This window comes from Varanus komodoensis, unplaced genomic scaffold, assembly GCF_004798865.1.
Source record: "Varanus komodoensis strain SLA01 unplaced genomic scaffold, ASM479886v1 scaffold18_3, whole genome shotgun sequence".
In the NCBI taxonomy this organism is placed as follows: domain Eukaryota; kingdom Metazoa; phylum Chordata; class Lepidosauria; order Squamata; family Varanidae; genus Varanus; species Varanus komodoensis.
Genome location: NW_025335549.1, coordinates 15,222,585 through 15,366,763, shown reverse-complemented (window position 1 = coordinate 15,366,763; position 144,179 = coordinate 15,222,585). Strand labels below are relative to the sequence as shown.

At 46.6% G+C, this 144,179-nt stretch overlaps 1 protein-coding gene across 1 annotated transcript; it reads left to right on the top strand.

The window, feature by feature from the left end:
- Positions 1 to 79,900: 79,900 nt before the first annotated feature.
- TRPC5 (transient receptor potential cation channel subfamily C member 5) lies at positions 79,901 to 140,999 on the top strand. Its single transcript, XM_044427410.1, has 10 exons — positions 79,901 to 80,278; positions 94,288 to 94,809; positions 113,009 to 113,345; positions 114,788 to 114,927; positions 124,666 to 124,988; positions 130,385 to 130,580; positions 136,636 to 136,839; positions 137,560 to 137,601; positions 139,204 to 139,293; positions 140,268 to 140,999. The coding sequence occupies exons 1-10, from the start codon at positions 79,901 to 79,903 to the stop codon at positions 140,997 to 140,999; spliced, it is 2,964 nt and encodes a 987-aa protein (XP_044283345.1).
- Positions 141,000 to 144,179: the final 3,180 nt, after the last annotated feature.

The window sequence follows — 144,179 nt, the reverse complement described above, 5'->3', positions numbered from 1 at the left end:
GACCACAATGCAGGTGTGAGTGGGAAAGTGTTGTGCCCAGCTCCAAGGAGAAGCTGGAGCTGTGCCGAGCCAAAACCTGTCCCTCAGTTGCCAGAAGGTTCGCTTCCCCCATGAAAGAGGCTTTCATTGATCCGGCCCACGTGCTGGATGCTCCGAATGTGTTTCTGAGCTGACCTAGCCACTGTGCCGCGGCCAAGGGTGTTGCACGCACGCATGTTTTCTTTCCCCTGTCTCTCCCTTGCGCTTTCTCCGCCCTGCCCCTGGCTCTCTGCTCATCCTGCGCTGATAAAGCCCCATGGGAGGAATTACCGCATAATGTCTTCCCCAGGCTTTCACTGAAGTGCGGAAGACTACAGGATGTGGGAGAGATCGTTCAGCCACCTTGCAGTTTGGCGAAGCAGGGGAACCCAACTCCAGCCCATGAGATGTGCTCCGATGCCTTCACCATTCAGTCCCCTTTCAAAGGCAATCTCTTTTCTTGAGAATGAAAAGAATGTGGGTGAAGATTTTCTCAACCGCCCTCCTTATGTTCTTACGGGGATAACCCTGTACCTTCCTGGGTTGGTTCCCATCAGCAAAATCTGACCTTGAAGAAGTGATCCAAATTCTAGCTTGCAGCTCATTCCAATCTGAGTCCATATTACTTTTTAAGTTTTGTTTTGCTTTACTTTTCACATGAAATTCTGGACGTATTTTCAAATGCATGATTTTCCAAATGCACATCTTGAAAAGAATGCATTCTTCTCCCATGATTAAAAATATTTATGTGCATTTCTAAAATCATGCATCTCTGCATACTCATTTTTCTAATGTGCACAATTCTGCATGCTGATTACACAAGTAATACATGTCCTGTGTATTCTCCACCCTGTCACACAACAAAAGACAGCACAAAATGATTGAGCATAGGATAGTAGTAAATATAGACAGTAAATATTTGCATCGCCAAAAAGAGGACCAAGAGAACACCAGCATGCAAATGCCAGTTTATATGTACAAACAAAGATTTAAGAATGATTGCTTGGTTTTAAAGTGAAACAGAGGCTGTCTCTCGCTGCAGTGGGGAAGGCTATGACCATGGAAGCTTCTGTGTTGGGCCAGGAACCTTCAAAGTCCTGCCTTCCTGGCTTCCTCTTTTTCTTGAAAGCCCTCAACTGGAGGACACCTTCAGAATCAAATAGGGAACTGCCTGCAATGTGAAAGAGACGCTGGGTTAGAGAAGCCCTAAGCTGAGACCTGGTGGGTCAGACTCATCCTGGAGCTCTGGGTGGGTTCCCTGAGGGACACTCCATCACTTGTCATGACTGACTAGAAGATTTTGCCATCTGAAGCAAAGAGAAAGATGCTACACCCTCTCTGCTCTGTGTGCGAACAGAATCGACTCTGATTCAACGCGGCTGCAGGACTCTGGTTGGCATCAAGTACAGCTTAAACAGTCCAAGGAAGGACCAGTGGCCTCCAAGGCCGAGCCTGGCCCCGCTCACTCACGGTTGTCCCAACTGCACCTGTTGGAATTCTGCTTGCAAAGATACTGCGGACGACTCAGAGGTAAAGTTGGGGGGAAATGGTGACGTGCAACAGGCAAATGGCTCATGTTTTGTGGCCTGTCGACCGTTACAAACATCGCTCTTTGTGTGGGGCAAAAAGTTCTTGCAGCCCAGCCTTACCGCTGCGTCCACCCATGGGAATCACTTTTGCTCCTTCTCTGTTTTGATGAACAGAGAGGGAGAGAAATCGATTTATCGTTGCTTCCTCAGGAATGCCCAGATTATATCGCAGGTATTGATTGCCATAAATAAACATGTAAAGCCAAGCAACAAATCACAGAGGCTTTCAGACAATATGGTGCAGTGTTCATGAGGGGACTTTTAATTTCATTTCGTGTATTGATTTGCCTAGACCTATCCAATTTCTTTCCATATTACCTTGTTCATATCCAAGACTTAGTGCTCAGCAGCATCAGGAGAGGTGGTAAATCACATATAGCTCAAGTCCCTTCCCGGTAGATAATAATGAAAATAAATCCTTGTGCACAGACAACCAGCATGGCAGGGGAAAGAAATGCAGCTGATTCCTCTCCTGTGTGAGAACTCAGACAAAACAATAGTTTCCTCTGTGACAAGCCTCTTGTTGGCAGCTGCTGGAGTAACAATGCCCCGTTAAGATACATGGCCAGTGTCTGCTCTGGGCCCTCCAGTACGTGGCTGGGAGTCACCCTGCTTCTGTCCCACAATGCCCTTAACATAGTTGTGCTCAGGTGCATTGTGGGAAAGCAAAATGGGTGCCTCCCACAGCGGATCTGGGATTCTCCATTTTAATTGTCTTGCAATGCCCTGACACAGGGTGGTTTAGCATTGTGGGAAATCAAACTGACTGCCCCGTGTGTGTGTGTGACTGAAGCTTTGAGAACTACCATTTAAATTTATCACAATGATCTGGAGTGAGACTCACTGGGAACATGCAAGGCATTTACATGGCAGCCCTCAGTGGGCACGGGCCGGACGGCTTCTTCTGCCAGAGCCTTGCCTTTCCTGTATCCATTTCAACAGCAAACTGCATTCCAGTTTGCAGTTAGGTTTAGAAACTGCGTGTTTGGGGAGTTTGCATTGAAATGTGGACTAAACATATTTGGGTCACCCATTTCTAAGCCTGAGCATTGAGAATTATGGCATTGTATCTCAGATTCTCTGCCTCCTCCTCCTGTTTATACCCCACCAGAACTTTTTTATTTGTGTGCAGTGCTGGACTCTGGGAGGGAAAGATGGGGTTGTGAGATGGCATCAAGCTTAAAATGGAAGCACTGGGTTATCCCCCAGTTCACACAAGCATCCTTCTCCCATCCTTATGCTAAATGCGTAGGAACACAGGACGTTGCCAGCTCGGTCTCCTGTCTTTTTCTTTAATGGGAGATACCAGGTGCTCCGGGTCGGTTCTTGTTCACGGGGGGGTGGGGGGGTGGGAACGACACCCTACCACAGTCAGAAAACTTCAGGAGCCATTTTATCATCAATTATGATCAAACACATTTCTGGCATTTAGTCTTGTCTCATGATTGATCAAAGTTTAGTATAATTTGTTCATTCTGGCTCAGTGACAACATTTGCATTTTCTTTCTCTTTCTGTGCTTCTCTCTCTCTTTCTTCTGCTGACAACTGGCTGGAAACAAAAGTGTGACTTGTCAGCCCTCATGCAGCAAGTTTGGAACTAGAGATCAAGGATCTTTAACAAAAAGATGAGATACATTTTTAGAAGGTGGATTTGCATCTCCTGCTAGATGTCTGGGTGGCGCAAGGATTCCCGTGGCAAGGACTTCTGATTCCTGATTATTTATCAAAGGCGTTCACAGTAGCACAAGCTTCCTGAGATAGACTGGTCAACAAATACAGGTTGATTTTTGTGAAGGTGGGCCAGGCTGTGAGGTGCATTCAGTTCCTCTGCTACAGAAAGCAAATTCCTGAATTTGAAGGGTATGTCTTTTGCCGCTGCCACCAGCAGCAAATAATAATAAAAATAACACCCCCAGTTACACAGTTTTGAAGCTCTAATCTTTGCGTAAAGCCAGGGAGGAGGTGGTCCTTCCAGAGTGCCATTCTGGCCATGGTGTAAGGGTACCCTCTGGTGTGCGGTTGTGCAAGGCAAGTGGCACGCGTCCTGACGGCTCTCCAGCGATCCTCAGCAACCCACAGTAAGAGGGCTCTGCCGGGTTCAGATGGCACAAGATGCCATCACAGCTTTCAACAACCCTAGCACAAGCCATGCATTCTCAGGGTGGCTTGTCTGTGAAACGTAGGCCTCTTGGCAGAAACTGGGCTGGTTCACAACCCTGCGTGGCTGATCACCCAAGGTTGTTGTGTCATGGTGACGTGAGTCACATGTTCTTATATGCACTTCTCTGCATCTTTGTTCTTCATCGGCCTTCTTCCCATAGAATGTTTGGATGCATTGTCCAAAAGTTGCTCAGGTGTTTTCCAGTGTTCACTCAGCATACACACTTTCGGTGGAAGAGACCAAAGCACTCTGATAAGTAAAACCTAAACACACACACCGTCACCAACGCAGGAGACTCCTCGACAAATGCATGGGATGCACATGCATTAATCTTTGTTTTAGGCAGCAGGGAGTCATTGATCAAGCCTATAATTAAGACAAGCCCAGTCTGTCCATCTCAGATTAACACAGGCAAAACTGAAATCTGTGTGATGAATATCCGCCATCAGCCAAGCAGACTCACTAAATTCCATAGTTCTTGGTTTTTGCTCCATTAAGCCCTAAATTATTACAGTGACAAAGGCACGGCTGGCTTTTCCCCTTGTAATTTTCTGGGCTGATTGTATGGATTGGACTTCTAAGTTCAAAAGAGATGTGAAAATAAATGAGGCCAACTCTAAGTTACTACACCAATATCTGATCATTTTCCATGTCCTCCTTCAATGAGGAGCTGAAATACAGATACGGATTCTGCCAGTCTGATGGATTAGCACCCATGCTGGGTGGTACCCTTTCAATTTTCACAACAGCCTTAATGTAGCTTTGCTCTGAGGCATTGCTGGAACTCCGAAAAGTGCTCCCAGATGTTTGCTGGGAGTGCCATTTCCACTTTAGATGTTTCTATCCTTGCCAATTGCCTCCGAGATATGAGGAAGCGGTGTGAAGGCCCTTTCCTTCAGAGCTGGAGTATCCTGATTGCGGCATCCAGAATTCTGAAAGCTGGATCAGAGCTGATGATCCTGAGAGCAGAAATTGCTTCCTTGCCAGGAGATTCATCTTCTCCCAGGAACACATACCTCCAAGTGAAGGGTCAGTCCAGAGCCAGGAAATTTGCATGCGGATGGGTGGGGTAGCATTTGCTCCTTGTGTCCGTTGGTATTCTGAAGCTAAGCCCTGGCGGGGCTGCCCCAAGACCCTTTCCTCCGTCTTGTTGCTCTCTCACTTTTCATGCACCAGAGCCGTGAATGGGGCTGTCGAATCTTCCTTCGATGTGACAGCATCTTCCGCCACATCTTCCTAGGGGAGGCTGCAGGACTCAGAGCCCTCTCCTCCGTCACGGTGCTGCCACCACCGGGCATGTGCTGCGTGAGGCAGCCATCTCACGCCACCTGATGACAGGGGCGGCCTCTTCCACATTGTTTGGCTCAGCCAGTGATGGCGGTGAGAAGAAAAAGCGGGAGATGCCCCTGCCTCTGTTAAGCCAGGGTGCGGTAGCCATGAGGAGGAGGAGGAGGAAGAGCAACGATGGCAATGGCTGTAAGAAGGTAGGGAGATCCCTGGAGACCTCAGGAGCCTGGAGCCAGCATGGACTGTGAGAAGCCAAGGAGCTCGGGGTCTTTGGTTAACTGTGATCAGCACACATGTCATGGCAGCTGAGTTCCTTTAAAATATTTGACAGTGTGTGCGTCCTTTCCTGATGAGCTCTTCTGCGTATTGTAAAGGAGAAGGATGAACCGAATGTTACACATGTCGCTTTCACAATGCTGGTGCACCCCTCTCTCTCTCTCTCTCTCTCTCTCTCTCTCTCTCTCTCTCTCTCTCTCATTTTATCCATTATCTGTCTCATGAACTGTCTTTACTCAAGCATAAATATAAAGTTCAAATGAGCCCTCAGATGGATTCTAGCCTGACATGTATATTATCCAGTCCCCTGGATTTTAATATCACTGCATCAGGTGACAACCGATGTAGCAGGGCTGCATAAAACTTCAGTCTTTTCGGTCTCCGGTGAATTTAGGCTGTCTTCATAGTGCTTTCATTCTGAAAATGTCACTAATTCAGAGAAAATACATTGCAGCAGATGTTTCTCGGTTGGATTCTCCACGTTTCACTGAAGCTTAGGGTGGGGCATGGGATTATGCAGGATTCCACCTATGAGAGGTTGGGGACTAAAGGCGGAGGCCTCTCTGGCATGGGAAAACCTATCCCAGCTGCCTCCCTGGAGCTTGCAAATGTACTTTGGAAGGGAGTGAAGCAGTTTAACAGGGAGCAGGGCAGGAGGTGGGGACTTGCGTCAATTCATATTGGCGTCCGAGTCTCCTTTGTATCCTGGTTGATTGACAATGTCCCTCTCGATAGAAACAAGGGTGCTTGGTGCGGACGTGAAAGGAATCGCCGCTTCCGTGCCTCGTTTGGAGCACAAATCTTGCGGTGACTTAGAGTGGAGGCGACGGGACTGTACCCTTGATCACTTTCTCTTGGCGCCCGGCTTTAGGGCCGCAAATCACTGGAGGCAGCAACACGCCACTGGTCACGAGCATTGGCACAGCTCCTATGCACAGCTTTCTCTACAGTTTCTGTTACTCATTCCAGCCAAGCCCTGAAGCTGCAATTCCTAACAGCTGAAAATTAATGTAAATGCCATTTGTATTTTGCTTACAAGACAAATTGTTTTTGAATAATTTAGATGGACTTTCTTTCCCGAAGCATACTCAAATAATCCTCTTTTTATTGTTCCATCGTATACCAGCAAGAGCGTCTAAATTACAAATATTGACGCTCTAATTTCTTTTAAAATAGCTGCCAGTAGGACCTGATGGATTGAATTGAACTCTTCAGAATTAAATATTCTTTTTCTTAACACAGATTTCCAGTGAGGGGAGCTCACACTGGCAAACTGAGAGGTATTTCTCAGAGCTGTTCTGACTCAAACGCTTCTTGAGGACTGTGGGAATGTTTTGCACCTTCAAAGAAAAGGACCAAAACGAAACATCACTGTCTGCAGAAGGTGTCTTGGTCTTTGATTGTAGTGACTTTCTGCTGCCTGATCCCGGAAGGCAGATATTACTGTTCCTTGTTGGCCTAACCCGTTTTCCTTGTGGAGGAAAATGGCAAAGTTTATGAAGACTCAGCATGAATCACTGCTCCCCTATGTCGTTGTTGCTATTCATACAATAATTGCATGCTCTCATTTGATAGGAACATAGGAAGCTGCTATATACCAAGTCCATGGTCCATCCAGCTCAGTATCGCCAACACTGGCTGGCAGCTGCTGTCCATTCTTCTGCAGCCCTCCTGGAGATGCTGAGAATGGCACCCGAGCCCTTCTGCATGCAAAGCAGGGGCCCTGCCCCTGAGCTAAGCCTCCCTTGGGAACTCCAGAAGCTGCCTTGTACTGCATCAGGCCCAGGATCCCTTTAGCTGGCACTGACTGGCAGCAGCTCCCCAGGAATCCAGGCAGGGTTCTTGCCCAGCCCTACTGGGGAGAGAACCGGAGAGCTTCTACATGCAAAATGGGGCCCTGCCACGGAGCTGCAGGCTTTCCCTGGGCCTAGGCGCTCCTTCTCAACCACATCCACAAAGTCCTCCTTCGCACTGCCCTTTTATCTTAGTAACTTCTTCAGGGACAGGGCAGAATGCAGGGAGTTCCTCTTTCCATCCCTCTTCCCTCAGGAGGAACACAGGAATGGGGGAAATGTTTGCATCCTTGCACAGCTGCCCACCCTGGGGCTATGAGAAGTCAGTGCTTCCTTCTCCCGGATTTTTGGGAGGGAGAACGTCCAACAGCCTTGCGGGAAATGTATCCAAGTTGCCATGGCCTTCATACTGGATAGCAGCTTGAAGACTTTGACGTACCTGAGGAGGGGCCAGCAGGGAAGTGAGAAGTTGTCCCTCCGTGGAGGTCTGCATGGGGATTCCCCAAAGGCCCCCAGGGTCCGAGATGGCTGGGATCCGTTCCTTGCCTCTACAAAGGGTCTGGCACTGCATACGGTGGGACTAAATGCAGGCTTGCAGAAGTGAAATCTAATTCACCGATAAATATAATATAAATTCTGTAAACAAAATTAGAAGCCTTTATGCACGACTTTATGCATAATTAGCTCTTAAAGTATTTTGAGAATCACTTTATTATGGCATTTAGAAAGCGCTAATTTTCATTTCCCTCTCCTTTTTCTTGTGAACCTGCTGGTTGCGAGCATCGCTTTCTCTCCTGCTGTTTCCGCAGTCTGCTGCTTGCCTTCTGCCCTTGCTCACCATGAAGGGAAGGTGAGCGTGGCGGATGATTCCGGATGCCATGTGGGACTCTCTCTCGTCCCACTTCCCCCAGAGGGAAACCAGTGGGATTCTAACAGCATGTTCCAGTGAAGGACGCGGTCCCCATGAAAGCAGGACCTTTCACCTGCTCTGGATATTGTTCTTACACACCACCCAGCCATCTCTGGCTCATGGCAGCCCTGCGCATGAGTGTCCCCACAATGTCCGGTCCTTCACAGCCCTGCTCAGCTCCTGGGGCAGTGGCTCCTTCATGGAACTGATCCATCGCATAGTCGGCTTCCTCCTCCTCTTCCGCTTTCGACTTTCCCTAGCACGAATGCATCCAGTGAGTCTGGATTTTACTCTAGAGCTATCCATGGCACTAAACCCAGTCCCCCAAAGTAGGTTCAACATCATGGACAGTTCCTTACAAGTTGAGAGTAAAATCCAGAGTGAATCAACAGCCCTGATCACGTGGGAGTCATCAGGTTCTGCTGGCCGTCTCCAGCCCAATCCGCGCATGTCCATTCCAAAGGTCTGTGGTGATACGACTTATACAATACACAATGTAATTGGACTCTTTCTATGCAATTTAGAATTCCCTGTTGCCAGTTGCTTCCTCAACATGTGCTCAATCACACGTACACATTTGCACCTGTCAAAGAAAGGGGGGTATATTATCGATAGTTGGGAGGTTGTTGCTTATGGATTACTATTACTGGATTATATCCATGATTATCTATAGCCTATAGAAAGAAGTGTCAAAGTCCCCTTTACATCTTTCCCTTGTTTTGACCTGGTGGTTTCATTTGTTTGGGATGTGAACAGCAGGGGTGACCCAGAAGCATTATGGGAGGTGAAGATGGCAAGAACTGTATATTATCACTTAGTTTGGACGTGGTCCCAGTGGCTGGTAAGAAAATGCATTCTTGTTGCTTTTTCTTGTTTAAAAAAATGGAAGTGGAAAGGCTGTGGCAAATGCCACGAAAGGTTTCTGGGGTGCATTGCTGCTTGTAGACACAATGCAGCTTATGCTGGGATTAATTTATACTGTAGTACCTTTTGGGTATCTTTTGTGTTGCTTGGTACATTGTAAGTTCATTCTCCCCCTGTGAAATATTGACTGACTGACCACAGGGTATGCGTTGATTAAATGTTTGCCAGGTATGAATTGAGTCTGATCATAAATTATGATCAGTTAATTATTGGGGAGAAAATGAGAATGCCTTTTGAAATGCCTTTTGGAAAATCATTACTCATGGCAATGATGCCAGAGTATCATTTAGCATTTGCAATCTGCTCATTTGTATTCATATGAGCAGCAGGGAGACAATCTTACTTGGGAATAATCCAGTTCTAAAGAAAACTTCTACATGTTATTGTATAATATTGAGCTCAAAGGCTGAACTGTCTGATTGGATTTCTTTTTTTAACCCTATGCAGCCTGCAAGTTCTCTTGGGAGGCAAAAGTTGCAACACCACATAAGTTTAGACAGAAAGTAAGTCTTCAGCTCCCAGCATGCCCTGGCCAGCCCTGGCTGGAGGGGTTCTAGACAACCAAAAAACACAGCTCACATTGGGAGCATCCATTTGCAACAAGGGGTCTGACTCTGTTGTGGTCTATATGGGTCTCTTGTTTTACCTGCAAGGTTCCTTGATCTGTAGTATCCTTTACCAGCTGAATGTTCATGCCTTAGAAGATCTCTGCCCAAATAACCGTGTTTTGGAACAGCAAGTCTACTGGAAAGACATCCTATTATAAGTCGCTGAACAAATGAAGGTTCTGTTTTGGATCTTGTCCTTGTTTTGACACCTCTTTTTTCCTAGGATACAACCTAGCTCTCACTTCTTCTGTTATGCTAATTTGATGAAGAAAAACACTCAGTTTTACAATACAGTAACAGATTTAAAATAGAAACGGAGGGAGATGTGTGCTTACACACAGATGTGTGTAAGCTTCCAGACTTGGAGGTGTTCATGTACCCTGTGTCACGGTGAGGTGCTGCAGTGAGCATTTCTTCTAGATCGCTGTTTCTCAGCTTTCTAGATTTAGTGCCAGGGAAGGGGAGGGAAGGAAGCAGCTTAACAGCACAGTCCTGGTCTCCCCCACTTGCTGCCAGCTTGCTCCCTTTTTCCTCTTCCAAGGGACAGTTGCTTCCCTGGGTGGTGGGGCAGCTAGTCTGGTTCATTCTTACAAGCTGTGAGGAGGCAGAGCAGGGACTCCAGAGAATCATCTGGCCTCGCAGACAATGCCCAGAGGCCGTAGGTGTTCCCCTGAGAGACCAAAATGCCTGGGGAGTTGAGAAGGTCTTCATCTGGTGCCAGAAAGAGTGCCGTGTAGTCATCAGGGAAGTCTCTCTGGGCAACTCATTCTGCAGTTGGGGTGCCGCAAGAGAGAAGAGATGCTTCTTGGTAACCACACACCTCATGTCCTTTGCCGGAGTTCCTGAGGAGAAAGACCGCTGAGGGCCATCTTGGGGTCTGGGCACACATATGTGGGAGGAGATGGTCCCTCTGCTCTCCTGGCCCTGAGCCGTTCAGACTTACACAAATTTGTCCGTTCATCTTATATGCCATTACAGCTAGAAATACGGAACCTATGCATGCCATGGCCTATTGACTTAATAGGAGTCGCTGTATTGAGCCATTCCAGGGAGGCATCCATAGCACAAAGATGATGGCTGCGTTGTAGCTTTCATCAGCAACTCTGCCCTAATGCATAAAACATCGTGCATTTTTGCTTTTCTGATTCAAATTCACAACCATTTCCAAGCATGTCATATACAAATGGGCAAGTCTCCGCGCTGCTGGTCCGTGGGAACTGAATTCGCTAGCAAATTTCATCCTGAAATGTGAAATCATTTTCTCATGTATGAGATACAGCATAGCCTACAGAAATGTGTAGATGGATCAATATTAGTTCTTTCTACTCCACAAAACATTCTTTTACATGTCATGTTTCTTAATGAGACTTAGATGTATATGTGTATAACATCCATGGTAATAAGCACTGATAAAATGTTTCGCATCTGGATCATAAGATGCACGCAGACTTGCAAAATCTCAAAGAAGGAAAAATAATGACGATATTGAGGAAAGTGTTCTGAAGCAGATCCTGAGCCCCAAATGATAGGTTTTCCTGGGGGAGAATAACATTCTATTTATTTCCATCCCACATTTTTTCCTTTCATACAGAACCCAAGATAGCTGCATAGCCCTTCTCCAGCAAAAACCCTGTGAAGTAGCTTGAGAGGAAGAAACTGGTCCAAAGTTACCAGTTAAGCTTCACAGCCAGATGCAGACTAAAACCCAGATCTGTTGGGTTCCCAGACCTCCGCCCTCACCACCACACCACACTGGCTCTTTTGGAAAAAGCAGACAAGTGGATCTGCGAACAAATCAAGCTGAAATTGGCCCTGCAAATAAAAATGATGAAACGGAGTGTCACATTTCAGGAACATCTTGAGAAGGCAGGGCTAACCGGAGAAGTCAGTCATGCCAGGGAAAGTCAAAGGCAGAAGAAGACAAGGAAGACCAACTGTGAGATGGATGGACTCCATCAAGGAAGCCGCTGCCTTGAGCTTTCAAGAGCTGAGATGGAGTACCAAGGGCAGGACATTTTTGGTTGCCATAAGCTGGAGATGATTGGGCATCTCATAAGAGCAACACCAAAATGGAGCTTTGGAAGCAGGAAGAGCACTGGAATGCAAAAACACTCAACTGTAGGCAAGTTAGGATAGACAAAATGGTCCTACATTCTCCAGTCAACCACATTGGCTCAGGAATACTGGGAGTCATAGGACAATTTCCTGCCTAAACGGCACTGTAAGATGTTCTCCAAGTAAATATTGCCCTGTGTTATTGTTCCCCTGCAAAATGGTCTCTTTAACCAAATATTGATAACGAACCCAACAGCTTTCTTCAGGTCACAAGCCATTTACATATAGCAAGAAAAACTGGCCAGTGTCTATATGCTTTTAAATTATCCCCATTTTCAAAATTGCTCCCCCTCTCTCTCGTTTTGGAGCAATATTGGGATTATTCCTTAACTGGTACATCATGAGTTGCTCTAGTTGGGTTTCTTTACAAGGATTATGCATAAATTCTCTTCCTATGATGGCAGGGGCTGGAAAACAACTCCTGGCAGTCGTATACCCTTGCACCATAAAAAATCTCCTACCGTTTCCTTTTATTGTTGCATTCTTGTGGAAGATAAAAGCCTGTTGTATGCTAATAGGGGCATCTATTATTGTGCCAATATACCAGCAATTTCTATGACTTGGGTCTAACTTGTTTGCATTTTTACTTTGATCTACAGCTTCCCTAAATTACATTTATAATTAACCTCTTTCATGTCTGCATATTTAAAGACTGTTCCATTCCTTACTAAATTCCCCTAATGAACTCCGAGTTTTCAAAGGCATTGGTCTTGCCATCAGGATCAAATGCAGCTCAGCACAGTTAGGCAAGCAGAGCCTAATGTGGCCGGAGTTGTCTAGGAAAGAGCTGGGCAGCTGCCCACCTTTCTTTAATATCTCTGTTTCTTTGCAGAGATGATCCCAAAAGTAATAAACTCCATCAATTGTATCCTGGGGTGGACTAGTCCAACATTTTACCCAGTGCATTTATCATGCTTCAATCAATCTGTTGCCAGTTACTAAAAGCCATGGAATCTGAATTCCAAGGAGATGTGAACTTTTACAAAGGATCCTGTATCTTAATCTGGGGTGCATTGGGTGGTTAAGAATAATTAAGTGTAGTTCAACAAAAGCACACCAAATTTCCATATTTCTAAAAATTATGCCTAAAGGTTACTCTTTCAAAAATGGAAGGTTCCGTTAATTGCCCTCTCTCTGGTGCTGAAGATTTAATTGTCAATCTGGTTGAAAAGGCATTTTAATGCAGAATGGAAAGGAGTCCCATTTTGTTATTTGCCTCAGAGAAGGGATGTGTGGATTTTTATTTTTTTAATCAGACTTTTTTTTTTTTAAACGGGAGAATTTAGTTTGACTTGTACTAATTCACAGTAGTGTAAATTTGCCCTCACCCAAATGAGCAGATGTGAATTAACTGGGGCTAATGCATATCTGCTAAGAGTTCACCCACATTGCTACTTGAAGCAGCAAAATGCTAGGCAGAATATAATACGCAAATCACTAGTTTAATCTCTATTACCCAAACCATCTCCTACTTTAAAAATAAAGTTGAAATAATTGTGTGTATGGCAGGAATGATTGGAGTTTGTTGCAAAGTCTTTCCAGAACTGAAAAGTTCTGGCAAAACATTGGAGTGCAATCTTCTAAATCATTGTTTTCATACAATCTTCCCAATTATAGACTCTGTTGAAGTTAGAGTTTTCAGAACACACAGTGTGCACAATATTGAATTTGGCAGGTTAATGCTTAGCACAGCAATATTTACCAGATCGCTTTCTTGACTGTCTGCGAGCTGCAAAAACTGAACCTTGCTGCCGTTGCCCTCTGGGAAATCAGACTGGCTGACACAAGTCTTCTCTACATGAGCCAGCACTGTGTTTTATTGTCATTACAAGAGCACTGATGAGCATCAAAATGAACCTTTACATTCTGTATTTTTCCAGCCAGCCATTCACTGCTATGACAAATTATAGCAATATCTGTATGCATGATCTAACTCTGGTTACTATCTGCAGAGAAGCATTCTGTAGCAGGTGGTATTTATGTTCCTTCTCTGGAGGTTAGCGTCAGAAGATATGATTGCTTCAAAATATATTGGCAAAATGATGATTCAGGGGATGTTAGAGCCAAAGACAGACATTTTCTATGAGACCTTGTACTCAAGGTGTTTCTTGTGCCTTGTGATTCCTTATTCATGGCCCTTTGCAGACATTGCAATCTCTCAGGGCTCTCCCATTCTTTCCGAGCCTTTCCGTGGCTTTATTTGGATCAATGCAAGTCTGGTAGCATCTGGACAGGGTGGGTTGAAATTCTTGTGTATGTGTGCAATTCTGCTATACCACAGCACCACCTAGTGGTTGTCATGGAACATACTGAACAGCAGAGAAAGGAGAACCCCAGGGTGGAGGAGGGGCATTAATGGTGATGTTAATCCTGCAAAGAATCCAAAAACAGCCTTGTTTGGCAGCTCGTCCCATTCAACTCACGCATTCTTGTGAGTAATCACATTCAGGATTGAGCTGAAGAAATACTCAGTCTTGGCTGATGGGGATGTGGACATCCAGCCCTGTATTCATCAGTGCTGATGGACAGCATCACTCCAGTTCCACAGAACAAAAGAAGGCCTTTCCCATTAGCTGTTTCTTGCATCTTTCCACTGGGATTTCTTGTATGGAAAGCAGATATTCTGCCACCAAGCTGTTCCTGTAGTCCCTGACATAATAAAGTCAAAACAGCTTGCGAGAGCAATGTTGGGTTCCCTGGAGAAGGGTGCCAGGGACCAGAGATGGGTCAGGAGGCACTTCTGAGCCCGGGGCAGTGTTCTGGGCTAGGAAGGGGAACAGAGGTCACAAGCAGTGTGCAGGGACTCACACTGGCTGTTTCCCCACAATCAGAAAATTGACTTTGGAGCAGGAGAAAGGGGGCACTACATCAGACAGAGACTGGAGAAGCTAGGATATGATCAGTCCTCTCCTCTTCCAAAGTGCAGCCGGGCTGTTTAGTGCAAATACAGGGAATGGAGGATGGGGAATTTTCCCTTACTGCTTCAGCTCTGTTGCTTCAGCCCAGGATGGCATAGGAATCTTGGAGGACCCCACATTTCTGGGTATCCAAGCAGTGGGGGCACCATTCATGAGGCTGCTCCCTTAGTGTACCACCGGCATCGTAACGACGGCATCTCAAAGAGCAGAAAAGCTTCTGCAGGCACCCTCATGTGCTGGTTGTCATCTAGAAGAGGATGCACCTTGTGAAAGTTACTCCTTTTCGCCATCTTGATGAACATCTCCCCGTCTGGATGACTGAAAATGTGATATGGGTCACCCGTCTTAGAATTCCAAGGTCAACGGAGCTTTTCAGGATCTTGCAGACCTTTGTTTTGAAAGTGACAAAACTTTGCACTCACACATCTGATATTGGCAATTGGATCATCGAAGCAAATGCATTATGGGAATGTGCCATTGTAATTCACAGTATTAAGTGGGGTGTATTGGCTGAGTGCAGTCTCTTCAGGCTGAAATTTCATAATTGGTTATGCAGAACAGCAGTTCTGTTCTGTTTCTTTAGGGAAAATCCTATGCAGGGCAGGAGGATGCTGGGAGCAGTAGACTTTTCCCCCTCTTCAAGCAGAATTGCCCCATTAATCATATGAGAAATGATGGATGCAGGGCAACGCAGTTCTTTGTTTCTGCTTTCTTAGTTGTGATGGGTTTTGTCTGTCACTGATGTAGCGTGGCAGCTGGAGTTATTGCTCCATCACAGAAAAAGATACAAGCACTACCTAGGAGTTCCCTGGTCAATACCGCAGGCTGAGACTGGTGATGAGCACACCCGAACTAGGTCCATGGATAGTTCCTATGCGGCTCAGGATAGAAGCTGCCATGGATAAGAAGCCCCACTGACCTAAGAAACATCAGCATCTCAAGATGATCGGGATGGAATCACCCACTGTATGGTTCACCCTTTTGCAGTTGGTCTGTAATATTCGCAACGGTGCTCATGGGAAGCTTGAGGAAGTGATGCACTCAGCGTTGCTCAGGCTTGTTGCATGCCATCAACGTGTCTTCGGTGCATGGTGGCTCTTTGAGGGAAAGCCCTCCAAAATGTCCTGTCCTGAACTGCCCTGCTCAGCCCTTGGAAACTAAAGGCTGTGGCTTCTTCAAGTCAAATCAGCTCATAGTTGGGCTGCTCCTCCTCCTCCTCTCCCTCCTCCTCCTCCTCCTCCTTCTCCCTCCTCCCCCTCCTCTCTTTCACTCCCCCTGTCTGAATTATTAAGAAAAATGATGATGGTAATAACAATACATGTTATATTCCTGTTGAACATTTTCGTCCCTGCCCTTCCTGTCAGCATCAGACTGTTATTCTCAAAACATATGTCTGCAAACCTCTGATAACCCAACATATCTTGTCTTAATGTTGTTAGGACTATTTCCAAGCAGCTCATTTGCCTTCAGCAACCTATAATGAGACCCTCAGATTACATCTCTAGGTTACTCAAGAGGAAAGATACTTACCGAGACAGCATAAAAGTGGCTATTTAACAAGCTAGCAGCCTCTCCTGGTTCCAAGAAACGTCTACCTAGTTTGGCTCCCCTGTCCTCTCATATGCTTTGCGATGTCAGTAAACAGCTCAATTATTGTTGTCCTTGTTACAGGGGTCTGAGTCAAGGGGAGGGCTATATAGTTTTCCACAACTGCACCTGGAAATAGAGCAGAGCCTTCTCAGAAATAAGCAGCAAGGTTCAGGCATGCCAAGAAGATATCGGGATCACGGAGGGCATAGACTTTCTTCAGCGCTAAGCTGGGGAAACCCATTTTTATAGGGAATAATTGGCACTTAATACCTTCAAACTGCTTTTCTGTCCATTCACTGATCAGAGGCAAGGATAGTTTTCCTGACTTAATGGGGAATAAGGCCTCCCTCGGCCAACTGTCTCGGGACCACTCTTCCTGGTGTTAATTCCGCTGGCCTTTTCCCCACCTGGGGGCTGCACGGCCCACAGCTTGCACACCCCTGTTGCAAAGACATGCCTAAATGGTTGCATGGGGCATGTTTCTGCAAAGATAAAAGAAACAGAGAAACAGAGCGAGTTGGAAGGGGTCTCTCGGGCCATCTAGTCTGACCCCCGGCTCCAGCCAGCTCCACTCACGACATGCCCACCATATGCACGTCCAGCCTATCCTGGAGCACCCTCCCCAATGGGGCCTCAACCACCTCCCGTGGAAGCCCATTCCACGCCCTCGGGGTCCTGACTGTCAGGAAGTGCTTCCTGGCATCCAAATGGAACCTGGGTTCCCTGAGCTTTGCTCCGTTGGAGCGCGTCCTGCCTTCCTCTGCAGGGGAGAACAGGTTCCTGCCCAAAGGAGGTGAAGAATGGAGGTGAGAGGATGGCTTAGGCGTTTTGCACCTTAAGTTGAGTGACTGCTCTTGTAGGTTTCACCGCGGCTTTTCTAGCATCCGTGGTGCTATTTAGGCTGGGACAAGCAAAAATACAATGACCTGTTGTTGGGTATTGTAAACTGGGCTATTCTGCCTTCCTTTCTACTTGGTCAAACTGTTTCTGTGTTCCGATAATCTTCCTGCACATTCGGCTAAAATTATGTTGATTGCATAGTGCACCAGAACACGCACAGTGCCAATCGTAGCTGCACTTAGTCACTTATTCACGAAGATTGCATCTCAGGAAACTCTTCGAGTGGGGAGAGAGGAAGAAAAGAAATGTCAATTGCCCTGAAAAAATACGAATTGTAAGCTGGAAATACACTGAGCAGAATAGATGACTAAGCCTCTCCTTTCTGGGCTCCTGAGAGGAAATTTAACCAGCAGAACCTTAAACAAATGAGATCTTAGGAAAGCCATGAAGCAGCATGGCTGCTGGGTATTGGATGTTTCCCCAGGAGCATGGACAGGTGTGATAAAGTAGAAAGTCATGGAAACACTGTACAGCACTGGCCGAGCGTGATGCACTGTAGCAGCTGCTGCCCAGGTTCAGCCTGGAGCCAAAGATCCATAAGTTGCTTGGGGACAAGGTTGCAATTTGGACTTACAGGATCAAAACCAAACCAAATCAAGTCCCTCCAAAAGCTGATTTCAAGTACCTTTGCGCGCGCGCTCTCTCTCAATCTCTCTCTCTCTCTCGGTATATGCCATGTAAAATCTTTTTTATTGACTTTTCAGTACCTGCCGTTGTTTTATACAGCCAGGCAGCTCTTTGGTGTTCATACACTTCATGGTGTGAGCCGCCCCGAGGCTTTGGCGAATGGGGCGGCATAGAAATGCTTTAATTAATTAATAAATAAATAAATAAATAAAATAGTTGGAAAAAAATGGCAGGATCCTGGATATCTGCCCAGAGGTCTGGACATAAGAACACCTTGGCTTGCGAACCTTTCCATTCCCCGTTTCAACAGGGCCAGCCCTTTGCATGCAGGCAAGTGGAACAGACACAGGAAAAAGAAGTAAAAATGTAGCTATGCCTTCAGATGGGAAGATGCAGGAAAAAATATGGACGCAAAAAGAAGAAGAAAAAAAGCACTCCAACAACTAGGGTAACCATGCCTGATTCTCGTCACGTGTGATGCTGCATGTGTAGGAATGAGACCTGAGACGCGGATGGTGGATGAAATGATTTCCTTGATGACTGTTGCCTTGAGTTTTGAAGGGCGCACTGCAGCTGTCAGTAAGAGCAGGATCTCTTGAAGGTGGCAAGAGGCAACTTGCTGATCCAGCTGATAAGCTTCACTTTTGCAGTGACTTTCGCGGGGGTCTAAATATGGCACTTCATCAAAGCTTGCAGTGCTGAAATTGCATCTGGAATCGTTGCTGAAGTGCTGAGAGCATCTCAGAAGAGTGGCAAAGCAGCCTTTTGCTTAGCAGAACTTTCCACTCTGTTCCTGCAGGCCAGGAACTGGAAACGACAGGTGCAGAAATGAAACGCGCTTTGCTCTAACGGTTCCCTTCTAAAGTCTCCTCTGCAAATTTTGATGCCACCTATTTTCTGACTGTTTAACTACTACTGGGATAATCTCTGAGCATTTGGCTTTTATGCTTTGCATCCCACCAAATTGGTTATCCATGTTCAGTAGCATTTAGGATTGGCGCAGAGGATCTCACAGCATGCAATAGCATTGAGGGCTGACATGCAATAGCATCTCCTGTCTGAGATCCTTTGATAGATTCCCTGTAGTGACATATGGTGTTTCTCACTAGTTAATGTCTGGCATGCAATAATTTCAGCATTTGACTGTGCTAGAAATTGTCACGCGGTGATACTTAACAAGAGCAGGCAGAATGCTTTGAATGGCCAGATCTGTGTAGGAATTGATAGAGAATCCATGAAGATGTTCATTTGTCCGTGTAATCCAGCATTTCAGGCTATGAGTCCTGCCGATGCAGTGAGTGATGAAAGGGTCACGCCCTTGCGAGTCACGCTATGTTAGTATAATTATTATTCTATTGTATTTCTATGCAGCCCAATAGCCAACACTCCCTGGGTAGTTTATGACCACTTCTCAAAAATATGAAAAAGAACAAGGTTGCAAGCTCCGGCTATTGGTGAAGTGGGGTGTCAGTCCTTCGTCGGGGATGGAGTAGACCAGGGCTCACAGGGGAGCCCGATGGAGGTAGCTCAGCGCCACGGAAAGCTCCAAGCAGCTCTTCGGCGCTGTCATGATGTGTGCACTGAGGCAACGGGCACATTTTCATTATGCCTCTTGCTGCCCTTCCTTCTGCTCTGCTCCAAAAAAAAATGTAATATGTGGGAAGAATCCATTTCCACTTCAACATTATGCCTGGCACATGCCCTTGACCGTCCTGCATGCAGCGAAGCGCAGTGTTTGCTTGAGCCTTTTCTTAGCGAGCAAAGCTTAAAGAGGAGTTAATTCCATGCTCTTATTTTAATAGACTCACATTTAAAACGGAGTTAATCCAGTCACCCTCCTTCCCAGAACAAAAGGAATCTGCGGGCTCAGTTTTCTGAATACCACTGACAGTTTAATCTCTTCTGGAGCAGTGAAACGGCAGGTCAATTGATGAAAAGACAGTGACCCAGAAGAATCACAGATTCCCAAGAAGTGAAAATGATATTCTGCAGCTGCTATAAAAATCAGATTAGATGGCGGGAGACTTCCCAAGGGAACGTGATCAAGGGAAAGAGCACCACAGACCTTAATATATCACAGTGTGGAATCCTGGTTTGCTATCAAGCCGAACTAGTGGAGACCACAAACGCAATTCCCCTGATCAGATGGCCGGAGTCCTGCTGCCTGTTCCCAGCAATTATGCCTGTAATTTTGCACAACATCTTGTGCCACGGCTGGATTTGCAGCCTGAGTGAGCCACGGAAGTGGTTCAATGAGATTCTTTTGTGCTGCATTGTCCTACCCACAGAGGCAGCCCCATACGAGTGCCCGCGTCCACCGATCCCTTGCACGCTTTGGCTTCCCTTCCCCTGCAAAGTAGTTCCACCAGCAGTGCTGGGTAGCTGAGTCTAGCCACCATTTAAATTTCCCACGATGCCCTGGAGTGATGCTCCACTGGGGGATGGCAGGACATGAAAATGTTTGCCTGACCTACCATGGGCGGCCTGGTCACCTTCTTTACGGAGGGCGGTCCTCTGTCTTGAAGTGCTGGCGAAGGATGCCTTTGGGCAGGATGTGCAGCAGTGACCCCACTCCAAGAGAAGAACCGAGGACCTGCACGCAGCAGTTTTTCAGCCAGCTGAGCAAACACGCCAGTCACTGCCTTCTCTGCTGTAATGAGATGCATTTCTGTTTAAATTGCAGCAATCCTTTTTCATATTTCATGCACATTCACCTGCAAATTATATATCAACTGCAACCTCTTTTGCTCCCCTTTTGGTGCTGCATTTTGGTGGTTTGTAAATGGCCAACCTACTGACTTCAACACTCAAAGACTGGATGAGGCTAGAGTTGGGCACAGGCAGAATGCAATAAATACATGCCAAAAGCAATAAGAATATTCCCAGAGTTTACCTGCGGAGCAACAGGCCTTTTTACCACCGCCACAAAATGTTTTGAATATGCTATCAGAGCATCTCCTGCATACACACAATTTCCTTCACAGTTTCCAAAGCAATCTGACTTCTGTCCAACAAGTAAGTATTTTTATAGGCAGCTTTGAAGAGAACCCTTAATGGAATGCAGCTTCCTATTGTGGCACATCATTTCCAGAATGATGGCTTTAGGACTGTATGAAATGATTAATTGCTGTTCCCCTGCAGACTGCATTAGTTTGCATCAAGGTTCCACGGACCCTCGTGGCATCATTTATTATGAAGAAGAAATGTAAATGAATCAGCAGGAACGGGATCCAGTTTTCAACTGGGGGGGGGGGCAGGAGGAAAAGCCCTGAAGCCTATTAGAAAAACAAATAAAGAGCTAAACCCCATTTTCTGACAGCTGAAGGGCACTGCTTTTCCATTCAATTACGTTCTGCAAAATGCCCCCACCCCCAACCCCGCATGCTTCTGCTTGTAGCCTTTTGAATCAAGTCCCTTTATCTGCAGCATCGTTAATGGCCAGCGCTCTGACATGAATGTGACATGTTCTCCATATTAAACATGCCAGCAGACCTGGCTGATAGGGACCGGCTTCCAGGAGGCTGGAGGCTAGCTGGGATGTGACACGGGCACAGAAAATCCAAGGCCTTGGTCTCACGCCTTCTGCCGACTTTCACAAATGCATATAAATAACTTCAATATAATTTTTACACAATAGTCCCGGATTTAAAGCAAGGCTGTTCAGTGCTGTATTCTTCAGTGCTGCTGTTAGGTAATTTTGGACCCAGAGGGTCTTGCTGGGGTGGAAGACCTGTGAATTCAGGAGGGCTGGATTTCTTCCAGCCTGGTGGTTGAATCCCTTTTCAGTAAAGCTCTTGGGGTAGGTGAGGTTTAAGGCTGTAGGGCAAAAAGCAAGAGGGGTGAGGACAAAACCGCCCTGAGGCTTATGCGAAGGGGGTGGCATATAAGTTGTTTAAATAAATAAACAAAACCTCAAAAGACACAACAGGGAATGTAAGAAATTGTGGGCACTGGCTTCAATTCCAGATGTGTCCTCACGTTCATCCTTCAAGATGCGGCGGAGTGAGCCTCTCCCTGAATCAACATGTCCCTCAGCTGAAGTCTGCCAGCGGGCACTTTGGCTGACACACCGCCTAGCAAAGAGTGGGCTTCCAGAACTCAGAGCAGGGCCTCAGAGGTCACACTGGCACCAACAGTGGCACAGTGGAACCAGAGGGGCCCCGGGATGCAGCGTTCCTATTTCTTTAGCTAGCGAGAATACAAGGATCCGCTCCCCCCTCCTGTCCCTTCAGAGCTCAGCTGCACTCCTCACAGTCTCGGGGGCGAAGGACTTTCCCCAGCAACAACTTATGGCTTCCAATTAAACAGCAAAGTATTTTGGGGTGGCCCGATCTGGCCTGGGCAAACTCGATCCGTCAGTGTTATGAAAGAACCGCTCCCGGTGGAGATGAAAACTGCCAAAACTGTTTTATTGATACGGCTTGCCTGACCTGTTAGCTTCTTCTTTTCGAGGCAGCTATGGAGACGGTCATATTGAGTGAGTGCCTGTCAGAATTTCCCACTGAACTGCTGGGTTCCAGCATCAGTCAGTTTTCAGCATCAGGTGAAAGTATTCTTTTCTGACAAGCCTTTTGATTAGGCAGTAGAGTCTAGGCAGCCAGCTGGCAGGTGGTGTACACAGGCTGTTATTGTGTTTTCTTCTTGTTGTTGGGCCCTTCTATAGGTTCTGGGCTGCCTTGCTGTGCCTTGCGACTCCCCACCCCCTTTGATTGTTTTCAGGATGAAAAGGAGGGGATAAATTGCATAAATAAATATGGCAAGCCAGTTTGCAGGGGCCAGTCTGGTATCACTCTCCCTTTTCCTGAAAAAAAGGTGATCCTCCATTAGTGACACTGAAGGAACCATAACAAATATTTTTGGAGCTGTAATTAAGCTGCTGTTACCCACCCTTCTTCTTTCTATAAAAGGCACAGAACCCCGGATATGCCACTGTTGAATAAAATTAAATCATAAAATGATTTCACCATTAATACACATCCGAAGTAAGGTATCTAAACTCAATGCAATTTAAATGTCTGGTCAAATGAGTTTGTTTTCATCGCACACCGAAAACATAGGCACACTGGCACCAGCTGAACTTCAATGGGATGGGCATTTCACAGCTTTGCAGGGTTACCCAAGCCAAAGGAGAACAAGGGAAAGAAATTCAAGGGATGCTAGTGTATCTCATGGTGTGTTCCCCAATTTTTGCTGGCAGGAAGATTCTGGGAGTCAGAGTCGTTCTCATCGGGAAGGCGAGACGAGGACATCTCCAGATCTGTGTATCTGGGAAGGGATGGGAAGGCCATGCCAAAAATCAATTCAGGGGGTTCCTAATATCATAGCAGGATTGAGGGACCAGGGTGGGTGGAAGAACAGCTCCTTCTTCCAGACTGAGGGAAATGTTGTTGCAAAAGACACTCACTAGCTGGGAGATGCAGTTGATGGCTCTTTGAAATGGCTCAGAGATTAGAAGCCCAAATGAATCCTGGCAGAGACAGATTAGAGAGCAGGCGCAGGGCAGGTGGTCAAGGGGGCGAATAAATGCAATTTACTATAACGTTGGGACTGCAATTTATCAGGTCAAGTTGTCATCAGCTTGGCTGATTCCACTGATATCAATGGAGTGTTGGCTGGCAGAGCTGGCAGGTTGTGCTACGGGATGATTATTACCTGGCCGTGACCTCTCCCTACCCCCAGCTTCAACTTCCCCTTGCCGCTGTTTCGTGTTATTAGTCTGGATCAGCTCACGCAGCCAGAACCGCAGATTCTTCTCTCACGAAAGCGACTGGCACTTCATAAATGCAGGTCGGCATGTCATTCATTTCAGGGGCTGCCAAATAAATTCTGAGAAGGGCTCCCAAGCTTTTAGTTGCACAACAGGGACATGTCCAACAGGCAAAGCTTGTCCCTTCCGTGCTGTGATTACCTTTCTCTTGCAAAATGCCTTTGGTGAGAAGCACCAAAAGAAGAAGAGAGAGCAGGCTGAAAAGTCAGGGGAGGGAGATGTTGGTCCAGTATTTAAATGGGGAGGGGTAAGTGGAAATCGAGTGGATTTGTAGTGGGACTCACCTCTCAGTATTAAAATCCCAGTTAAAATGCACAAGATCTCCTACAGAGCAATGCTTTAAAGGGGACCAGCGTTTGATAGCCTCCTGTCTCTGAAGCGGCAACTGAATTCCCCTTGAAATGGGAAGGGATGTGATGGCCATCCATCCGCGGTGCTGTTGCTGAATTCAGGGGCTTGGAATAACAGTGTGTTGAAACTTGCTTTGCAGGCTGCACTCCGGGGTTCTCTTGCTTATTACTGCAGTGTGGTGGTGCATCTTTCTTTCATGGAGCTGGGGGGGGCAGGCAGAATTCCCAATATTATGCCCCCACTTTGCTGCTTGGGCTTGCTTGGCCAGATTTCACTACAGACTTCCCAGATGAGGCCACAAGCTCCACCCCAGCCTTCTAAATCTCTTCGTTTTGCACCGACTCCATCATTTTCCACCCAGGAACCTGTGCCTGATTTCAAATTTAGGGTATGAGCAACTCCAAGCTTCTTATTCATGTCACTTTTGGCCCCTTTCCCAAGCATATGAGGAATCATATCTGGGAACTGGCTGTGTTTTGAGCAGTAATTAGCTTGGGGAGCCAAATTACTCAGTGCTGGATCTTAATAAGTGCAAATTAGTCCGGCTGCAGAGAGAGCTTCCTGCACTCTTGCTGCATTTCAGCTCTGAAGCAGCATCAAGATCTGCCCGGCTTCCTGTCGTCATTCCCTTTTTCTCACCACCCTCAAGAGGTACACAAACAAGATTGCCGGATCACCAGTGGCAACCAGAAATTCAGTTCTGGCAACCAGCAGGGAAAGCCTCAAGTCAAGCTTCTCCAGCAAAAGAACCAGCAATCACTAAAAGAGGAACAGAAACCAGCCTTCTCAAAATGGCACCAGGTTAGACTCGGAAGATAGCTGCAAGCAGGGGTACATGGATTGTATTAAATCCATCCTGTCTACGTTTCATGGGTCATCAGGCGCTTCCGCTACATCATCCACTCAATGGCAGAAACTGGTCTTCAGGGATATACAAGAACTGCTCCAGTGTGCCCAGATCTCACAAGGGAAACCTCGGAGTCAGCTTATGGACATAATCTTTAAAGCTATGAGCTAGATACACTGATTTATCGACCATTTAATTAAGCTGCTTAGCTATTCCTATTGGAATAGTTAGCGGCATACAAGCATAAAAATAAATAATTAAATAACTTTCTCTCCCGCCCCTTAACCAAACAACTTGGAACAAGGCTACGTGGAAGACCACCTTCTCCCTTATAAGCTGGCACTGTCCTTGATGCCTTCTGGAGAGGCCCTTCTTTTGGGGCTGCCACCATCAGAGGTGCAGTGGGTTTTCTAGTGAGATAGGGCCTTTTTGGTGACTGCTTCCAGGCTGAAGAACATCCTTCCAAGGGAAGGTAGGTTTTGCTCCCTCTCTGCAGTCCTTCCACTGGCAGGCAAAAACCGTTTTGTTCCTGACGTCCCTGGCTCTTAAGTGGGACTGTTGGTTGGGCATCATCTTTTTTCCCTGCGATAGGAAAAAAATGGCCTTAGCCACCCCAATGGTCTCCTTGTCTGGGAAAGAACCGGGCATCACATCTTCTTGAGATGACCCCAAAGGGCTGCTGGGCTTAACCCTCATGGACTGCTGGCTTGTTTCCTCGACCTGCTCCTGGTTTGTCCTTTGGCCATGATGGTAACCTTTCTGTCCTGCCTCCTGCCTTGCTCCCCAGTTCTATTGCCACGTTTTGTTCCATGTTTCTGGCTTTCTCTTCTCTCCTGATTCCTGTGACTCAACCCACTTCTGGCATCATCCTGGGACTCTCGTCTCACCGCTGACTGCTTCACATGACCCGGCCCTGACAGGACAAATATGAAGTCCCAGAAACAATATGCAATAATTCTGGGAAAGGCTCTCTGTGTGAGATAACATTAGTGGCCTAGAAATAGAATGTGGAAAAAATGAAATCCTAGCCATAAATGCAGAGTTGTGATCTGAGGGAACAGAGCAGGGATTTAATCAAGAAAATAGGCATTTAATTTCAACTGTCATTCATAAGAGTGCTGGGAAAGTGGAATAATTAAAAGCAAAAGGCCTGAATACAGAATGGATATTAGTGGTGAAAACTCTCACAAAGCACTGATTTTAATTGTATCTGCTGGCTGTTTTCTAATAAATCTTTGTTGCTTTAATGCCTTTAAGGGAAGAAAGGGAGCTGGTAGACAGATGCCTGAAGCTCTGCTGTATCACCTGTTGTTCTCATCCTTACGGAGTCTTTGCATTACAAAGGTGGCAGGTCCATTAAATGCTGCCTTGCAGGGAGGATGACTGGGAAGGAGGCATCTCCTTCACCATTCTGCCTTTGGAAATAGCACACAAGGAGGAATTGCCCTGGCAAACTGTTCCCAATAGGGGGGGGGGGGGGGCTGGTTGAAAATGAAGGAAGTTCATCTGCCCTTGCACAGAGTCCTGGGAAAGGGGGAAGCTCGACTTGCAAAGCCTAGTTAATCTCCCCACCATCACCTAGACTTGGGCAGGAGTTTGCTTTGCTGCATTTCCAAATGCAAGCCAAATTGGACCTTAAGTACGAATATGTTTGACTTTGGCGTGGGCAGGCTGAACACTTGAGCACTGCCAGAGAGACTTCAGTCTATTGTATGAGCTATAAAGTGCATCGTGGCTTCTGGGGGTGGTTCTGTATGTAGCAAGCTGAGATCAGTCACACGGATTTTCAGTGCACCAGACATCAAATGCTGACCTTTTTACTGCAATTTCATGCCGTTCTTCCTGAATAAGTCCCCCACCAGGCAGGTGCTGATCCTTGCCTGGATAGATCTAGAGAGTGCGGAATGGAGAAGATGTTTGAGAATATTAATTACTTGCCTAAGACTCTTCTACGCAAGGCTGTTAATCCGCTCCATCTACTTTCGAATTCTTAGCCGAATTGAGCAGGGAATGCTGCAGGAAAGGCAACCCCTTTCTTGCTTTTCTGCAACGTAACCTCTAGGTGGCACTGTGGCGTAGTGGAATGATGCAAATGCAGAAGTGGATTTTGCTTTCACAAACAATATTGCTTGGTCCTGCTCTGAACACACACACATACAGAGGGTAATACATCTTTAAAAGCAGAAGCAAAACCAGAGGGTCATGATTTTGTATAAAGGAACTTTAAACAACCATGAATAGGAAATAATGAGCACACAATAAATTCTTTATGTAGGGAAATGGCTAGATTACAGTCCACACCTATCTTTGGACAGGCAGCCAACTAGGTGGGGAATGCTTTCTGAAATGCAGATTACCAGGATAACGGAACCCCCTTGTGTCCTTAGTTCAGCAGTTCTGTCCTTGCTCGGCCTGCTAACTGAAATGTGATGGAGGCCTATTTGAAGCAAAACTGAATGGAACTGCTGGCTGTAGAGCAGGGGAGGGAGCCATACTCTCTCTGGGAGTTAGACCTCTTCCCAACCGTCCATTGGCTGTGGGGCTGCACCCCTGGATGTTGTGAGGTCCTTGGGCAAAACACTGGCTTTGATCTGAATAAGTGGGGATTGTCCACTCAGCAGGGTTCCTCCATTAAGTCATATACAGTAATAAAAGCAAGCACTATTATGCAGACTATTTTGTAAATAATGCCAAATGCTGATGTTTTACTTTTCTTTTTCATTCCTTTGTTTGCTCTTTTGCTACTGTGCAAACTCTGCTCTTTTTCACTCTCTGTTTTTAATTCTTGATTCTTTTAATGCTTTGGATGCTGGCTGCTTTGATTTCCTTTTGCCTTCTTCTGCATTGGAAGTGTTTTAAATTTCAGGCCTTTCATCCTGTTTATGAAGAAAGCTGCTGCACATTTTGGTAATGTCTTATTTAAACCGAAGGATGTGATATGAAATTCACACTCCTCTGCACCAGCCCAATCCAGGAGCAGTTATTCCTGGGAGGGTGAGAACTAGCGATGTGGAGGGATTTGTTTTGGGGGCCGAGAACTTGTTGCGTTTAGGCTTGGCTCCCCAGACCTCTGGAGTGCAAGTTCCTGGAGAGGACATCCAGCATTCATGGTGCATTCATCAGGACTTGAGCCCCCCAATGCACAAGCAATGCCCCATTCTATGCCATCAGCACGATTGCCCCAACACGGAATAAGGTGGCCGGTTGCACTACCTTCATTCCACAAGTGTACACAAACCTGTTCTCCACTCGGCTCACTTTCCAAGACCAGGACAAGCATGAGAGGAAGTCTGCAAATTCTAGAGGGACAGGTTCTGCTACAGAGTAGGGTTGGACCTGATGGCCTTCATGGCCCCGTACAACTCTACTATTCTATGATTCTGCAGGGTTTATCTGAACCCTAATCAGGAGTAGTGAGTGGTTGTTCCTGGCTGGTCTGTGGCCATTAAAGATGAAGATCTTGTCAGAAAGGAGTGGTGGCAACCCATATTCAGCACTCCAAATTTTGACTGATGGGGGTTCAGATATAAAGATTGGAAAAGGAATCGCTCACAATGTTCTGCCCAGAAGGACTGCCAGTTCTGCTTTTTCCTACATCCGGCATTGTCAATTCCCAAGTTCTTTCTAACCTATTTTTTATCAAAGGATCTATTTATTCTCAACAAACAAAACTCTTATCCATCCTTATGAAAACCAATCTGCACTGGCTATGGCACTATACCTGCAGTGCCTTCCAAGGCTAATTCAGTCCACTGCAGGTGAGGCCAGTCAGAGATGAGGTTCTGAGTATGATGAGGCCATTCTGTTATGTGTCTGATCTGATCTGGCCATGTTTTTAATCCTCAGTGATGTCAAAATTCAGGTTGGAGGAAAAACAGCAATGCAATTGAGCAGATGATGGCTTTCACAAGCTGTGCCAAAACCCTGAAAATAGCAAAGGGACTTTTTTGCCTCAACAGAAAATGTTTTCCTCAATGCACGAGTGGTCCCAACTCTCCTCTATGCAACCATGCGGACATTTAAGAATGAAAAGAAGGCACCCCAGTTCAGCACCCCAGTGTGACAGTCCTTCCAGCACCTCCACTCTCAGTGGCCAGAAAGCTGAACGTCTAGGGAAGATGTAGAAATATAGAAACAGAGCGAGGCAGAGGGGTCCTCCCAGGCCATCTGATCTGACCCCTGGCTCCAGCCGGCTCCGCTCATGACTTGCATTTCCCGAGCTGCTGGGAAAAATGTGGTCTGCACAGCCCTTCATGGCATGCAGAAGGAAAGGAGGCTCCACATTCAGGGAGGGGTCCTGCAATGTCCCAGGGGAGGCAGGCCATCCATTGGTGGTATGTGAAAGCTCCTGGGCATGGTGGCCTCTGGGACTCCTCCACTGATCCATTTTCTCCCCCTGCAGCTCACCACACACCCCATCACCCTCCCCTGGCTTGTGGCATCAGGATCATGTTGCCCCCTCTCTGCAGCAGTAGCTGGCAGCTCCGATGCCCCGGAGCACTCCAGGTTTCAGGTTGAACTTCAAAGGAGCTCTCATAGAATCATAGAATAGAAGAGCTGGAAGGGGCCTGGAAGGCCATCGAGTCCACCCCCCTGCTGTTGCAGGACGCCACATTACAGCATCCCACTCAGATGGCTGCCCAGTTTCTTTCTGAATGTCTCCAGTGTGGGAGATCCCACCACCTCTCCAGGCAGCTGGTTCCACTGTTGCTCTGACCACGAGGAAGCTTTTTCTGATGTCCAGCCTGAATCACAATCTCTCCATTGGGCAGAACCTATTTAGGAAACATGTTTCACCTGGTATCTCCTTCACACTTCAGACTAAAACCTGGAGTGGATACGCCACCCTGCTAACATTGTAACCACAAGTCTTCGATTCCTTTTGGAGATTTTTACTATCTAGAGAAGAGGTCAGAGATATGTGTCATGGCAAAGGCAGGAGCTCAATCCATGGTGGGCTTAAGCTCTCTTAGAAAAAGCCAAAACATTATGGAGGGAGTCATAACATGCCTTATGCCATCCCACTGCTATTCATCCTGAAGTGCCTGATCCTGCCCAATCTTGGAAGCAAAGCAGAGTTGGGCCTGGTTGGAATCTGGAGGGGCGACTTCAGTGTTGTGAACTGCCCAGAGAGCTTCAGAATCCTCTGGGCCATGTGGCCCTACACTTCTACAGCATAGCCCATGCCTGATGGCATTCCTGCGGATATATCCCCAGTGCTTTCTCTGCAGCAAAGCAATCCCCAACGACTCCGATGAACATCAATCAGGCTTCCAAGTGAAAACTGTGCCCTGCTAATCTATTAAGTCCATGAAGTTGTCCTTTCAGCTCTGTGATTTTCAGTCAAGGAACCATGTTGAGCAGAGATGATTGGCTGCCTGAAAGCACTTACGGTGAATTCCATTAGCCGAGCAGGAAACTGGGGTGAGTAAGCACCTGCAATTTTACCACCTGCCCAGCAGCAGCAAGGATGAAAGATGACTGAGGACTGCAGTAATTAACAGGCGCATCTGATGAAGGTTGTGTGTCTGCACTGGATGGGAGAGGGAATGAAAGGCAAGGTATAGGTGGGCATGTGGAGCAGAGTCGCTTGGTTCCCATTTAAATGTGAACTTCCCTGATTTCACAGAGTTCAGCCTGATACAAAGCAAAGTTCAGCTGTCCTTCAAAGCATGCACTTTTCCAAATTTCTCCATCAAGTTCTCCAATCTAAAGAGGCCTATGAAAAAGTGTGTGCTGTATTAGTGAAAACAGCACACAAATGCATTGTAAGAGGAATGGGGCTTGAAGAAAAGATGTTTCTGAGTTAAAACAGTGTACAAGAATGTTCAAATTTTCATGTAAACTTTTTTGAAAATACACTCTCATTGTTTGGGATGAGATGAATTTAAGATTGGAAGCGTAAGACAGAAACCAAACAAGTTGGTCTTAGATCAAGCCAGAGCTTTTCCTAGAGGCAAACGTGACAAACTGAGACCATTCCTACTTTGGACATATCATGAGAAAGCAAGACCTCCTGGAGAAGACAATGTTCGGGAAAGTTGAAGACAAAAGATGAAAGGGAAGACCAAGTGTGAGATGGCTGGACCCCATCCAGGCAGCCACAGCCTTGAACTTGACTGCACACAACACACAAACTGAAACTCATTTCATTTATTACATTTCTATATGATCAAATAGCTGAAGCTCTTTGAGTAGTTTACAAAAAATGGGGGGGGGAATCTAATTCAACATGGCATTGCTGGGGAAATGTATCCCCCTCAAAGCTACTCTAAGGATTGCAATTAAATGCAGAGGAAACCAGAAATCTGGGGTGGGGGGTGAGGGTGGGTATCCCTGAGAATCCTGCTTTCAGTAATGGCGTACCTGTGGGAGGGAGAACCTTCCCCTCCCTCCAAGGAAGGAAGGAAAAGCAAAATGCGGATGGTGGCGAAGGACCGATCTCCGCAGCTTTAACACACCAGCCTATTTCTTTGCCGTGTGTCGTATGTTTGCAGTGATCCCTGCAACTCCATTGTGCTAAAATATTTTCTGTTGATCGGAAAGCCCGTACTCAGGCAGCGTGTTGGAGCACTCTGGTGACAAAGCTCGGGGCATAGCATGCAATTTGTACAGAAACCAAATCTAATTAACAGCACTTTAAATTACCAGATGTCCCTTCGGGGAAGCACCAGGCTTCCAAGACTAGGGCTCGGAGCGGCGTTGCCAAGGCCGGCGCTAACGCTCGAGCACGCGGAGGGTAGCCGTGCAGGCTTGCCAAGGCTTTGCGTGGATTCTGAACAATTATTGCCACCCCCCGGCCATTGCCTGGACAACCCTGGAACTGAGCAGAGTGACTGTGAGAGGAGGAGCCGCTCAGAGAGGCAGCGTGCTTGCACACGCGTGTGCTCGAGCTTGGCACCACCTCGCCAGCTCTGCCGGGAGCAGCGTCAACGCGTCAAATCGGTTTGGGTTCTTGCTTCAGGATCTAATGAAGGCTCTTGCCTCTCCACTTCCATCTGCCCTGATGGCATTGCCTGCATCTGTGGTGCTGTGATCAGAAGGGGGTGAAAACAGAGGCTGGGCTGATCATCTGGCAAAAAGCTCTTCCATCTGTCCAGGGTCCTGGAGACAAACACCCCCCAGGTTAGCTTTCCCGTCATCGCCAGTCTTGCAGCAGTGAGATGTTGCTGGGGGCCTTGATTGCCCTAGCAGTAATCCATCCAGGAAAAATGCTGTGGAATGACGTGGCACCATTCCTAGAGGAATGGCAAGAAACCAGCTTGGTGGTTCCAGCAGGCAGCTGTTGCAAAGAAACATCTCCACTGTGGGTCTCCCATACTTTCCACCAGGCAAGGCCTTGTGCTCTCTGCTTGGTAGGAGGGAGGTGCAGGGGAAGTTGCCCGAAGCTGAGTCTTCCCAGTGGTCCATCCAGTCCAGTGGCGTCCACACGGACTGGCAGCAACGACTCTGGGTTCCAGGCAGGTTTTCTTTTCTAGCCTTACCTGGCGATTCCCAGGACTGAACTGGGACATTCTGTAGCCAAGACTGGCGCTCTGTCTACAGAGTCATGACCCTTCTTCAACTAAATCCATCCTGCAGTGCACCGGCACCACTCCAAACCAGAACCACGTGCTCTCGCAATGGAGTGAAGACGTGTGTCAGGCTCAGTTCCTTTTGTGCTCTTTGGCCCTTGTTGTGTCCACTTTGCGTGACGTGCCTGTTATCTTGGAAGCCCCTTGTGAAGGCTGTGTCCTAGATGGTGGCTTATCCACAATTTTAAGCCCAAGGAATAAATTAATATATACACCAGTCATTGCAGCTGCGTAATCAGATTACACTCCTCTTTTGATTTGATTGAAAATTAGTTGTGGGGGTGGGGTGTCAAATTGGTGAGCACGGGGGAGGGTAGCCATTGTGCCATTTGCAGCCTGGATTTCACCCCACAGTGCTACTTGTCTTGGTGGAGTTTGTTGTGGGAGAATGGATGTATTTGTAGGGTTTACCTAAGATAGCGAAAAGCCGCACACACTCTCTTTCTCTGCGATTTGGATTGCTTTTTCACAAGGCAGACACCAAGCACAATTGAGACAGGAGATCAGGGAAAACAGAGACTGGGGTCATTGGGGATTCTACTGCACCAGCTCGTAAAACTCATTTTATCCCTTGCTTTCTGTTTATTTACTAGAATCGTGATAGCAGCTTTCATAAAAAGGTAAATCACACTTATATTCTGCAGCCAAAAAAAATTGTCAGTGAAACATGAGTGGGAAGTGATAATTTTGTTTCAGTCTTTGTCACCAATTTTTGCTTTGCTTGCTCTATAAGAAGCAAAGCGCCATGTCTGAAAAGCCTCACTTCAGTGTTCCTCCCTCCTACAAGGATGGCCATTTCTGGCACTCTGGATGTTTTGACCTGCAACTTCCACCAGTCCTGAGCAGCAGAGACATTGGTGAAGGATGCTGAGAGTTGTAGAAATGGCCCACACATGTCCTACACGGCAGCTCTCCAGAATTGTGTGTCTTCCTAGAGTGTTGGACAGCCAAAGGCCATGTGGGCTGGAAATGAGGCAAGTCCAGATGTTCACATCATCTGGAGAGGCCTGTTCAACACGTTTGACATCTGGGTGTAACCACTTGCCTTCCTCAGTCAATAAACCTGACTTGGTTGTGAAGTTCTTTTGAACATCAAGAGGAAAAACCACAGCATACGTACAAATCTCATTCATGCATCAGCATCCATAACATGCCCATGAAAACAAGAGCAGGATGAATACTCAGATCCTTTGTCTAGCATGTTTCCCCAAGTCTGGCACATCTGGGACATGCTGGGAGTTGCAGGACTTTTTCCAGCCTAGGGATATTTTTGAGACCGTCCTTCTGTTCAGTGAGAGCCCAAGGAATGTCGAGATGACGGGTGCGCTGTCTTTGCCGACTGCTTTAAGGGCAATGAAGAGAACCTCTGGGGAGGAAGGTCTACATCCAGGCCAGGAGGCAAGGGAGGTGTGGTTTGGTACCCCAGCAGAGGCCCATGGACTAGAACCCCCTGCTCCTCCCCTTCCCCGTTGCCATTGGCTGCTGTTCTTGCCTCTTTCTCTGGCCCAGACAGCCTTGGTAGCTGGCTGGAGGACCAGTCGTTGCCCAGGCTTTCTGTCAAGCAAGCAAATGGGTGCCATGAGGGGAAGGAAGCTGAGGAGTGACAGCAGGGGATGATAGTGGGGGTCAGGAGTGGACTCACTGAAGGAGAAGGCCTCTTGAGAGCATCTTGCCAAGGAGCCCTTCAAAGCATGGAGCCAGCACGGTCCACCACAGGCCCACTGCTAGGCACCTCTCCAGGAGGAAACACCCATAACACAGCCTCTGATAATGAACGCCAACTGCAGGTAGGCCCATGAGGGAGGAATCGGCATGTCCCTCCAGGCAAGGAAACTTATGATGCACTCTGCCGTTTCTGGCTTTGGCTAAACTGCATGGTGGGACAACGCATGAAAATGGTTCTCGCCATTGCTCAGGTTGCCAGATTTTGCTGTGGCCACGGTGCATTGCTGGCCAGTCCCCTGGTAAGTCAGCGCATAGCTGTGTCCTCCACCAGGATAACTGCTATTTCGCATCACGGTTCCAAGCGACCTGAATGCGGGAACACATTAAGCTTCCAGCACAGCTCTGCGTTGCTTGTCGGATTGCCCCAGTGCAAGGAAGTGTCTTAGCACAGATGCACAGCTAGGCTTCTTTACAAGAAAGACACCGCCAAGCCAGAGAGTCATTAGTATTCTTGTTTGCCAAACAAGAAAAAAGTATGACTAACGCTGCACTTGATTATATAACTGGCATAAGTGTTTAGGGCTTGCTGCACGTCCCAAATGTTCAAAAACCATGTCAGATGTCAAAAATCTTAAGACTCGTTAAAAGCGGATGAATAACAAAAGGAAAACTGGTTCCCTGTTCTTTGAACCACTAGTATGCCCAGGATTCAAGGTTTTCTTCCTAGCAATGCCTAGCATCACAACATTCCCCTGTGAAGATGGAGGCTGTGAATGAAGTCTGTTAGCTCATGGTTTCGGAGAGGTAGGCAGCTGCTAGAGTAGGCCCTGGGGACTGTGATGGGGGTACTTTGGGGCTGCTGTCACAGTTTGTGATGCACTTTCAGGCAGGCGGCCACCAGAAAGCATGCATCACTTCTGAAGAGTCTGCATAAACTCCCAATAACCTGTAGCAGGAGCAGCATGGGGCTCTGCTTCAGCCTTTGAGCCAGGCTGCTGGAGTAAAGACCCAGAACCGTTAGAAACAACAGGAATGAGTTCGCACCAAGCATTTTGGCCACGCAAGTTTCAGTAGATTATGACCAAGCCAGAGGAAGGTTTCCCGGAGGGACAAAAAGCATGGCAACACCACAGGAGGTTTCAGGTGGTGCGAGGGCTGCCTGGAACCATGATGCTTGCTTGTGCATTGCTCCAACAAGCAGCAGAGTGTGACTGAGCTTAAGTATGAGTGTGGCTTCTTTTAGGCTGGTCGGCTCCACCTCCATTCCGACTGCAGCCGACTCCCTGAAAAGAGCCAGGCTTTTCCAGTAGCCTCAGAGCGGGCCCTTTTGCCTGCAGTGTGCTGGTACGAGGTATCTTCATGGCTAGAATCCCCTGAATCTCAGAATGGCAATATGACTTCCTTTGGACACTGGAGAGCTGGATCCTGGAAACTTTCATGACCAAGCACTCTCTCAGATCCATGAACTTGGCTCTGAGGATGAGAGGTTAGGGTCCTGCGCCATGACATGCAACAGTGAAGGAAGATCTGGAGCAAAGTGGAGGAACTCTGATGGAGGAGCTGGAGTCTTAGGAATGCAGAACCTTTGGTGGTGGAACAGACAGTCCTAGTTTCTGTGGGCCTGCAAAAAGCCAGATCAGCAGCGTTCTCTACCCCCAGAATAACTATCTGCTACACCAGCTCTGAAAATGACCTTCTGTCTTCAGAGACCAGCCAGTGTAGACAGCTGTGTGGGTGGAGGGAGGCCCTCCAAGGTCAGAGTCCCAGCTCCGATCTCAGAAGAAATGTTGGCTTGGGAATGTTGGGAGTCAAAAGGTGCAAAGGTTTATGACCCAGATCTCCCTCCTGACTACTGTCCGATTGCACTTTTGAGCAATTTATTGCTCTCCTGAGAAGCAGAGTCAGTTAAAAATTATAACATCAGTTTTACAAAGGAAATCAGTATTGGTTATTTATGGCATCACAGTAAATTCTGTAAGTGAAATTGTACCCTATATTTTATAGGATATCCTTTCATTTTTAAAATAATCCTCTCCACATACACACACCCTCTCTTGCCCAAGAATCAAGGCTTTTATTATGTGCTTTCTGCAGAATAAAAGCGTCAGGGATCAGCTGGCTATTGAAGGGTAAAGGGGAGAAATGAGATGTACAAATCTCTAGCTCCTCCATCTTAAGAAGCAGTGATTCCGAATCCCAGTGTTAATAAGAGAGTTTCAGCAATCGATATTTGGTGAAGGGGTTAAGGCACCTGGGACCCCACAGTGGTGCCATCCCTGCTTTTAGCCAGTTGATTCGGGCCTCCAGCAACCAAGGACCTGCCTACATTTGATTCAAAAAGGGGGGAAACAACAATTGTGAGCTATTGGAACTCTGATAGCACCAAGTTCTCATTCGGGCATAGCAAATCCAGCCGGATGGGAGCCCCAGTCTGGTGCTTTGGGGTTCCCTGCCCCTTTCACCTACCCACCAGCTATTTGGTGCTTTCCTGCTTTTGTACGTTTCTTTCCCAGTTTCAAAGGTTGCAATGCCTCTCCTAGTTATGGCCTTTGAGATGTTCAGGCTAGACACCCTGTTCTCCTGGGGTGGCTTTTAGCCCCTACCCGCCCCCCCCTTTGTTTTTGCCCATCTTCTGTCTTTGCCACTGGAATGCCAACCCTCAAGAGCTTCTCCAAAATTGAATTTGGCCCCTGGTCTGACAGATATTTGACAACCCTGCTCTAAGCCCTTGAATGAGCTCACCCAGTGGCACCCAGGAGGTATTTAAAGCACGACAGACAAAATGCTTCCCTGTTTACTTATAGTATAAACTTGAGCCTGCATGAGTATATTTTCGCTCTGCATTTGCTTTCCTTGGTGGGCTTTTTCGGTTTCAAAACAAAAATAGACGATAAATTTGAAAGCAACAAGACCGTCATCTTCTTCCTAAATACCCTGATGATCTCTAAATTAAGATCACTCTCTTGCATTTGCCCCCTAAGCATTCATTTTTAATTAAAAACCTGGCGTGGGTCATGATTTGAAGAGAGCTGTCTCATTGGCTAGCGTTTAAAGGAGCCCAGGAATGTAAACCAATCAACTAAAAGGCAAGTTTGCAAGATAAGCTAATTTCCCCAGAGGGCCTCGTTTTTCTCTTTCTGCTCTTCCTTTGGTTTCGGTAGTGCGAGAATAAATGCCTGAAAGTTGGTGAATGTTGCCTTTTTCCATGTACAGGAGGGTGACTCCTTGCAAGTTTGTGTTGTCGAGCAGCTTGGAAATGAGCCAAGCTGCTTCTGGAAAAATGGGAAATAGCGAGGCTTATTTTCTGAACTGAACTCTGAAGCCACTCAGCAGTCCCCTGGCCCTTCCTTAGGCCCCTGATGCCCCTTAAGCCACTGCTCCTTACAGCCTGCATGGACTACTTCAGATGGGTGTGTGACTGGACTGTACTGAATCCTTTGGGTTCTGCCTGCTGTGTCCGACTCAGCCACTATGGAAGGGACTGGGTGATCTTTGGAAATGTTTTTTCAGCGCTTACTGTACCTTCAAATATTGACGTTCACCATATGCCACAAAAATCATTCAGTTCATTGAACTCTCCCATTCTAGGCATGCAACAGTCTTGCTTGCTAAGCCAGATCGGCTTATTTTTCATTGCTAGATGCAGCGGGAAGCCTTCATCCTTATATCAGAGCTATGAGGGAACCCAACCTCCTCAGGCTGATGGGGACCCTCCATAGACAACGTTAGACCCACGTGCTCCAGGTGTTTTCCCTCCGCATCAAAGCCTCCCGTGATGTTTCCCTCCTTCTTTGCTCGCATAATCTCTGCACCCCGCCTGTGATCTTTGGCCATTTAGCTCTTCAAGCCCCAGAGATTTCTAAAGATTCCCTGCTTTGTCCTTGACTCCACCCTTCCTACCTTGCCGTTTTTCCATGCGACTGAGAATTTGAACCTTACGAGATACTTGAGAGATCCGAGGCAGAAATAAGAGGGTATGTGAATATCTGAAACCTACACCTTGCTCCTTAAAAGCTTCATGGTCTGTGGAGGCCAGTTCATTATCCAACCTATGAAATGAATAATTGATTTTTCATGTCTAATATGTGTCTTGCTCTGCTGTAAGTGAAGAACTGCTTTCCAAAGAGCCCAAGTTAGCAATAGCTACCCTTGGGTGAATTTTCTATGGCTCACTTCATAGGCAAACCTTGTAAGTTTTTTTTCCAAGATTCCGTAGCAAATTCGTGGAGGAGGGAGGACTCATGGGATTGGATCCAGACTTAGTTCTGCATAGAGTAAACCCTTTGACTTCAAAGACCCATCAATTTCAGCATGTCTCCTTTGAAACTAGATCCATCCCATGCTGGAGCCAAGCTTTTCTGAGACTGCATCCTCAAAACCTTGTTCTACCCCTGGGAAATGCAGTTTCCAAGGTCTCCATGTTCCATTTCTAGAAGCACTGAGAGCTTGAATTACCAGGTACCCCAGTACCTAGAAATCATAGTGGAAATAAGCGACCAGAAATACCCTCCCTGCCAGGATTGTAGGGAGATTTCTCTAGCTCTACCTAGGAATTTCTGGGACTCAAACGTTGGGACCTCCTGCAGGGCAACCAGGGCCCCTGAGATGAGTTCCATCCCTTCCCTTCATTAAATTAATATCAAACATAGACATGGTTGTACCCATAGGCTGCATTTCCCAAGATAAATTTTACACCAAAGGTAGTACTTTCCTGTAATCGAGTATATGAATACAAGGCATCAGTCTTGTTGAAATCTTTGTGCGTGGACTCCAGACCTTTGCAGCTTCCAACACATAACAATTCTTGAAGTGTCTGGAAGCTGTCCCCCGGCCTTCAATGTCTACAGGCAGTTTTATGAGTGAATCTTTTTGTATCCAGTTCAGACGGTTAAACAATAAAAGAGTGATGTTTACTAAATACAACAATATTTATAGATTAATATCAGTGCAATCTTGATTATTAAATATTTACTTAATAGCTAATTAGCGCCATTCATAAGACACGGCAAGGGACCCCATTTGAGGTGCTTATCCTCTAAGATCCCACTTTTTAATTTCATACATTAATCCAGCCATTTACTTCAAATTAAATTATCAAAACCAAATTCATTAGTATGAACTAAAGATGAACAAATTATGCAGATAATTGCTAGTCTCCATACTCAGGCATGGGGTGTTTTTTAAAATGCTGCCAATTTTATTGGAGCTCTTACATGCCAGATGTTACATAAAATTCCTGTTTTGATGCTTCACCACTTTTTTGTTTTTTCGTTATTTTTTGCACGTAGCAGCATTGCTCTTTTTAAAAGATAAAAGACTGGTTCATGAAACTTGTTTATTGATGCATTTTTAGCACAGATGAACAAACGTAACACTTCACTAGGTCTTAACTACAGTTGATAACGTGTATTTGTGGCCTGGATTACCATTTTCCTAAAATGTATCACGCTGGTGCCAAAATGTGCCATTCAGAAACAGTGGGTGGAGAGGAGAAACCGCAACCAAGTGTTGCAGTGCAGAGTCACTGCTCAGAATCCCAGAGATCCCAGTCGATTCCCCCTTGCCAGTTTCCCATGTCTTCCCTGAGAGTTAGTCAACACTGTTGGCTGCTGAGCATTCTCTACAGGGCAGCTGAATCTGGCACTCCATTGAGGATCCTTCCCCCAAAATGTTTATGTCCTTCGACAACCCATAGAGTTCCTCCAGCCCTTCTGATACCTCCCTGTGGAGTGGAGGTGGAGCTGTTCGGGTGACAACAGCAACAACACTCAACACCTAAGGTTCAGAAATAGAGGGATGGGGAAGAGGTTGGAGACGAATAGCCCTAGCAGATTATAAGCTAACCTCCCGGAAACAACTTGATATGTGCAGATTATTTGAAGAAAGGTCTGGATTAGGTTGCTCCAATCTGACCTGGATATGGGCTGATGAAGTCCATGGTAGGCATGTCATGAGTGGAACCTGCTGGAGCTGAGGGTCAGACTAGATGGCCCAGGAGACCCCTTCTAACTCACTCTGTTTCTATGTTTTAAGTCAGCAATGTCCATCAGCCCATGAGGCCTGGGAATGGACCAAAGATAGAGAAACTCTGGACCCTGGCCCACAATAGCCCCTTCAGGTCAAGACTTCTGTCCTTCAACCCCTCTCCCCACGCATCGATACCTATGACAGCATGCCAGAAGGGGGATTTAACTGCCTCATTCAGAATGCTGCAATGGAGAGGAGATCTGTTCCACCTCTGCTCCTGGTTGCATAACAGTAAATTTGGAAATGGAGGTATTTGGCATGACAGCCCACATAGCACGCCCTGAGGGAGAATCCAAAAGTGCACCAGCTGCGTTGATCAACATTGGCAGCTCAGTTCAGAGGGAAGAGAGAAATCAGTGGAGGGTGGCAGGTGTCATCAGCTCCCCTGCTAATAAAAAGGTGTCTTTGCTCCATCGCTGGAAGTCCTGGCTGAAGCACGCCGAAAATCCCATGTGAAATCTGTGTACACTGCAGTTCTTGCACGCAGGATGTATTGCACTGAATCATCTTCCAAGTATTGTTTACCTATTTTGGAGCTGCTTCAGAGATTCAGCCTTTGTCAAATCCAATACAAACTGGCTCAATCTGCTCTTTATTTACAATATTTAGTCCCATCTTTTTTCCTGCAAAGAGTTAAGTACACATGGAAAAGTGAATTACAGAGATGGACTGAAAAAAGCTGCACTCACTTTGGCGAGAGGGCGATTAAGAGTGCGCGATAAAAGCCTCATGCAGAGAAGCCCTAAGTCAGCTTCTTATGTACCTGTTTATTACCTAATGATAAGGAGCTGCACTTTGGACAGGCAAGGCATTTTCACAGCTCTGATGCAAATACAGAACAATGTTTATGCGAACGCAGTCAGAGAAAATGACAGCTACACAAATGGTTTTGACAGATGTCTGAATCTTGTTTTGCAAGTTCCAGCTGCAATTCTTTCCCCCTGCATTTTTGTGACAGAAGACTTGACATTTGTTGAGTGGCCACTGAATGGTGCATGTCATCAAAGATTATATTGATCGTCATTTTTACAAGTTGCTGGACTGTCTGCAGGCTAGAAATTTGTTCTAAATTGCTGCCATAAAAAACTGCAAAGCCATCCTGGATAAGTTTTGATATCTGACAATTTGTCCCCATATCAAATGTCAAAAATACCGTATCAAGAAAATTATTTCATCACATAATAATTTGTGGGCCAAAGATGACCATGTAGGGTGACTTTCCAACTTGGTCATGTGAATTGGAGATTAGCTGTCACTTTATTGGTGCTTAGCTACCATTTATTGATGAACCAATTAAATCCACTAAGATAACAGCAACATGACCTGGTAATATGAAGTAGGATCATTGTCTAGTCCCACCCTGGGTGAAATTTCTTTTCAAATTGCTTCAATTTAAGCAGCATTAAAAACCAACAGCTAACAATATTTTGGTCCAGAATATGGACAAAACCTCGTACATCATGGTTCTGAGCCTGCCTCCAGTTTTGCCTTGCCTTGCCTTTACCTAGGTTCTCCAAATTTCACTTGAAAGCTCAAGTCCATATTAGAATGCAAATGTCTTCTTCTTTCTGCATAAAAACCAAAGTCTATTTCTATGCATATATTCCAAGAAATATGCAACAAGTGTATGAATTCTGAAATATATGCATTGTTTTCACATGAAGGTGTGCTTATGCACATTTTTGAAATGGATTCCTTTTGAAATAGACATATCTTAGAAAAGTATGTATACTGTTGAACACATTTGGGGGTCTGGGGTCAACAAATCATATTGCAAGCTTGGAAATGGTGCAGCGTTTGACTGGGCATTGTATCCGAGACCACGTTTGGTCTGGAAATTTTTTAAAAAAACAGTTAACATCTTGATAAAAACAGAACTGAAATGCATTTCTCATACAGCCCTAATGGATTAGAACAATCTAGAACAGAATAAAATCTCATTACTTGCCATCAAGTATTGTTCTTACCCAGCACCTTTATTTAACAGCCCCATAAGGATTTATCGATATTAATCTAATTCCTTCTGTGTTGCTGGAACTGGGTGTTGCAGAAGGCTGGAAACATCCCATTAATCTGCTTATTGAAAAGCATGGTGCTGATGTCATGAAATGGAAAACAATATTTTGCTTGGCATTGTCTCAGCCTACAGACTTTTATGTGCACGAACAAACATCAAGGCTGAAGCATTTTGAAAAGGGATGTTTGTGGGTATGTACACAACACACATTTATGCATGGGTAAGCATTCTGTTTGTTTGGCTTGATCAGGATTTGCAAACATTCAGAGTATCCCACATTTCAGAAGAAAAGAACTGGATTGATTTTTTTTTAAAGAATGTGGAAGAAAGCAAAACACCCATACATCCAAGGCTTTGGGTGGCTTACTCTTAAAAAATTATAAAATTCATCGAATTTCTGCATATTCAACCATGTCAACAGTTAGCTGATTAGGAGAGGTTGTCATTTTTTTTTCTCACTGGCTTCTAGGCAAGGACAACTTGATACTTTCCATGCTGGGAAGAGCTGCACAATTTATCTGATGGGTAAACCTCTTCCCTTCCCTTCCCTTCCCTTGTAATAAATTATCATGATTTGCAAAATTTCTATCTGGGAGAGAGAACTCCAGATTTCTCTCTATTTGGAGTAGAAAGCCACTCCGACACATTAGCTAAGAAACGAGAAATGTGTTCCGCAGCTGTGCTTTTGCACTCACCTTCCTGAGAATTATAAAGTACTATATTTTTTCCCAGCAGGCTGAGTTTGCCCAAACCGGCTTCGCTTTTTAAACAAGAACTGATTTGCATAAGTTTGCAACATTGGGTTTGAAGCAAACTTGTTAAAAGCAAAGCAGCCCAGAACAAATTAGACCATTTCTTGTCTTCCCTGTGAGGCCAACCATGTCTCCTGTTTTCCTTCTTTGTTCATGTTGGAGGGACTCCAGAAAACTCCCCCACTGAGAAGGGCTCTGCAGGGGAATGGAGAGATGTTCCGAGGGGACTGTGAATGAAAGTTCTGCATAGAGTGAGATAAAGATGGTGATGGATGTGACATCCATTCTGCAGCTGTAATGCATGCATCGGATCAATGAACGCAGTGGGTGCAGCCACTGTACCCTCCATCTTTGAAAGCAGGATGGGAAATTCAGCTGTGTATCAGGCTCAGCCAGTGGATGGGACAAGGGGAGGTGAAGGAACAAAGGAAGGGAGGCATTTCCTTGAAGGGAAAGGATGAAAATTGCAACGAGAGGATCTGAGCACCTAATTCGCCATTTAGTAAACTTCATTCTTCCTGTTCAAGACAGTTGGTGCAGCCCTGCGGCTAAGGTAGCAATGCAGGAAGCTCATGGCTTGAATTTTCTCTCTGCCATGGACTCCCTGGGTGGTTTTAGGCCAGTTTTCCCCACCACACTCATCTGTGATAGGGGTAGGGAAGCATACGAAGCTTGTTTCAGTTCATTTTGCACAAGATCAACTCAGGAAATAAACTTCTGGACTGGAGTGGATTTGGATGTAGAATATTTTATAGCTTCCCCTCATGCTTGGCCTGGTCTTGCAGGCAGAGAGGAAGTCTGTGAACACTTCCAGAATGAAGTTTGCGCAACTGGCAAGCTTCTTCCACTTCAGCTGCAGTAGCACAAGTCGGCTCCAGGGGATGCAGAGGAGAGACACTGCTGGTGCAATGACCGTGCCGGGCTCTGTTCCTGGTGAGCTCCACATGACCAACCATGAAAGGTTGTCCAAAGGCCACAATTTAGGAAAATGCTGCTGAGCTGCTACATGGTACCCGGCACTGGGGATCTATTACTTTCAAGCTGAAAGAGCCACAATAAATTCTGCAAGCCAAACGGGAGGTCTTGGTGCTTAACATGTCTAAGGACCCGAAGAAACACTCGTTTAGCCTACCTGAGATGAAGTCACTAAAGGAGGGTTCCCCGTGGGGTCTCCACCATCTGAGGTTAGAAAGGACCTGTCAGTGGGAGAACCTCATTAACAGAGGCAACAGCCTTTTGTGAGACATCTCCTTTGATAACTTCGTGTTCTTCCAGGCTAATTCCCACCTTGTAACAGTTTCTGCTTTCATATTTTTAAATTGCTGGGCCATGCTGTTTGATTTTGTATTTGATCTCAATCCTGTATGGGCTTTACTGTGATTCTATTTTGTTATGAAATGCCCTGGAAACTGTTTGGTTGAGAAATGGCGTGCAGGTGCATAAAAATAGCTAAACAAATTAAAATGCAAATCTGGGCCCCTTGTCCAAGATATGTGAGGGATGGCTGAGCTTATATATGCTGAGACCATGACGTCCAGGCTCTAAAACCATCAAGTTGGGCTAGGAGCTCTCCTTCTGGAAGCACCCTCAGATCCACAGGCTGGACTCTGCTGCCATCTTGGCTCAGATTCAATCTTGCAGGATGAGCCATTGGGAAATGGAGTGAAGGATAGATATATTTTTAATACAGAGGTGCCAACGAAGTGGCTGGAGAGTCATGCTCCATTTCCTCCCTTGTCTGGAGCAGCACAAAGAGGAGAACATTTGGAAAGGGCCAACTCACCTCTGTCACAAACAACCTGGATCTTGCTCGTTCTCTGTCTGATAGCTTCTTTCATAAGCCACATGGATTAATTTTCAGATGCCCAGGAAAAGGTTCAGCAGGAGGGAAAAAAGGCTCCTGGCAATTATTGAACTCTTACAGCAGTTTAGTTTGATGAGGGGTAATTATTGTCAACCCCCCTTTTCCTGCTCTCAGCTTGTGGACGGAACATTCAATTGAGTTTTGTTCCTTACTAAAAGCTCCCTTTATAATTTTAGTATTATGTTGATAAATGCCAGTAATGAAACTGTATGTACTTTATTACTGGTGTTAACGCTCCATTTCTGTCTGATGGTTTAATATCAATGTATAATTTCTCTCCATTATTTAAAATGCACATTTGAAAAGGTTTTGCACCTCAGCTGTTCTTTTCAAAATGGAACACTCTCTGGCTTTGTTCATCACCTTTGCCTTTTGTCCTATGCCACAGAGGGGTCGGCTCTTCTGTTCACTGCAAAGATGAGTAATGGAGTCATTTCACAGCGGTGGCTGCTTGGAAAGCTGACCCCTGCGGTTCACAAAGCTTCAACACTGACAGCCCACTGCACCTTTTGTAAAATGCAACACCAGGCCAAAATCATGTGGAAAAGGAGGAAGAAGGAGAATGTTTTCCTTTGACCCAGCTTGGCTGCTTCCTTTCACCTGAGCAAATTGCATCCATATCCATTCGCAAGGGAAGGAAGATGGGGCCAGGGGAACATGGGTGCCATGCAAAATGCGGGGCTGATCAAGCAAGACATGGGAAATGGCCTATATCACTCACAGAAAGTAAGGAGAAGTGAGGAGGGAGGCTGGGAGTTCAGTCTCTGTAGGGAAGGCCCCGGGTGTTCTCAGCTTGTTTGGTATATCTACACCCCGTTTTCCAACTAGATATATTTAAGTATTGTAAAACACTGCAAGAAACAAGTGTTCAAGCTCCAAAAGGGAACAACACAGCCAGCTCTTTTGGAGCAAGCACCAGAATTAGGGATTTATGAGGATGGTGGTGAAAATCGGACAGGTTTCCATGATTTGGGACCCCAAATCCCAGTTGGATGGCTCTGCAAAGTCACAGCTCTGTGGTGTACGTTGAGCCAAATGGTGGCCTTCTGCTTGGCAGATTGCTACTGAATCGCAAATTTGAAGAAAAGGATTAAGGGAGTTGGTATAAATTTGGCCATTTCCCATAAATTGGCACCCAAAAGGCACATGAAGCTAGCATATTTTGCATAAAGTCAGACTCTTTGTTCAAACTGGCACCTCGTGGGTGCTTTTCCAGGTGTCCATTCGTGCTAATCACCCAATTTCATCATGTCAGAGCTACATGCTTTTGCTCAAACCAGGCAAAATACGATGATTTCCCAAACTGCATAAATTTGCACAGTTTGCTCGAATTTCCTTAGCATTTCAACAAAAGCACAAGCTGTGACTTGGCTTAAGGACAGAAGCCTGATGTCCAGGGTCGTTGGCATCAGTTAGCCCTGATACCAGCTCTCGCCCGCCTCTTTCCTCCTTCCAGTGAGGCAGTTGGGCTGGATTTTTGGCCACTGTCCAAGGACCCTCAGCACAAGAGCCAGAGATTGCCAGCTAATGGGGGCATTCAGGCAGCAGACACAAACTCCATTTTGTTTCTGCAGTTATGAAGGAGCCCTTACTGTGCACTCCCCACAAAAGAAAGAGAGAAAGTCTGTGCCGGACACCTGCAGAATCCACACGACTCAATTCTTACTGTACTGTGCTATTGTTATTATATTGTGGAATCTGCAGGTTGGAGTCATGCAGTCTTGAGAGTTGTGTCGATCTCTCTGCCATCCCTTGCCTAGGCCAGGATGGCATCAGAACATAGAAACATAGAAAATAGAGCGAGTCAGAAGGGGCCTCCTGGGCCATCTAGTCTGACCTCCGGCACCAGCCGCCTCCCAGTGAGGTCCACTCAGACCAGCAGTGCTCTCCAGAGGGCTTTCCCACTTAACCCAGAGCCTGATAGGGCAAAGCAGGTGATAAGCTACAGATAGCAGGTGATCTCCCATGGAGCTAACCCCTGGACTCGTCCCTGAGGCCCTTGGGCAACTCTTATTGACAAGAGCCATGTCAACAGACCTCTGAGGATCCCCCCACTGTGGTGTGAGGGTCTGAGGTCTCCTACATCCAGGCAGAGTATTGCTCCAACTAGCACTGTCTATGCACGTTTCCCCAGCTTAATGTGGGGTTAGGGTTAGACTCAAGGCCCTGGAAAATAGACTCAGGCGTCAGGCTCCTGGATGTGGATTATTACAAACATGGAGCTTCTTTTGTGGATGGGGTGCAGCCCAAGGGCAGCCCCCCCCCCCCCCGCCCGCAGTGGTACCAAAAATAGCAATTGGTAAGACAGGGTAGTATTTGACAGTGGTCCAGCTTTGGGTAAATCCACTGAAATGGATGGGACGTCAGGCAAACTGTCTGACAAGGCCAAGCCGTAGGCTGCTGCTCGTGGTTAAAATTGAATTTTGAAGGATTCCAGCCTATCTGAACTATTGACTGGAAGGTCGCGTGCCGCATTACACCCAAACAAACGTGATTGTAAAGCACTTCAAAAAACCAGTTAAGAAAGCAGACAGTATTGACTCTACACTCAGCTAAGTTTCTTATTTGCCGCTAAGTGTTTTCAGAGCAATTTAGTTGTTTGCATCTCAAACAGCTGTATTATCTGCATGCAGATGAGAGCCTTCCGAAATCTTGCTATTGTTAACTCACCTTAGCTCTCTTAGCATTCAGCCCTGCTGCATGAACCGAGTGCCTTATCTCTGGGGTCTATGCGCGTTCGTGCTCACGAGCGCATGTGTGTGTGTGTGTGTGTGTGTGTGTGTGTGTGTGTGTGTGTGTGTGTGAGAGAGAGAGAGAGAGAGAGAGAGAGAGAGAGAGAGAGAGAGAGAGAGAGAGAGAGAATGCTTGGCTTTTGCTCTCTTTTTTAAATTGAATGTGCTGTCTCAGCGGTTTAATCAGGACAAACCCCAGCCATGTGCACAATTTTGGGTCTCCTCTTCTCTGGCCTTGCGTGCTGCAAAAGAATAGAAATTGATGGCTTAGACAGATTCTTTTGCCAGAAAAAGAGAAAGGTGTCCTAAGCTGTATGTCCTTGAAAATATGTTTTTATTTAAGGCAGCTCTATAGTTGTAACAATTAGTACTTTGGGATGGGGAGAGGCTAGAGAATATCATTCAAGATCCTTGTCTTGGGGCCAAACTAAACATTGCACTGAATGAGCGCACAGCTCGGCAAATTCTGCTTTGGAATCCCTATGTATTCAACCATGTTAGTGCTAAAGAAGGACTGCCCCCTCTTTTTCCTGACTGGCTCCTCAGTTTTTGACAATTGCATGGGAGGAAGGTGCATTGTGGTCCTTTCCAGGCTGGGGAAAACTGCATTTGGCTGGTGTGCAGATATGCCAACATTTACCAAAATTTACATATCTGGGAGAGAAAGGGACTGGCATTTTCGAAAGGTGACTGCAAGAGAGTTGCGCATCTGCTTGCCTGCTCTCATTGATCTTATTGCCGTTCCTCCTGGTTGAAGGATTCAAGCTCACAGTAGGCCTTTCACTTCCAGGAGGAGATGCTTTGGGCAGAGAGTTAAACCCTGTGCCAACTGGCCCCGAGCAAACAATGTCCCGTGTAAGAACCCTCCTGGACATCTCCCTCCACTGGTAAACTCAGCATGAGTTACTTTTCCTCCATATCATACAAATGCAAATTACATCTCAAACCCCATTAGTGCCAATCCTCCTCATCCCATTTCCATATTAACACTCGCACACATGCACACACTTTTTTGTTGGTTTGTTTGGTTGCTAAGTCATGCCCAACTCTTCATGACCCCATGGACAATGTTCATCCAGGCTCTCCTGTCCCCCACCATCCCCTGGAGTCCACCCAAGCTCACATCCACCGTCCCAGTGACCCCATCCAGCCACCTCACCCTCTGCCGTCCCCTTCTTCTCCTTTTGCCTTCCATCGTTCCCAGCATCAGGCTCTTCTCCAGTGAGTCCTTCCTTCTCATAAGGTGGACAACGTATTTGCGTTTCATCTTCAGTCTCTGTCTTTCTAAAGAACACACACACACACACACACACACACACACAACTCATGCATAAACACGCACACTGCTGTCCTCATTTCTTTCCTGATTTAGGGAAAAGAAGCATCACTTCTCACGAGTCAACCCATCCTTTGCCATTTGCTAGAGGTGTTTAGAACAGAGAAGCCATTAGCAGAAGCTACTAATAAATAAGAACGGAGAAGTGCTGCATTCACAAAAGGCCCTTAAAGGAAGAGGTAAAGATGAACACTGTGCTGAAAGAAGCTTGCATTGCCTTGTTTGACATGTTACTTGATGCTGACCCCAATCTGCACAGCATCAAAATGACTGTCAGGCAGCTAATTCTGCTCTGCTCACATCCCCTATCCATAGCTGCCCTAATTATGAATCTGTAGTAATTAAGCTATTATAATTAATGTCACTATATTGGTGCAATTCAATTAAAAGCTAGGCTGTAAATAAAGGTGGAGTGATCAAAACTGCGAGAGAGACAGTGATAAAGACCCAGCTGACATTAATGGAGTGGTGTCTGGGTGTGGACAGCAGCTCAGAAATGCTCAAGGGCTTGGTTCCAACCAAAGAGTAACTCGGATGCTGCGTCTTCATTGTTTGAATGAGAAGCCCAATATATGAATCAAAAGGAATTGGAGGATCTCAGCTGGTGGGCTGGACATTGCTATTGGGCTGGGGCCATCCTCGAGTGGACGGAGGCCCCAACTGGCACATGTTATACTCTGCTCAGATAGATGCATCCAATGCTGAATGAGGCAGTGGAGAGGCAGAGTTGGGCAGATAATGCTGCCGTTTCCAAGTCCCCTAGTGAAAAGTCTCAAACAGGGCATGAGAACCAACCCTGCTTGGAAAAGGAGGGAGACATTTCAGCACCGGCTTTGGATGAGGAGTTCCTTGACACTGGGAGGAGATGATGGGTGAAGCAAGCGGGCCAATACGGAAGTGCCTGGCATTCTCACCATCTACCCCTCAAGCAGCCTGAGGGTGGAGTCAGGATCTTTCCTGGAAAGGAGGGAAGGAGAAGAGATTCAGTCTGGATTCAGCGCTTCCCATGGGCAGTTGCCTCAGTCAAATCCCAAGGAAGATGGCCATGTCGAATTATACAATACTCTCACTGGTTAAGCTCTAAGAAAAAGATTGTGCTTCAAAGCCCTCTTAGAAGTGTGCTGGACAGATAAAGAAGGCAGGATAGATGTGCTCAAAGCATAATCCAGACTCTAGATTCCTTGATAGATAGTACCGAAAATGGTCCAGTTCCTCAGGAGGAACTGATTTCAGCAGCCAAGAAGAATGAGGTTGGGGGGGGGGGTTGTTACAGGACCAAATGGTACTGCACACCAGCAATTTCCTTCAGGTAGAAAACTTATCCTATCACAAGGAAGGCTAAGGTGTATCCCTTTCCACTGATGTCAAGTTTTCTCTGTGGACAGATGTTTCCTTTTTGTTTGGAAAGAGCAATAACTCTAATATGCCTCCCAACACACCGCCCCCCCAGCCACTGAAGTGGTTCAGTCTAGGCACAAGCTGAGCATCTCAATGAGCACTGGGCAATGCTAGGGAATAGCTGAGAGGAATAGAATGTTTTTAAAATATTGATTTTCTATTTTCAATTTTGGCTTTCCTATCTAAAAGGTACAAGCCAACAAAGGGCTTTTCTTTTACATGAAGAGTTATTTTTCAGTCCTTTTCCTTTAAGGAACTCTCCTGGTTGCTGAGGTTTTAAAATATTTTTTTTCTCAATTAACAGGTTTGACAGTCAAGCAGTTTGGTTTCCCTAGCCATTACTTCTGATCTAATTAAAGTATACAAAATCTCCCTTTCTGCATAATAGACTGTTCGCCGTCCCTCCCTCCACCTCATGAGATAAAGGCCACTTTCTAAAGCTTCTATTACAGACATAATTTACTTCTTGGTCTGTCTTTAGAACTTGACTTCTTTGCTGTGTGCTATACTGTTAGACCAGAAAAAATAATGGTAAATTCAAACTGTTGCATTTCTGTCTCATAAGAACTATAAGAAATATGGATACAAACAGAAAAGGGTATACACAAAAGCCAACCATTTTTGTCCAGCTAAAGAAAAAAAACACCAAAATCAAGAGTGGGACAATACTTTCCATTTAGCAGAACAGAAATATCACAAAATATTAGAGAAGCTTTGGATTCTTCAGAATGTTTCTTCAGGTTGGTAAACGAAACCATGGTGATGGAAGTCACTGCAAGCTGAGGCTCTCTTGACTACAAATTCCATTCCTCACACTCGAGACGATGCTGTCTTGATGTTTTGGGCTGCAGCTCTCACCATGCTCTTTCAGTATGGCAGTGCCTTTCTGTGGAATTCAGAAATTGGAGTGAGGCCTGGGATTGCTCTCTGGAGCTGTCCACTACCGGGGTGCTGAAGAGCCAGCCCATCCCTTCCTCTTCCAGCCAAAACTCTAGATCATTCATTATTCTAGACCCCTTCCTCTCCAATTCTCCTCCTTCTACAGTGTATCTCTCTGAACTGGTTGCAGTCTGGTTCTCACCAGCCTCTTAGCTAATCTCAGAATTCCTTAACCTTGGCATTTCAGCTAACCACTCCAACCTTCTTCTAGCTCACCTTCGGAGTCTGAGCATTCTTGCTTGGAATGCTGTACTTTGAAAGAAGCAGGTTGTGCCCTTCAGGATGCCAGCTTTAGCCCTTATAAAGCCCATGTTTTCTTCTGTAGCTTCTTGCATAGCTTCTTGTGGCTGGGAAGCAATAGGAGAATTGGCCTCACAGTTTGAGGGGAAAGCTACATCCTCAGATCTGGGAGTTCTGAGTTCTGCTTGGGTCGCTGTTGAGTTTCTCAAATGCGCATCATCTAAATCTAGAGAGTGAGCAGTGTGATTGCTTTAGATCCCATATATTTAATCACATATGCGCACATATGCAAATGTAATGTTAGTTGTGGAGAACCATCAAAATTGACATTCATTATTTAGAGTATTTCTATACAGTTTGATTAGCAATAATGCTCTCAAAGCAGTTTACAAATTTCTTCACTAAAGTGACAATCATGTAGCAATTTATCTTCTGTTCATTTAGGGTTTTTTGTTAATTTTTTGAAATATACACAGAAATTGATTATTTTGACATATATACAGAAATATACACAGAAATCGATGGGTTTGAAATATACACAGAAAAACCTATCAGAGATTTTTCTCTAAAGAAAATGCAGGGATACCTTAAAGATTTCTCCCACCTCATTTCTTGTTCATATTTATGTCCATGAAGGATCAGGGCCAACAATATTAGCTAAATGCACACTATATCTATTTATATGGTAGGTGCTTTGAATTTGGCAAGAACAGCACATAACAAATAACACTTTAATATTCACTTGCCCTGGGAAGTTAAGGACATGATTTTTCAGATCCTAAAAAAGAGAATTAATCTTCTGTGGAGTATTTAGATGTAATAGTTCCTGTGGGACAGGTTGGCTATCCACCAGGCTTCAGGGTCTGGATATGCATCAGTGCAAGTGCTGCTGCATGGACTGAGCCAACTGGAGGCTACTGGCCAATGTCCCAGGTGGACCAGCTACTGCCTGATGCACGCCCAGTTTCTTGGAAAGACTGCTGGACTGCAGGGACCCTGGCCTAATCCTGCAAGGGGCTTCTTAGATTCTGAGAAGCTGCCAAGCTATGAATGGATGAGGGAAACGGGCTGGGCGAGAGGAAGGTGGAGTGGACTCCTGGGAGCTGCTAGAGGGCAAAATTTGGCTCCTGTGTTTGCGTTTCCTCACTCCTCAAACCAAGGACTGGAAGTGGCAGTGTGGCCGACGGACCTTGTGTCAGCAGCACTTGCGGCCATGCCCAAGCTCCTCTGGGCTGTCCAGGAGCTATCCATGGTGCTGAAAGGTAGGCTCAGCTCCAAATAGCTTTGCCATCATGAAGGATGCCTTTGAAAATCAGAGATGGGTTGATCAGGCTACTTAGCCAACTGTCTAATACACCAGATCAAACCCAAGGCCTTCTGCAGAGGTCTTGTTGCTCAAGCATGTCCTTGCTGAAGCATCTTCAAGAGATTCCGTGTAGGCAGGGCCTTCTTGCTGGTGGCACCCACCTGCTGGAATGCTCTCCAGAGTGTGGGCCAAGAAGCAGAGGCGAATACTTCAGCGGTCTCTGGGAGATGCGCTTGTTTGCTCTTCTCAGGGTTTCTCCGACGTATATGTGCAGAGCTCTGGTTTATTGTTTACTGTAATATTTTAAAGATATGTATTGTTTACATCAGCTTTTATTTTGTGGGTTCTATGTGTCTTCTGTAAATATAAGGATAAACATACTGGAAACAAGCAAGCAAGCTTTATCTAAGGAGTATAAATCAATGAGCAATAGTGCGGTGTTGTTTGCACACAGGAGTGTGTGATTTTGCAGGGCTTTAGAAAGGCATCTCCAACAGGAGATGGTGGAGCTTTCTGCTTGCCACTTATACACTCCACCACTGCTTTGCAGTGCATCCTTCAAAACTCTCGGTGACCCTGCTCGCATTATTGTTCCATTTAGCTATTTTGATTTATGTTTCCCAGTGGTATTTTGCTTGGCAAAAGATTTGTACCAATAGGAGCTTTTGAGTTCTCTAGCAGAAGAAAAGTTGAGCTTACACTATAATAATAATAATAATAATAATAATAATAATAATAATAATAATGGGGAATGAGAAAGAGAAAGGCAGAGAGAGAAATTGAAGCTCATTCCCCATTGGGCCTTGGGGTCCTCACACTTTCTCAGGATGGACCGTCTGACAGAGTCATTGTGAACTAAAGTGGGAAAGCTTCCTGGCACTGCATCCTGAGCTCCTTATACAGGCTGGAATGGGAAGGTGTTTGCTTCCTGTACAGACTGGAAGCATGAGGAGATGCCTTGGAAGCTTGGTCCTGCTCTCCCAATATGCTTGACTCTGGCTGGCAGCACGTTCTGGCAGGGGTTTTTCCTGCCCAGCATGGAGAAGCCAGGGAGCTGGCCTGGGACCTGGCAGGGTAATCATGGGCTTTGATTCCCCACTGTCCAGATCCTGGCTCTGATATTTTAAAAAGCAAACAAAAAGGTGCCTCTTCTTTGCAGAGTTCTAATTTGCAGGCTGCCCAGTTGGTTTCCTAGAGAAATATATGCTTTGTTTTATTGTTTCCCATTCCTCCTGATGTGAACTGCCCTTTAACTTTACCCCTCCAGAGACAGACAGACAGATAATTAAAATAAAAATAATGCGAAACATCTCTGCTCCGCACACTCACAATGGACCATTCTCTCCTCCACCATCCACACCCAGTGACAAAAAATGAACGGAGAATCTTTTTGCGGATTGTGTTTGCTTTTCAAGAGAACCCGTAGTTAAGCCGTGTGTGTGTGTGTGTGTGTGTGTGCGCGCGGGTGGGTGGGTGGGTGGGGGGGATCCTTTTCGTGGAAACGTGTTGGAAATGTCTCCTCTCTCCTGAGCCCCGGTTCCTTCGATCGCCTTTTCCAGAAGCCCCCGAAGGAAGCGGCTCGTGTGAGGCGGGGCGCGGGGTGTGGGGAAGATCCCAGTCCTGGCAGAGAAAGCACGACTGAGAACGGAATTGTGCAAGTGTGTGTGTGTGTGTGTGTGTGTGTGTGTGTGTGAGAGAGAGAGAGAGAGAGAGAGAGAGAGAGAGAGAGAGAGAGAGAGAGAGAGAGAGAGAGTGGGGGTCTTTGGTGGTGAAGGAGCGCGCCAGGTTGGCGAGCGCCGGTCCGCTTCGCCCGTCCGTGCACGCCGGAGGAACCCGCGTGGATCGCTCGCCGCTGCGCCGGAGGGGCGGCGCGCACCGCCGGTCTCCGCTCCCGGCTCGCCCATCGAAGCTTCCACCCGAAAAGCAGCCGCGGAGGAGGAGGAGGAGGAGGAGAGGAGGGGAGGGGAGGGGAGGGCGACAGCGGCGAGGCGGCGGTCGGGACTGTAGCCAATCCAGAGAGCACCAGAGGCGAAGGCTGCGCCTGCCTGTCCAAGCCCCGCGTCACCCTCTCCCTTTCTCCGCCGCCCCCGGCTGCGCCTCGGATCCACTCGGCTCGCAGCCGGCCTGGGCGATGAGGAGTCCGCCGTGACGCCCCGAGGCCAGCCGGCGGGCGCGCGGGGCCCCAGGAGCCCGATGGGAGCAGCAGCCGCGGGACCCCCGCTGCCCGCGCCTCCCCGATGGCCGCGGGGCTGTGGATTATTACCGTGCACGGCGCTGCTGCGCGTTTCCCCGCGGGAGAGGACCGGCGCTGCCCCGCGCGGGAGCCTGGGGACACATCCTCGCGGGATGCGGATCGCGTAGAGCTGCCCGGGTCGCTCGCGTAGGTGAGACCGCTCAGCCCTGCGGCGGCGGCGGGCGCGCGGTGGGGGGGGCGACGTGTTGCGGGAGGCGGGGGGCCGACGCCGCGCAGGGGGCGCGCGGGTGCCTGGGGCGGCCGCCTGATGGTGGGGCCAGGGGCTTGCCTTCAGGGTCCGGGGTCGCTCGGGGTGCGACCCTCTTGTGCCTCAGACCACACGAGCGGGGTATCTCTTCGGAGTTCTCCAATCCCCTTTTCTTAAGAGGTCTGCAAAAAGTCACCCGGCCAGTGCGCTTCAAAATGACCTGATCCATACCTGACATATTCGGATAGATGCAGGCGCAGCTTGGTCTGAGCTACATCAAAAGCAGGCCCTACAGCCGTGCTGTGAAACTCCCCCTGAACAAGGAACCTTTGCCCTCCCCTTAAATATTGTGCATATCTGGAGAAAGGAACGGAGAGGAAAGGACGGGTGTGTACGAGTGATCCCATGCTCCCCAGGGCTTTCGAACCCAGCCTGTGCGCAGTTTTTGTTGGTGTGTTTTGTTTTCATGCAGGACTTGGTCCTTCCTGATTTCCTGGGACTTACTCTCGAGGAAGTGTGCAGAGGATTTAAATTTCAGGTGTAATCACACTTCGCTGGGAGTAAATCCTGCTGAAGTTGGCGTGACTTGTCTCTGGGTAGGCGTAGAGATGCCTGGCAAATCTGCCTGGAATTCTTGTACTTGGGGGCAACAGTGCCTTCTGGGTAGGACTTGGGGCAGAGGTCCAGGGCCCCTCTGGGCTGCATCGGCACATTGCCCCCCTCCCCCAACACCTCAGGGCTGGCTTTGCATAACCTGAATTAATACACATTGCCACATAAAGGGAATGGGGGCGGGGGGGGGAGCTTAAGTCTGTTAAGACCAGAAACTACAATTGCCTAACTGCAGCAACCTCTTGGTGTGACACAAAGACCACACTTCTTGTTGTGCCTTGAGAGAAAGGTGCTTGTGTTCCCCCAAGACAATCCTCAGCAGGCTGAAGAAAGAAAAAACAGCCCCAGGTTTCTTCACATGTGCCTGTGTTTCGGTGCACCCTCAAATCTTGTCTTTTCTTTCCTTGCTTTCTCTCACTTGATAAACGGTAACAGTGGAAAGAGGCAGAAGGTATGTTAGGAAGTGCGGTTCTCACACAGGGACACCCACTCCAGGCTGAGAGAGGTCCCAGCCCCTTGCAAGAGCTTTCAGATCATGTGCACAAAGCCCTTGGAGATGCTTTGTCTCCCAGGTCCCTTGGAAGGCCATTTTGGGTAAAATAGTAGGGGACGAGTTGATCCGCATTCTGAGATCTGTACACAGCTTCAACAAAAAACTGTGCTTCTGAATCATCTTTTGGAATGACCTAGTTTGATTGCTTCTTGACAGACTTTATTCCTCGTCCCAGAATATAGGATGCCTCAAAACACCCGCCCCCAACTCTCATTCCTCTCTGTTTTTCCCTGCTTTTCTTCCTGACCCACTCTCCCTCTCCCTCTCTGTCACCTCTACCCTGAGAGAGCTGTAAATTCAAACACCTGTCACACTGGAGAGAGGGAAGGGGGCAAAGGTTGTTTGCTTTTGCTAGCTCCTCTGTGCTACTGAAGTAGTCAAGGGGAAGCCCCGAAGCCCCGAAGGGAGATGCATTTGACTTTGTCCAACACTAGCTGCAGTTTGAAGTGCCCAAGAAGCACAGCACCTCAGGGGGTTATGCCAAGTTGCAAAGATGCCAACTCATCTGGACTTTATTACCGGAGCCTGGGTGATGGAGGCTTTAAATCCAGAGACAATGTTTAATTTTAGTCTGCCTGTGGCTTCATGCTCAATGTTCTTTTAAAGCAGCGTGGATTTGATCCTGGACAGCCACACACACCTGTTTGTATTCTTCGTCTGAGGTGCAAACAGAGACACACACACCCTCCTGTGAAAAAGGATAGACGAGGTGGAGAGACGATGCATATTTTGCCTCCCTTGACGATCATTTGCGATGACATGGCTGCGTCTTTTGTGTGCACGTGCTCAGGAGCATGTGCAACCACAAGGGGGAGAGAGACTTCCACACACCTGCACACACATGCACATCCAAGCAACTGCTGAAATCCGAAAAAGGAGACATGATGTCATTAGAAAGCCTCTTGTGCCATGGAGGCTGCACACCAGACAGAATTCTTCCCCACCCGAGTTGTCCGTTTGCTAGGTCCCCTGCCATTTTAAAATGCATGGGCTGCCTCCTCAGGATCGCAAACCTCTGCTTGATTTCAAGACTGCCCTGTTGCTCTCCAATGCCTCAACATTCTCTGGACGTTCCCTCCTCATGCCATTGTGCATGATGCTGATGTTCAAAGATGCTGTAGGCACTTCCTACCAAATCATATGCTCAATTCATTTGATGTCATCTTTGGCCACCTGGTGCATCCTATGTATGCTCTGGAATGAGGTTCCTTTTCTTCTCCAGGCCAAATCGAAGGGACAACATTGGTTTGAACTTCTGTTTGCTCTGTGCTTCAGTCTATTTCCAGTTTTGCCATCACATTTAGCTTTGTCTGAGAATCTTTCTGCTGGATGCAGAAGTCAAGTCTGCATTGGGTAAAACAGAAAGATGCCTTGTTTAATGCAATACCTGGGAGATGGGGATGAAGAAGAAGGTTTCAGCTAAACACTGTTGTGTTGGCTCACAAAGATGGCAAGACCAAGACAGATGTGTCCTTCTGGCAAGGATAGAAACTTCCCACAAACCCCTGGGCAAATAATTTATTCCCCTGGATCCTCTCTGCTTTCCCTTCTTTGCCAAAGGTTTGCAGGGTGACCAAAGAGAAAAGTGACGTAAAAATGCAGAACAGAGTTATTGCTTATGTCAAGCAGCAGTCCGAAGAAGCCTGCATGTTGTCAATTTCTTTGCATATAATGCCTAAAAGCAACTCATCAGAAAGCAGACTCCTTTTGCTATACCTGGGAATCTTGATGGTCTTTGAAATCTGGCTGTATTATGCTGAACAAAAAGGGCCCAGGAAGGAAAAGGAGATGCGGACTCATTTGTTCTCTCGGTGAATATTCACAAAGAGTTCTCTTTAGCTGTTTACGTAGCAAGTGAAGGGAGACTCATCATTTTCCTTCCAATTCACCTCTTGAGGATTAAAGACATCTAAATATGGGAGCAGGCACACAAACATGTCTCCCCATGTTCCTGATTTGTCATTTTCTCCACCCCGCTACCATCATCTCCAACCCTGAGTGGATCAGTATGTTTGCAGGGAAATGTAGATCACTTAATCTAAGATAATGTGTTGCATGCAGATTTTCCACAATTAAAGGAACCATAGAACTGTAGAAGGAAAGACACCAAATTGCCTTGGTTTGTCCTGCCTCAATGATCCATTGAGCAAACCTCCTGAAGAACCTTCAGAGGAGTCCAGACAATCTGGGCACTCCCTCCCAAATGCAGATGTATTTTCTAACCTGGGGATCCATAAAAGAGGTTTCATAGTGGGCATTCCTCTACTCTCTGGAGCAGGGGGTGAAGGGAAAGCTGAGCGTGACGTGAATGGCAGAGCATCACTGGGGTGGAGCTTTAGTTCCAGCCATTGTGAACAGAGATGTGCCAAGACACTCCAAACTGGCGAGGAGGGTGTGGAGTCATCCTCGTGGAGGTGCTGGGCTTCAGAAGCTCTCTGAGCACTTCCAGAATGACTGGGAAATCACAGATAAGACACGTCTCCTCTCCCCTTTGGAGTGATCAGTTTTGGACAGCAACAATGGCCAGGCTGAACTTGGTGGCTTCTCACTGTCATGTGCCTTCCCTAGTAGGAAGGGTGAGGAACCTCTTCCAACCCAAGGGCTATCAATCTTGTGTAGGCTCTCAGGGGCCACATTGGTTCTGTATTCCCAGACCAGGTTGCACTGAAAGGGTCACTCGGGGCAGAATGGAGGGAAAGAATCTCTCCTCTTTCTGATCTTTGCCATTCTAGCTGCAGTTTTTGTGAGACCAGCCAGCAATGACCCAGGGAGGTGCTGCTGCCCCACAGAGCTGCCAAACTTCTCTGCACCCCTAGCTCCCCATCTGTTACTGGGTTTTGTGCAGCTCTGTTCCCACACTCCAAAGGCCAAAGTTCCTCTCCTTGGGCTGGTAAGAAAGCTTTAAGTGGCAATATGCTTGAGTATAGATGGGGTCACCGGGGCAGTGGGTGTGGGCTTGGGTGGACTCCAAGGGATGGTGGGGGACAGGAGGGCCTGGAGGAATGTTGTCTATGGGGTTGTGATGGGTTGGGCACAACTTGTTGACCAGACAACAACATATACCTAACCCTCTACCTGTCTCATGGTGCTTTGGGTGAATTCCCGTCAATGTTTTAGTAATGTAAGAGGTGGCAGAGATTATAGAGGAGTCAATCCAAATCACATATACAAACCCAGTTTCAGCGTTCCTCGTGTGAGCTTTCCTCATCCTTACCTGGCAGATTCAGGTGAGACCTTGGAAGTAAAATCCTTTCGTTACAGCTAAACCAATTATAGTACAACAGAAATCAAGGTAACATTCTCCTTGAGATGTGGGAGAAGCAACTGCCCAGGGAAAGGGTAGCATCCAAAGGGAAACTTCCCCATTCCCCTCCCTTTCATCAAGAATTCTGGCTCCACCTTCAGGGTGTCTGCTGCTCACAGGCTCAGTTCCCTGCTCAGTGGGGACACAGGACCCCTTGTAACTGGTCTGCTCGCTTCACCTGTCATCTCCTAACCAACTCAAGGAAGTCCCCTGCATCTCATCCCGCTCTGGCCGTGAAATGTCTCCCCCACTTTTTCAGGCAGGCTGGTTCTTATGCTCTGTCTGAGAATCATCACTTAGGTCCCCTTGAGAGTACCAGAGATCATCTGCCCTCTTTGCTTTTCTGCCTCAGAATCGGAGAGCTCCACCTCCCTATGATCAGCCTAGTAATTCACATCTTTAGTCCAGTCTAATTGAAATCACAACTGATTTCTCTTATTCCAAGAAGGTTGATTTTAATAATTCAGGGTGCAATTCTATGTAAAATTGAAAAAAGAAAAGAAAACAAAAAACCCTACAACTCACAGTTGGTCCCTGCTTAGACATACTGAGAGTTGCAAATCTTTATTCTGTCTAAACTTGTGCAGGAGCAATCTCCTGCAGGGTCGCTCGCTGTTCCTGAATCAAGGTAGCTCCGGCAGTTTCTCAACCCATCAACCTTCCTTTAGCATCTGTTAATCCATTTGCTAACAATTCAACATCAGTTTTCCTCACTGCGTAATTTAAAATTCTTGAACTTGATTCTTAAGTGCTGTTACCTCTCCTGAAGCAAAATTTAAGACCAACAACAAAGGGTGCACACACATTCCTTGCAAATGGCTCTTCTTTTTAATTTTAATCCGTGCTGCAGAAGCACTAAAAAAGAATAAAATTATAAAGAGTGCACCTCCTGGATAAACCGACTAGTGTGGTATGCTCAGTGCTTTTTTAAAATTTGACTGAAATCCTCCATGGTTTAGCAAAACAAGGAATGTGTATGCCCACAGCCAGTCTTCACCTGGCCTTGAAGCTCACCAGGTGAGCCTTGGTGATCACAGGGCTGTTGTGAGGATAAGATGGGGATGAGGAAGAGGATTATGTAAGCCCCTTTGGGTTCCTTGCAGGTAAAAAGGTGGGATAGGGGTAGAATAAATAAATACCCACACTTAACCAAGACCCAACTTCTGAATGGCATCATGTTGTCTGAATCCAGTGACTAGCTCTCAGCCTAACCTAACTCTTGGGATAACATGTAGCATAGGAAGATTATGTCAGTCACCTGGGCTTCCTTGCAGCAAGAGGAGGTGAGACATAAATGTCATAATGGTAATGAACACAAGCATTCGACCACTGAAGAGTTAAGGCATAGCTAGCCCCTGTTTTATGCTCCTGGGTAAGCCGTCTTGCATCAGCCTATAAGAAGGGCTGGGATGGATTGGTTCATGGTCCATCCAAAGTGATGTTTGTTCTGCAAGGCTTCATGAAACCCGAAGTACTAGGGGGTCCATAGTGAAGCTGAAAGTGATATGGATGAGTCCTTGTCCCTCGTCTCCGGCCCCGCTTTAAGGCATCAGCGCTTCCCTGCTCTCATTTTGCTGTGTTTCAAATAGAATTCATTGATATCAGAGAGGGAGAGACAGAGAGAGAGCTGGACAGCCAGCAGAAAGATAGAGACAAGAATTAGGGATGCAGTTGGAAATATTCTGAGTGCTACAATATTAACTCGCAGATATGCCACTTCAGAATTCATTGTGATCGGCTAGCGGGAGAGGGTGTTGAATGACTCAGATGAATGTAGTTCGGAGTAAACAAACGTGTAAATCATTTTCGGGTACAGACAAAGTTAGTGCACAGCAGACAGGGGTGGAGGCAGCACTCAGAGGCAAAGCGTTTGCAATGATTTGCTCTGCAAAGTGTCCATTGATTTCAGATTATCTAAGCTGCTCCGTGTAACATCCAGGGCCAGGTAGCCACAGCCGTCGTTGCTTTTGTTTGCTGTTGGGAGGATTGTCGGCATGATAGTGACGGAGTAGGGGCCAATGTCGGTAGCCGATGCACATCCCTGGATCCCTGAATTCTGATAGTCGTGAAACCTTCTCCTGCCCCAAATCTAGCTTGGACAGAGTTTGGATCAAAGAGTCATGTCCAGCCTGGCCTCAACTTGCTTCATTTCCCTCTGCATCCAGAAAATGTGCATCCACTACCATGCCAGATCCTTGATCTGTTACATCAGGCTTGAGGTTTTGGACCTCAGGTCTCATCAGCAGTGGCTTGCATAGGCAACAGTAAGAAATCCTGGGAGGTGTAGTCCACCAGCTTGGGGAAGGCTGTGTTAAACTTTCTGCATCAGGCCTTGCCATGCTCAGAGACAGGGCAGTTTTGGAGCTTGAGTTTTGGTCTGGGTTGACCAAGGTCTAAAGGGACAGATGTGGGTGGCATGCTTGAGGACTGTCAGTGAGTTGGAGTCCAGTTCACTCCAACACGGGCCAGAGGCAGGAGAAAAGGTCATGCATGGGCTGGTGGTCAGATGCCAGAAAGAGCATTAAGATGCCTGCATTGCTACTTGGTGCAATAAGTCACTCAGACAGAGAAACCAAACTAGTCACAACAAAATATGGAAGGAGACAGTCAAATATTTATTGGTATCTTGTCTAGCCAGACAGATGAGCTGCTGTATCCTTTTAGAGTGGTGTTTCCCTGCAGGATTAAAGCCTGATCCCCTGCTGGGATCCTTTGGTGACTTCTACTGCCACAAGGGTTGGGGGAGAATTTGCCACAGATGGATCCAAGATAGACCTATGGCTTTCAATGGCGGAGTAAGCAACTGCTCTGCATCACCAGGAGCTGCTTGGTCCTCACTGACACCGGGCCCTAAAGTGAGGGAGTGGATGGCTCTTGCGTAGGGATGTGGAAGTGTTTTGCCCTTCTCAGCATTAGATAATGGAAGGGGGTGTCCTACTGCAGGTATCGAGGCATCCCAAACCGCAGCATTGGACTGATGCAGGTCGTGTGAGGTGGACTCACTGTGTATTGCTTCATTTCCTCTCCCGTCTTCTCCCTGCTTGCATCCAGTTTGGCCACTTAGACTCTTCCAAGAAAGAAACACATACCATCAAAAGAGAGACAAAATAGATTACTGATTTGCATGAAATTTGCATCTGCTGTTTTCTATCTATAGATGCTAATTTATTTCTAATTTCTCATTTGGAAATGAAGCTTGCAATTTAATTGGAAATATCGCACATCTCTCCCTGCTGGGAAAGGCTGGGACCAGCTGACCTCCATACTTGTATGCTCAATCTGCTGCCCAAGTGCTGTTGATGGGTGGCTGTGGTCTTCCTCTCTATGCCAGACTGGAACTGGGGGGCCCTTCAGCTGTGGATGCCTTCACAACAGAGTCCTTGGGGAGCCCTTCCGAAGGAGGACTGCTCTCTGTCAAGGAAGGCGCATGGACACCCTATACCAAACACACCTGGCCTGCTGTGGGAAGCAGAGGAGGCACCATGGGATTGCTGCCATCCCATCGTGTGACTGCCACCACCGTCCAGGCGATGGGTGCCGAGAGCCACTGAGGAGTGTGCTGACAGGTGCAATCAGCAGCCCCTTTGCTCCCCAGGCAAATGGAGAGTGAGCAGTGGGCCTGCAGACCCCATGGAAGCCAGCCAGGGCTCCGGGCTCCCATAAGCACTTCACGCATCCGTTCTCAGCATTCTTAGGCTCCCTCCACAGTGAAACATCTGTGCTGCCATTTGCTGGGCCCCGGAGAAGAAGCTGCATGACATCATGATCCGTTTTCCTTGACTCCAACAGCAGTCTGTTGCCTCCTCATCTGGGTGTGAGGCTCCCTGCCCCCCAAATGACTTTCATAGGGGGCCCCTTTGCTTTGGCACACTTTGGAGTGCAATGGTGGCATCTGCCACAGCCATCGAAGGCTAGAGGAATCCTCTGCACGCAGTCCCTGGCGTCATCTGAATTCCGTGTCATGCAATGAGCTTTCCCCAGTCTGGTGACTTCATCTTGTTTCAGGCTTCCCTCCACCGCTTCCCCCGCCCTGCAAAGGATGCCAGTAAGTCCCTGCATTTGGAGGTTTATGGTCATCCCCATTGGATTCCTCCGTTTATTTCATCCAGGATCCATATTGTATTCAGTCAGATCCTCATTAACAAAGGAAACTCTCGCTTCCAGTTTCTACTCTAGCCATATTCAATCAAGAGAGAGGCCGAATGATTTTACAGCTTGGGGAAACAAGACCTTTAATTAATCCAAATAAAACTGTCAGCTGGGTAAGGTTACTGCTAAATTAAAATATCTCATTTTAAGTGTCATTTACTATGTCCCAGCATACCTTCATCTTTTCACAGTGCAGTGCAGCCACAGGTGAAGGAAAATGGCATTTGGTGTATTTCCCTCAACTTTATGACCATGAAAAGTCAGAAATGCAGCGTTTTAAAGCAATTCCATCTCCATTTCTGTCTCCTCCAGAGACAGGATGCAAACTGCGCTCTACAGCCAGGGATGGCTCAGGGGCTCAGAGGAAGCAAGTCAGAGGGAGAGGACACACCACAGCCTTTCGTGATGTAATGCAAAGGATGCGCACATTTAGAAGGGACACGGAGCTGATCCTATAACTCAGAGCCGATCCCTCTGCCCACATCTAAACGTGCCTCGGATTGTGGCCTCGGGCAAGCCTTTCACAATCTGGTGCCTGCCAGATATCTTGGGATTGGTCCTCATTTTTCCCACCCAGCATGGCCAACGGCCGGTAATGCCAGCTGTTGTCCTTCAAAACTTTAAGTAGGCACCTGGCTGGTAAAACCTGCAGGATGGATCCCCAGATGCTTGCAGCTGATGCTGGGAGTTGGCACATTGAGTACCTCTGCATTGTTTCCAGAGTGCTGGCCATAGAAGTCTGCTGCAAAGACAGAGAGACAGACACTCTTTGAGCACCTCAAAACAGGCACACAGTTGAAGGCTTTGGTTTCATGGACTAGAATACACGTCATCGAACTCTTATGGCATAACAAGGTGGCTAACATTTTGGGCTGGTTTGAGCTCTTTTTGAGCCATCCTGGGCAGCTGTCTTGACTGGATGGCTTGGTGGGTCTGGTCATGCTCAGGGGCATGTCTGACCCTGGAAGATTTTTTTAAGGGCATTTAGTATATTTCTTTTTATGTTAGGTTAATCCTGGTTCTGTTTGCACTCTGTAATTTGTTACTGTTAGTTATGATAAGTCCCAGTTTTGGAAGAGGGACAGGGGAAAGCTCATCGAACAATTGCTTTTGAAATTTCTCCAAATGGTTTACAAAATGTCACAAGAAGACGCTATGCAAGGAACACCCCACCTCCATTTGCATGCCTGGAGCCAATTGTGAAGTTCTTTGGACCGTAGCCTTCATTTGCCATATGAGGATGGGCAGCTTTGTGGGGGAGGTCTAGGGACCCCCCCCCCCATGCTGCATTCAATGGGATGCTGAAAAAGTTCAGCAATTGCTATCAAAACTCAGTTGCCAACTGCAAAAGTCCCTTGAAAAGGTCAACTTTAGTTTGTTCCCAGGCTAAATTGGACTTCTCAGCTCCTTAGAGTAGCTACAGAGCTATGAGGACAAGCAATGACTGCACCTTTCGAGACCTAAGCTCCTCCGCCTGCCAGATTCCACAGTGTGGGACTGGGCATTACATGTTGCCCAGCCCTGTCCACATATATTCGAACGTAATTTCTTTCCTGCCATCTAATTTTGAAATGCTTACAATGACAATCTTTCCCTGTTGCCGAATGCCATATCCTGGGATGCAGCAGATGTGATGGACTGGAACTGCCATCATTGGCAGCTATCCTCTTCCTAGGGATGATGAGAGTTGTAGTCCACAACCTAGCTGCCGCTTTGGGTCTTCAGCTGGAAGGGGAACTGGAGGAAAACTCTTGTGGCTAAATATCATCTTTTTCCTCCCAAGCCCTGACTAGCTAGGTGCAGTTGTGTGCGTGTGTTGATAGTAATTCAAAAACTACAATTAATTATCTGTTTAAAGGATGCAAGCCAAGCACATGTTTTCACAATATGGCAAAGTGGTTGTCTTAGGGATTAAATTAACTTAGAAACAGAAATGGAAAGAATCCATTCACAGTTCCGCAGCTGAGGCACACACAGTGATGCAATAAACAACAAAACTGTAGTTACAGCTGCATCTTGTACATGTGAATTGGAAACAAGACCTCGCCAATTTCACACTTGCTTGAGGGTGATCGTGTTACCGGGTTGAATGAGAGAGGTGGCAGTGGGACACGTCTGTCCAAACGGCATCGGGTGAGATGTCTGCTGCATATGTTGGCATCTGCGGGCTGATCTGAGCCATGCCTTAATCTCTGGCAAAGCTCAAAGGCAAGAATGGTAGCAGGAGGTTCGGCAGCCAAAGGCCCTGGGGCCAATTCGTCCCTTGATGCTCATTTTCCAGTTGCCAGCCCAGATGCAGGAGACCAACATGGGGAAGAGGAGCATCTACCAAGGGGACTTGTTCCCTTTGGGGATTCAAGTTGTTGGTGTATACGATTGACGGGTGAAGAACACATGACGAAAGTATGCAAGTGCGTCAGCCTGGTGCAACTTTGAGGGAGCATCTCACCGCTAGGAAACTGCCACCTGAATGCCAAATGTCAGGAAGATGCTAGCACAGAAAGAGACGCATGATCCTGCCAGATATGAGCTGCGAGGTAGAGGGGGCATAGCTGGGCTCCTGCCAAAGGCCTCCACTCAGCATGAGCGGCCTGCACTTCCTCCTCCATGGGGCCTGCATGTTCACGCGCCTCTCGCTCTGGCCCAGAAAATGATGGTGGAGGTGAGCAGCAGCAGCAGATGCCCTGGTCTCCTTGCTCACTGGCTCACCCCTGACCAAGCCAGCAAATGGTGGCCATGCTGTGAAAGAGGAGGAGGGTGCTAATAGGAGCCGATGAGAAGGTAGACTCACTGGTGGAGGAAGCCCACTGAGGGTGTCTTGCCTGGGGATCCATGAAAGCCTGGAGCTGGCACAGAGGAGCTGTATCTGGAATAGTCAGAAAAATATGGAACTTGTAAATGTTCTGCACCATCTGAAGAACATACTGACAGGAAGCTAGTCTGCATCCCGTAATGGGGTATAATCAACTTTAATTCAGTCTCACCAGAGATGATGAAGCTATTAAGGAATAAACTATGTAGTGTTTGAATTCTGGGATTGAATTATGGTCGGTTGATGGAATCATGAATTTAGATGCCTTCAGTCAGTATGGGGAATATTTCTGTGGCTTGGGAGGCTAGCCTCCCCTGCCCCGTGCTCCCCTGCCCCCCCTCCCCCGGCACCATGAGGAGGGGGCCTTGCAAACTATTGTGAAGCAAAAATAAATTCTGCTTCTGCTTTCCAAACTGAACAGTGATGGGGAGTCCCTGGCCTTCCAGATGTCCAACACCTGCATTGTCATTCGTAAGGACTGATGGGATATTGGTCCAATGGCATATGAAAGGCCAGGCAGAGGACTCTCTTCTGCCCATCCAAAAAAGATGGACAAATGGCCACTCTGTCCCGGCACCACTGCTACAAGCACCGCTCTTTTCTTGCTCAGGAGCAGTACTCTGCAGATCGTGCCCCGAATGTTTCATGTTGCATATGGAATGTTTGCAACAGATATAAAAGAGAGACTCACGTTCTGAAATCACAGAGATGTGAAACCTTTTTAAAAACAAGCCAATTCAAAAGACAAGAGGGAATTGTCACGGCATGCTGCATTTATTGTGACTTGATTCAACTTGAGGAAACTTTCTTCCCACCAGCTTTAATGCTTTATATTATCAAAAGAAATCCTGAGATCAGATGATAGGAGTTAATAAACCATGAAAACACACATTGTCAGCAGAACATGTCAAAATACACCAAGTAACTACCTTCATGGGGGGAGGCAAGGCTAGAAATGTAGATGAGGGGAGAGGAGAGGCTAAGAAAAGATCATTAGATATTTAGGGCATAGCTCTGTTGTTTCCTGTAAGGGGGCATTTGTAAGCCCCCTTTGGGGTGTCTGTAAGCCCTGAAAGGCAACACTTGCCTGCATCCAGGGCAGGGTGAGAGGAGGGCCCAAGGCAGTTACCCCTGCTTCTGAATGAACAGTAGAATCCTGCCGGTACCAATCCTGCCGGTGCTGGAGAATGCTCCAGCGGATTCTAATGAGTATGAATTTCTTGGATCTGAGCTGTGGGTTCTGTAACAGACCGACCTTTTCTGAGTCATGCAGATTCAGCACATTTACAGGCTGGATTTTCACACGGGTGGGGGGGTGATGTGAATGGATGCCAGCAGCCAGAAATGTTGGTAAAATCAAGAACATCGCCCATGCGATTCTGCCAGTGAGCGGACAGCGCAAGGAAAGATGCCTGGCAATCTGTGAAGCACAAGTGGAATGGACTTAGCAAAATCCATGCGTGCCTAGCCTGAAAGCTTCCTGAATTTCCCCGCGTGCAAGGGAGGTAGAGACGTGCACACAGAAATTGAGTCCGGGGTCTGCGGTGCTCCTCACAGGTGGGGATGCAGCAGCTCTTTCCCTTCAGCTACAGCCCTGAGGATGGGCTGGAAGTGATAAAGGGAGCAACATAAAGGGGGCAATGCCTAAGCCATAGGAACGACGCTAGGAGGCAAAATGTATTTTATGTATCTGCATTTTACAATGCGTGCTCTGTGCTATAGAAATAACTCATAAAACATCCAAATGCACGGTGAAAAGGAATCCAATTCCACAACAAACAAACCACAAAGAGATTCGAAGTAGGTTAATAAATACCCAACGTAGCAGCAAATCAAGAACACTGAGCCTGTTTGTATGAGCTGAATCAATTCTGCTCAAAGATGCACAAGATTGGATTGCAAGTGCATCTCTCCCCCTCCGCTGCCCCCCCACCCCCGCACACCTGCCCTCTGCCTTCTCTGCTTGTAGTCTTTCAATATGTCAGGCAAAGGGTTTTGGCGAACTAGGGGTGAATGCTGTAGATCAACACTTCATAGGAATATGTGCTTTAGAGAGAGAGACATTACCACATCCAAACTCCCAAAGGTTTCTTATTCAACAGCCCCTCCACAGAATAGCTCTCAGAATCTCATAAATATCCAAGGGACTTGCTCTAAACTCAGTAGACTTAACAGAGCAGAACTGGACCCCAGAGGCTCGATTCCACTTTGATGAGCATCACTGCACACTGGGAATAGCATCTGGTCAAATTTTAATGGGGTCTCCACACGTATTCAAGAAAATGGCACCCAATCTAGTGCAATTAAACAGTTTAGCCCCTTTGTAGTTAGCCAGATGAAAAGAATCTATATTCATCTTGCTGTACATTTTATGAGCAGCGTTAAAAAGAAAGAAAAAAGGGGGGCAAGAGAGGGAGAAATGGGAAGTCAAATTAGCTTAAAATGTTTTATTGAACAGTGTTCTCTGCTAAATGTGTGCAGACTCATAATTAGCAGGCTTTTGAAATGGATTTATTTGAAATCTAGCAGCCAACAATCCAATAAAGCTAACTCCTTCTTACCCAACTGCCGGGATTTGTATTTTGGTCAGACTGGCGCATGGAGGGAAGCAGTTCATTAATGGAACGTTTCATGTCGCGGCAGAAGAGCCATCATGCTAAACCCTGTTGTAGCTTCGGGCGTCTGATCTTGTGTCTGCGTACTGAGCGCAACAATGATCAAACTGGAAAGAACAAATGGATACCCACCACCTGTCATTTCATAGGATGGTTTAATTTCATTCGTGTTGGAGCATCTCAGCCTGCTTGGAGATGCGGCAGCAGAAACAAGAGGCCAGCAGGAAATAGAGGAGTGATGTCCGGTCAGGCCAAGGGTTGGGGCCATCTTCCCAGGAACTGGTGTGCCGAAACAGACTGCTCTGATCCGCAGATCCATGGCCTCCACGGAAAACCTTCTCCTCCATGTGCCGGTTGGTGCCAGTGAAAGACTGTTTTTGCAGTTTCATTGCCATGCTGGGCAGGGAAGAGTTTATGCCCTCCTAACTTCACACATTGCATCTCCCAGCCATCAAATCACTCTCTGTGTGGCAGAGAAGGGGGCCTGAGACGCCCTCAGGCATTTCCATGGTCTGAGCAGTGGAGGTACCATGCTTAACATCTCAGCTTAAGAAAGAGATGGATAAGATATATCCAGTTAATGCAAACTTATCCCATACTTGAAAAATGTACAGTGTATGGACTAAATGTTAATGTGTTAAGCAGTGCGTTTCCTTGTTAGTGTAATTACAAATGCACACAATCTCCTCAACGAATTGAAAACCACATTAGCAAATCGGAAGGTGATGGGATTTAGAAGCAAACAACTTTGAGGAAGTAAAGAGCTTTCAAATATTTGCAGGATATAACAGAGCAGAGAAACTACAAAGCCTTTCTTGAATTATGTAGGACAGCAGCTTTATTAGCGATGGATGAAAAATTCGTTGTTCTGCTTGCAAAAGGAGGGTCAACATGGCCAGCTAGATTGCTTAATTCAAGGTGACTTTTGTATTTAAAGGATCTGCACCCTGTGCTTCATCAGGTTCCCAAGGCAACTTATTTAACTCATTGATTGAATTCACGATGGGAAAAAGGCCACTTAAAACAACTGATTTCTTTAACTCAAGTTTCCCTTTGTGTAATTCAGATGTTTCTTGAACAAATAGATGGTTTTAATAACAGTTTTGTCAGTTTGCACTGAGCTGTTATGCTACCTTGGATTTTATTTCAAAATTTTTGATGGTGCCTAATTGTGCATATATTTTGTGCTACTGGCTTCTTTTAAGACAAGGAAATAGATATGAAAATAGTGGATTTCTGTATACTCATGAACTAAACAAAATCGCTTTCTTAAAGCTTTGTTGTTTCAAGATGTCAGGTATGGTTTTGCCCAGAATCTGATGGAAGGGGCAAAAATCCAATCGGTATTCTTGACTCAGCCCCTTAAATCCATTCATTCATTCATTCGATTTATATCCTGCCTTTTTCCCCAGAGGGCTCAAGGCAGCTTACATCATTCTCCTCCTCCATCTTATCCCCACAACAACAACCCTGTGATGTAGGTTGGGCTGAGAATCTGTGACTAGCCCAAAGTCACCCAGTTGGCGCCATGGCTGAGCGGGGACTCGAACCCAGATCGCCTGAGTCCCAGTCCCATGCTCTGAACTGCGACGCCACACTGGCTCTCAGTGTAAATGCCCTTTCACCAATCCTGTGCCAACTCTGCCTTGGTTTGATGAGAGTCAAATCAGCATGTGGGCTTCCACTTTTAAAATGGGCCATGATTTGCTTGTGTGAACTAAATTTGAATGTCCACTCTACAATTTCTGCTAATTTGCTCAAATTGTGTACTTTTGTGCCAATTGTGCTGTGGACACCTGAGTTTTGCACAGGTCTGAAATTAATTTTCAGAAAATTCAAGATGGCCAAGCTGGAGCATACAGACGTGTAGAGAGAAAAGATGGATTCCATACTTCTTCTGTGAAATGCTGTGACAGGAACAACTACAACTTGAATCTACATAATTTGCATGAACTGCAATTTGTGGAAATTGCGCAAGAGATATGTGGTTCGCAGACCCACATATGCAAATACAAATGCATATGCAAATACATACATATATGCAAATGCATATGCATGTATTTTGAGCAATTTAATGGAAGCCAAGCGTCCCTCCCCTGCTACATACAATTCAGCCTGCTTCTGACTGTAGGATCAGGAGTATTTTCAAAAACCTTTCGAGTTCAAATGGAACAAACCTTTCCAGTGTCCAACCTCTGTAATGTCAGGAAAGTCAAAGCAGGTTTAAAGTATGAAATGGTGGCTAGAGCGGGGTGGAAGAAAACGGATAATTGTGCATTTCACAGTGATTGTCAATACTATATAATGACTGAATTTCACAATCACACATGACTGTCAGAGCGGAGGCAGAAAGCCAATAAACCCAGACTCCGGAACTGTCTTGCAGCGCCTCTGACCGGGCAGCGCAGCATTAATTTAGGAACAATATTTTCATACTGTGCCATATGAATGTTCTTGCTCAGAGAATCAGACGTGTTGCAGAGCTTAGGTAGCTGCAGAGCAGAAAACGGGGCAGCTTCTCTAGCAGCTACCTCGCCGGATTATGCTGCTGACGTGTGGGCCAGTTTCTCTGCATCTGTGCATCCTTCTGCTGGCTTGCCAGTTCCTGTCTCCAGCAGGAAGTTTGGCATCCACTTATACTGTACCCGTTACAATGTCCTTTTTGGTGAAATTTGGCCTCAGGTGTCAGATGTCACGCCCTGTTCTTGTGCATAAACCAGGCTTCAACTCAGTAGCTACAGCAAACAGTGACAGGGTCTATTTCTCAGTATCTAACAGACAGTTACAGAGTCCATTTAATTATTTTTCGTTTTTATTTTTATCAGGTGCTACAAACATGAAATCAAACCACACCTTAAAGGGAAAATGGATAAAATAAGCTCAAACTGTACGATTATTTAAATAGGATTTAGGAAGATCCAGAACATGGTTGCATATATACTGCAAATCCCTATGTATTAGTATATAAAAGAACACATTCCTGCTATTCAGAAGAATTATGCATCCCTGTCAACTAAGGAAGCACAAATATTTTTAAATCCGCATATTTACCAATTCAGTTTCAAAGATTCTGTTTAGGGGATTATTACTGTAATTCTATGCATCTTTACTCAGCAGCAAACAATGTGTTTCATTAAATACATGCCATGCGCTGCTTGTCTCTATTTTACTCAAAATTCGGTGTGGGGAGAACCTGCTTCTGGCTGCGATGGAGGCATGTGGAGAGGGGAGGGGCCATCTTCCCTTTCTCTGCCAGTTTTGGCCACCCCGTCCCCAGCCTTCATCAGCATTATCAATAGAAAAGAGTAAACGAAGATGAGGATGATGACCTCTTGTATGAATTACACCAAGGGCAACTCAAGTTCCTTTTTTGTAATTTAGATGATTCTTGAATAACCAATATTCTTACATCCATGGAGACTTCATTACACTGGAGAGCGACCATGATTGGGGAGTGCAGCTAAAAAAAGATGATTACATCTCCCCTTCCCAAATTCCTTGGATGACTAATCTTCCGTTCTAGAGCTTATTTTGATTCTTAAGACTAATAGTTTCATGTCTCTTGAGTTCAGTGTTTTGTTTTTGTAAGTACTGGCATGCTTTCCAAGGCTTTTGAAAATCCATGTCCATTTACAAAACTTTTTCTTTTAAGCTTCAGCACCATTTCCATCTGATGCCCCTCGGCTTGCTTGATAGCCTCTGTTCTGGTTGTTTCAGCGAGATTTCTCTGTTCACTTGTTGCAGCTATGACACTGCCAGCATAAAAGCCAGTCGTGAATGCTGGGTGGAAGGAAGGGGACAAAATCCAAGCCCATTTTGAGTAGGCAAGGCTGCCATTTTGCCGAAAACCTTTCACATAATAGCCCGCAAAATTGCTTGAGTTGGATTTAAGATAAATAGTGGTTCAACACTGGAAACAGCATGGCTGCTTTTGAACATTTCTTTATTCCTTTTGAGATGCCAGAATTCCAAATCATCTGCTCTTGTTTCCGAAGCAGAACGGATGCTGTAGGAAATCTCCATCATTCAATTTTTTATTTCCAGGTTTAAAATAGCGCATTGTGAATGTAGTGTCCCACAGACTCAGGGCAAAATAACATAAGAAAGCCATGCTTGATACCAAAGGTCCATACACTTTGTACACATGGTAGCAAACCAGCTGTCCTCAAGCAGGACGGGTGCGAGGTTTCCTGCCCCAGCACCTCAGCAGCAGGGGTGTGCAGGCACGCTGCCTCTGGTGATGGAGGTAGCCCATGGGCAGTGAGGCTAGCAGCCACATAAAGCCTCCTCCCCCATGAGTCTGTCCAATCCCTTTATAAAGCCATCCAGATTGGCGGCCACCAACCACTTCCCATAATGGCAGCCAATTCCATACCTGCTGTGTGAAGAAGGGCTTCCTTTGGTCTGTTCTAAACCTCCCACCAATGAGGTTCCCGGGAAGACCCTGGGCTGGAGTGCTATGGGGGTGGGAGAAAGATCTACCCCTCTCCACTTTCTCCACACGGTACATCTTTTTAAAGACCTCTATCAGGTCTCTCCTTACTCGCCTTTTTTAAAAAGCTGAACGGTCTCAGTTGTCAGGGCAGCTCCAGCTTCCTGATTATTCTCATTACCCTTTGCGGTACTTTTCCCAACCCATTAATGCCCTTTTCCAGGGAAGGTAGCCAGAACTGAACACATATTCCAAGCACGGTGATACCAAAGATTTGTGCAAGGGGAGCAAGACCTTAGCAGTTCCATTTTCTCCTCTGTTCCTAATTATGCCTAATTACTAGCTCCTTCGATGCAGTCCTTCAGCACCAAGGGGGGGCGTTGTCAGGCATGGCCAAGCACGGGGCTAGGGGGCCACCTTGATTTGCTCCCATGCCTTAATTGCTACCCGCTTGCTTGCCAGCCTCATGCCCTGGCCAGATTGCAAAGCTGACATGGAGGAGGAAGAGCAAATATCACCCTTATAATAAAAGGGAGCCAGAAAGGCGCAAGGCAATTGTTAGCCAAGGGAAAAGGATCACTATCCTCAATGGAATCCAGGAAGACTGGACTAGGCCTCCAGTGGGATGGATCTGGCCTTCGAGCTTGATGATCTGCACCCCTGCAAGGGAGGATTTTCTCCTCGGGAACCTATAGGAATGATCAGGGTCATAGAGATCTTGAAAAACCTGCCCTACATTGGGGCCCTCCCTGGTGGCCCCATCCTACATACCAGATGGGCACAATCCAGAGCAGGCCCACTGCTTGTGGCGGGGCATCGAAGTCCCCAGCACTGCTGTGATGGAGCTTGATCACTGGCAGTTTGAAGCACAACCATCCATGCTTTAAATGGATATTCTAGCTTCACAGATGCATCATGGGTGAGACAACAGAATAGTTGGTCCCTCCAGGACATGGCAAGATGATCTAAGGTGCAGTGACAGGGCTTAAAGAGACACACCCAGTGCTGCCAACATCTTCCACAGTGCGTCTGCTGAAAGAGCCGATTGTGTGGTGTGTGCTATTTGTGCACTGGCAGATGCTACATTTTGAGGTTACCGGTTTGCTTCAGCTTGGCTGCTCATGGAGAGTCCCCGTAGACCGAGCAGGGAGAACTCTCTTCTGAACTGGACTGTGTTTTCTCTTTGGAGAGGCAGATGGTTTTGATTTCAGAATCAAAACACATCAGAATGATGCCTCCCTTATGTATCAAGATGAGTTTGGGCTGATGGTCTCTTCCAGCTATCAGTTATCAGCCAAATGGAGACCATGAACAAGATAAAACAGGGACCATGGCTCCAAAAATTGATAAGGAGATGGACAGCTACATGGAAACAGTTTCCCTATCTTGACACTCTTCACCAGAAATTTTAAAATGCAATGGTGTCAGATATTGTAGCTCGGGCTATGGGCCTCACAAGCATCTTGGGACTGTCACGGATTTGATGTTTCTGAAATTTCCCTCCTGAAACAGTAATTACCCTCCACGGTAATTCATGGAGTTCTGCATTGACTCTGTTTTCTGTGTAAGAGCATATTTTGTGGACTTCCCGGGGCTTGACTACAGAGAGTGAATTTGGGGTTTGCAAAGGATTCCAAGGTTGCTTGCATCCTGGAGGGGTCCCACGTGTCTTGGTGTGTGTGTGTGTGTGTGTGTGTGTGTGTGTGTGTGTTTTTCACGTGGTAGTGGCCAAACTTGCTGGGCCTCAGTCCTTCCCTGCTAAAGCTAAGGGCAGCCCTGAAACACACGGTGTCTGCACTGCAGTTGAAAATCAATAGTCACACAGAACTTGCCTTTCAGAAATCTTGTCTGTCATTGCTGATGGTCTTGAGAGTCCCTAAAACTCTGCTGGAAAAGTACTGAGACATGGGAGTTCACAAGGGCATTCTCTTGGTTCACAAAGCCTGAAGATGAGGTTCAGCAATTCTGGCCTCTGTCCCCACACCAACCTGGAGCAACTCCCATCATCCCCTGCAGTGCAGAAGAGGTCTGAGGCAGCCGAAATATTGCCTGATGGCCACCTAGGGGTGCTTGTGGGTATGGTTGATGTGCCAAAGAGAAAGGCAGGGGTGCTGTTAGGAACGGCAAGGAAGGTGGGCAAACCAAGAGTGAGACTTTCAAAGCCAGAATGATACGCAGAAAAGGAGCTGTCCGCTTGGGATCAGATTTCAGGAAATGGATTATGTAGGAGTTTATCTATCGCAGTAGCCATTTCTAATCAGCTCTGGTGTGTGCATGGGTGAGTATTTTTAAACGTGCCAACCTGAAGCCCCATGTTTTGGGTGTGGAGGGCTCTGTTTCTGAAACTATTTGTTCATGGCCCCATCCTCAGGAGCCATGCTATGGCAGATGATTTCACGAGGAGAGGTGAACCTTTGCCTCGCTGCTCAACCCCAGCTCTCTCGGGGCCTCCGTCTGGTCCTGCCTCTTGCTCCCAACTATGTGCCAGCTGGCGGCCTTTTGTGGCACTGAAAATATGAACTGCTTCTCCTTAAATGCAGCCCCTTGGAGTTTTTCTGAAATTGAATTTGTCCTTTGGACTGAAAGAAGTTACATCACACCGCTGCATTAGCTGCTGGAGTATTACATTGTTGTTTTATCTAAGGGCTCACTTAATGAGATTAAATCTTGCACAGAATCCCCCACCATCCACCACAGAGCTGGCCAATTGTGCAAGAAAGCTAAGAGTCAACTAGCAGGTTGCTTAATGTCCTTAATGTGCAAACTTGCAAGAAATACTGTAGCTTGGACATTGCGTGTGATCATTTCCGCCTGCTACCAACCGCGTCTTGCAATAAGCAGTTGTAGGCTGTTTTGCAAGATGAATGAATAATTCACAGTGAAGAAGAATCAGTTGGACAAATTATGCTTGTTCTGATTCAGCAGATGTCTCAGGTGCCTCAAGTGGAGTAAGAATGAAAGGAGTGCTGCACTGGTCTATCGTATAACCTAAAGGTGCCATCCCAGGGCTGTTTAGATGCTGGCTAGACAGAGCAGGATGACTGGAGGCCCCGGCTCCAACCCTGGTCATGTATTCCAAGGTCCGAGCCAGGAGTCTGACCATGAAGCACTCTCCCTCTGTCCTCACAGCTGGTGTGGTCCTTTCCATGCCAGCTACAGCTCCAAAGCCACCAGGGCAACTTTGGAACCAGCTCTGGGAGGCAGGCGTTCCAGGGTGTAGGGAGTGGAAGAGAGAGGTTCCACCAGGGTAGGAAGACTCCTGGCAGAGTCTCAGGACTTCCACCTTCTGTGCAGCAGCAAAAGTCACACATGGCTGGAATTGACCATCTGTGTCTTTTACCAGGAAGGAGAAGCGCAGTAGCAATCCTTGCCTTGGTGCTCTCCCTGCCATTGATGCAGGCCTATAATTTGGGGAGTTGCACCCTCATTGGATGATGTCTTAAGGCTCCTCTTACATGAGATCAAAGAGCATCCAAGAAACAGCTGTGGTGGCCAGCTGCGTGCTTTCAGCAACTCCGCAAACAGCCATTTCTCCTTTATTGTTGGTACCCAACTATGACATTCAGTGAATCTATTTTTCTAGTGATGGTCTTGGCCTTTTCCACATATGTGTCTAAATTGTTTTTTGAAGGCATCTATGATCATGATGCCCTCTGAGTTACTTGACCCCTGCCATGGAAAGATATCCTGTCTCGGATATGAGTGATATCACTGAGCCAGAAAAGAATAGCCTTCCAGATCACATTGGCAAGAAAGAGAATGCGTGGCTTTTCTGTTTTCTGTTTTAACCACGTGCTGGTAGAATTTCAGGAATTAAAATGACCTCCCCCCTTTCTTGGAGAGCTGTGGCCCTGATCCAAATCGTGCTGCACATGAATCAACTGCTCACGCATAAGCAGGCAAGGCATCCTTGCAAGACTGCTTCGGCTGGCCCTAGACTCGAAGGGGAAGGGGAAGTCTGGGGGTGGGGGGGTAGTGTTCTGGGGGCAGGGGAGGGAGCTGGAGCAGCTACTTTGCCTGAGAGCGGGGTGGGCCTGCAGAAAAGGGGCAGGGAGGTTCCCCTGAGGTCAAGTGCACTTTACCCCTTCTTCCTACACACAGCAGGCAATGGCCCTGCCAGTTGGATTAGTGGCAGCTGGTGGTTACCTCAAAATAAACCAGGGAGCATCACAGTGAAGCGGAAGCATTAACCCTTGCTGAGTAAGCCCTAGTACAATGCAGTTGCCACATTAATGCCAAGTACTCTGACTTATCTGGGTTGCAGGTTGTCCTTAGGGTCTTCAGCTGGTTGTGAAGGTTTACGGATCTGAGCCAAATCTCCTTTGCTGTCCATGAGCTGACTAACACTCTCCTCCCAGTGACTGTAGTCTGCAGAAGTCTCTGCCACATTCTGCTAGAGCCTTAGCAAAGAGGCGGTTGCAAAATTATATTCCAGCTTCAGAAGCTGGGTTAGCCGGAGGCTTGCAAACATGGCCCAACCCAAAGTGCAGCAAGCTTTAGGGTAGCTGCACAGGCAATCACAAAAAGGGGCCTTGCGTCACCCCAAAGGAGGGCGATGGAGGTGCCGATCTGCATAATGTTTCCATATGCTAATTGATATGTACAAATTTAGAAACAATTTTGGCAATGATGACTGGAATGCAAAGGGAAAGACAGTGCTTCTCTCTGCAGGCACCCTTCCACGCCCATTCTACGCCAACACAGCTGGTTGGATCTGTAGATCTCAAAAGTCTGCTCCATTTTTCGTGGGACTAATGACGGTATTCCCATCTAATGGATGCTGGAATTTTAACGATGACAAACACTAAGAAGGGAGAGCAGGCAGGTGTTTTGAGACTGCCCCCGCAGGGGTCATGCTGGCTTATGTGTCCCTCCCGGCCATAGACTTCCTTGTTTCCTCTCTTCTTGGCAGCGTGTAAGTTATTTATTGCCTAACTTCCTCTGTTTTCCTGCATTTGCAGTAGGAGAACTGGATGGGCTGTCTCAACAGCACTTTATACCTATTGTTGATAACATAAAGGACACAGATCCGCTGTCAGATGTCACTGGATGAAAATGATCTCATTAGGGGATGAGTTTAAGAGAACATCCAGCATCCCCGGGGCTATGCATTAACAGGCAGAATCATCCTTCCAGTCTTATCCACTTGCTGTACACACACACACACACACACACACGGCTTACCACCTGGTGGCAAACAAAATGAGAAAAGCACTTTGCAAGCGCACCAGGGAGAGCAATTCTGCTTTGCCAATGGAGGGATTTCTTTAGGACCACATACAATGGCAAGGGAGTTTGCCCCATCAGCTGCAACACGAAGAAAATAATCTTGCTACTTACAAACTTCCTTGATTTTCCATCCTACTTTGGCCTGTTTGTTTTAAGCTGGGGATGTTTCTTTCCATGGGAGATCTAATGGCTGCTAAGAACTGAAGTTTCAATTTTCAGCTTTTTCTCAAGGGAAGAGATTATTTCAGTTGAAGATGGCATCGGGAGACCACAGGGAACTGGTGTGCTCTTTTGTGCACAGAAACCACATTCAGGGTTTATTTATAAATTGGGAAAAGAGAGAAGGTTACACTAAAAATAATTAAATGTGTCAGAACGTAAATAAAACTATTGCAAGGTCATGCGGAGCACACTGGGGAGAAGACGGAGCATCCCATTTTGCCAAGAAAAGGTAGCGAGAGACAGGTTTACTCATTAGAGTAGGGCTGTACCAACCATGAGGGGACAAGCACATCCTTAGCTACCCTTCTGCTGGAGCTCCCAGATACTCTAAAGTTGGGAGCATTAGGCTCTGCCCAAATCCGCAAGCAGATTTGGCATATTTACATGCTCCACATGCGTCTGTGATAAGCCATCATGTTGGAGCTGCGTCAAAACCTTTTCCGGGTGTTCTCATTCAATTTGATAGATAAGGAATTGCTTTTCAGTAGAAATTCAGTGCTAAAGAAATGTTAGAGAAATTCTTATGGAAGCCTCTTTTGAGGGAGCAGGAAACTTTCTGGAAATTGGAGGGCAGATTTTGTCTGGGAAGGGGCTTGACCTTCCAGAATGGAGGCCAGCCTTCCAGCACAACTGATTCCTCAATCTAGGAAGTCTGAAGTAGATCCAATAACATCCACAAAGCATTATAATGGAAAAGGGATTTGAACTCAGGCCTCTGCTGCTATGTCCAGCATTCCAGCCCAGCGTTCCACAGTCCGGCACCCTTTGGGCTGCAATTCCCATCATACTCATGGTTAGGGTTGATGGGACCTGTCGTCCAACACATCTGAAGGGCACTACATTGGGAAAAATCCGTTGTCCAAATGGGAAACTGCCCCTTCCACAAAATGTACCTGAAGGGAGAAACGCGTGGGAGCTTCCCCAAGCAGGAATGTTGCAGCGCCACCTGAAGGAGCTGTTTGTTCTCTTTTCCAAACAGGCTCCTCAGTCGCTATGAGCAATGGCTCAGCTCTACTACAAGAAGGTGAACTACTCGCCCTACAGAGACAGGATCCCGTTGCAAATTGTGCGGGCAGAAGCAGAGCTCTCGTTGGAGGAGAAGGCCTACCTCATTGCGGTGGAGAAAGGGGACTATGCCAGCGTGAAGCACTCCCTGGCGGAGGCAGAGATCTACTACAACATCAACATTAACTGCATGGACCCCCTTGGACGCAGCGCCCTTTTAATAGCCATAGAGAACGAGAACCTGGAGATTATGGAGCTGCTGTTGAGTCACAGCGTTTACGTGGGTGACGCTCTCCTGTATGCAATACGGAAGGAAGTGGTGGGCGCTGTGGAACTCCTCCTGAATTACAGGAAGCCGAGCGGAGAGAAACAGGTACGCCAAGCGGGGAAGGGAGTGCCGTGCCATTTGGCCGGGGCTGTTGAGCCTCCTGTGACGGATCCATGTGGGTGTGAATTTTGAGGGAACCAGCCTGCAGATGTGTGGACAGGCGTGTGGACTGGCTTTTCATGGTTTTCTGGGGGTGGGTGGGTGGGGGAATCGGACTAATTTGCCTTTGCACAAGTATGGAATGGTGCACTTCCAGCAGTGATGTGCATTAGGGAATACAAAGTTCTGCTTGCAGACCGCACAAGCAGAACACAATTCGTGTGTTAAAAATCCAATTCTGTCAACGCACAGATGGTGGAATGAAAGACGCCTGACAAGCTGCGAAATGCAGACCAAATGGATTTAACACAATCTGTGCATCCCTAGGTGTGACCTTCTTTATCAAAATCAGATGGAGGACAGTATCTGCAGTATTTATATACTCACACATTGGCATGCTCGAAAGCCTCTCGCGACGTGTCCTGCAGCTGGGGACATTACAACACCCATTGCAAGAGGGGGCTGGGTGAGAACTGGGCCAGCCGGCCATGCAGAATAAGCAAAGTGTGCGCAATGGAAGTTCTGCTCAGGGAGGCCATGTGTCCCACTTTGCAGAGAGTGGTCCCATACTGAAGGTGGCCCGGATTTGAAGGACTGTCCTGCCCAAATCTGGTTTTAAGACGAAGAACCATAAGAAGGGAAAACAGGGGGCCCTAGTGGTTATCCAGCAGCTGTTGGAACCTGGGCAGCGATGAAGCAAGGGAGAGGGGGCACCCTGCTATGGGGAGAAGTAATGTCTTGCTGCTTCACTTACAGTAATTCTTCCCCAAAGTGACTTCCGTAGGTATCAGTTATCGGGGTAAATACAATGCAATGCTATGCCATCTTTTCCGATGATGCATAAGCAGCCACTCTAATTCTCTGCCACTCACCTTTCCATCATGTTTCTGCTAGAACCCACACGGCTCAGGCTGTTCCCAGTGGCACAGGCATGGCAAGATCAGGCAATATTGTGACATTATACAGGGTTCCGCTCACCGTAGTATTCAGGGAGAAACACATTAACTCTTTAAGGAGTGTTCCTGTTCCACTTTGGCTCCGGAAACACCTCTCTCTGAATGTGTTACTGCAAGTGCACAGATGATTCACATCACAGTCACTATAACAACCCGGCTCTCCACTTTGCTTGAATTAGAGGTTCCTAACAGAGGAAAACGGAGGAGAGATTTTGTTTACATCTAATGCTTTATCCATCCACGAGCAAATGAAAGGCCATTTGAGGGGAGCACCAGAGTGTATTTAGCAGAAGAATTCATAGTGCTCGTGTCAGAGGAGAGAATGTTTCCTTTCCCTTATTTTCTTTCATCTCCAGGAGGAGTTCTTGGGCTAAATTAAGATACATGCAGTGAAGTGCTTCTGCAAGCTGGTTGCTAACACCGTCCCTTTTGGGGTCATCCTGATCTCATATCCATGGTTGGGGGAGTAGGCAGGAACATTACAAAGCCGTGCATTAATATCTAGGGATCTGGCTGTGTAGCCGCCGCAAGATTTGATTTGGACTGCAATTACTTTGGAAAACAGCCTGATTCAGCTCAGACTGATTTAGAAGCCATCTCCTTCAAGCTGGGTCCCAAACCAGAGTTTAAATGTTATTTTCTGCCATTGATTACCATGGGAAATGGTTGAACATGGCTGTAGCCTCTTTTCAGAACTGAATGAAATCTGATGTTGTCACAGTAGCTTTTTAGAAGGGAAGAGTGCCTGACAAATTTCGTAAAAATAGCTGCAATTGGACATTTATGTTTTATTTACTAGAACTGCCCATATGTTTTTTGCTTGCTTGTTCTCCGGCAGATGAAATTTGCTTGAATAGTTACCTCTTCTAGGGAGTCAAGCCTTCTGAGGTTCTGATGAGTAAGTGAAGGGATCCTTTGCAAGAAGTTTTCCCCTCCCAAAACAGAGAAAAGAGTTGCCCATAGAAAATGTGCTTATCCCCTTATCTTCCTATGCTCCTTGTTCTGAAATGAGAACACCAAGGTATCCCCGAGTAAGAAAACAAGAGAATTTCAGAAGGATAGGTGCCCCAGTTCATGTGCAAAGGAAGTTCTCAGATTTGGTGGGGATGGGAGATTCGTTTCCGATCCCTCTCAGCCATGCTTTGGGGGATGGATCATTTTGAATGAAACTGGCACAGATCATAGAGACTTTCCCAGAGAGGACGGCAACATTTCCGAAGGATAGGCTCAGAGGCTGGGCAGTTATGATGCATGAAAACCAGTTTGGCATTGGAAGAACAGGCATTGCATTGTTCAGTTCTTGCTCTAACACATTTCATCTACACTCAGTGAACGGTGATTGAAGCTCGCCTGCTAAAATGAGTCCTAGGATTAGAAGCTGGGTGTGTTGGTCACGCTCCTTCCTTCCTTCCTTCCTTCCTTCCTTCCTTCCTTCCTTCCTTCCTTCCTTCCCTCCCAGCTCCCCACCCTGATTGGTCTTTACAGAAACAAAGGCAAACAATATTGCTTTGATGAGATGATGCTTGTACCCTAAATGGAGGACAAGTCTTTTCACAGATCCAGTTCCAGGTTTGGTTGCTTTGGTGGAGGGAAGCCAGACCTTGGAAAGAACCAGAAATAGGCAACACAGATCTTGCCATTCTGTCCAGCCCTGTGGCATTGTTAGAATACTTTAGTCAAACTCATTTCCTCCTGTTTCCACACCAGCTCGCCATTTATTTATTTTAAAAAACCCTTATGGAAAACTGTGCTTATTTTTGTAATATATTCATCAGTGTATTCATGTACCCATTAACCGTTTGCGTTAGTCAGCATTTTGATTGCAAGTCTGGAACAGAGCTTTCTCAAGAGCATTTTGCTGAAACCCTGTCCTAGACACTTTCTTACTTTTCTTCTGAAAAAATCAAGTACTTATTAAAAAACAAAAAACAGAATAGGCTTCAATTTAGTTCCACCCTCTGCTTCCCCCTTCCCTAGCCACAGATTTTTTTTCTTTTTCTGGCTCATGTAACTGACATCAAAAGTCTACATAACAGCCCTGTCAACATTCTTCTCATCTGCCATCGAGAGGCACAGCGGATGGCTTCAAATTAATATCTGGCTGGCAGATGGGATTTCTATAAGCAGGAATGGCTCCTCCCGAAAACACCAATATCAAGGGTGAAATTGTTATATAGGCTTGAATTTTGCTTCAAAGGTCAGTGGGCCTCAAGAGCAGAGCTCAGCAGAAACCTGTCCTGGTGTGTTCCGCACTGCAGAATGTGCCATGCAAGAATAAACAGAGGCGAGACGTTAGTTTTTTGAGGAGGAAAGGGGCCAGCTATTGCGGCCTTACCACGAATCCTCTAGCACTTATTACGGAAAAGTGTCCACCCTCAGTGGAGCTGGCTAATAATTCTGGCCTTTGGGTTGATGTAAAGGCTTTTGCACTGAAAACTGGTTTCCTGTTTTCTGCGCAGAGATTCTGTGTGTAACGTAGTCCATTCATGGTCTTTGCTGGAGCTGCTTGTTGCCGGTGCTACAATAGGTACTTACGGGGAACGGAGAGGGAGTGGAGGGTGAGTGGCCACACTGGGGGAATTTGGGACCTTAGAGGAGAAAACACGTCCAGTGCTCCTTTCCCTTAAGGGGAAGACAGCCTCAGAAGCAAGACTTTGGGAAATTATGACATCACTAGGAAAAGCACCAATGCCACCCTTCTTCTCACACCTATTTCCATGATCCCAATGGATGGTATGGCCAAGCTGGGGAACATTTAGGTTGGGATATGGTGCAATCCAGAGTTGCTTAGAAACAGAAGCTGTGCACCTCGGTGGTATCAGCCTGGAAATGAAAGAAACAGAAGAGATGAGAGCATTCTCCTAGCCTGATTCAGAACTGAAGCAGCAGCTACTAACAGAGGATGTATACCCTGAAAAAAAATTACTCTGTCCCCCCCCCCACCCTTTCTCAACCTCAGCTTGAACAGCCTGGCTGGATGTATTCCTGTGAGCTTGTGGGGAGTGTGAAGCTAGCTAGAGGGGAGCATTCAGGGGAAGGTGCCCTTGCATCATGCTCCAGGGAGCAGCTGGTTGGCCACCATGTGGAGAGAGTGCTGGTCCAGATGACCCCTCAGCCTGCTTCGTCAGGGCTCTTCCTGCGTCCTTCAGGAGAACTCTGCCTCTGCAGCCCTCGCTAACAGTGGTAAGAAGGCAAAGAGAGTGCCCATTCCTGCCCCAAAGTTGCTGCGAAGGCTACCAAGTCAGGGCTAATGGGGAAGGAAGTGGCGCTATTGGAATCATGCTGAACAGCTTGAAAAGTTGAGACAGACAGGACACAATGGGGCCAGGTGTCCTTAGGCCATTTTCTGTCCACGGTCCAGTAAAGAGTTAGAAAAGCCAACATCTGGTCTCTGCCAACACCTGAGCTTTTCCTTAGCTTTTATTGACGCAGCAATAACTCATGAAGAGCTAGTGATAGCCTTTGTCATTAAGCACTGCCCTGGAAAGGGATTTCATCCAAATGAGCCAACAGGAAAAAAAAGGGAAAGGGAAAATCAAAAGGCACTTTATTTAATTATTGCCGATGCAAGCAGGAAACCTGTTTCATAAAGACCAAGAGAAGTCAGAAGGGAGAGGACAGGCCAGAGCTGGGGCAAGTCAGCACAGCTTAGACCTTGCAAAGCTCACCAGATATGGAGGCCCACCACCAGAAGGCCGATGAACATCTGATGTATCCAGGAAGGCCATAATCAATGCCTGGAGGGCTTCGATCAACTTGGTGAGTTATGAACTGTGGAGGTGTATCTTAGAATCGCTCCTCCAATGGCAGGAATGGAAAAGAAATTCTCACCATCTCTATTCCAGTATGTGCAATTAATTATAATAGTTGCATGGTTGCCCTGATGAAGTTGGAGGATTAGAGAACTAGGGAAGGGTTTGCACCTCTTTTCTGCAGGCACAGTCTTCCCCTGAGCCTTGTGGCAGAAGAAGAGCAGGGAAATGGTATGCATAAAGAGAACTTGTTGGGTGGAGTAAGTGTGCTTTGGATAAATGGACAGGGCTTTGGGGGTGCAATCCCACATATATTAAGACAGAAAAAACTCCAGCAATTTCCAGCATGCCCAGCCAACATAGAGTTCTGGCATTTTTTTTCTGTCCAAACGTGCTTCTGATTGTGTTCTAAGAAGCCAAATTTGCTCCCATCCCCTTAGAATAACTCTCCCTAATGAAAGCTGAGCAAAACTTCTGCTGAACGGCATCCACGTTAATGATTAAAATGGCTACCCATAGAATTGCTTTAGTGAGCATGTTTTCTTTCGATTTGAAAGCAGCTTATCTGCAAAATGTATATTGTATAAAATGCCACCGTACAAGGTATTAAGCGAATTTGAGGGGGTAAGCTCTTTAGCAAGATTAATTCCCAGTCTTTTTAAAATGTACTGCTGGTTCTTAGTCACAGCTACCACCATAATTCTGATTCCTGGCATTTAAATAGCTCTTTGCATGGAGCAATGGGGAGGGGGATGGCAAAGCACACATATAATCTGTTCCATTTTGTAAGCAGGAGTGTCGCATGTTCATCAATGTGGACTAGTAGAATGCATTGGATGATTTACCCCTTTCACTTCTATAAAAGAAATACAAGGATCCCTTTGGAGGATCCATGGCCCTGGAATCTCATCTCCACCCTTCTCTCCGCTCTTTGACTTCCCGCACTCCAAATATTGTCCCAACCAGCAATTAGTCTCAGGAAAAACCTCATTTCGGCTGGTGGGAGAGGGACAGATTATTCTTCTTAGAGCTCGGATCATAGCATGCAGAAGGTTGCTGAAATTTGGTGACCTGATGCTAAGATGCTGGTTTTGGCCTTACTCAGCTCAGCAGTAAGTGTCTTTGCTGGTATGATCCCATCCGTACACGGACACTCATCAAGCAAGAGCTTACTTGGAGGCCAGCAACAAAGGGGAGGCCTTCTTAGTGGTAGCCCCCGATTATGGAGTATTTTTCCTATTGAAGCATCCCTGACGCAAGCACTGCCAGGTTAGGACTTTCCTCTGTTTGCAGACACTTGGAAGCATATGACGGTAGTTTCATGGTTCCTGGGATTTACCACAGATCTTTTAAAGTTGTTATAACTTTGTTCAGTTTTTTAAAAATTGCAACCTTACTGTGTGTTTAAGGTTTTAATCTCTTTAAACTGCTCAGAGAGCTTTAGCTATTAAGCGGTATAGAAATGAGATAAAAGAAATGAAATACCTCCAAGGACAAGTTGCCACCCCTAGCTAACAGGGTCCAAACTACACACAAAAGCAAAATGCAAGTGACTCGTCTATTCACCCTCACCCCTCCCCTTGCTCTGTGCCCTGCTTCTGTATCTCCCCATAATGCCTCTCGTGTTTTTGTTTATTTTGGGGCAGATGAATATCTTTGCAGACGATGCTGGCATTAGAGGCTGGTCTGTCGATTTGCCACAGGCTTAATTTCAATTTATAATAATAACAACAATGGTGATGATGATAGATAAAAATCAGGAGGGGTAGGAAGTTTGGCAGGAATCAAGGGAGGCACCTGTAGGCACAATATCAGCGTCCCCAGATAGAGGAGGTACTTTGGAATGGATGAAACTTGATTTTACACATACAAAGAGTCTTTTTTGTGTATCAGTCTCTAGCAGCACAAATAGAAAGACCTCATAACTTCTGAGAGCTGTTCTTGGCAGATTGTAGTTAATGCAAATAGCATATGGAGATCATCCTATCTACTGTTCCAATTCATATTATTCTTTCTGGCATCCCTTTATTATGAATAACACCCTTTCCCCAACTTGGTGCCCTGCAGAAGTGTTGGACCACATCTTCCATCATCCCCATCCAGCATGGCCTTTGGGAAAAGTTGGCATAAATGGAATATAACAGACACCTTTAATAATTGGAGCAGCAGTACTATAAAGTACACAATTCATCACCGTAATAAACTTCTCCACAGTGTTTATTATAACCACTAAAATGAGAAGTCATAAACAGAAGAGAAGGGCTCAGCTTTTCCATTACTTAATGCATATGGGTGGACGCCTGTCGCTTTATACACTGCAGACCTTGCCATGAAATGAAATGAAATCCTTTGTATTCATTCAGAACATCTGAGCAAGGGCCAAGAGGGAACGCAAGCAAAGCCAAGCAGAAAGCTCAGGCTTCGCTAGAAGCCTGAGATCCAATTTCAGTGGTAAAGAACCAGTCCCCACCAAACTGGGTAGCCATTCACCCATCTCCCCCGAAGTGGGTGGATTCCAGGCGAGGCATTTGTTCAGAGGCAAGACACTGACTTGGATGCATTCAAGATTAATCTTCCCCAACCTGGTACCCTGGGATGTTAGGGACTGCAGCTTTCACCAGTACCAGCACCATGCCAGTGGTCGGGGTGGATGTCCCTGCAAAAACCAGTGGTGGGGAACATGAGGAGTGTGTCCTGCTTGCAGCCTTTCCATTGGCATCTGGTTGGACCACTGTGAGAGGAGAATGCTTGATTAGCAAGGCCCGATCCAGCCTGGGGCTTCTTTTGCCCCTTCGGTGTGGAGTCAAGAGCATCCATCAGGCAGCAAGCTGAAGAAGGCTCTTCTAGAGGACTTCCAGACTCTTTCTGGTTTCTTCCTACAGTTTCAGAGCCTTTTTGGCAGCTGCAAAGAGCAATGTGTGAAGAATCCAGTTTGGGGTTGGGATTCTGTCAAATTTCCCCATACTCTGCCCACTTTCTTTCTGCCCAAAATGTCCTGGGGCCCAGTGCCCCTGGGGGCCTCCAGCAGGAGGCAAGTCCAAGGGGATCTGTGAAGCTGGCTTGCATGCAAGTGAAGTCCTGCTTCCATTCATGTGACTTTGCATACTTTGTGCAAAGTAGCCACTAGGAGTCCCGAGCATTTGTGGACTCGATCTCAGCTTGGCTCACTTCCTGGACAAGACCGAGTGTGGAAAAAAACTCTGCTGCATGCAAAGGGCCAGGTTCCAGCCCGATCTTCACGTTCGGAGATGCAAGGACAAGGACAAGACCCGGAATGACTTCAGGATTGTTCTTGAGTAGTAATATCCAATTTGGAACCTTTCCTGGATGTGTAATTCAAATAGCAACAAAACTACAATTGCAGTCTGAGCAATAAAAAGCACTAACAACTTCTGACAGTCTGTGCAGTTCCAGCACATCCCAGGCACGTGGATGAGTGAAGCAGGTGCTGACGAATTTGGTTGCCCTTGTCAGCAGCTCAAGACACATCTGCTCCCTCAGTATACAAGCGAGTCCCACAGGGCTTCCTCATTTCTTAAACACTTAAATATGCCACCAAATCAAGTTTAAAACAGCCAGTCAGCATGAACAGGCAAAGGCCTCTTTTCCCCCCATCCTATAGAAGTCTTGTCTTCGGCATCAAAAATCTGGGTTTTTGATCTCATGCATAGCTGTTGGCATCACAGCGACAAAGCTTGAGGATTAGAAGCATGGGAAAGTCCAGGTTCTGACTTCTGCTATGGCTAATATTCACAACCAAATTGGCATGACAGGTGGGGCAATATGAAGTCCTGTGCATGATACAGTTACTCCCATGTTTATATCCCACCCTTTCCTCCAAAAAGCCCATGGCAGCCCACCCAATTCTTCTCCTACTTTCTGCTCTATTCCAAGAAATGGGGCAACTTTGCTCAGGGTTATCAGGAAATCCTGAATGCATTCTAGGCCAGTGGACTTGTTTTAGATGTAATGCCAGATCATGGGCTAGAACCATTTGGAAAGAACCTCAAGGAACCTTGGGCTCTTAGAATCTTCCTCTCTAGTCTGGCCTTTTGTCTTGCTTCGTGGAAAGGCATAGCTTCATATCGTCCTCCAAACCAGTGTGGGCTATCCAGTTCCAATGTACTGAGGAAGGAGCCAAATGGCCAACTATTATTTTTCTTCACTGCCGGGAAGAAGGGAGGGAACTGCTGAGTGTGAAGAAAGGAGTGGATACATGGCTCCTTGAAGGACCAACTCAGAACCCTAAACTCTGATCTGGCACGGAATCAAGCTGCTGTGGACCCCAGACGTCATGCTCTTACGCCTCCGCTTTTCTGTGGTCATGGGAAGTCCACGCTCTTCCTCATTTTGGCTGCTGTGTTCATTTGTGAGGCACGTGGCTAATTCCCCCACCCCTGCACAGACTCCCCTTCCTTGACCCGGCTTCCATGTTCTGCAGTGCTGCAGAAAACAAACAAGCCCTAATTAAATAGACGGTGAGGGAGCAAACACGTGCTCCTCCCCCTTTGAAATTCACTTAAATCACCACCATGGCTACAGGAATCAAAATGGAGCTTGCTTCTGCTGCCCGGCAGCTAAAGCAAATTTACTGGGGAGCACACACCATTTTATTGTGGAGAAGGATAATGTCTTTTTCAAATGGAATAATAAACTAAGCATCTGTACATGCCTCGCTGGCTGCACTCTGACAGTAAAATGTAATTGGAAATAAGAAGAATGGGAGGGGGCTGCACCAGGGTACCCCGTGATGTTTCTGCCAGCCAGGTGCTGATGCTGTTGTGGCACCAGCCTCATCTGCCATGCTCACTGGTCGTTTGGGCCCTTTGGACTGTGGCGCTCTGGATTTTGGGCCCGACCTAAGCCTAACCCAAGCCCTTTGGCCTAGTCCAGTCCTAGCTGTGTCACTGGCTACCTGCAGGCTTGCTCGTTAACCAGCACAAAATAGTGTAGATGAACTACTGTGGACTGCCCTGCGAGCTGCAGTCATCGGGCAGTAAGGGAAGGAAAAGAAAAAGAAGAAGCAAGAAGTTTGTTTGGTATTTCTCACCCAAAACTCACTGTGGTGTCACTCTGCTGAACCCCTTTTGGTTGAACCCCTCCCCTGTGAGGAGCAAATCAACTTACAGAGAATGAAAATGAGCGAGGTCGGGTGCGGGTGGCATATTATTATATACAGATTCAACCAAGATCAGTAGAGGCTCCTCCCACTTTTAAAACCTCTGCTCAGGGAAGGATGGAACTTCTGGAATGGGGGGCATTGCTGCCCCCCATGTATGCCCTGGTTCTTATCTGAATGGTCACACTCTGCAATTAAAGTAACATGTAGTTCGACCCCCTAGAACATCCAAGAAACTACGGCGCATCTGTATACAGCCCGGGCTGCAGTGGAAGGAATAAAACAAACAGCTACATGGGCAGCTACGGACTAGAGAAGCAGGTTTCACACGCCCCAGATTCCAGCTTGATAGTTTTGTACAGACTGCACAGCAAGCTGCTGCCCCCGAGATCATTTGACAATGCTTTCCATGAAGTGCTTTCAGCAGTCACAAGGCAAACATACACGTGTTCACCTGCCATTAGTCATGCTCCAAAGAGAGGGCTGGCGAGGGCGCATGAAGTACCGGGTGCCGTGGGTAACAGGGCTGCCAGCCACAAACAAGCTCGGCCCCGTTGCAGGAGGAATTGTTTGGAAAGGTCGCGGTGCACTCATGTTTCAGGCTTCTGAGCTCCAGATGTCAATAATAAACCACCACGGGGGCTTGCATTAGCTCCCGTTGCAGCGATGAGATTCGCTGATGCCTTAATAGCACGCAGCCGTGAGGCTGGCAGCTTTTAGACTACGTACGTCTCATTCTTGTTGAGACGTTTCTTTCCCCAGCTCCCCTTTTACATGGAGGTGCTCCAGCAACAATTGCTTCTTCTGAATAACAGCATGAGCTTAACACCGAGAGAGAAGCGTGTGTGGGAGGTTAGGCAGACTTTTGATCAGCCATTTTGCCAGGCGCTGTGAACTTGGCCGCGCGTGCTTTCTTGTGGAGCTTGGTTTGCTTCCTTAGCTGGCCCTTTCCCTAGAGGAGAGTAGACAGAATCAGCAAGTGAGTTTCCCTCTTCAGGCTTGGTTCCCTGAGTGAAGAAGAAGGCCTCTGAACATGTCACCTATTTGAGGAGGAGCCCTCAAGCAGGGGTGCAGCTCCTCAGCCTGGAAGTCGGGTCAGGGCTTCTGGGGATAGCTAGGTGGCAATGCGCTGGAGCCTTTAGGAGACCATGGAATCATAGGATAGGAGAGCTTGAGGGGGCCATGAAGGCCATCAGGCCAAACCCCCTGCTGTTTCTGGTCCCCAGTTCACACCACCTCACTCAGATGGCTGCCCAGTTTCTTTCTGAATGTCTCCAGTGTGGGAGAGCCCACCCCTTCTCCAGGCAGCTGGTTCCACTGCCATATTGCTCTGAGAGTGAGGAAGCTTTCCCTGATGACCAGCCTGAATCTGGGTTGTCGCAACTTGAGTTGATTTTTTCTGTGTTCCATGCTCTGGTATCAGCAAGAAGAGATCTTGACCTTCCTCTTTGTGGTACTTACAGAGGTACTTATCGAGAGGGTTGGGGTTGGGGTTTGGGATCTTTCCCCACTGTATCGTAGGGCTCATGCACCCTGTGTCAAAACACATCCTGCGAACAAAACTGATGTCTTAACTGTGCCCCTGTCTGAGAGCATCACCTGATCTGTCCCTGTCTGAACTGGTGCTTGGAACCCAGGCTTCCTCCTGTTCTCTGGACTTTTGTCACATGGGCTGTGAAACTGGAGCTTCTTCTTTGCAACCTGCCTGTTTTCATTGGCCACTGGAGGCCCAGCCGTTGTGGACATGTCTTTCCAATCAGCTTCATATTGATGGTGGTGATAAGTGGCTCTTCTGCAGTAATCATGTTCTTGGGTCTTTTGGGGGTCTCCTGCTGATGAGGCAAGAGCGTCAGACACTTACTGGATGAAGTCCAAGCCCATGTGCTGCTTCTTGGGGAGTGGAGAGAGCTGGTGAAGCAGAACGAAGCTGGTAGGAAGCGGCAGTGCCTGGGAGAGGAGCCCTGGGGAAGGATTCCAGGGCTCAGGCCCCTGGCCTGTGTGGGGAGCTTGCTACTGTGTGGGTTATGTGAGTGTCACTAAAAAAAGAAGCAATGCATCATGCTCACACACCAAAAGGACATCCGTTTGCATAACATGTGCTTGCGCTGATTTATATGCGTGGATGACATTTAGGGAGGGGAATTACTGCGCTTTAAATCAAGGGTGGAGAACTTGTGTCCAGACTTTTTTGACCTACAACCCCATCAGCTGCTGTGATTGGAGAGGGAGAAGGAGAGCTGTAGCGAAAGCTTATGGAGGGCACAAGTTGCCCACCCCTGCTTGCAGCAGACATAAAATAACAGTGTTGCAGAATGGTTAGGGAGCAGCACAGAGATCCAGGTCCCAGTCCCCGCTTGGTCCTGAAACTCCCTGGGAAACTTTGGGCCAGTCACCTTTGTGAAGACAAAGTAGAGCTGGGTTTCTTGCAGGAAAATGGTGGAATCGAATCAGAATGAAACAAATCAAGCAAGCAAGCAAAGCCAACAAATCTCTAGATGAATTTCCCAAGCATGCCTTGCTTGGACGTTGCCGCCTTTCCTTGGGGCTGTTTTTTGGCCCTCCACGGCGGCAGACGAGAAGACAATATGCAAGTGAGGGACAGGCAATGTAGCCTAGTGGGTCGAGTGTTGGTCTGGGGCTCAGAAAATTGAGGTGTTGGTCCCCACGCAGCTGTGAAGCTCAGTGGGTGACTGCCAGCCTGCCTACCTCACAGGGTTGTCATGAGGATGAATGGAGAAGAGCAAGAAGGTCATGCAAGGTGCCTCAGGAGACCTGGAGGAGGAAAAGAGGCAGGATGTGAATGTAATCATCCTTGTCTGAGCTTTATTGACCATGTAGTATGTGTACTTATAAATGTATATATAAATAGATATACAACTTGATCATGGATGGAGACACAACAGACATCAGATCACGAGACTGGAAATGTTCTTATAAACCACTCACTGACTCTTGGCCTGCCCTACAGGGGTTTTGTGAGAACAGAACGAAGAGGAAGAAGAGGATTGTGCTTGCTGCCTTGAACCCCTTGGAGGCAAGGTCTTAGTTCAGGACTGCTCCTCTGCCAGACCTTTCCCGACTGCTTTGTGCTGCCCTGGCCAGCTGACTGTGAAGACTCTGATCTTCACTATTCTAACCAAAACTGCTTTCCTTTGTTTGTTTAAATGTTTTTACCGAGCTGTTTAGCATGCTCTCTTTAAATGTTTTAAGTGTGGACATGTTGTCCTTTCGGCTTTGATGTTACACTGCCCTTTGGCGTATAGTCAGGTGGTCTGCAATATCTCCTGTTGAAAACAGTCATTTAGCAAGGCTGCCATTTGGACTAGCAAGCGATACAGAACAAGACGTATTTTCTGAGTGCGTCTGCCGTTGTGATTGTTGTTAAATATAACTCATGTTTGTCCCCGTGCCTATTTTAAGATTCCAGAGTAAGAGCATTCAGTTGAACAAAGATTAACAGCATTTGGGCAACTCTATCAGGTGTAAGTTGCCATGGAATGGGGCAGCAGAAACTTTCTTAGGAAGGGGCATGTGTGTGTTTGTGCCTTAAGGTGTGGTCCTATGCACATTTAGACCCCCCCCCCCAAAAGAAGAAGAAGAAGAATAGAAGTCCTGCCAACTCCCAGCATTCTGATGCACTCCCATACTTGGGCTTGTAAGGACTTTTTCTGTCTAAATATGCATAGGATTGCACCTTTAAATGGTGAATAGCTAATCCCATGTGGAAACTAAATGCTGATTCCTTTAATAGGACTTAATACCAGCTTATTTTCTGTTTTTGCAGAGGTGGATAAATATTGTCATTATCTCATTTTGTGACAATATTATCCACTTCAGCAGGATAGAAAGGAAAGTGTTCATCTTGTATTCAGTTCGGCCCTCTGTGTGGAAATTACAGTAATTCTTTCAGGGGAAAACATATGCAAACAGTACTAATTGTATAGCCAGTTTTGCTTATGCTATTGCTAAAGTGTGGTCTAGCAAATCTTTTAAAAAGTTTTAATTTTGCTCAAGCAGGGCAGACTTTCTCTGTTCTTTATGCATGCTTCTTATTTCAATTAATTTTGTCATATGGCGCTAGGAAGCCTACTCTGGAAAGATCTTAATCAGCCACTTGGTTTTGTGTAGGTTCCCACACTGATGATGGACACCCAGTTTTCGGAATTCACCCCTGATATCACCCCCATCATGCTTGCCGCCCATACCAACAACTATGAAATCATCAAGCTGCTCGTTCAAAGACGGGTGACGATCCCGCGTCCCCACCAGATCAGGTGCAACTGCGTGGAGTGTGTCTCCAGCTCCGAAGTGGACAGCCTGAGACATTCCAGGTCAAGACTGAATATATACAAAGCTTTGGCCAGCCCTTCGCTGATTGCCTTGTCCAGCGAGGACCCGATCCTGACGGCCTTCCGGCTGGGCTGGGAACTGAAGGAGCTCAGCAAAGTGGAGAACGAGTTCAAGGCGGAATACGAGGAGCTCTCCCAGCAGTGCAAACGGTTCGCGAAGGACCTTCTGGACCAGGCACGGAGCTCCAGAGAACTGGAAATCATCTTGAACCACAGGGATGATCAGAGCGAGGAGTTAGATCCTCAAAAATGTCACGATTTGGCAAAGCTAAAGGTAGCAATAAAGTATCATCAGAAGGAGGTAAGAGCTGCTTTTCCATATGTTGGAGTGATGCTTTGTGCCTCCGTGGCCTTCCCTAGTGTGCTTCCCACCGGAAGTTTTGAATTATGCCTCTCAGCCATGTGTCAAGCTGGTTGCCGGTGACAGGCCCCACAGTTCAAAAGACCGGGAGGGAACCAGAGTGGGGAAGGCTGGGCTAGCACCTCCCACCAGGATGAATGGTTGGCTCACCTTACTCCAGGTCCACCCTGCTTGTGCTCATTCATAAGTCCGTTCCATTTCCACACCAGTCTGCAACTTTGAATTGAAAATTCTTGAGAACAGTCATGCCTACATGCCTATTTCACATGTTAGATTTCCTAAATGTATTTTAGATATGAAATATTCTATTTATATACTTCCAAGGCAGGCATATGGAAGAAAGTATTGAGGTGGAAGTTAGGGTCGAGATTAGGGTAAAGAGGCTCTTCTCCCAGACTGTGGCATATTTTTTAGTATTCCTCATGATCACATCCTGTTTATGAGCGCTCTTCCAAAAGCTGGCCTGCCCCTTCTCAGTGCCCTTGTTTCCCTGAAAAAGGGGCTGGTTTCCTGCCCCTTTCATTGCAGCGCTGAGAATTTCAGAGCCCCTTCTCAGAGTGCAGTGTCTGTGCTTCGCTCACAGTAAGCAGATGGCCAGGAGCAGGGAAGCGTACGTGCTCTCTCTCTTTTTTAAAAAAACCATTTTCCTCCAGCTCTCTCCCCACAGCTTCTCCAGCTTCCAGGAAAGTGCCTGGAGGACTTAGCCAGGATGTTCTCCCTCCGGACTTTCCAGCGGTTCTCCCTGCTGAGCACCTTGAAGCTGAAAGAGGCTTTTTTGCTTTTGCTGCATAGTTATTAAAAGCACTTTTGATCAGACGAAGAAGAGGGGGAGGAGGAATTCTGTGTGGTTTTCCAAGAAGCTCTGGCCACTGGGGAAGCTGCAATGCAGAATGGGGGGGGGGAATAGTAGAATAAAGGATACCCCCAACACCTCCTTATAGTAAAGTAAGCCCTGAGGCCCTGCATCCTGAGAAATGTCTCTGAATTCTGTTCCCTTCCCACAATTTTGGGGAACAGTTTATTTCTGCACTCCCTTATGAATGCTCAGGTCAACAATCGAAAAACTCAGCCCACTGCTAATTCATTTTAGGCTTTCCAGAGGTTACCAGGCTGGCCTTTGGGGGCAGAGGATGCTGACATAGTGTGGAACTTTGGTCTGATGCCGCAGACCTCGTCTCATGCTCCTGCAAAAAGATAGATAATTACCAGCCCCTGAGTTGCTAACTGGGTGGGATTTAGGGTTCCACAGAAAAGACAGCCATGGCCTGGGAAGGATTCGACCTATTTTAGCTTGCTGCACCCTAGATAATTCCTTGCTTGTGCAGACATTATAGGATGTTTATTCCCTCTCATTCTCTCTACTCCGTAAGCAATTATCTTGCTGCACAGGATCTCGACATACTTTCACATCTTTCAGTGGTACCCAATTTGCCTCAATTGTTTTGAACTCTAGTCAACTCTGCAAATGTGTGAGAACATTCCAGTGCACGTACAGAACGTGACCATATGGCGCTTTCTGGTCACACTTACAGTTTATTCATGTCTGTGCTACTGTGAAAACATAGAGCGATGTTTCCGATGCGCTCGCCTGGGCATAACTTCCTGATCTTTCAACATATGGGGTGTGCCCTGAGAATTGGGAGTTGTGGTATGTTTCGCTTCGGAGGTAAGGTGTGACGACACACAGATCAAGGGTTTAATGGGATGAGGCATGAGAAGGGCTGTGCATCCTTCTAACCTCCTATTTCCCACGGTGGCCAATGATGCATGTGGGACATCACATGGTACCTCATAGGTCAGATGATCAAGCTTGGAAATTCCTGGGAATTCATTCTGCATGTGCAGCCAACCTGATTCACATTTCCTAAATTATTGCATCTGGACCAGAATGCATTTATCCTTATATTCCACTTCTCTGAATGCTGAGAAACAGTTCTTGGCAGAAAAAAATGTACAAAGTAGAAATTTAAAACATATTTTAGGATAGAATCTGTGCTAAAAGGTCTATATTTTAGGATAATGTGCATATTTTAGAAAACAATGCATACAAATAAAGGTGCATTCTGTGAATGAGGGGAGTGGGGAGATATGAATGTGTCTGAATCATGTGTACTGTTTATTTATTTATTTTATTTATGCCGCCCCATTCGCCGAAGCCTTGAGGTGGCTCACAATCATAAATAAATAACATAATATAAAACAATATAATTTAGCAGTGTAACAGTAAAATTTAAGTCACCCTGGCCAAAAAATAAAATAAATAAATATTAACAATTAAAATAACGTTTGAATAAAAAGGTCTTCACCTGGCACCGAAAAACTATTAACGACGGCGCCAGGCGGACCTCTCTGTGGAGCGCATTCCATAGGTGGGGCGCCACTGCAGAGAAGGTCCTCCTCTGAGTACTTACCCTCCTAATATCCTTCACGGAGGGTTCCCGGAGAAGGGCCTCTCCCACAGATCTCAAGGGGCGGGCGGGCATATATGTACGTAAGCGCTCCTTCAGGTAACCAGGACCCAAGTCGTTGAGGGCTTTATAGGTCATCACCAACACCTTGAATTGGGCCCGGACTTCAATGGGAAGCCAGTGAAGCTGACGGAGGACTGGAGTCATGTGAACATAACGCCCAGTCCCCATCAGCAGCCTGGCAGCTCTATTTTGAACCAATTGAAGTATCTGGGCCGTCTTCAAGGGCAGCCCCACATAGAGCATGTTGCAGAAGTCAAGTCGGGAAGTCACCAACATGTGTGTCACTGTCGCCAGGTAGTCGTTCTCCAGGTAGGGGCGCAGCTGATGGATCAGCCAAAGCTGAAAGAAAGTGCTCCTTGCCACCACTGTCACCTGAGCTTCCAGTGAAAGCTCTGGGTCAAGGAGCACTCCCAAGCTGCGGACCTTGTCCCTAAGAGGGAGTGCAACCCCATTCAGGACTAGGTTAAATCCACCCTCTCCGAAGCCCGATCCACCAACCAACAGGACCTCCATCTTGTCTGGATTGAGCTTCAGTTTATTGGCCCTCATCCAGCCCATTACCTCGGCCAGGCACCGGTTCAGCACAGCCACTGTAGACGTTAAACAGCAAAGGAGACAAAATGGAAACCTGTGGAACTCCAGAGGGAAAGGAAATTCACAGATTATTGTAGAACTAGGCCAGAACCAAAAAGGATAATAGAATAATATAATTGCCAGGGATCTTGGACATCACCTAGTCCAATCCATGCTCAGATCTTGTACATCACCTAGTCCATCCCATGCTTGAAGCAGGCTCAGCACCGCAGTGTTCAGTGTTGAACTGATGGCCATCTAGCCTGGCTTAAGTGCCTCCAGCAAAGAAGAACCCATGCACTTCTCCGGCAGCTGGGCTCCCGCTGCTAGCTCTCACTACTAGGAAATTTCTCCTGATGGTTAGCCAAACTCTGCTTCCCTTCTGTGCCACCCACTGTTTCTACTCCTGTGCTCTGACGCAGCAGAGAACAGTTCTGTCACACCTGCTGCATGGGAACCTTCCAGGTATTTCAAGACTGTGACCGTGTCGCCTCCTAACCTTCTCTTCTCTAGGCCGAACATACCCAGCTCTCACCACCACGTCCCTACCCGGCCTTCTGAAATGGTGAATGAACCATGTGCAAACCTGATGTAGCAAGAGATGCCTGGATGATCTGGGATGGTTGGACGAGGTTGTTCAGTGGATGGAATGTGTACCGGTGGGAGTATCTGCTCCCAGGTGGAGACCCTTGATGTGCAGATAGGAGTCCTCCAAGTAGCAAGAGCATCTCTGTTTGCCCCTGCAGGGCATGCTGCTCTTGGTTTGACCAACCTCATGGCAGTAGAAGGAATTTTCAAAAAAGTGGAGAGCATTTTAATGCCTGGCTGAGAGCAATGACACCTCCTTGGCGTTCCATCAAGAATAACAAGGAGATTTGGAATATATATACAGAGTACAGAACCGGGGCTTTTATTGCTACATATTCCTTGCCCATCCTTCATGTGCCACTGGCATTTTTATGAGGGCTTTTTTATAACAGACTGAAGTGCCTCTTTGAAAATTTTCCAGGTTCCCTCACAGTTTCTTGGGGACGTTGCATAGCCAGCAGAGATGGCTTGCCTAACAGATTCAAAGCATCACAGAGCTTTCCATCCTGTTTGCTGGGAAGGTTGTCCATATAGCACTCGTAATCTCTCTCTTTTGGGGGGTTTAGGTCTACATAAATGCTTACAGGAAAAATGATAGCTCAGACCTTTTATCTTTAGAAATATCTCTTGAAGCTTTGCTGCTCTTCAGACAGAAGAACAATGTGGATTCACACAGAGACACAACAAAATTGAGACGAACGCAACAAAATCTGCCTAACAATCCCAGAAAATGTATTATTTGGATGCTGATGTTATTTGGACTCTTGCTTCCTCTCTCTTCTCCCCTTCCACCCAGCACACACAGGGAAGACCAAAAAAGAGCTACAATTCAAGATGCTTGCAGGTTTTTGCTGAGGAATATGAAGCCCAACCAGTGGATTTTGATCTGAAGGAACTAAAGAGCCAAGATTCCAACAGAACACCATGGCTGCCAGTCAGATTACTGAATGGCCCCAGAGTCTCCCCCCCCCCCCCAGTCTCTGGTGCATTCTTGCACCACTAAGGGAGCATAGATTCAGAGAAACAAGCGGAGGTGTGTGTATATAAATGCATGCATCACAGCCGAGGGTGGAAAACTCTTTTCTCCACTCACAGGCATGTCTATAACAGGGGTGCAGATGCTGAGGTGTGTGTGTGGGGGGGGGGGCAGCCTAGACTACTGGTTCCCCCGTCTGGCCCTTTGGAGTGCCTGAGATGGAACTAAGCTCCTCTTATCTCCAACGCACCTCCATGACCACTAATGATTTGGTGCCTTCCTTGCCTTTGTGCATCCCCAAATCCGCCACATTCTGAAAGGCTGAAATGCCTCCATTCCGGCTTATTTACTGACACTAAGAGCTGGGATGTGCTGGTGTTTGAATACTTTAGCCCAGCTGTTTTTGCTCTTGGCTGCTCCCACCCCTTGTATCTTCTCTCCCCAGTCCTGGAATGTAGCCCTAGGGCTGGAACATAAGCCTGGGCTGTAAGAGGTTCAGCATCCTAGATTAGAAACTGAATTCATTCTTCTGTTCTCTGAAATCCAAACGAGTGAAGTAGAACAGGCGAATGTAAGGGAAGCCACAAAGTGGCCCTTTCCATATATTTGGAATGAGCGATTGAGCCAGGGAGCGTAACTATTGGGAGAGATGAATGTGCCATCACTGCTGGAAGAACAATGGACGGAGCTAAAGAAAAGGATCCGTACTGTGTTTGAATGGCATTATTTTTATCCACACCAAGCATAAATGTATCGCAAACAATTATGTCCTTCCCATCTTCTAAATAATTCACCAGATGCCCTCAGTATATTTGAAATTCATGGTGTGCTTCCACTCAGCATAGCAAATTGCTTCCAGGGCCAGAAAGACTGAGAGTTTCATTTCGAATCTCAACACTTATAAACAATAGTCTACAGAAATCACCATAGGGCATGTACTAATGTTTCCTATTTAATTAACTTTTTGTCAGTTCTGTAAAAAAGGTAGCTTGCCTTCTAGGATATATAAGAACTTTAAAAGCATAAATATAAAGCAATTATAATGTGTGTACTCTTATTATATCTACATATAATTATAATTCATATATATGGTCTTATTTTTTATTCTGAAAATGATAAATTGCCATGCCACATCTGAGCTAAATGTTAACTAACCCCTTCCTAAAGTATGCTTAGATATTGCTCTAAATCACCCATATGGGGCTCAGGGCCCTTGTTAGGAATAGCATTTCATTTTCAAAAAGACAGGGATGGAAATGAAATGTTATTCCTAAGCAAGGAATATGCAGTTGGACCAAGTTTTCTCCTCTGGTTAATTTCCCTCAGTCCCATTGAAAATAGCAATACGATTAAGGGCACAATGTCACGTCCCACATGTCAGAAGCATGGAAGGCTTTGCACTTGGAGGCTTCTGTGCATCCAAAGTCCAGGACAAGGAATGGCAGGGGTATCTCTGCTGTTTCTGTGCCACACCCCATGCGTTTGTTCTAGACTCCTGTCTTCAGCCCTCTAGATGTCCCAGAGAAGCATCCCCTAAGACCCATGGATCACAGCAAGAACAGAGCACAACCAAATTGACCTGGTCCACTCCAAGAAGTATCAAAATACTTTTAGCATAGTTTGAGGGAAAATGCATTTAAAACTATGAAGTTAACTGTGCAAGTTTGGTGTGGGCTTTACAAAGAAACGCCTGAGAAATGTGGAAGTGGGATTACATCAAAGCATTGATCAACGGATGCCAAAGTGGCAAAGACTGGAGACAGAGATATCCATTCATTCTAGTCGCTTGTAGTTGTTGATGGATTTATCCTGTGTTATTTCACCCACTGTCTTTTTCAAGCCATGTGTCCTGGCCAATGGGGGATCACCCAGCTGAGCCCAGGGCTGCAGCAGTGTTGACCGAGGCTGGAGCGAGGTTCTGATCCTGAATCTGAGGCTAATGGGCAGGAACTGCTTCCCAAGCTTGAAGTACTCAGGGGCCAAGCACCCCCTGAGTTACCTTGCCTTCCCCTATGGCATAGGGAGGGTACCACGTGGGAGACTACAGGGAGGAAGTACACAGATTGCCTTCAGATCAAAAGGCTGGCCCTTTAAGGACTCGCACTCTTGAGGAAGCGGGAAGGACTTAGGAAGGATAAATGGGATGGAGGCACCAGCGAAGGCTTCGGTCTTTCCATGGTCTTTGTTGGAACAAGCGGTTGGCAGGAGCTTCCCATGGTTCTGAAACAGCTTCACACGGTGGCTACCAGCTGTCAATGGCTTAGAAAACCATCCAAATGACTAGTCATCACTGAAAGGGAATTCTTAACATAAACGAACCCCCTTATGCTGCCGGATCCTTGCTTGGATGGGCCCAGGAACTTCTAAAAGCAGACTGGCCACAGTTCTTCAGAGTTTCAAGCAGGACTGTTTCTAGCCCAAGCTGGACATTCTTGGGATCAAACCTTGTGCATGCAAAGGTAGCTTCATTGGTCTGTTCTGCAATTGCTGGTAATTCAGTCCACACATCAGTTCAACTGACTTGAGGATTGCCTTGATTATCACCAGAATGAAAGCATCCATTACCACCTCTTCAACATATATTCTTGATTTTTTCCATGTAGTTCAGGTTCCCTACTTAACTCATGATTTGGAAAAAGATCTGAGGTGCCTGAGGTGAATGGGAGGCTCCCTTGACCTTTGAGTTGGCAAGAATAGAGAAGCGGATTTCTTATTTTATTTTTTCAGTGGTCCAGTGAAGGCTGTAAATTTCTGAAAAAAGAAGTTATGCAAAAGTAAAATAGTGTTTGATTTATAAAATAGCATTTTGACACAGAAATATAAGCAGGCCACTAATGTTCTTCTCCCTGTATCCCATTCTATTAAATCAAATTTTTCAGGATGTAAAATCATATCCTTGCATGTGTTTTACAAGCACGAAATCTGCCAGTCCCAAGAGGATAAGCCGTTTCCGCTGAATAAATGGAAGTCAGAGATGGCCCAGTGAAAGGCACTGTTATACTGCAGCACTGGGCAAGTACCCTCTGACCTTTCCTATTTATAGTTCCTTTGGATTCAGAGAGATGTTCACCTTTACCTGTCAAAATGAGCACTTAGAGTTGGCTGCCCACAAAGGGCATGGATTGTTCTGCGATTCATCCGGAACACCATTGCAGATAACCCTTTTGTGAGCATTGAGTGTGTGAATCACACTCAGACAATGTAGCCACCCAGTTTCCTTCTCATTAATTCTGTCTTGGTGAAAACCCTTTTGGACAAGCAAGGCATTTTCTTATGGGCCACATCCCGATGCCGAATTAGGGATGCTCTGAAAGCCCTTGGTTTTCTCTCTCGATTTTAACGTTCGAGTTCCTTCATCCTGTTTTTGCAGTGACACAAATGACTTGGGTGTCCACCATTCCTCCTTATTCGAGATTCCATTGAGATGCCCTCAACTGGCCACAGTTTTCATTTTCCTCTGCTAGCTTCTGCACGTTAGTTTCCTCTTCTACGTTATCAAGGAAGAGCCTGGTCCCTGAACCCCATACATTGATAAACTTGCAGTCAGATTACTGTGATGTGCTTTAGGGGAGCTCCCCTGTGCTTGGCCCAGAAGCTGCAAGATGTGTTGACCAGGATGTGGAGTAGGGCAGAGCATGTATCGCACCGATGTTGGAGCACTGCTCTGGCTACCTGATAGCATCTGAGCCATGGTCAAGGTTTTGCTGCTGACCTATAAAGACCTGAAGCACCCGAGATCAGATCGTCTGCCAGATCATCTTCCCTCACTAAGATCGACAGAGGAGGGCTCGCTGGCTGTGTTGGGACCTGCCGAATGCCATCTGAGAACAGGACTTCTCAGTGGTGGACTCCCATTCTACAGACTGTCTTCCCACCAGCATGCTGGGGGCCCAACTGTGCCTCTTTTAGCTACCCGTGAAAGACACCTCCTTTCCCAAGCCCTCCCAATTGGCTCTTTTGGTACGTCTAATTGTTTTAGTTTTGGTCTGAAATATCTGAAATGCTTGAATGGATTAGTTTTTGTATTTGCTTTGATGTATTTTAATTTTTGATTTGGTCAGCCCCTTACAGATTTTCCCTTTTTTCCCCTCCCCCCCTTTTTTTGGTGGCTAGAGTAAGAATAAAAATTGAATCAGTCTCTTTCTGATCAGTGTCACAAATACGCATTTTCACCTAGATATTCCTTTCATCCCAACTCCACTTTGCTCTCGAACTTTACAACAAACAAAATTTTCATGCACATTTGCATTCAAATGTGCTTTAAATAAGTTTTTTTTTTCTAAAAATACACATTTTCCCACTATTTGGACGTGTGCTTAGAGCTCAGTTCTGTGTTGGAGTGTTAATGCAACGGCTAGTGGATAGCTAATTTCCAATCAACACATTATTCTGGGAGGACAGTTTATACTAGAATTCCTAAACATTCCTCAAGCACTCATAATTGCTAACATACACAGGGGTGCACTAAAAAAAGGGGGGGGAATAGCCAAAAAAGGGGGATCTTGATTAGCTCATTTGCCTGCCTGATCGTAGGCCTGTGCTCTGTTGCTAGGTTGCATCCATAGTTTTGGATACATTGATAAAGTAACTGTGGGAGGTTTTCCCCTCGCTGTGCAATGTACACATGCAATCAAGATTTTGTCTTGTTATGCAGGGGATCTTATTTATTGGTTTCACAATAAAATGTGGATATGATTTGGTACTTGGAACACTTGTGGACCTCACACCTGCTTAGGCTGTTCCTCATGCTAACCGTTAAGACCATCCGAGGCTGCTCTGTGCTGAATCAGATGATGGAGCAGCTTAGCCCTGTGCAGTTGTGCTGATTGGCCTGGTTCTCCAGGGTCTGGGCAGGATTCTTTGCAGCCCTGCCTGGAGATGCTGGTGGAGACATTCTGCATGCAAAGGTGGTGCTCCATCCTTGAACCATGGCCTTTCAGTCACAGGGCCGACTCCGTCGGAGAGGCAACAAGAGCGCATTTCTACCCACCGCAGCTATTTTCAGCCTGGATTTCAAACCAGGAGAACATTCTCCTTCACTCCCAATAGAATTCCTTTCTTCAAGTATTGTCTCTAGTTTGTGTCGCTTTTTGCGACACCTCCAAGGTCATTGGTTTCAGTCTCTGCATTCAAGGCAAGAACTGCTCAGCCTAAATTGTCCCTGGCTGATCATTGTGTTACACATGCACACACACACACACACACACACACACACTTTGACAAAGGATGTTTTACATCTTTCCATAGCCTAAATGTTCTTACCAGCCTGATGTGGCTGCTGATACAACATAAATTTATATCCCTCCCTCCCTCCCTCCCTCCCTCCCTTCCTTCCTTCCTTCCTTCCTTCCTTCCTGAGAACATTTGTTCTTTGGGACAGTGCTTGGAGCATTTCAGAAAAATTGCTATGAACCTCACGGAGTCTTTGCTCCATCAGCTCAGAATATCTATGCTTCTTCAATATATCTCAGTGTATCATGGACTCTAAGCCTTTTTGTTCTCCTCTGAATGCAAGCAGCTTTTCCACAATCCCAGGATAAAGTAAATTAGCATCCAGAAGCCGTTTTCAAACCAGGTGCTGGAGTGCACTATGTCGTTGCAGCAAAACCCTTAAGCACTGGCCCTGTCCTCTTGGCTCCAGCTCTTTCTTCCAACCACCGGTCACGTCCCCACTCCTGCGCTGCACGTGCATTACACGTGGGATTAATGGTGCCTCGTCCTTCAACCGGATATCCATAAACATTGAAGCTGCAAGCAAGCAAACTCATTGCTCAGCAAACAGGACTGGCTCCTCACTTGAAGAGTAAAATGCTCTTCTGGAGTTGGCTTCTACCTTTTCGGGTAACTGTTGGCTTCCCAGGCAGCTGCACTTTGCATCATCACTGAAAGCCACCATTGAAATTTCCCAGAATTCTCCTGATGTAACATCACTCCAGGGCATTGTAGGAAAATTAAAAGGTTGGCTCGCAGATCCAACCTCTTCCGAAATGGGGTGTCCTGGTCTGGCTTCATCCCTGGGGGCTTGGAAGGTGTCCAAGGATGCCACAGCTGCCGTGAAGCCTGTTAGGAACCAGAAAATACTTCTTTAAAATATCTGCTTTAGAATGATCTGTGTTATAGGAGCACGGCAGTGACAATACTTTTATCTGGACAAAATCTGACAGTGATTTAAAAATGGCACAGAGGCATGACATCTCCTAGCTTTTCTCTTTAGGAAAAGGGTGAGCCAAGGAGAGTGGTTCATCAGAACCCGCCAGGGATTTTGGTCAGAAGAACCATTATGATTTCTGTCCACAGTGGCAGAGTTCTTATTGTTTTGTCATAATCCCCCGCCCCCAGTTCTTTTCCTGCTGTACTTCTGCAAAGGCTCCTTCGTTTATTGCCTGGCTATGATTCATCCAGTCCCAAAATGAGATAGCAGGTTTCCCAGGCATGGGGGCCTCCATGGACTGTTCTCAGAGACATGCAAACCTTCTGTGTGCCATCCATTACCAAAAATAGGCTGATCTCAATATGACTGCTGATGCTGGGGAGGGAACAGAAGAAAAGGACAGAGGTCCCCTCCTCCCACACTGTCATACACCATCCTTTCAAAATTAGGTGCCCCACAGAAGGTCTGGCAAAAGCAGCTAGTACGGATGGGCAGGCAGTCCCATCCTCCCCAACCCATGTCTATCCCAGCATGCTGCCGCTCTCCCTTCCAACTTGCCAGCCAGTGGGAGGCCTGGTGGAACGACATTCTCAGGCATTTGGCTCCCCATGCCTAGGCCTGCCTCTAGCTTCACTCAGAATGGGTGCCACAGGCTCTGCCTTCCCTTTGGACTGTGGCAAATTCCCACAGCTAGAGCCGCTTTTCAGTCTCTAAGCTTAGACTGAAACCCAGAGGTGACATGCCCACCCACTTCAACTAGCAGTGCAGAATGAAGTGCCTCACATGTCACCCTCTCGTAAGGTCCCACCGCTTTTGTGATTCAAACCTGGGATTCTCTATCTCAGACTTTTCACCAAAGCAGAAAGCACGTCCCTGTTCTAACATTCAAATGTAAGACATACGTAATTATGCCATTCTTGTTGGTGGAAGGAAAAGACAAGGACCGCCGCCAGAACAGCAGAGAGATGCTTCAGATCTTGGTCTGGTTTTGTTTTTGTTTAACTCTGATTCATACAGCAAATTTAAAACCAGTGTCAGCCGGAATGTTCATTTGTGCAGAAAGTCTCTCTCCTTCACCTTTGCTTCCATGTGAAAACAGATCAGACATCACCTTAATATGTAGTGTATGTGCACAAGTGTGGCTTAGCACAAAGGCCCCTTCCTCCCAAAAAGTGAGCAGGGATTTTGCAAGTCCAGAGAACCTGCTCGGCTTGAACACAGCCAGCCCATTATGGAATCCACAGGGCAGGTTCAAGGAAAACTGAACTCCATTGAATCCATTGAGAAGGCGTCTGCTCTCCTAGTTCAAGTCATGCAGGTTCTGAGCTGGAATTTCCCAAAGCTGGAAATACAGAGCAGGAGGGGATGCGGGAGCTTGCCACAGACCCCCGTCTGTGCAATGCCCTGTTTCTGCAAGCATGCACGAGAAAATGCTAGGGGTGGGCTGCTGAATCCGCCATGCAGGGGCATTGCATGTGCTTCCTGGGCTTGTATTGTGAGCAGAGTTTCTCCTCAAAAAGCAAAACGGGAGTATATCCAACTGCATCCTGGCAATTAACAGGTCTGGATTCCATTCCTTAATTAAATCCTCTCCCGCACAAGCTGAGTCTTCTCTCCCAGCCTTCTCTGTCATGCAGCTTAGCCAATTCAATTTGTAACATTTTGTGCCTAAGAAGAATACTCTGAAATATGGGGTCTCCAACTCCTGATCATGTCCAATTTCAGGCCCCCCATCAAGATCATGGCTTAAGTGATTTGTCTAGTTTCCCCAATCTACCTGCTAATAAAGGGGGGAAAATGGAGGCAGCAGCTGCTGCCGTGGAGGGTGAAAGTGCATTGTCTCCTCGCTGCTGATTATTTGAGCATGCATAATTAATGCATCATAATTTCACTGTTGCTCAAAAGGAAGAAAAAAGAAAAGGGACCTGGGATGCAAGCGCAACTGAGCCTGAAGCAGCATGTGGTTCCCCTAAAGCATGATTAATGGAGGAAATATAAAATGAAGCCTGTTCAGCAACTTTTGTGCTCCATCTCTGTCTTCACTGTCTTTTTTCCTCTGTACAAAACCATGCAGTTTTTACTGAAACCTGACCCATCGGGCAGACTCGTGTGGCAAGACAATAAATGTCGTGTTTGCTCGCTTCCCCCCTTCTCCAGGCCAAATGGAGAACGATTACGGAGCAGACGCGAAGTCCTGTTTGGGACTGATGGCATCATGTGGGATGCTAACGGTTTTGGCAGCACTGGCAGAACTTGGCCAAGGTCCAGAGGACGGGAGGAGGCCAGGTGGAAGGCAGGTGTTGCGGCATCCTCAGACCTGGCACCCAGGGGTGGCCAAGGGCAGGCTTGGCCTGACTCTTTCGGCACACCCATCTGGGCTTCCTCAACCAGTGCAAGAGTCAGTGCGAAGAAATGCTCAGGGTGGGACCAGGCTGACCTGGGCTCAGGTCCTCAAGCAGCCTGACATTCACTGGGTGACTTCAGACCAGTCCTTGCAAGAGGAAAATGCAGGACTAAGTACAAAAATAATCCACACTCATTTTCGCGTGCAATTTGCCCCAAGGTGCACATTTTTGGATCCAACTTTCCTGATAACCACATTTTTGTCCACAACCTTCCTTAGTGTCTTCATTTGGGTAGAATTTCTGAGCTAAGAACTGCATTGCAGCATTCAGAGAAATGAACCGTCTAAAGGATGACTGTGTTCCAATTTCTCTTTTAGTCCAGGAAGAGCAAATTAGATGACTTTGTTTAAAAATGCAGGTGAAAGTAATGTCTCTTCCATCGGTACGTTCTGCATTCGCAGCATAAGCTCCGCCGCTGAGCCGTGTTCCTCAGATCTGCAACCAAGCACAGGAGGGAGCTGGGTGTATCTCAGAGCCTTCTTTCCATTCTTGTGTGCCCTGAAGCACCTGCCTGCACGAACTGAGCATCTGCTTTCCTGGACATGGCCCCATAAGCCTTGCAGTGGAGGTGCCCAGAGCAACACCTACCGGGCTCAGATTTTACAATTTACCGGAAGTGTTTTTCCTTCCAGTGTTGTAGTATCAATCAAAAAGTTAGTTGTGAAAAGGGCATGGTGAATCCATTTATGTTGGCCACATCTTCATTTTCATGGAGCAGGTAAATAATTTAAAACAACAGATGCATTTATACTCCTTAAATAATGTTCCAGTCGGTCCTGAATTAAAGCCACTTGGAGAGCTGGGCTAGGAGATTTCGGGCTGTCCAAACACAATAGCATCTGATCATGAGAAACCAAATCTCTGTCTCTTTTTTATCTACTCAATGAAAGCAGAACATGGTTGAAATTTTAGCACTGGTAAAAATGTTTATAAATTCATAACCTTTAAAACATTTACAAAAGTATGGAATTAATGAAGACGTTTACACAGAAAATCCATAGGGGAATCATAGCTAAGTTATAACATTACACTATATACAAAGCCAGAGCAGTGTCTTTTGAGCCTTTTTGGATGCAAACTTACCAATTATATCATTAAAATCAGTAAGTCACAGTTTATCATTTTCTATGCTGAGATTGCTTTGATCAAACAATCTTGGGATGTTGTGGACCGTAGATCTTTCCTTATCATTTGTAGTCTAGAAAATGATCTTTCACCTCAGTACACCTCTGCTTTTTTATCCTTACAAATGAAATAAAAATAATGGTAATTTTTAAATTTCTTTGGTGGGAGGCTGAGCCCTCCCCCAGATTCTGAGGTCCTGGGCTACAGCCCACTCAACCCATATGTAAATCCAGCAGTGGTTCCAGTACAAAATCTATCTGTGTAATAGCCTCCACCCTCAAAGAAGCCTCTATTCGATATTACCAGAATGTGGGTTTGAAAGCATTATCATCACTAGCAAATCATCAAATTATTGAAGAGACATTGCAGTCCAGTACAAGTGAAGCAACTATTTTGTGCTGAATTAGATGCAGCTTAAGATCGATAGCTGTGACAGGTGGATTCCATCGTGGATTGATCACTCTGTGGTGATGCCCACAGCGATTTCTCAAATCCCCAAATGTGTTCACAAGTCCAATGCCACTGCTTAGGTTGTAACAATGCCAGGTTCTTGGAGTGGTGGTTTTATAGACTGTTGCTGTTGCTTTAAATAAATTATTGGGGCCATTATATTTAAATGAAAACCTATTTCCACAGTAGTAAGTACATGGTCCAGTATCATACAACTTGAAGCTTATGGATGTTGTGATTCAGTGACCAGAGAGTAATTCAATTGCTTTCCAACTGTGAATTGTGCCCTTGGCAATTACTGCTCTTTTTGAAGGTGGGGGAAAGCTCAGGTTGTGCATGGGGTTCACGCCCCCCAGAGGCCAAAAGATAGCCTTGATTAGAAAATTTAATCACTGCTTTTAATAGCATCTTCTTTCTCCTCCTCTTCTTCTGGCAAAGCTAATCTTGAAAGGCTCTCTTCAGTGAAATATGGGCCCTCTTAATTTTTAATAGCAAAATGAAAGCATTTTGCTGAGGACAGACACAGTCTGGGCTGCTGAAGAAGAATAGCACAGACCTCCCAGCAGCACTGAAGCAGCTTGGAATCCTTCTGTGGGCTCCAGCATGCAGAGGGGGTTTCTGGCCATGCAGCCCGGCCCACCAAGGGCAAGGCAGTTCTTGGGGGAATAGTGCCATTCCTGCAGAAGGGAATGCTTCCCAAAGTCATGGGTTGCATGGGGCCCCTCTGCTGACACTTCATCCATTCTCCCTCCACCCTCCGGCTTCCCCATGGGAAACACATCAGTGCAGCTGGTTGAAAGATGCATCAGGCTAAAGACATGGGTGAGAAGGTGCAGGCACCCCAATGCACGCCTTTTTCGGCACTCGGCAATCTATTGGTTGGACCTGAGTTTGCCCCGCCCTTCTAGGAAGTGCCTCTGTTTGGGATTGGCTAGCCTGGGAACCCTGAGCTGAGATAGACAGGCCAGCTCACTTACACCCCACCCTGCAACTGCTGCCATTGGGTATGCAGGTTTCCCACTTCACACGTTTTCTTCCTGGCAGCAGAGGCTCCCATGCAAAGCATGTCCATGGGTTTTGAAAAGAGTGGATCTGGAGGAGCCAGGGAGGGTGTGGGAACCCAGCCCTCACCTCTGCTTTGTCTTCAGTCTTCTGGGTTGCCAGCGTGCCCCTTGCTGCATCTCCCATGGCAGCCAATGACCAAAGGTACTCATGGCCTCAAGGGGTGCCCTCAAATGGGCCATAAGCTCCTGGGGCGGTTTGTAATTGGCTCCGTGGCTTACAGCCAAAGCCTATGCAGGGAAGGTGGCAGGGAAAGGGAGACGCTAAGACCAAGGAAGAACAAAGCAGTTCCATGTCTTCTTTGTGGTTGTGGGAGCTCTGATATGGCATAAAACACCAACACAGGTCACCATCTTAGAATCGTAGACGAGTAGAGTTGGAAGTGGCCATGAAGGCCATCAGGCCGCCCCCCCAGCTGTTGCAGCACACCGGTTTACACCTTCCCACTCCGGTGGCTGTCCAGTTTCTTCTTGAATGTCTCCAGTGTGGGAGAGCCACCACCTCTCATGGTGCCCTCCAGAGGCTTTGGACTGCATTTCTCACAATCTCAGATTGCTGGCCGTGTCTTTGCTTCTGCATAAAGAGGAGTGAGGACTCCACCCAAGGCTGCCCTTTCAGGGTGCCCTTGGGTGGTGAAGTGCCCTGTCTAGCTGGGCTCGAGGTTCCCAGGGAAGCAAATCCAAAGCAGATGCACCGGCTGGAGGGTCTGGCAGGCTCGAGTCCAATCAGAGGCAGGTCCAGCAACGCAGGTACAGAAGGCGTTTCAGGACCCTGGACAGATCCCCGGGGCCAGCGCTCGCTCAGGCGGTGCTGTGCGATAGGTCCATACTTATTTTGCGTTTGGATTTCTCTTGCCTTTATGTTTACTCCGGAATAATTTTTGCTCGAATCTGGGGGCAGGGGAGAGAATGGCTGGTGGGTGGGTGTGACAGGGGGAATCTATCGCCAGCAAAGCCCCTGTCGTTCCACTGAAATTTGGTAGTGGGTAGACCTGCCCTGACCAGGTGGATGCACCAAGTCTGGGAAATGCAGCTCTCTCGAAGAATTCGCTGCTTGCTTTCAGGCCAATGCTCGGAAATAGGCTGTGTCTGGGGAGGGGGCCGTTGCCTACTTCTATCACAAAGACAGATAATAATTCATGCATTAAAAACAAATGCATACGCTTGGAGTAATTTGCACAAATGGCACATTTGGATAAATCGCTTTAGATTTGTTTCCTGTTTAAAATTCACAGATCTTGGTCTGTCTTAGAGGTGGGAGCCTGCATGCCATCCAGACAGACATCATGGGAAACAGGGACCTTCATGGGGCCAACAAACTAGAATCTGGGGGAACCATCTGAATTTTACCTCCCCCGTCCATTCAGCAGGCGCAGCCTTTTGCCCACCCCCATCGTTTTTTTTAGAGACACTTCCTCCATTGCCTTGCAGGGGAGTAAGAAGGATCCCACCCCCCAAAGGGAGGTTGAGGGAAATCCACTCCCCATTTAAGATTCATTGCCCCAAGGGCCATTGACAGGGGACCTCATCCCCTGTTATCCATTTCAGAGGTCCATCCCACTTGGCCTCTGTGCAGGTTAGTGGAGATACCTTTGCAGGAGGTGGGCTTTCACTCAGCCCCACACCTTTTCAGGTGTGGCTCCTTTCTCAATGCACGAGTCAGAAGAGATGGAGTCAATAGCAGCAGGAGCAGAATGACCGGAAAGCTGAAATCACAGGGAGGCGGAACAGAAGTATTGCTCAAGTGGAAGGAAGAACGCTCATAATCAGGAATCAAGCCAGGAGAGCAGCACAGAGGGGTGACACAGAGATGCAGAAGAGAACACAGCTCCAGGCAATGAGCGTGGAAGTTAGAAAAGCAAGCAGAGAGAGTTCATTTCATTTATTGCATCTCTATCTCTCCCGGTAGCCAAAGCTTTCCTGGCAGTGTGCAAAGATTAAAACCCTAAAAATAAAATATAATAATGTAATATGAAACCATTTTCATGCAAAAATAGCAAGCAATTTTGTTCAGTCAACAATAAGAATCCTGGGCCCTATTCAGTAGCTTATCACAGCCCTTCAAATGCCTAGGAGTGGAGGACAGTCTTATCCAGGGGCTGGGAAGGGGACACTGGCCTCTCACTGGGAGAGGAAAGTTGTAGTCCGACACATCCGGAGAGTGCTGTGGCCCCATGGCAGAACATGCCTTGTTAGGGCAAGCTGGGCTGGAGGGGCCATGGGTCTGATCCAGTGAAGCTCTTCCTCTCGAGATCTTGTGATTGCACAGCTTTCTGCTTAGCAATGTTAGGCTCTCAGTGTCTCTCTCTCTCTCTCTCTCTCTCCTTTTCCCCCTCCAGTTTGTTGCCCAGCCCAACTGCCAGCAGCTGCTAGCCACACTTTGGTACGACGGCTTTCCTGGATGGCGGCGGAAGCACTGGGCCGTCAAACTCTTGACCTGCATCACCATTGGACTTCTGTTTCCAGTGCTTTCTGTGGCCTATTTGATTGCACCGAAGAGCAGGCTGGGACTGTTCATTAAAAAGCCATTTATAAAGTTTATCTGCCACACGGGCTCCTACCTTACCTTCCTCTTCATGCTCCTCCTGGCCTCGCAACACATTGTCAGGACTGACCTCCACATGCAGGGACCTCCTCCCACCATAGTCGAATGGATGATACTTCCCTGGGTCCTAGGTAAATCTGTGGGTGAAGACACCTGGGTGGGGCGCTTAACGTAACATGCACGTTAATTTCAACCAGGATGCTGCTATTTCCATGCAGACCAGCTTGGCACCTGACGAGCAGCAGCTGTCTCTTCCATGGGGAAGGGGGGACGCCATGCATTCGGCACGATTTAGCCCCCACAACCTACTGGGCCCTGGGTTTTTTTGCCACGGTCTGCATGAACCGACTGCTGTGAATAAGCAGGTGTCCTTTCCTCCACTCAGCTTCCAAGCCGGGCATCTTCTTGCAGCTGCAATCTTTTCTTGCAAAGGTTGTGCTTGCATATTGGGGTCGTGCATTCCAAAGGGAGATAAAGAAAACATGTCCCTAGTAATAAGTTTTTTTAAACAGAATAGAAATGAAATACCTCCTCTCCAGAAAGAGAGCAAGGCAGACAGACAACTGGAAAGAACAGGCACGTTCTATGCAGATAGTATTGCCAGTAGCTATAGCAACAGAACCTAACAATGATCACTCACAATAAATGCAACATATGTGTGTCTTCCTGTGAAGACACTGATTCATTTGGGCAGGCAAAGGATTTGCGGTCAGAGAGTGAAAGATTCCTTACCAGTGTCTGCATGGTGGTGATATGTAAATGGCAATTCAAAAGACATGGAAAGAGAAGAGCGAAGCATGGCCTGAAATCAGATATTGCCACGTGGGAGGCCCCTATTCAAGGTTCCAGCCAGCAAGATGAGCATGCCCTTTTCTCTTGCATGCCATTCCATTCACTCCTAGTTTTCCATCATCTCCTTCGCAACAATCAGCCCTCATTTGATAAACACCGAACAGGCTTGGGGTGGCCATTTCTGAATGATCCCAACAGAACAAACGCATCACCAATGAAGAAAACACCCCTTGCAGTAATATTTGCATCTTGTGGGATGCAAACTGAGAAATAAGGACTATCATTTAAATAAAAGCCTCCACTTAGAAAAGTCATAGTTGAATTCTTACAGAGATAGAGCTCCCCAAAGTAACCCTGACTTACTTCAGCATGGTCCACTGTTAGGAAAGCCTGAATGAGAAGATCACTGGTACACTCATGCAAAGTGGGTTGCAAGAAAAGTTTTAAGTGAGTTCCTTATGAATAACTTAGGAAAGACACACCCCTCTCCCAGAAAGCAGAGCAGAGCAGATGAAGAAGAAAGAATCTGAAATTCTCCAGTATTTCTCTCAATACAAATGTGTGTTTGTGTTTTGTGTGCATTCAATTTGAAAACCGTTCCCATCTACCTATGCTTGTACCATTCCTAGCATCCCAAGCCACTATAAAAGAGACACAATCACTTTTCAGAGAAAACCTTATTTCTGAGGGGTGCCTTTTCCCTGGCTTTTCCCTTCCATCCCATTTGCTCTGTTCTGGTGCTCAGTAATGGTGTCCCACTGAAATGCCCTCTCTTTTGCAGGTTTTATTTGGGGTGAAATCAAAGAAATGTGGGACGGAGGCTTCAATGAGTATGTTCATGACTGGTGGAACCTGATGGATTTTGCAATGAATTCTCTCTACCTGGCAACAATCTCCCTGAAAATTGTTGCGTATGTCAAGGTACTGTAAGCTTGAAGCATGCGTGTGGCTCTTTACTGGCAGGGTTTCTCAAGAAGCATGTAATTCTGCCTTTCTCCTTTCCATTTCATGAAGACATGGTTCAGACAGGCCCTAGCTTCAAGGCAGTTGGCATCCCAAACCCATGTTCCCCAGTTTTTAACACAAATCCCCTTCTCTCCTCCTCCACCATGGTTTAGTGTTAGGCCCACTCCAGAACCAACCCTGCTGAGCTCTGAACCATGGTTTACAAACTCACTTCAAAGAATTGATTTCAAATCCTGATTAAAGTAGAAATACTTGTTTGCATCCAATGCTGATGAGATATAAGCAGTGTGCCCTTGGATACCAGTCTTGGTACTCAAGAGGCTCCCTGCCCCTTCTTGTTTTTATTTTATTTTCTAATACTTTTAGAATTAAGAATGTATCTTTTTCATTGGGGGCTGTGATAGTGCTTCCTCTTTATTTGCTATCTTAAGAGTGGTTTTGTGTTTTACCTCCACCCTGTACCACTGTTCTTGGGAAGGTTACTTTTCTTTTGGTGTCAGCTCCTGGAAGCTGGCTGTGTTTATACCCATTGTATAAACCGGCCAGCTGTCATCCATCTGGCAGGCATCACCAACTACAACACTATCTCCAAACAGTAAATGTGCCCACCAACCCACAAAGACTATGTGTAAAAATCTCACAATGAGAGCGAGGGTAGAAGGCATTTCCTGGCCTGGCTTTCAATCTGCACAGCAGTTTTCTGAAGCATTACAACCAGGCCTAGTATATCTCTGTGTATCCACAGAGATATATCCTCCATTGCAGTCAGTATAACAAGCATCTGTGCCCCACTTTATTGCACTGATGAATGGTCCAAGGGGCCTTAACAGTTTTTTAAAAAATGACAGCACAAAATTACAGAGGGAGGCAGCACCAATAGATCAAGCACAACGAAGGAAGGATAAAAATCGCAAAGTGTGCCAGTCAGTATTTATTAGAGAATTGTTAATGCACTTTGAGCACCAGTCTCTCTTCAGAGATGTCATTCTCACCCAGAAACAAGCCTTGTTCAAGGCACATAAATTCTTTTACTGGTGTTTTCAGGCAATCAGAACCAGTTTGGGGGGATAACAGTGCCTCTGGAAGAATCCTGGGTCTGGAAATGCCACACGCTTCTGTGTTGGTTTGCATCCTTTTGGCCCTTTCTGCAATGGCATGAGACAATCCCAAGCCCCCCCAACTCAAACAGATGGAGGCGCTCTTACCCCAACCCATCACTTTTGGGTGCCAGTGAGAGCCTTTTCCGGATGTCATTTTACTTTTTGCATGATTAAAAAAAGCAAGGCTGCACCTTCACCTCCATTCAGGAAATAACTCCAACTGAACTACTGAATGGAGTTTACTTCTGCATAGATATTTATTTATTTATTTATTTATTTATTTATTTATTTATTTATTTAAAACATTTCTATGCTGCCCCATTCACTGAAGCCTCGGGGCGGCTCACAACATAAATTAAAATATAATGCATTCAAAATATAAAACAAATTAACAATATAAAATAAGTCGCCCTGGCCAGATAAGCAAATAATATTAGCAATTAAAATGACATTTGAATAAAAAGGTCTTGGCCTGGCACCGAAAAACAAATAACGACAGCGCCAGGCGGACCTCTCTGGGGAGCGCATTCCATAGATTGGGCGCCACCACAGAGAAGGCCCTCCTCCGAGTACCTACCCTCTTAATTTCCTTCACGGAGGGTTCCCGGAGAAGGGCCTCTCCCGCTTATATCCCATTCTTCATAAAATATATTTATACACCACTGTTCATAATAAGGACAAGTTGGAAATAACAGTAATGCAAATGGTAAAAAAGCATATTATTAAAACCCTAGACCAGGCTGAGCATGACAGAAGGACAGGCAGACAGTTAAAAGAACAGTAAGACTGTCGCCATCCGCTTAAGATTCCAAGAGCCATCTGAAATAGGCCTTCCTTGTTGCGAAAGCCCTGATGTTCTGCGTAATTCAAGAAAGGAGGTGGTGGCAGCATAAGACTTGCATAGAAGGGAACGCTATAGCAACAGGGCTGCAGAAAAAGGTCCCCCTGATATCCAGAGCCCGATCCAGAGTTCGTTTCAAACGTTCGCTGCGTAAATCACAGGTCACCACTGAATGGAGAGGCCTCCTGGCTCTATGCTGCACTTATCTCTTTACCTCCCTTCCTGGCAGGAGTAAAAGTGAGAGATGGACCTACAAGTAGCTGCAGTGGGCAGGCCAGGCTTCTGATCCCACTGCATCCCACACTTCCCACAACTTTGGAAATGATGGGGGGGGGGTAAACCCTTTCTTTGGAGGGGTGGTGTGGGGTTGGTGGTGTCTGGAATAAAACAGAAATGTGTTGAGAGGAACAGAAAAGCATGCCATATTTTTAAACACCCGTTATAGTCATTTCGTGGCTTGAAACACAAGAGAGAATCTTGGGGCACCTTCAAAAGCTGCAGATTAGTTCTGCCGTAATCTGTCGTGGACTATCAACCGCTTCATCAGGTGGAGCATTATGGAGAGTTTCAGGGTTTTAGTGCTAGATATATGGTGCGTGGGTCTGTGTGTGCATGTGAAGAATTCTGAGCAGTGGGGTCAGAAGCTAATCCAGTGCAGAGAGAACTAGTGGTAACGATCACAGCATTAACTAGGGTCATTTATGTATAGCTGTGACTGAGAGGATGGTTTTGGCACTAGGTGGGCCAACTAACACAGGCAGAGTGATTTTAAAAAATCTCTTTTCCAAGCTCATATCACTGGAAATAAAATTAAACCTCATGAGCTGGTGGTGCAGTGGTTAGAGCATAGACCTGGAACTTGAAAGATGTTTGTACTCATCCCCATGAAGCGGCCTGATGACTTTGGGTCAGACGCTGACTCTCAGCCCACCTTCCTTGCAGGGTGGTGGTTGTGGGGATGAGATTGAGAGAGCAGGAGGGGTATGATGTGAGCCCCTTTGAGAGCATAATAAAAAGTGGGATAGAAATGTAATAAATGAGTCAATGAAGCTCAGGTGAGAGGGTGGGTGATGGTGAACCGGTCACTCACGCTTAGCCTAACCCACCTTTGCAATTCTCCCTCTGAGGCTAAAATAGAACACCTGTGCAACCCACCATGCGTTTCTTCCAGGAAAAGGAGGCAGGGGAGATAAAAATAAAAATGTGTAAAAATAAACAAATAAAGTTGTGGATGATGCCTAGTTCTGCTGGAAGTTCCTTTGCTCTGCAATGGCCAAGTTAAGTGTCCAGAGAGGCTGAAATGTTCTGCCACTGTTTCTGAGCATTGCAGTTTCTGATGTCCAAATCATGCTCATTTATTCTTTTCTGCATAGATGGGTCTATTTGCCCTACATGGGAAGTCAAGGGCATTGCTGCTAATGATGCCCTATGTCTTCTTCGAATTCCAGCAAGTGAATGAGGCCCTAATATACTGGGTGGCATTCTTATGTTCTGTAATCGTGTTGCCCAAGTAGATTTGGGGTCGGATCCGGCATCTGGGGTCATGGCAGAGTCAGGTTGCCAGTGAGTCACTGCTTTGAGCTGAGAGGCAGCCTGTAAACAAGTCCAGGGCTACCGTCAGACTCAGACACCATGTCCAATGGCCAGGAAAGATGGGAGCTGTGGTCCAAAGCACGGGGAGGCAATCAGGTTGAGGAAGGCTGTGCTAGAGGGTCGGCGTGCCTGTGCTTTGCCCTTCTCTGCTTTTTAGCAGGGGTCGTGTGATGACGCCCCCTAGTGAATTCCAGTGCTAATGTTGGATGTAGCTCTCAGGCTATCGTCTTCCTAGAAGCCTTTCTGTTGCCTTCCATTTCCTGCTGCTTTGAATACTAGCAAGGAAGTGTGGCATCGGGAGTCTAAATATTTTACAGGCTGACAGGAAAGTGGCTGTGAGAGACAGAAGCCACAGGATAGGTCTTGTGTCTGTGAGAAACTTGCATCAAGGCATGCTCGAGGGCTGGAAGAGGCATTTCTCAAATCGGATGCCTAGGAATCTGCTTTCCCCTGAGTAGGATCTCTGCTGAAGGAGCAAAGTTTGCATTTCTCATCATGCCCTCCACTCGTACCCCAAGCTAGAGTAGAAATGGCCAAGTCCCACTGGAGCTAAGGGGACTTGCAAAAGAATGTGCTAGCAGTTTACAGCCGGACACTCTTGCATTCTTGTAATACCTCCTCATCTTCTCACATGACGGACCACTATCTGAGTAGTGCCTCTGCCTCTATTACGCATTTCTGAAGGCTCTTCTCCACCTGCTGTTTCAATTGCCTCTGCAATAGCTTTTTGCTGATTTAAAACCAAATCTCATATGTCTTTTCGGTTAAAGCTTTCCTTGGGAAAAGAAAAGGGACGGGTGAATCCATCAAGCCCAATTTTTCCACTGCTAAATATTTCCTGTCAATCTTCTGCCTAAGACTGCAAATGCTTTTATTAGACTGCATGAACATTTGTGTATATTTTGTACACATGTTTAAAATGCATGTGATTTGAGTTGCACTGTTTCAGAGGCAGGCCTTTTTGCAAGAATTTTTTTTCCTACTGAGTAAACTGTTTTGTGTGCATTTTCCCACATGCACCCTTTTTAAAATAGGTACCTTTCAAATGGCTGCATAGCTTTGTCCACACATTTTCAAATGTATGCATTTTTGTGTGCTTTTGCTGTTGTTTTTGCAAATTGCATCACACACACTAGAAAAATACACTTCTGTGGATTGTGCTTTGTGCTCTGGTTTAGGGAGCATAAATTTGGTAAATATGCATTGAAATGCAAACAAATGCATTTTTTGTTCCATCAGGAGCTTTTAAAAAACGGGGTTTTTCAGCCAGTTCAATAACCCACAGTCAACCCACAGTCAACCCTTGTTCTTGTTCTTTTAACCAAGACAATGACAGCATCAAGTTCTGCCTTTGACACATTTCAAGTCTGCAGAAATATTGACACTTTGCCTCCGGCTACCCTGGCAGTTCACAGCTGGAGAACCTCCCAATTCTCACTTTCTCAGCCACTCCCCAGCAATTATCATAAACAGATCCAAGGGCCAATGTAAGACATCTGTAAAATAAACAAAACTCATTGTCCGGATGGAAGAAAAGTCTCAATGATTTGCCATGATGATTTTGGCTCATTTAAAAAAAAAATCCTTCTTAATAAGATAAACATGTTTCTCGGAATGAACCTTTGGTGGTACACCCACAGATTAGCAATGTTTATGCAAACACCCACAGTTTCTGACAGATGCATAGTCTAGCTAATCCCATTCTAGCTGCAACTCTAAGAGGGATATGAGTCATCACACTATCCTTAGTCCTGACCTTCAGTTTTGTATGCATTCTCACCTTTTTCTATCCCAAATTACCCACTTAAGGCAACAGCAGGATTGGTCCTTTCAATGGACAGGACCGGAAATTAACTAGGGGAGGGCTCATAGCTCAGAGGTCGGTCTTCTGTTTTGCATGCAAGGTCAGTCCTTGGCATCTCCAGGCAGGGCTGCCTGAAACCTGCCAGTCAGTTCCAGTAGTCCTGGGATAGGTGAACCCACGGTCTGCCTCAGTATATACCATCTTCCTGGCTTATACATTCCCATGAGGCAGCAGGCCCGAGTTCCAGGGCTATCGTCACTATCTGAGGAGCGACTTGCTGCCCAAGGGCGACCCCCAGCATCCCAGGAGATAGGATGGAGATGGACGAGGCAGTCCATCAAAGGCTGCCACAAAGAGGAAGGTCAAGATCTCTTCCCACTGATACCAGAGTGCAGGACACGGAATGATCAAATCAAGTTGTGACATCCCAGGTTCAGGCCAGATATCAGGAAAAGTTTGTTCACTTTCAGAGCAATACGGCAGTGGAAGCAGCTGCCTGGAGAGGTGGGGGGCTCTCTCTTTTGTGGTGGTGCCCTCAGCCATTTCTCAGATTCCCAAATGTGCCCACGGGTCCACAATTTCGGGGTCTTCTCCTTGCCGTTCCTTAGAAGTGTGTCCTAGTTCAAGAAAGGGCATGCGCCAATCAGTTGCCACGAGACCCTCTTGGTTTTCCCATTTGCTACACATGTGCCACCACGTTGGATATAGCTGAGCAACATGTCTTTGGGTCTTCCTCTTCCAAATATAAGGGAATGGCAGTGTCCTTTCTGAGGTGACCAGGTTGGAGGAGACCCAGGCTCATGTCCCTCCTAGCCACGTCGCTCTCTGGGCCAGTCACTCTCTGCCTCTGTTCATCCAACCTCACAGGCTTGCTTCGAGGATAAAATGAGGAGAGGAAAGGCTTATGTTCCTCCTTGTGTTGGTTGGAAGCAGGCAGGGTGTAAAAACAAGCCAGACAGAATAACGGTATTGTTTGGTGAGGCAACCAGATTGCCTCGAAGGCCATCTCCTGCTGAAACACCTCCATCTGCCACCCTGTAATTACCTTTGCAGCTTAGGAGGGCCAACCAGCCGGCTGGAGAGCGCGTCTGAAATGTGTTAATGTCAATGTGTGCCGTTGCAGTTCATCGAACGGTGTCGGCTTCATTCTTAGTATTGCTTCAATTTATTTATGTTTTGGCCATTTGCGGAGAAGAGGAGTGAAGCTAAGGCATTTGACCATGTTAAGGTGGCTACTTGAACATGTTTTCCTTAAGAAAAAAAGTTGGGGGGGGGAGTGCATCTTCAAAACGAGGACATCCTTTTGCTTTTTCTTGCTAATAGCTGCAAATCTGAAGATTAGAAATTTCACCAATTTATTTATTTATTGCGCTGGCATCCTGCATTTCCTTCAAGGGCTCTGTGGTGGTGGACACGATCCTCTTCATCTTCACTGCATGCTCATAACTACCTGGTGAAGTAGGCTTGACCTCTCGGCCCACTGATACTGTTTTCATGGCTCAGGGGGGACTGGAACTTGGGTCTCTAGTTCCAGTCAACCATGCCATCTGTTCCATTACACTGGCTTTCTCCAGGTATCCCACCATAGCCCTGAAAGCTGGCCATGTGAACTTCGTGCCAGCGGCTCACCCTGCTGTCCCTGTGCTGCTTGGGATGGATGGGCAGCTCCTAAGTTTGCTGCTGCTCACCTGCCTTATGGCCCTTTGATCTTGAACCAGACATGGACTGGACTGTCCATGAGAGAGAGGAGGACACTCTCTAGTAGACGCCGTCCTCTGTAAAGTAACTACCTTAGAGCACATGGAATGTGCCATTCCTTCTCTAGTGAGTAAATATTACTACTGTTATTACATTGGATTTATGTCTCACATTTCTTCCTCTTCAAAGATCCCAAGGTGATCTTGGGAACCATCAGAATGGTTCAAAGTCAGCCAGTGACCTTCTTGGCCGAACGGGGACTAGAACCCAGTTCTCCGGAGTCCCATTCCAGTGCTCTAACCACCTTGCCATCCTGGATCCCATAAATGCAACCCATTCCCACATGCTGAGGTTCAGGTTCTAGGAGGAGAGACTCCCAGTTGAGGGAATACAGTGTCCAGACCTCCTTGACATTCACTAGTATTTGGAAAGCTGATTCAGTGATTTGGCACACAGAATTAGTATGCAGGACAAGAGGAGAGCATATCATTGATTTTGTTTTATTTATTTTTGCGGTCCAAGTAGAGTTTGCATTTGAAACTGCCAGAAATATAGATCTGGGCAAGCAGTGACTTTGTCAAGTCCTTTTTCTTAGAGGGTCAGCTTAAATGCTGGCTCAAAGCCACGTGCTTTGGGGGCGTTTGTCAAAAAGGCAAAGCTGAATTTGGCACCCTTTGCTTTCCTTGAGCATCTTTTCTTCCTGTTTCATGTGCTGCTCTTGCTTATAATTCCAGCAAGAGGCCCAGTGAAGAGTTAAATGGGAGCATTTTAAGGGCCTTTCACAGATCACATTAACTGCATCTATCTGTGATGCTCACAGACACAGAGAACAGTCTGAAATGTCAGAAGCAATCAGAAGTCATGCAGAAATGCAGTTATAGTTCAATTCCTCAGTACTTCGGGAAAATTCCTCCTTCTCTTTTAAACTCTACAAAACCCTTGATTCATATAGACCAATTTGGCTTATAATGTTTGTCAAAAGCAAGCTTTCTATATCCAGCAGCTGAGAGAAAATGTCACATCTGAATCATTTTAAAAGCATTTCAAACTTGTATTCACGCCCAGTCTGTATTTTCTGTAGTCATACGGCAAAACTGGTCCATAGCGAGCGTAGCACCAGTAAAGACTGGACAGCAGATCCACCGTTTCCTCTTTAAGTGCACCAATACCAGTGGAGTCAACTTAACATTGCAGTACAAAATGGTGCGTGAATAGTGGCCTTTTTTAAATAAACCATGTGGTGAGTCATTGATTAATCTACCTTTCTCTGATCTGGTACGCTCCAGTCGTTTTGGACTGCAAGTCCCAGCATTCCTGACTGGGAGGGGTTCACAGATGCTGATGTCCAAAACATGGAGGGCACCAAACTGAGAAATGCGGGGCTAGGATATAAGAGCACTGTCCCTTAGTCCTGGGACGTGCCATGTCAGAGAGAGCAAATGGCCTAGTTTGATTCTTGGTTAGTGTTTGGTTGGTTGGTTGGTAGGGAGGTCAGTCACCAGAGAAGCAGTGGAAAAGGTTGATGCCACCCCATTTTTACATTTAGATCTATGCAACTTTGACAAAGATTTACCACAGAGGACATCACCCAGATATTCTCCTAGCTCAGACATGGCCATCGACAAAGCCCTGCCTCAATATTACCAGTTGAATTTTCCATGACAAAGATGGCATACCTGGCTTTTTACTGGACACTCCCCCTCGGAAGCTTGGGCATAACTGGGTGACCATTTGCAGGGCTAAAGAACCTCTAAAATGATTTGATTCTCCCCAGTTTTAGACACATCGTGCCTTTTTCTGTAGCCTTCTAAAGCAAGAGCTAAGGTGGTCGCCATAAAAAGTTAAGGAGACAGGGTAGATAATCACCAGAAAGAAGGTACACCCTTGCATAAAATTTATAATTTATGCTAATTTATAAGCACAGGTGCATACACAGAAATTATTATAACTTAACTCGAAATACAATATTTAGTAGGGAAAGACTACTATGTAATCAGGTGATTTGTGTCCCTTGTTCAGTTCACTATTGTTCAAGATTTCATAGATGCTTTCCAGGAGAAAATTTTGAGGACTTTCTCTCTCTCTCTCTTTCCACTACCACTACCAAATAGGCTGACTTTGCCAAATAACCTCTACTTTGCTAAGGCTATTTGGCAACCCCCATGTAAATTATTTGAGAATACTACCCTGGATAATATTCTGTATAATGCCCTTGGCGCTATTTATTTATATTTTTTGGTGCATGAAGAAGGTGGATAATTTCCTGGGGCCAGTTTTATTAATACTGTGCATTTTGAATATGCAAACAGATTAGACACTGTGCTGACCACTGGTGTCTTGGTTATTTGTCCATTTGTCTCCTGGATCAGTGGTTGTCTGGCCTGGAAGGGATATTGACTCCCAGGGATGCCATTTCAGTGGTGGGTTGGGTGAAGCCACACCGAGTGCTGCTCATTCAGAAGCATGGAGAGGTGGAAGACAGTGGGGACCATTCCCCCGGCCTTGTACTCATGGCACACCTGCAGCTTAAAATGACTGGCGCATGCGTGTGTGTGTGTGTGTGTGAAATGCTCTGAGAAGTGAAATGCTGTAGCTTGAACTGTTGACTACAACCATTCACGTCTATTCCTTTCCCCCTCCCCTATTATTTCTTGCAGTACAATGGTTCCCGTCCAAGGGAGGAATGGGAAATGTGGCACCCCACCCTCATTGCAGAAGCCCTCTTTGCAATATCAAACATTTTAAGCTCCTTGCGTCTCATCTCCCTGTTTACAGCAAACTCCCACCTGGGACCCCTGCAGATCTCTCTGGGACGCATGCTTCTTGACATCCTCAAGTTCCTCTTTATTTACTGCCTGGTGCTCCTGGCTTTCGCCAATGGACTCAACCAGCTCTATTTCTATTATGAGACCAGTGCCTCCGAAGAGCCCAACAACTGCAAGGGGATCCGATGCGAGAAGCAGAACAATGCCTTCTCCACGTAAGACTCCTTGTCTCCCTTTCTCCTCCCCTGTCTCCGACCTCCGGATGCCGTCGCGTCTTTCCTTCGTGGCCTTGGCATGTTGGCTGCAGCTGCTGCGGTGGTGAAAATTCCTTTATTTATTCATAGGCGAACACCAGCCCATTTGTCAGGGTTATGTAAGATAACTCAAGCCCAGCTTGAGTTATCTCAGACAGCCATTCTGCCGAGGAACAAAGCGGAGCTCAGCCCTTTGAGGAGAGAGGGCCTCAGATAGGAAGCCGTGAGGACGACAGGGCTTAGCATCCTCGGCTAACACTTCTAATTCCTGTCATTAGCATTTGCATATCACAAAAAACACAATGTTACAGGGACGCTCAGAGAGCTTACACAGAGATTCAGTGCTGTTCTCAGTGTTTTGACCAGGGGTCGTTCTTGGGAGCCGGTATCTCTCGACACTGCCGGTTCAGTCACCAAAACATTCCTGTACTCAAGTCATGAAAATAAGATGACAAAACTGCTTCAAGGAAGTTGCCCTTTAAAAATCAGAGCCACTGTGTTTGACATTAGAAACTGTTTTCTTACAAGAGCCCCTGGCATGTCATTCTTTTTCTAAAGTGATGTTCTGGAATGTTCTGATAAGAACACGGGTCTGGGTCAGATCAAAGAGCCAGCTAATCCAGTCCCCTGTTTCCAAAAGTGGAAAGAAAAGATGAGGAAGGGGAGAAGGGAGGGACTGACCCCCTTCTTCAAATCTCTCTTGGTGCAAAAATCAGATCACAACTCACTGTTCCCAGTGCTTGTGAGGTGACTAGGCCAGCCCTGGAAGCAAACGAAGATGAGTGATACCCTCGCATTGGGCTGCATCCGGAGAGTCCTAAGCTGCTAGGGCCAAAGCCAAAGAAAGCCCCCCTGTTTTCTCTTTCTGCCATACGCCTCTCTCTCCCCACCCCTTCCTTTCCACCTACATAAGGAATGGGTCCCTTTTGCTGGAGGTCGGATCTGATAGCATGCAGGGGGCTCTTGACAGTGGGCTAAGCGATGCATGGCATGCCAGAACCACAAGCTGCCAACCCCATATTCAAGGGTGGGGCCAGTTTACCTCCTCATCCACCTACCTGTACTTAAACCACCCCATAACCAAGATTTTCTGGGCAGAATACATATTTAAAAGCAAGGATGAGATAAGGAAACAGTAGCAATGAAACAAGTCAAATAAAGCAAGATAGAACCAGCAGGTACACAAAATGAAACCAACAAGAAAACCTGCAGCAGAGATGAAATGGGATGCTACTTTCTGGGCGTCCTGGTCCTGAGCTTTTTACTTCTGCTGGATTCTCCGTATTTAACCTTTCACTTGCATGAGGCCAACAGCAAACAGCAGAGTAGTTTAGAAAGGTAATGCTCAGTTGATTATTTATTTTTTGATTGAAATAGGCTGCACTGAGAAGTACGCACCATTCAGCAGAGTGCAGCAGGGTTCAGACTGCATCAGATTAATTGCTACGGGTTTTTGTGGTAAAAAAAACCTTTGGCTTTGGGTGCTTAACAAGGCACCATTTGACCAAAGGTATCGGGTGCCTTTGCGCATCCAGGGATGCCCCACCTTGGCTTTGTGTTAGCATTGTGCGGTCTGAGAATACATTTAACTTTGTCCCGTGCCACTGCCGTTGCAGTGGGCTTGCACAGCTTTGTGTGGATTGTCTAGCAAATATTCGCAAAGCTCTGTGCCATACCTTTTCGCAGCCTTCTCGGCTTGGGGCGCTCCGGATGTGTTGGATTACACTCTCTCGAAGCCCCTAGCTAGGACCAACAAAAGCTCCCTGGAGTAGTTCCTCCTGAACTGAGGATGAGGATGAGGATCAAGAGCAGCTGGTGGCCATGCTGGTGAGGGGAGACATGGTGGGGGTGCATTGCCCAGGGCTCCCAGAAAGCTGGAGCCAGCACTGCTGAGCTCTTCCTGATTTGCCCAATAAAAAAATACAAAATATGACCTGCCATGCCTCATCTGAAATACTCATCCTCAAAACTGGGAAATTTTTGTCCCTACATCATCCTTTTTTTTCACAAAACAAAAGCAGATTTTAACTCAATGTATTTGATAGATGGCCAGGGATTCTGTTTTAAAGAGATTATGTGGGAAGTCTTCAATATGTTTGTTTATCTTCCATTCAGATATCATTTTAAACCAGGTTATTTTAAAGGGGTACTTAATAGCTGACCTTAAAGATAAAATAAAATCTGGTTATAGATCTTTGAAAAGAAGCTTAAATTATTTTCTTATTCCGCTAATCCTTTTCAAAAGCACATTGATTTTTCTTATCCTGAATAGCTACAATAAGGGGGCAATAGGAGGGAAGACGCAATGTTGCTGGCATGCTTTGCAGCCCCTTTCCCTACTTGGCTCCCTCTGTCCCTCCCCACACGTGGAGACCGTATTGCCCTGAGAGGGGAAATTGGGGCAGCAGTCCTATTCAGGAATAGCCACACTCAAAACTCCAGACTAGCAGCCTTATCTTCCGGTTGCAGACAAGAGCTGGGGTGGGGAGATAGCATCTTGCCTAAGGGAACCTGCCAAGCCAGTGGCTGAGCTCAGGCTCTAAGCAGGGAGATCGAGCTCACAGCTGATGCCACTGCTGCATCTGCACCAGTCCAGTTCTGCACAACGAAGGGGTTGTTCCAGGGAGACAAGGCGCAGGAGTGTGTCTTTTCTTTTTGGGGAAGGAGAGTGGCCGAACGACGCAGGACGGAGCACAAGCATTTCCACTCCGCTGCCCTGGAATCATGTGCATGCCTAAGAAAATATATTGAGAACCACTCAACAGAAGTGACATTCCGTGACTTAATGACAGCTTTGGAATATTCATGCATGCGTGCAAAACTTCGCAATTGCAGGGGTGGGGGAATGGGTGCATACAGTACGTTGTGAGGGGGCTCAGGCTGCAGGGGAAGAGAACAGTAGGAAACCAAGCAGCCGCGAGTGAGAACCGGCAGCCTCTTTACAAGTGGGGCGAGCGTGTGGCAATTCCATTTTCGCTTCAGGACGTCACTCGACCTCACCTTAAAAGCCGAAACACTCATTATTTACACCCCCGGTGTCAAGTGACATTTTGCTCTTCGAACAGACGCTCAGCATGAGCAGCCATGTGAAGAATGGGCCACCTGCAAAACGAGAAGCGATGTCTGCAGACCGGTGCGACGGGACTGCGTTGTGACGGACGTGCGTGCCCCCCGCCCCCAAGGCCACACTGCATTCGTTCCGCGGAGGGGGCTCCTAATGCCCTGCCTTCCTGGGCTGCTTGCAGTTCTTCAGCACCGCACGGAAAGGCCTCATTCGGGCAGCGCTGCTCCTGAAAGAGACCGAGCAAGGGCTGTTTGCCCCAGATGTGGAGCTCGCTTAAATTATGGCACAGCCCTGGAGTTGCTTATTGCTTCCCAAGCACGGTCTTCTTAGTCTCTTCTTCTGAAAAGATCCAGGTCCTCGAGCAGAAGGTCGAACTGTTAATAATTCAAGTTTTATGCTTCAGCCTGCCGGTTCTTGGCAAATTGTTTCGTGCTTTGATAAACCATCTGGGAAACATATCTTCAAAGGAGTCATGGGTCAGAACATGAAAAACACGGAATGGGACTGCTGGAAACAGGGACGCCACATCTGACCTCCTCATCCCAGCCATCTGCAACACATGGGATGACTTAATTCAGGATGGTGCTGTGCGTTTCCCAGCGCCCTTCGGCATGAAGTAGCGAGGGGCTGTGATGGAGCGCCTGCTTTGCATTCAGAAGGTCCCAAATCCATTCTCCAGCATCTCGAAGTTTGGCTGCAGCATTGCTCTTCTCAGAGATGGCTCAGGTTGAACGCAGCTTTCCTCAACCGATTGGCCTTGTTGGCTGGGGATGATTGGAGTTGTATTCCAACAGATCTGGAACTCCCACTGCACGACATCATTCCTACAGCATTTCCACCTGCACGATCCACCCAGTTCTTCTCCCCTCCACACACAGCGTTTTTCTGCAGGGCCATCTCTGGTAATTGGCTGGAAGGCCCTGTCATTCCAGAGGCCTGCTTTTTGTGAAGTCTGACTGTTAACTGGAGTGGATTTTATTCCAAAGACACTAGAAAGTAGAAGATAGCTGTGCTGTTGAAATGAGATCTGACACTGTCTCTGCTTTGAAATCTTTAGAAGGCAGCTGCAGTTTGATATTTTCTCCACTGGAAGTTTCATTGGCACAGGCAGTCAGTTCTTACACCAGCCCAACAGGCGGAGGTGGAACTCAATGCTGTACTGTGAACTCCCCAGGCGCAGTGCCCTTGGCCCTAACTTTCAGCACTTCCCCACCTGCAGATGTCAGGCAAAGGACCAGAGGACACATGGTTTAGATCTCTCAAGGTTTTCCGTTTCCCGTTACTTGTAAATGAAGGCTGGTAAATGGAGGCAGATGGGAATGTGCTTGCAACAGCCAGCGTCCCCCTCCCCCTGAATATGCACAATGCAGTTTTCCTGATCTGTGTCTGCCCCCACGCCCTGAAGCTGTTGCTAGCCTGCAGAGGGAAGTCACGCCAGCTAGAAAGGGTAGTAGAACGGATTGATTGGAAAATGATGCAGGGAAAAGATAAAAGTCCCTCACCCCAGCCCGGCACCACTGCTCAGATAAAAGTGAGAGTCCCCACTCTGCTGGAGCGGTTTGGCCATAAAACTGCTTTTTCAATGGCTGCCTTGTGCGATATTGAAGTGACCTCAAGAAAAGAATAGAAGACAGGCTGGCGATATTGAAAGCTTTCCAAGGGAGTCAGGAAGAAAGAGGAAAACAATTGTTTAGCACATGCACTGGATGCGGAGGATAGAAAGTCTCTGTTTGAAGGATCATCTTCTGTTTGAAGGTGTCCTCTGTTGGAAAGGTTGTCCTCTGCCAAGTTTTCATTGATGGAAAAGAGCCCTCCAGATTTCGCAGCTGCTCAGGTAGGCACACAGGCAACCTGGTCACAGTCTTCCCCACTGTGGTGAGATTTACTGGATTTCTGATTAGAGGGGCAGGTCCAAATGTATATTGGATCAACTGTTAGAAGGAAATGGACTAGGCAACCGACTGCTGGATCAACTGACTAGGCTTTGGTCAGTAGTAGCCCCCCTCTCCCCATGGGGATATGGGCAGCCCCATCTTCTTCATCATATCATCATTAGGAGGCAAGACTAGATTGAACCCTCCAGAAAGGTCTCTTTAAAGCTCCTGGGGTCTTCTGAAAGACAGGGCATCTGCTCTGATCATTAGCATGCCTCTCTGTTCTTTGCCACTGTCCTCATCAACTGCATGTTTAGATGCTTGACTGCTTGACTGCTATTGAGACCATCAAATAACACCCATCTATCCCTCAGCAAGGATGAGATGCAGCAAGTAAAGGCTCCATTTGTCTTTTGCAGGCTCTTCGAAACCCTACAGTCTCTCTTCTGGTCTGTGTTTGGTTTGTTGAACCTCTACGTCACAAATGTGAAAGCCAGACACGAATTTACGGAATTTGTTGGGGCCACCATGTTCGGCACTTACAACGTCATTTCCTTGGTGGTCTTGCTAAACATGCTCATAGCAATGATGAACAACTCCTACCAGCTGATAGCAGTAAGTTACCTTATTTGCTTCCCTCGCTCACTCTCTCCTTCTCTTTGCTGAAGGCATACATGTGCACCCGTGCATGCTGTTTTCAGAAATTCTGAGCTTGTTTGCTGTGGTATCAGTTGGAGATGAGCATTAGTAGCTCTTGACTATGGATAGATAAAGACAGCCATTTTAGAAGGAAAGAAATCATGGTAATATTTTCTTAAGCCTCTGGGGTGAGGTGGGGGATGTGTAGGAAGTTCATCTGATTATGTGGTTTACCTTCTTCTCTATGTGCTCAACCACCCCTTGGGATCAGAGACAGAGGTCTTTCTCTGGGAGCCCTCTTTGAAGGAAATTAGGAGGGTAGCTACCTGGAGAAGGGCCTTTTCAGCGGTGGCACCCCAACTGTGGAACATGCTCCTCAGGGAGGTTCGCCTGGCACCGTCACTTTATTCTTTTTGGCATCAGGCAGAGACCTTTTTATTCCCCCAATATTTTAACAGTTAATTGGTTTTATCCTTGTTTTATCATCATTTATTTGGAAGCAATGTGTTGTGTTGTGTTTTGTTGTTATGATTGCTTTGTTTTTCTTTTTTTCTTTTTCTTTTTTGCTTTTTGTAAGCCGTCCAGAGACCTTTAGTATTGGGACAGCATATAAAAACTTTAAATAATTAAATAAAGCATGGTAATATAGGCCCCTGTTCTAAGCCCCCCTTTCTAAGAAGCTGGGCTAGATCCCATTCCAAGACTGAGTCCTACCTATGAGATGTTGAGAATTTCTCCTGCCCCCTAGGGAAAATTCCTAGTTTGCACACTGCTGTATGTAGAACCTAGGTCTCTGCTTTAACTGAGACTCAGACCTCCCAAAACCCAGTTCAGCTCTCTAACCACTACACCATACCATTCCCATTCTTCCCGTATGAACAGAAATGATTGGCCATTGACAGTCTCCCAGTTTCCTCATTGTCCTCCAAGCTGCCATTTTGAGTTCTCCCTCTGCAACAGCCAGAAAGTTCTGGGTGCCAAGGGACAGTTCCTTGGCCGCCATGAGAGCCCCTGGACCAGACAAAATAAAGCTAGCAACTCTGATAACCCTTGCATTGCTGAAGGGGAAAGGAAGCTTAACCGAAGTGCAAGATTCCACCACCTCCATCCCCGACTTTTTGGACAAAGCTATTTTAAACTTCAGTAGCCGTTCTCCCTTCAGGGTACCCTGTGGCAAAGCAATTCTTGATCATTCACTGCACCAACCTGATGTTCTCTCTCTCTCTCTCTCACTGTGTCTGTCCAAAAGTCACAGAAATCAGTGCATCTCACAAATGCTGCCCACCTTTGTGCTTCGATGGCTGTGAATGGCTGCAAGGGGGGTGGGGGGGGCAAGCCAGATTTTGCAAATGTCACCTGCCCCCATCCAAAAAGTCATCCGGTAGTCTTTCTGCATGGAGGGATCTCCTTAATTAAATATCCTTCAAGATGTGGCAGAAGTGACACTGTGTTGTGACTGTAGCTGGAACAGTGGAAGGTGGAGGACAGGGGAGCCTGGAGGAATGTTGTCCATGGGGCCATGAAGAGTCTTTGTGACTTTGTGACTGAACAACAACAACAAATGTGCAGCTAAATGTGCAAATGAGCCTGTGCAAATAGGGCCCGACCCATCTCCTCTTCTTGGGTGAACCCAAGTGGCCCCTGGTAGTCCTTCAGACATAACCGCTCCATCCTAATGGAATTGTTGGAGATGAACTGGGGCTCGTCTTGCCCCTCCTCACACAGACAAGGCCTGACCTTATGGATGAGCCTGGAGAGGTGGCAGCAACATGAGGGGTGCCCGTGTGGCGCACTGATGTGGTCCAGTGGCTAAGAGACATACCAGTTCTTCACACAGTTCAGGGTTCAAATCTCACCTGTGCCATGAACTTACGAAGGGTGCAATCCTATGCCGGGTTGGGCCTTCTGGGAGTTGTAAGCCTTTTTCTGTCTCAGCTTGCATAGTTGAGGCCCTAAATGGCCTTCAACGAGCCACCTTCTCTCAGATTCAGGCTCACCCTTTCCCCACTGTTTCCACATGCTCTCTCAGACACACCTGTTGCATTGTGGGGAAGCAATACAACAACTAGAGCATTGTGAGGAAACTGGCGTGTTGGCTTGCAGCAAAATGAAATGCATTGAATACTTGGAAGTACATTGCAAGTGTGGAGATGGTTTTGACTGGTGCCCAGAGGAGCATGGCGAGCTCAGAGAATTCTAGATTCTCTCTCTCTCTCTCTCTCATTCACACACACACATGTCATTCTGCTGTGCCTTGTCCCAAGGGCAAGCATTTTTCCCTCCCAATAGTTAGCAACCTTGTAATTACATCCCACGTGCTCGCCAGCATTTCTGACACAGGCAGTGTGCACTTTCCTCCACGGTCCTCCCCCGCCCTCTGCAGCCCTCAAACGCACACCAGCGCTCCATCCAGAGCAGCGTTACACCTCCTCATGCTTTCCAGCCCTGTATGCTTCCCCGGAACACAAGGGTGGTTGTGCTGTTTCCCGGAAACAAGCCAACACTGTGCGTGTGATGATGCAGGACTCTTTGTCCCTTGAGCCTCCTTATATTTCACCTGTGGACTTGAAGGGGGGGGGGTTAATATTCCTGAGCTGAGCCACCACATGGATCCAGCCAGTGAGTGCTGAATTCATTTGCTCTAGGCAGGGGATCTCCGTCTCTTCCCCTCCTCTGCAAATCATGCCAATACAGCCAAAGCTATTTCATTTAGATTTGGCATCGCCTCCGGTTTTTGTCAGGGTTGCAGGGAAGGATCCCGCCTCTGGCCAGGCCAGTGAGCACTGCTGTGGCCTGTCCATTCCTTTGGAGAACAGGTGTGCAGGCAAGTAGGAAAGCCAAGAGAGGTTCACTCTGCCCACTCAGGGAGAAGGAAAAGGCAAGCGAGCTGCAGCCGGCTGGCACCAAGGTGGTTGTGCTTGGGCATCCTCAGGAAGTCACACTCTGTTCCTGGGTCCCACTCTGCTCCCTCTTGGCACCCTCTGCTCCACGGAGCAGTGTGAAAAGAGAGGAGGAGGAGGAGCAGCCGCAGCAGCATTCTTGGGTCAGGCTGGGTGATCTGGTCCATAGGCCTAGAGAAAGGACAACAGTAGCAAAGTGCAGGAATTCTCCCTATTTTCATTAAAAAATAAACAGAATCGTAGAAGAGTAGAGTGGGAAGGGACCGTTAAGGCCTGCTTGTTTGTGACTCCTGCTGTCCAGGGAATGCACAGGAGTCTCTGCCAACACCGCAGTTTGAGGGTCCACCTAATAGCTGGATCCTAATAGCTAGTCTACTTTTTGCAAGTTGGCTAATCAAATGTCATGGGGCACTATGTCAAAAGCTTTGCGAAAGTCAAGATGGATTATGTCCACACCACAGTATTTCTGCTGTCCATTTGGTAGGCTGCCCAGTCACAAATGAGATTAGATTAGTCTGGTGGGATTTATTCTTGAGAAATCCATAGTGGCTTCTATGAATCATTGCTTTCTTTGAGGTGTATGCAGACTGATTTTTTAAAATAATTTGCTCCAGAATTTTTCCAGTGACTGACTGGTCTGCAGTTTCCAGGTTCATCTTTTTCCCTTTCCTTGAAGATGGGACAACAACAACCCTTCTCTAATTGTCTGGCACTTCCCGTTTGCCATGATTTCTTGAAAACAATAAACAGTTCCTTCAATTCCTTGCTACCTGCTTACGTTCTTCATTTGCGGTCTGGCCTTCCTTCCACCTCCCGTACATGTCCTTTTTTGGTTTCAGGTTGTCTCTTAATTTTTCTGGAGACACGTGGGCTCCAATCTGTAATCTGTGCCAATGTACTCAATTGACACCATTTGTAGAAAACTGCGCAATTTGAGCGCATTGGTTCAAGTCCTGGCGTGGGGCCCAAATGTTGTCCAAATGTCCTAGTTTCTCTTGAGGTGCATAAATTGCAACCCATTTGAAAAATTGGAGTCCACGTGCTGGTTTAATTTATGTTTAACTGAGTCAGCACCAGAGCAGAGTTGCCAGCTCTGAATCAAGAGCTGAATCAAGGAAACCCACTGGATATTCGCCCCACGTTGGCTTCCTCACATATCCCTGCTGGTTCTCCTTAGGAAAATAAATGTGATCCTACAAGCCTTACCAGCACTGCTCCTCTTCTCTTCCTTTTCTTTCTTTATGACTCATGTGCCAAGTTACAGGCAAAATGGCATCACAAGGGAACAGTTAGGGAATGATGGAAATCAAGATATCAGGAAGAAACAGCAGGGGTGGCAGCCCGGTGCCTTGTCTCATGCTCAAGTCAAGCAAAATTAACAGGGTCTCCTGTTGCTGAATTAATTAAGCAAAATAAAATTCAGAAGGCAAAGCAGCCCTGCCTCCTTCTCTTGCTCTCCTCAGCATCCTTTTCTTCCTTCCCTCCTAACCCTGAAAACTAGACCTGTATAATTAAAGAGATTTGCCTGGGAAAATGGCCAAATGCTAAAAGAAAAGCTAAAAATAATAGACAAGAGGCATAATCTACACCAGCTATTACTCATCAAGAGTTCACCAACCCAGGGGCAGAAAAGCCATGGCACCTACAAAATCTGGCCCAACAGCTGAGGAAATGAAGATAAACATCCATGAAACAAAAGACGGGGCATTTTTCAATGAGGCTCTCTGAGGAGGATGTTTGAATTTTGAGAGGGACAAAAGAGGAGGTAACGCTTGAACAGTATTTTCATGGCCTGCTTGTTTCCACATCTTCCGCTCTGATCTTCCTCCCAGGAGTTGCCCACTGTGAGCTGCCATGTTTCTCCCAGAATGCCCCAAAGAAGAAAAGCCATAATGAAGGGGCAAACTGCCCCCTGGTGGCCATTTCGGGAGCATACCCATAATAGGCTCTGAACATTCCAACTGTGCCCAACAACCCCAAAAGGTTGGGAAGGCTTCTTGAAATACACCAGCCAGAAAAGGATTCTCCTTCTCTTTGCTCCGCTCAGGTTCCTACCTTGCCCATTCACCCCTAGGATATCTTCCAAACTTTTGCAAGTACAATTAAATATATTCATTCCTCTTCCCTGCAGAGAATGTTTCTGGAATGGGGGGAGTGAAAATTAGGCTCACCCATTTTCTTGAGAGCTTCCTTTGTTGCATTGGATTGTGGCCATCATTGCATTTGGGAAAGAGGGTTAGGGTAAACACAATATACGTCAACATGCACTAAATAGGTTATATTAAGAACAAGACAAGAAGGAGGGGAAGGGGAAGGGGAGGAGGAGGAAGGTCAACCATGTATTCATCCCCCCAGGCTCTGTGTGGGAGTGGGGAGAGTGGAAGTTCAGCACCCAAGAAATCTAAATTGACAGGGAAAAGATATGCCGGGCTTCCATAAGTAAATGCACATTGAACAACCTTGAATAATATATGTTACTTTACACATAATTTACAGTGCAACCCTATGCATGCCAATCAAAAGTATGGTCCATTCGTTCAATGAGATTTTCTTCCAAATGCATGTATTTGGGATTGCAGCTTCATTCCAGTTTTACATCATTTGCCTATTGGTGGGTGGCCAGCAATAGAGGATGGCCAAACCAGCAGCCCATATCATCTGAAACCATACCCTCCAATCCCATATACGGATCCAACAGATGGAATTTCAGCTGTATTTAGCCAGACCGCTGGCTGTTGATACGGCAGAAGCATTGCCCGTGTATGTTCAAGCACCTTTTGCTTGAAACTTGCTTTAAAAGCAAAAATCAACACACGGTCGCACCCCGCTCTGAGCCGGACTGGAACCTCAGGCTTGCACCCAACAGCACAACCTTCCACAAGCCATGGACCACTGGATGAATGGACTAAAGTTCCCATCATCCCCAGCTATAGCAGCCATTGTCTGGGGAGTGAGTCATAGTCTGACTAACCTGGAGGGCATCAAGTCAGGGAAAGCAATCATAGAGAATTTTGCACTCTATGTAATAGGTTCTGGAGGCAGGGTCAGTACTGCCTTACTTTCCAAAGTTTTTCTTGAGTTCCTCAGTGTTTTGATAACCATCTCCTGTTTATACTTCTCTTCCCTTGCAGGACCATGCAGATATTGAATGGAAGTTTGCACGCACAAAGCTCTGGATGAGTTACTTTGATGAGGGTGGCACCTTGCCGCCCCCTTTTAACATCATCCCCAGCCCCAAGTCCTTCTGGTACCTTTGCAAGTGGATCCACAAGCAGCTGTGCCAGTCTCAGGATCCAGAGAGTGACCAGAAGCATGAGAACCTGAAGACGTTCACGGTAAAGAGGAGGGGGCTTCTCCAAGAGCTTCAGGGGAGCCCCTTTTTGGCACCCTGGTCTGTGTTTCTGCATGGAAGATCAGCCTGCCTCACCCTTCTGGCCTCAGCTTGTTTTTTTATTACAACTCTCATCATTCCTGACCATTGGCTGGGAATGGTAGGAGTTGTAGGCTAACACCTCTGGACTTGGACCTGCTTGGAGAAGGTTGAACAAGATGAACCTGTGGCCTTCCAGGTGTTCCTGGACTCAAAGCTCCCAGGCAATGGTCCAGAAGGTTGAGGACGGCGCTCCAAGCAACTGGAGACTTCAGGGTCAAGGAAGGCTGCTGTAAAAAGGAGCTTTACAGCAGCCTTCCCCAACTCTGTGCCTTCCAGGTACACTTGGACTGCAACACCCAGAATTCCCAGACAATGGCCCTGCTGGATGGGAATTCTGGGAGCTGAAGTCTGAAGCTTCTGAAGGCCACCAGGTTGGGTCAGGCAGCTTCACAGCCAGGATGGGGAACCTCCAGCCCAGAGCTGCCTTTGGCTCCAGTCACTGTGCCCAATGGTCAGGATGAGGGGAGGTGTAGCCCAGCCAGCATCACCTTTGCTCAGGGATGAAGGGGGGTCTAGCCCAACATCCAGAGAACCATGAGCTCCTCACCCTGCCTCTCAGGGAGAAAACCAAGCCCAGGGTGACCTGCAATGTACCGTGTGCTCTGTATCCTTTTCATTACAGGAACGCCATGCTGACAACTTGATTCAGAATCAGCATTACCAGGTAAAGAGCATCCCTCCATGAAAATGTTGGCTGCATTGTCTTGACTTGCTATCGACACATTAACACCTTGCCATTCTTCCACGCTGGCACTTCATCAAGATGTGTGGGGTTCCCAGGGGACCTCCCATCGAGTCGCTGATCAGCTCCCTGCCCGCTTAGCTGATTTTTTAAAAATTCCTCTTTGTCAGACCCCCTCCCATTGCCCCCATCCACCCTTCACTCCATCAAACAGCTTTTGAACATGCTTCTGCTTCAAAGCAACTTTGTCATGAAGTTTGGTCTTGCAAAACACGGGTAGCGGACGGAATGAGGGCTCCAGGCCACTGCTCTCTGTGAGACTCCAGTTTGGTGCTTGAACAAGTCTTCAAAGTCTATTCTTAGTACTTCAGCTGTGCCAAGTGTGGACAGTGCAAATGCGTGATGAGATGAGATCTGCATTTTACTCTTCCCCAGTTTGCTCTGCCACGTGTTTCCCACATCCCAAATGGCCTTTTAAGTTGAAGAATGCCTGAACTAAATTGGTGACAGGAACATGCATGATTCACAGCAGATCAGATGACCTTCAGCCCATCTGTATCTGTTCCCCTTGACTTTACTAGTGTGCACTTCCAGAATGTGATCGTAAATTTGCTTCTATCGGGCAGGGCGGGGGGTCCCTGTAGTTTTTTCTGATGTACACAGATGTTCCAGAATATTGGCTGAACACCACATAAAAAGTCTGCATTTGCACAGCGCAGTAGCATTGGGAGACACAGCCTGTCAGCTCCCAGATGGTTCCACATGCATGAGCACCTGAGCTCCCTCTCCACTCTCTGTGCAGCTCGCTGATCAGCTGGGATGCAGAGCAAAGATCCCAGTTGGTTGTGAGAAAAGCAGTCCCAATCAGGGATGCAAAAAGGGAAGACCGACCTCCTCCCTCTGAGCAGCCCCGAAGCATCTTGGATTGCTTTATTTATTTATTTAGAATTTTTGCATGCCATCCCATCGCATCGCCTCGGGACAGCTTGCATAAAATAGCAACTTACATAAAATGCTTGCTGCTTTACTGCCGTAAATGATGTAGTGATGTAACTTACATAATTTAATTCATATTTCAAATTCATTTGAGAAAGCAAATCTTCATCTTGGGGGGAATCACAATAACAAGGCCAAAGGTAAATTAATGAATCATTTATATTCAATTACTTAATTACTTGATTCCTTCTAATAATCAGTTTTTTTGGCATGTGTGATTAATTTCCCCAGCACATCAGTTCCTTATTTCTAAATACACAAGTCAAATCAGGTGCTTCAATTAAAGTCCATCCAATTAATTCCAGTGGCCTAATCCAGCCTTATTCCATGCCAAATAAGACTTCAGTGAATTAAGCCATCTTTTCCTAGATCATGTTGGGATGATGAGGAAGGAGATCCCCTATTTCAGATCTGGAGACTGGGTCAGCAGCATAAATACAAAATGACAGCCACACACATGCAGTTCCAGTCCTGTCGCTGGTTCCTAAATTAGTCTCAATGGACTGCAAACTGTCAATTTCCCCGCTACCTACAGATAAATAGACTTGAAATGCCCTTCAGCTGAGTTTCTTTTCCATTTCCTTTCAGGAAGTGATCCGAAACCTGGTGAAGAGGTATGTTGCAGCAATGATAAGAAATTCTAAAACCAATGAAGGCTTAACTGAAGAAAACTTCAAGGTAACTTATTACATGAGCTGCACCCTTCTCAGTCTTTACCAAGCTGAAGCATGGCAAACAGAACCCTAAAATAAAAATTGTGCATGTTTAATCACTAGTATAATATGTACTGGGAATTTCCCAGGCTGCAAATTCCATACATGTTGGATGAAGAACAAAAGAACAATAGTCATCCTTAGACTGTGGCCCAGAATTTTATGGTGAACCTTTTTAAGACCTTGGGGAGTATGATATGGAGGAAAGCATTATGCACTTGTCTTTTTTGGCTTCCTCCTAAGAAATAAGCAGCCTAAGTCATTGAGGACATAATTAAATAAGGACGTAATCCTATGTATATTTAGACAGAAATGTATCTATAACCCCAGTGTGCCCCAGGCAGCATGTAAGCCGATGTGTGCTGAGTTTTACAGGGTGTTTTTCTGTCTAGTTTGCGCTGGACTGCATCCTAGTAAATATGACCCAAGTACTTCCACTTGGAAATTTACATTTCACAGGGAACTTCCTTGTCTCCTGTCCCAGCCTTTGTTCACTTCCAGTAAGTGGAAATGCTTACTAGTAACTTACAAAGAGGATCCTTTCAGGGTTGGCTTCTCCATCACTGTATTAATATTGCAGGAAACAACCCAAAATGGGAGCATCAGGCCCCGGGGATTTCTGGGGGTCGGGGTGGGCAGGGAATGGTGGACACCAATTTTGGGTCAAAAGGTCCTGCATCATGGATGTATAGCTGGTTCAACTAAACTGTGTAGCAGAGGGTTTTTCCCCTTCCTCTTTTGCTTCACAAAAATCACCAAACTCCTCTTTCTGTTGCTCAATAATAAAATATTTATTTGCAACCGTTGTACACAGTCATCCAGAATAATTCATGTGCATAACTTTGAACACTTCTCAAGAGAGTTCCCTCTCCCTGCCCCTTGTCACAGAGAAAGCTTTAGAGTTTAACGTGTTTTTTCCTCCCTTGCCTCTTGATGTAGGAATTAAAGCAGGATATCTCTAGTTTCCGCTATGAAGTCCTTGATCTCTTGGGTAACCGAAGACCCCAGAGAAGAAGCTATTCCACCAGCAGCACAGAGGTCTCCCAGAAGGATGATGCCAATGAGGATTGTGCTGGAGAAACATCCAAAGCAAAGAGTGTTTCCTTTGGTGTAGCCAACAAGAAAAAGGACTTCAATGTCTCAGCTCTGATTAAGACAATGTCTGGGATGGAAATGGTGAATGAGAAACCAAAAAGTAATGGGATAAACAAACGTTCCTTTGTCCGAAATGGGAACAGAGTTCAAAGGCTTTCCAGCTCCAAGAAAGAGTCCTTCAAACGGCTGGGCCTCCTGTTCTCCAAGATGAATGGACATCTCGCCGAACCAAGTTCGGAGCCCATGTATACAATTTCAGATGGGGTCATCCAGCCGCATTATATGTGGCAAGACATTAAATATTCTCAGATGGCTAAAGAGCGAGATGAGAACTGCTCCAAAAGTGAAATTAACCTCAATGAGGTGGACTACAGTAGGAACATCAGGCATGCAGGACAGAATCAATGCCCGGGGGTTTGTTCCAGCTCCCTTCACTGTGCTTCCAGCATCTGCTCCTCGAATTCCAAACTCATAGACTCCTCCGAGGATGTTTTTGACTCATGGGGAGATGCTTGTGATATGTTTAGGAACCAATGGAAAGACGGGCAGGAGGAGCAGGTTACGACTCGCCTATAGACGGAGCTACTCAGTAACCTGCAGTAGGACATCACTAGTACTGGAAATGGTTTGCTTTGGCAGACTCTTTATAGTTAGGATTGCTCCCTTTCCCATTTTGTCTCTACTATGAGTGTAGAACTCAAGTTATTTTAGCCTTTTTTATAGCCACAATGCCACATCTCTCTCCCTCTTTTATAATTTGTTTTCTTAAACTCACAGATGCCAGATGTTTGATTTGAATGTTTCAACCCTCTGGAGAATTTAAGATTCTATAGAATGTGCCCTAAGGTTTGCTTCATATTTCCTTTCCTTTTTTTCTTTTGAAATCTCTTCCGGACAGACAGACAGACAGACAGACAGAGAGAGAGAGATTGGTACAGAACATTGAAGGACCTCTCAAGTACTGCTCCTTTACCAGCCTCAACTTGGTTAGCTACTGCACTTTTCACCAACATTTTATGTTCCATTTTCTGGCCATTTATGCTCTCTAAGACTGGCATATGCTCAGCAACTTGGCTGGAAGCTGAGATCCAGGCTGAGGTTACTGGCCAGCAGAAGGGTTCAAATATAAACGGGCTTTTCGCTTTCAAGCAATACAACTTCTCATGATTTCAAACTGTATGTCCTTTACTAAAGTTGCATATTGTTTTCTTAATGTAAATTATTACCACAATGAGTTAAAGTTGAGTTCTTGAGCTTGTTGTTTCCATGCACCTGACGCATTTTTAACTACTCTGTTCCCTGGCAGAGTCTTCTCCCCTCCTGGAGTAATAGTCTGCCGTATAGTACTGCTGTTGTCCCATGGGTTCTTGCACAGGCAATGACCTATTTTGCATGGCACAGCACAGCTCTCCATGGATTTATTTCATCCCTGAGGAGCTGCAAACACTATTTGACATCTCAGATGCTCAACCAAGGATTGTCATGCGGTGCAAACCTGGCCATGATGGGTTCAAAGAAACAACCTTCCTGTAGCCTCTGGTGACCTCTGGTTGGGAGCTGAATTTGCAAAATGTCAGCTTGCGGGTGCTGTAGCCTCACCAATGGTTAGAGAACCCACGGTAGGCTGTCAGGACATGTGAATTGGACGAAAGGCATTCCTTCATCCAGATGATATCCTTTAGAATGTTTGAAATCCAAGCCCATAATTGGATTTTACACACCAGCCTTTCTAGATGATCCATTGATTAGTCCATTCGAACCCCTAGGATAGCTGGAGATCATCTGAACACACTTCTGCCATTCTCTCCCTTTGGTTTTATATGACCAACATTCTCCTCCCGCACAGTTTCAGAGTCCAGGATCCTACAGTATTTGTGACAGGCATATCCACAAACAAGAGAAAGACAACTCACTTTACAGAGTTTCTTCAGTGACCTAAAAAATCAAATTTTCATTAATATATGCAGTGGGGTCTAATCCAGATAACTCATGGAGAAATCGTGTGCAAGCATGGAGAACCTTATCAGCTTAAGGAGGGATGGCTCACTTCTTTTCATGGAGGCCATTCACACAGTGGTTCTCGGGCCAGGAATCTAATTTGTTACACAAACAACCCCTTTTTACAATTAAGGAGCACGTGTGTATTCCAGAGATGCGCTGGAACCCCATTCCTATCCTTATTCCACAGCATACTGGTAGTATCATGCCAAATTTGTTGGTCAAGGTGACACAGGAGTTCCAAAGTATGCATGGTGAGGTGAAAATGAATAGGATATCTTTCTTGCTCTTGAATCCATGAAGTTGACCAGTGGGAGATTCAGGACAGGTAAAAGGGTACTTCACTGTACAGCACTTACATGGAGAAATTTGCAAGAGACCATGATGACCGCCAACTTAAATGGCTTTACAAGAGGATTAGAAAAATTCATGGAGGAGGCTACAAATGGCTACTAGTCTTGATGGCTGTTTGCTCCAGCACCAGAAGCCTTTGTTTACCAGCTACAGGGAACTTGAGCTGTGGTTGCAGTCACGGGTTTTCCATGAGATGGCCATTCCTCCAATGCTAAAGGATTTGCTATGAAAAAAGCCTTATTTTGCTTGTCCGTAATCATATCCTCAGCTCTTGCACCTGTCTTTCCCATGTTCCTCGCCTGGGAAAACCTCCATAATGTGTGACCATTTCATCCCAATTGCCAAGGCCATTCCTGGAGGATGTGGGAAGTGAATCCCTTCCTCCCATAAAGAGCCCCTTCCCACATGAACCTCTTTGCCTGGCCTTCTGAACTTTACAGATTTCTTCCTTAGGAACAACTCTAGGCTGTCCTTTTTCTTCAGCACAATGGTCCACAAGGAACAGAAAGCGAATAAAAGCAAGTTCTTTGGGATACCCTTAAAATGCCCATGTTTCTCCTACGCAAAGCTCTCTGCATCTATCTGCTAGGTTGCTCCCTTCAGAAGATGAAAGTGTCCTTGCAAGCTTCATCTAAATCTTCCAAGAAACAAAAAGAAAGTTTTCAGGAGTTCCTTTAAAAAACATAAAAGATTTGATGTACACACCATTGTACCTATATTTCTGAAACTTGGCAGATGAAATCTCTTTCTGGAACTATGTGTACAAATATCAACTGGTTCTGACAAAGAGGAAAAATGGTCCAGCCATTTTCTGATTTCTTATGACGGTTGAAGGAAAATACAAAGGTTCAGTTCAAGTTCAGAAATGATGCAAAGTCTCTGAATCAGTCCAACCAAAACTGGAGTTGGAGTTACGGGTGGGGCTTGGGGAATGCCTCTGATAAGAAGCACCAAGGTTAGGCTGTATGGATGAGAGAGCGCTGGCAAATTCAGGAATCTGTAATGATGGTTTTATATATAAATATACAAGCAGCAATCCATTAAAGGAAACTGCCTCATAGGAGCAGACAGCTCAGCTGCTCATCCTGCATTGGGTCCCCAGAGAACGAACTGTTGAAAGCTGTGAAGCTGCTCCCCCTTGTCACTTAACTGAAGCTAGAAGTGCTCAGTTCAGCTCTCTCCAGAAAGAATTGCCAAATTTTGTCCTTCCATGAATGCTCCATGGCAGAGAAACATTGCCCTTAAGTTAATCTATGGAGGGAGCGGAACACCGTCACTGGGACGGCCGTTTTCCTAACATTAAAGCTAACTTGGAACTTAATGTAACTGTCTGCTGTGGCTGAAAATGCCATGCCTAATGACAGCCGGGAACCATTGTTTACCTCCGTCTCAGGCTAACTTGGA

Bases quoted from the DNA above. Each gene is read 5' to 3' on its own strand.
- TRPC5 (XM_044427410.1), top strand. From the start codon at position 79,901: ATGGCTCAGCTCTACTACAAGAAGGTGAACTACTCGCCCTACAGAGAC. The intron at 113,346-114,787 runs GTAAATCTGTGG...TCTCTTTTGCAG, and splicing joins GATACTTCCCTGGGTCCTAG to GTTTTATTTGGGGTGAAATC. The intron at 124,989-130,384 runs GTAAGACTCCTT...TGTCTTTTGCAG, and splicing joins CAGAACAATGCCTTCTCCAC to GCTCTTCGAAACCCTACAGT.